At 43.1% G+C, this 144,179-nt stretch overlaps 1 protein-coding gene across 2 annotated transcripts; it reads right to left on the minus strand.

The window, feature by feature from the left end:
* Positions 1 to 16,987: 16,987 nt before the first annotated feature.
* Positions 16,988 to 106,694, minus strand: cwc15 (CWC15 spliceosome associated protein homolog). 2 transcript variants are annotated; one of them, XM_068032899.1, is made up of 8 exons: positions 106,619 to 106,682; positions 92,171 to 92,252; positions 90,288 to 90,460; positions 82,898 to 83,010; positions 73,496 to 73,578; positions 63,609 to 63,737; positions 22,473 to 22,579; positions 16,988 to 17,760 (listed from the first exon to the last, which is right to left on the minus strand). In XM_068032899.1, exons 3-8 carry the CDS (start codon positions 90,416 to 90,418, stop codon positions 17,631 to 17,633), a joined length of 693 nt encoding a protein of 230 aa, XP_067889000.1. In that variant the 5' UTR covers positions 90,419 to 90,460; positions 92,171 to 92,252; positions 106,619 to 106,682; the 3' UTR covers positions 16,988 to 17,630. The 2 variants fall into 2 exon arrangements, with proteins under 2 accessions (XP_067889000.1, XP_067888999.1); XM_068032898.1 differs by lacking the exon at positions 92,171 to 92,252 and having other exon boundaries at positions 106,619 to 106,694.
* Positions 106,695 to 144,179: the final 37,485 nt, after the last annotated feature.

Raw genomic sequence — 144,179 nt, forward strand, 5'->3', positions numbered from 1 at the left:
CTTGGTAAGCAAGGGGGTGAAAGGTTATTGGGGGTAGATGGGAGTGTGGAGTTGAGGTTACAATAAGATCAGCGATGATTTTGTTAAATGGCAGAGCGGGCTCGAGGGGCCGAGTGGCCTACTCCTGCTCCTAGTTCATATGTTCATATGTATGTTCCTATGGGGGCATGCCAGGAGCAGCACCAGGCATACTTAAAAATGAGATGTCAGCCTAGTGAAGCAACAACACAGGACTACTTGCATGCCAAACAGCAGAAGCAGCATGCAATAGACAGGGCTAAGTAATCCCATAACCAACGGATCAGATCTAAGCTTTGCAGTCCTGCCACATCCAGACGTGAATTGTGGTGGACAATTAAACAACTGACAGGAGGAGACAGCTCCACAAATATGCTCATCCTCAACGATGGGGGAGCTCAGCACATCAGTGCAAAAATCAAGACTGAAGCATTTGCATCCATCTTCAGCCAGAAGTGCCGAGTGGATGATCCATCTCAGCCTCCTACCTGAAGTCCCCAGCATCTCAGATGCCAGTCTTCAGTCCATCTGATTCACTCCACGTGGATATCAAGAAATGGCTGAAGGCACTGGATACTGCATTCCAGCAATAGTACTGAAGACCAGAACTAGCGGCGCCCCTAGCCAAGCTGTTCCTGTACAGCTACAACACTGGCATCTACCCAGCAATGTGGAAAATTGCCCAGATATGTCCTGTGTACAAAATGCAGGACAAATCCAACCTAGCCAATTACCACCCTATCAGTCTACTCCTGATCATCAGCAAAGTGATGGAAGGTGTCATCAACAGTGCCATCAAGCGGCACTTAAGCAATAACCTACTCATCCCCTAACCAAGCTGTTGCAGTACAGCTACTACACTGGCATCTACCCTGCAATGTGGAAAATTGCCCAGGTATGTCCTGTACACAAAAAGCAGGACAAGTCCAACCCAGCCAATTACTGCCCCATCAGCCTACTCTCAATCATCAGTAAAGTGATGGAAGATGTCATCAACAGTGCCATCAAGCGGCACTTAAGCAATAACCTACTCAGTGACGCTCAGTTTGGGTTCCGCCAGGACCACTCAGCTTCTGACCTCATTACATCCTTGGTCCAAACATGGACAAAAGAGCTGAACTCCAGAGGTGAGATGAGAGTGACTGCCCTTGATATCAAGGCAGCATTTGACCAAGTATGGCATCATGGAGGCCTCTCAAAACTGGAGTCAAAGGAAATCAGGGGGAAAACCCTCTGTTGGTTGGAGTCATACCGAGCACAAAAGAAGATGGTTGTGGTTGTTGGAGGTCAATCATCTCAGTCCCAGGACATCACTGCAGGAGTTCCTCAGGGTAGTGTCCTAGGCCCAACCACCTTCAGCTGCTTCATCAATGACCTTCTCTCCATCATAAAGCCAGAAGTGGGGATGTTTGCTGATGATTGCACAATATTCAGAACCATTTGTGATTCATCAGATACTGAAGTAGCCCATGATCTGATGCAGCAAGACCTGGACAACATCCAGGCTCGGGCTGATAAGTGGCAAGCAATATTCGCGCCACAGAAGCACCAGGCAATGACCATCTCAAACGAGAATCTAACCATCTCCCCTCGACGTTCAATGGCATTACCATCGCTGAATCCGCCCCTATCAACATCCTAGGGTTCACCATTGACCAGAAACTGAATTGGACCAGCCACATAAATGCTGTGGCTGCAAGAGCAGGTCAGAGACTGGGAATTCTGCTGCGAGTAACTCACCTCCCGTCTCCCCAGTGCCTGTCCATTATCTACAAGGCACAAGTCAGGAGTGTGATGGAATACTCTCCAATTGCTTGGATGGGTGCAGCTCCAAGAATGCTTAAGAGGCTTGACACTATCCAGGACAAAGCAACCCGCTTGATTGGCACCCCAACCACAACCTTCAACATTCACTCCCTCCACCACCGATGCACAGTGGCAACAGTGTGCACCATATACAAGATGCATTGCAGCAACTCACCAAGGCTCCTTCGTCATCACCTTCCAAAGCTGTGACCTCTACCACCTCGAAGGACAAGAGCAGCAGATGCATGGGAACGCCACCACCTGCAAGTTCCCCTCCAAGCCACACACCATCCTGACTTGGAACTATATTGCCGTTCCTTCACTGTCGTTGGGTCAAAATGTGGAACTCCATCCTAACAGCACTGTTGGTGTACCTACACCCCAAGGACAGTAGCAGTTCAAGAAGGCAGCTCGCCACCACCTTCTCAAGGGCAATTAGGGATGGGCAAAAAATGCTGGCCTAGTCAGCGATGCCCACATCCCCCAAACGAATAAAAAAGAACCACTGAAAAAGTTTCAAATGAAATATGCAGTGGGTTTTGCCCATCATAGAAAATGAGCTAAATACTACAATGCTATTTAGCATTTAAATTTTTCACTAAGCTTTCTACTAAAATTATTTTTTTTTGCATTTTAACACCATAAAAATGTTTTATAAAATACATTTGTCCCCAGTTTCTTTAATGGTGACTATATATATATTAAAATAGTTTGAGATTCTATTTCTGCAGTTGTATTTTTTGCTCCGATACTTAAAGACATATGCAGCCTGTTAAGAATGCTGGACTTTGTAACATGATTATGTTTTAAAAACGGTGATTTTTAAAAGTTTGAGATGGAGTCCAAGAAGTCAGGTGACCTCACATCCACACTACTTAAGGACAAGACAGAAATCTTGGTTAGCAGGACAACAGCAAACACAGATCAAGGACTTTTTTTTGAAGAAACAGAGATTGCAGGAGCATTACACCTGAAGAACAATGGGTTTCACCATCCCAGACTTTCAGATGATAAACTATGGGTCACTGATTCTGAGGATGCAAATGTGCATGGCAGGTGTTAACACCTGGAAACAATGAAAGGCCCAGGTGGCTCTGTGGAAGCCAGACTTCTGGACTTTGCATATTGGAAAAGGACAATCAAAAGGACTTTTGATTCCAGATAAATTTAACAGATTTTCTGAAGGCAGACATGTTGTAAGAAAGGAAACCAGCAGTGACAGCCTCAAGGAAATGAGAGGGAACACCTGCTCTTAGAGAAGACTGATACAGCAAAAGGCTGTAAAGTCTTGAACCAGTATTTTTTTTTTAAGTTGAAGTTTGCGGAGAAGGAGAAGACCAACAGGATCAACTTATTCATGGACGTCCAGGTCAGAAGTGTTCAGAGAAGTGAGCGAATAGGACACTGACTTTGAGAAAGGTCTGGGAGATCTAACCCATTGCAACTCAGAGGAGTTTGGGACTTTTAACCACAAAGATTTCACCACCAAAGACGACTGTGCAACCTATCAGTGTGGTGTGAGGTTTTCAAGTGTTTTAATAAGTAAAGAAAATATCTTTCTTTGTGAAATGGGGTATCAGCGATTTACAAAGTGCTATTTAGTTAATGGGGATTTCTCTTAGTTTACTCATTATAACAAGTCTTAAAACATGAAATCTTATTGTGTAATTCTTTAAATTGGTCTGGGGGTGCATATCTCATATTTTAACATTAACAGTCTCACTGAGGTCTGTACAAAGTTTATTTTTTGTACACACACACATGATCCCATCAGTAAGGAACATGCCACTCCATGTGTAGAAATGCAAATATATGCTGGCTTAATAAAGGAACACAGAAGAAATGTACAAGTGCAAGAGAGGAGAAAAAAAATAATAAAGCTTGTATATGGTAACTTTTAATTGTATAGAAAAACTTTGGTGCAGTGCCAAGGCCCACAATGCAGAATGACACCAAGGTTGAAAAGAATGAGAAAAGACAGATGCATTTATGAAAATAAATCAAGTAGCAGCAGTGGAGAGATGCCAAGCTTGAATTTTTAAAAGCTACAGATTGTCGCTGCTTTAAGTATGTAGAGTTCCTAGAGTTCTTGAACAATAACAAGCCTTGGTTCGTAGTTAAGTTACAACAAATAAAGTATGGACTAAACTATTCTCTCCACCATTAACTTTACAGCACTGATATTCAGGCCATGTTTAGTATGAGGCCAATGAAAAGAAAAGAGATAGGGAAGAAAACAACATTAAAATAGAAGAAAAAGCAAATCTAGATGAAAAGTAAAATCAAAGATGTTGAAACAGGTTGGAACAGAGATGGTTGTATTTCCAGGCTCGTAATCGGTGTATATTTTTAAAAACATCTTTGGAACTATGTGAAGATACTTAACAGGTATTTCACTTCAGTGTTTATAAAAGAGAACATTGGGGGAAATCCTGAAGTGGTCAAAAGATGAGAGATATTGGAATAAATGAAAGTAAAGCATTAAAGAAGTTAGTTAAGCTAATGGAGGCCAAAGTGCAGGGATCTGATGGAATGCGTCCAACAAATCTGAGGGAAATGGGGGAACAAATAGAGATTCAATTGAGAGTGGATGTTTGCTGGAGGACTGGAAAGTACCCTATGTAATACCCAATTGCAAAAAAGGAGACAGAGGCAATTAAAACCCAACGTGATTAGACCACATTTAGAATACTGCACCCAGTTTATAAGGTGAGTGATATTGAGGCAATGGAAAAGGTTTGGGGGAGGTGCACAAGAATGATTACCAGCTTTAAAAGCTTTCAGTACTAAGAGAGGCTTAAAAAGTTGGATCTAACCACTTTAGAGATGCAGACTTTGGGATGATTTGATAGAGGTATTAAATAATTACAATGTTAATGTTCCCATTGTTAAATATTCTCGACTTGATAGATTGGTGACAACCAGGGGTCATACATGTAAGTTACACAAGGCTAGGTTAGATGTTAGGTGATTCTTATGTTTCCAGACCTTTAGAACAAGTTGCAGCTCATGCTCTTCGTTAACCTTCAAGAGAACTGGACCAGTTCAAAAAATCAGGTAATATAAGCATGGGCAATATGGTCTCATCAAGTAGTTTTCAAGGGGGTTGGAGAGAATTTTTCTGTTTTGGTCCTCTCAATTGGCCTTGGGCTTTTGTTTCACTTAGGAGATTACATAGCAGCTGGTGGATAGGTAGTATGATACTATATGGGGCAGGTTTGATGGACTAGATGAACTTTTCCTGCCCATCATTTTCATATGTTCATACATTTTTATTAGGAATTTTTGAAAGCTTTAATTAAAAATGAAATTGATAAATATCTTGAAGGGAAAATAATTAGGAGCAGCACATACAGAGTTCAGAAAGGACAGACATACTGGACAAACCTGATAAGAGTTCTTTGGGGAGGTGATAGATATGGTGGATGGGAAGAACAGAGAATGTAGTGTACATGACTTTCAGAAATCCTTTGACAGGGTTTTACACAGGAGACCATAGGAGAAGACTATGAAATTAGGGAGAGGGTAGCAAATTGGATTTACAAAGTTAGAAGGGAGGAAAGGAAGCAAGAGTTAAAACAGTTTCACAGTAGTTGAAAGTGGATAACTGTGTCCTATAGGGTTCTGTTCTGGGACTACTTCTGTTCATTGTGTATATCAATAATTTAAATATAGAGCAGGATGGAGTTGGGCCCCAATTTGCATTCAGTACTAAAATTGGCATAGAAAACCAAAACAGCCGCAAGGGCATATGAAGATGATGGGCAAGGAATTGGCAAATGGAACTCACCGTCAGTAAACATGAGGTGGTACTCTTTAGTTAAAATAACGTAATGTTTCTACTTTGAATGGGAGCAGGCTAGGTGATGTGGAAAGTGCAGCAAGATTTGGGTGTTCAGGCTCACAAAATATTAAAAACACTTTATGAAGGCTTTTATGGCATGAGGATCATAGTTGGATCATAGTTGGAGTATTTTCTGCAGTTTATGGCTTCACAGTGTAGGATAGATGTTGAGACAATTGAGCAGGTACACACAGCTTCACTAAGATACTGCCTGATGCACGACAATGCAAATAGAAGGAAACACTTGAAAAATTATTATCTGTCTTTGGCATTTCAAGATAGTCCTCAGTCTAGTTTTGTTTTTAAAGAGCAGAACCACTGAGATCTGACTCTACAGGTTCTAGAGCCTGGGTCTGATTTTCAGAGCCTCAGCTCCTACTTTCACCTCTGACACCTGCAAGTTTAGAGACATTGCTTACCTTCAACATAATATTCCTTCTACTTCAGATCGATTGAATACTTGCTCACTTCAGTCAGTATGATTATGACTGAAAAGGTAAAGTCTAAACAAGGTCAAGGACAGTCAGCATGGATTTGTTAAGGGAAGATCTTGTTTGACCAACTTGATCAAATTTTTTTGAAGAAGTAACAAAGAAGATAGATGGGGATAGTGCAATTGATGTTGTCTACATGGATTTTAGCAAGGTTTTTGACAAGGTCTCATATGTCAGACTGGTTTTTAAAAAATCCCATGGTATCCAGGGAAATGCAGCAAGGTGGATACAAAATTGGCTCAGTGGCAGGTAACAAAGTTTAGTTTAGTTTAGAGATACAGCACTGAAACAGGCCCTTCGGCCCACCGAGTCTGTGCCGACCATCAACCACCCATTTATACTAATCCTACACTAATTCCATATTCCTACCACATCCCCACCTGTCCCTATATTTCCCTACCACCTACCTATACTAGGGGCAATTGCTAATGGCCAATTTACCTATCAAACTGCAAGTCTTTGGCATGTGGGAGGAAACCGGAGCACCCGGAGGAAACCCACGCAAACACAGGGAGAACTTGCAAACTCCACACAGGCAGTACCCAGAATTGAACCCGGGTCACTGGAGCTGTGAGGCTGCGGTGCTAACCACTGCGCCACTGTGCCGCCCTAGGATAATTGTTGACAGGTGTTTTTGCGACTGGTGGGCTATTTCCAGTGGCGTTCCGCAGGGCTCAGTACTGGGTCCCTTGTTTTTTGTGGTATATATTAACGATTTGGACGTGAATATAGGGAGCATGATCAAGAAGTTTGCAGATGACACAAAGATTGGCCGTGCGATAGATAGCGAGGAGGATGGCTGTAGGCTGCAGGAAGATGTTGATGGTCTGGTCAGATGGGCAGAAAAGTGGCAAATGGAATTCAACCTGGAGAAGTGTGAGGTGATGCATTTGGGAAGGTCAAACAAGGCAAAGGAATACACGATTAATGGGAAAATAATGAGAAGTGTAGAGGGAAGTAGGGACCTTGAAGTGAATGTTCACAGATCCCTGAAGGTAGCAGGACAGGTTGATAAGGTGGTTAAGAAGGCGTATGGAATCCTTTCCTTTATTAGCCAAAGTATAGCATATAAGAGCAAGGAGGTTATACTGGAACTGTATAGATCATTAGTTAGGCCACAACTTGAGTACTGTGTGCGGTTCTGGTCACCTCATTACAGAAAGGATGTAATTGCACTAGTGAAGGTACGGAGGAGATTTACGAGGATGTTGCTGGGAAACTGGAAAAATGCAGCTGTGAGGAAAGATTGGATAGGCTGGGGTTGTTCTCCTTGGAACAGAGAAGGCTGAGGGGAGATCTGATTGAAATGTACAAAATTTTGAGGGGCCTGGATGGAGTGGAGCTGAAGGGTCTATTCACCTTAGCAGAGAGATCAGCAACTGGGGAACATAGATTTAAAGTGATTGGTAGAAAGACTAGAAGGGAGATGAGGAAATATCTTTTCATCCAGAGGGTGGTGGGGGTCTGGAACTCACTGCCTGAAAGGGTTGTTGAGGCAGAAACTCTCAACTCATTCAAAAGGAGTCTGGATATGCACGTCAAGTGCCATAATCTGCAGGGCTACGGACCAAATGCTGGAAGGTGGGATTAGAATGTGTGGATCATTTTTCAGCTGGCACAGACACGATGGGCCAAGTGGCCTTTTTCTGTGCCATAAACTTTCTATGATTCTAAATAAGCCAAGTTTATAAAAAATATTGGTTTTGAAATGATCTAATTTTTTAGATTACTTGTTCTAGGTAAAAGGTAACATGCATTTTTGTATTTTGAGTCTCACCTCAACAGCACAATGGTGATTCTATCCCCACCACCCATTCTCCCTAGATTTCTCTGAGCTGGTGAGTTACAGAAAAATGGAATATGATATGGTTGACAGTGCAGAAGGGCATTGGTCTTTCTCACTTTCCTCAGTGGCATCTTGTTTTGGTTTACCTAGATGAAAAGAAAGTGGAGATAATATACCAGGGGCAACCATGATTGTTTTTTTTTATATCAGTTTTGAACTTGTTTAATCATGTATCTTGCTGGTGTGTTTGCTGTCCCAAACCATTATACAGAAAAGCTGCTGATAGTCCAGACAACCTTGTAACTGGCATTGGCCCTGGTACTTCTCCATTCCCAGCAAGTTTAGACACATGCTCCCCACTAAATGGGAGCTAGGGAATGGCTGAAAATGGCCGGAAAATCTGGGGAGGCCAGGGAAGTGGAGGCCCTGCCAATCTTAATAACCAGGCCTTATTAATATTATAGTGTTGCCTCCCACCTGGCAGCCAGCCAAATGGATAGTTTGGTTTCTCAAGCAGGAAGGAGCACTAGTGGCAGGAGGGTGCAGTTAGGACCCCTCGATGGCATTTCTGATACACTCCACTTGTCAATCGGAAAGGGTGGGGGAGGGGAAATGGGTGTTGGTAATTAGGACGGGAAAAGTGAGCAAACAGGAGGGCTGGATGGTGTGGGGGAGGGAGGGGAGGGTTTGTTGGTTGACGGGGTATGGTGGGGGAAGAAAGCTGGAGATCTAGGTGGGGAGGCCAAAGCCTTCATTGAGGGACCTGTGGGGGAGGGGGGTGGAGCGGTGGGGGGATGGAAGTACTCCTGCTCCTCCTGGCCCACAAGGTGTGCTAAAACGGCCATTTACCTTGGGATGCTGGCAACTCCCTCCTTGGGTCACAGCTCGAGTCACCCTCTCATTTTCTGACGATGTTATCAGGTCACAATGGTATGTTAAATAGTCCTTCATCTGCCCTTTGCAGGAACCTCATCCATGGCCTGAATCCTGCACTTTAAAAGGGATAGGAGTGGGTTTGGGTTGCAAACGTTAAGGGCCACCTTCTGTTGTCAGGGAGAAGACAAGATTATAGCAGTGAAAGTTAGACGGGGACAATTTTAATTAAAATAAGGCTGTATTGAGGACTGAGAGCAACAATATACAGCTACAATCAATTAGTGAGGCTTGCTGATGCCTGATACACTAAGGGATGGATGATATGCAGGTAGCAGGTAAAATAGTGATGGAAGCAGATTTTAATGATTTGGAGTATAGTCCAAGAAAACGTCATGATTAACAAATAAAAGAGTGCTATATACATAAAAAAATATGCAAGGAAATGTCAGAGAGAGCAAGCATCTTACATTGGCTGGTCTGGCTAGATCACTGAACTTCTTCCTGCACTTCTAATTAAAATTCTGTAAATCAAGGAAGTAGCACTCACTGGTCTCCACTTCTTCCATACAATGATTTTCCATCCTACCACACGTGTTCTACTTTGTGGCCTCTAATCGCTAATCACAGTTGAGAATCATTAATTTTGTAGTTGTTACTTAGTTCAATGATTAGATACAATTAAATGGGTAGAATCTTAACAGAACAGACCCGCATGCACCAGCAAGACAGTTTGGTCCTCAACAAGCTTTGCCGTGGCTCTTTAACACAGTCATGGCAGTAGCATCCTGCTTCCAGGTTTCCTGAACGGAGAAGGCGGCAGGATGACACGCCAAATCTGTAAAAGGAAGAATATCTAGTTAAATGGACTCCAGCAAAGGTCAGAATGGCTGAACTATACATTGATTTCAGTGGCTTCAGTTAACAGAGGAATGGAAAAAAGACCTGGGAAGGCTGTTCCAGGTCATAGTCTCTTAACTGGAGATCCTGCTGTAGGATTTGAGGGACTGAAATGAGATGATGTTTGTCAAGGATGGGAGGAAGAAGCTAGCATTTCAAACGAAGCAGGCATGGGTGGAAGTGGCTGAGGAAGTGAGCAGCAGGAGTATGCTCCTCAAACTAGGATACGCTCAACTCTCTGCTTTCCATCCTCACAGAATGCAGACTTCCTGAGAGGCAAAGAACTGGGGTTGGGGGTCTCTCCATATAACCACTGGCATTGCATGCCCACCTGGTCCAGTGTTCCAGGAGGCTGCCAATATTAGCAAAGACCCACCATGAAAATCTGAACCTCCTGAAGCACTGGTGCTCACACACCAACAGAAGTGATCCGCCATCTGTAGACCCTGCGTTCAGGGCTTCTCCTTCGAGCCAGATCTCTGAGCCCATCCCTTCTATCCTGGAGTGGCATGTGGCTGAGTAGGCAGCGGCTGCTACTTGTGTTGCTTCTGCTCCTCTTGTTCCTCATCAGAGATGCATGGTACTGCTGCATCAGCTGCTCCCATGTCACATTGAAGGCTGACAGCAGGGAATTGCAGATTAAGGTAAGTGAAGTCCAAGGTAGATGAAATTACTTTCAATTACCTTCCGGGAGTGGAGCGGAGCGGACAGGACCTGTGGGGAGAACGCCAAGAGCGGAGCCTATAAATTGAGCCCGAGGATCGAGGCACAGTCTCTTACCTTCCAGGAGCAGAGCAGAGAGGACCTGTGGGGAGAACGCCGAGAGCAGAGCCTACAAATCGAGCATGAGGATTGAGGCCCAGTCTCTTACCTTCCGGGAGTGGAGCTCTTCCAGTGTGCCGGAGTTTTGGGAAAAAAAAGCCAACAGTGGTGACAGAAGGGAGCTGCAAGGTGATTGGTTGGGTGAGCAGCAGCTGTTAATGCATTTAAAATCTTTTTTTAAAAAAGGGGAAAGTTTTTTTTGTTGAGAAAAATAACCTCTGGTGATAAGGTGAGTACTACTAAAGTGGGTTTTTTTTAAGGACTTTAGATTGGAGTGGGTAGAATAAGGCCCCTAGTCTAATTAGTATTTTTTAATTAAGGGAGTAACTAATTAATCTGAGGGTCAGTCATGACAGGAGAGCTCAGCCCTGTGATATGCTCTTCCTGCGCTATGTGGGAAATCAGGGATGCTTCCAGTGTCCTGATGACCATGTGTGCAGCAAGTGTATCCATCTGCAGCTACTGGCTACCCGCATTACGGAGCTGGAGTTGCGGGTGGATTCACTATGGAGCATCTGCGATGCTGAGGACTTCATGGATAGCACGTTTAGTGAGGTGGTCACACCACAGGTAATGGCTGCACAGGCAGAAAAAGGATGAGTGACTACCAGACGTAGTAATAGGTGTAGGCAGGTAGTGCAGGAGTCCCCTGTGGCCATCCCCCTCTGAAACAGATATACCACTTTGGATACTATTGTGGGAGGGGGGGGGGGGGGGTGGGGGTGGGGAGGGGAATGACCTCCCAGGGAAAGCAGCCACAGCCAAGTTTGTGGCACCATGGAGGGCTCTGCTGCACAGTAGGGGAGGAAAAGGGGTGGAAGAGCTATAGTGATAGGGGATTCTATCGTAAGGGGTGCAGAATGGCGTTTCTGTGGCCGCAAACGAGACTCCAGGATGGTATGTTGCCTCCCTGGTGCTAGGGTCAAGGATGTCTCATGTGGCTGCAGGACATTCTGAAAAGGGAGGGTGAGCAGCCAGAGGTTCTGGTCCATATTGGTACTAACGACATAGTCAGGAAGAGAGATGAGGTCCTGCAAAGTGAATATAGGTAGTTAGGCAGAAGATTAAAAAGCAGGACCTCCAGGGTTGTAATCTCAGGATTACTCCCTGTGCCACGTACGAGTGAGGGTAGGAATAGGAGGATTAGGCAAATGAATGCATGGCTGAAGAGCTGGTGTAGGCGGAAGGGCTTCAGGTACTTGGATCATTGGGATCTCTTCTGGTGCAGCGGTGACCTGTACAAGAGGGACAGGTTGCATCTGAACTGGAAGGGGACCAATATCCTTGCGGGGAGGTTTGCTAGTACTACTCGGGAGGGTTTAAACTAGTCTTGCAGTGGGGGTGGGACCCAAAGTAGTAGTCTTTCCGATGAGACAGTTGAGGCAAATGTAGAGGTTAAAGCAAGCAAGTCCAGTAGCAGGCCGGGCAGGGGCAGGACAGGGAGCGTGGAAGGTCTGGTAGGCTAAACTGCATTTACTTTAATGCAAGAAACCTTACAGGTAAGGCAGATGAACTCAGAGCATGGATCTGTACATGGGATTGTGATATTACAGCTATTACGGAAACGTGGTTGAGGGATGGGCAGGACTGGCAGCTCAATGTTCCAGGGTATCGATGCTTCCGGCGTGACAGAGGTGGAGGTAAGAGAGGAGGGGGAGTTGCACTATTGATTAGGGAGGACATCACGGCAGTACTTAGAGAGGATATCCCGGGGGGAATGTCCAGTGAGGCCATATGGGTAGAATTTAGAAATAAGGGGTGATCACTTTGATGGGATTATACAATAGGCCCCCCCCCCCCCACAAAGTCAGAGGGAATTGAAAAAACATATATATAGGGAAATCACAGATAGGTGTAGGAATTATAGGGTTGTAATAGTAGGTGATTTTAACTTCCCTAAGATTGACTGGGACTGCCTTAGTGCTAAGGGATCAGATGGGGAAGAATTTGTTAACTGTGTCCAGGATAGTTTTCTGAAGCAGTATGTGGATGACCCTACTAGAGAAGGGGCTACACTCGACCTCCTCTTAGGAAATGAGGCTGGGCAGGTGGTTGGTGTGTCAGTGGGGGAGCACTTTGGGACCAGTGACCATAACTCTTATTAGCTTCAAGATAGTTATGGAAAAGGATAGGACTGCTTCTCAGGTTGAAGTCCTAAATTGGCGGAAGGCTAATTTCGATGACATCAGACAGGAACTCTCAGAAGTTGATTGGGAGAGGCTGCTTACAGGTAAAGGGACGTCTAACAAGAGGCTTTTAAAAGTGAGATAGGAAGAGTTCAGAGCCTGCATGTTCCTGGTATATGGAGGGGCAAGGCTGGCAAGTTTAGGGCACCTTGGTTGATGAGGGATATTGAGGGTCTGGTCAGGACAAAGGAGGAGGCATATGTCAGGTATAGGCAGCTGGGATCAAGCAAGTCCTTTGAGGAGTATAGGGGATGCAGGAGTACACTTAAGAAGGAAACTAAGAGGACGAAAAGGGGCCATGAGATTTCCCTGACAAATAAGATAAAGGAGAATCCTAAAAGATTCTATAAGTATATTTAGAGTAAAAGGGTAGCTAGGGACAGAGTAGGTCCCCTTAAGGATCAGTGTGCTAATCAGTGTGGAGCCACGGGAAATGGTTGAGGTCTTAAATGAATACTTCTCGTCTGTATTTACCGTGGTAAAGGTCATGGAAGCTAGTGAGTTCAAGGGAGGGAACAGCGATATCCTGGAGCATATCAACATTACAAAGGAGGAGGTGTTGGAGGTTTTGAAGCACATTTAAGGTGGATAAATCCCCAGGGCCTGACCAGGTGTATCCTAGAATGCTATGGGAAGCAAGTGAGGAGGTTGCTGGGGCCCTGGCAGAGATTTTCGTCTCATCGTTAGCCACGAGTGTGGTACCGGAAGACTGGAGGATAGCTAACGTTGTGCCTTTATTTAAGAAGGGCAGCAGGGATAAGCCAGGGAACTACAGGCCGGTGAGCCTTACATCAGTGGTGGGAAAGTTATTGGAAGGGATTCTGAGAGACAGGATTTACATGCATCTGGAAAGGCATGGTCTGATTAGGGATAGTCAGCATGGCTTTGTGCGTGGGAAGTCATGTCTCATGAATTTGATTTGAGTTTTTCAAGGAGGTGACCAAGAGGATTGACGAGGGCAGGGTGATGGATGTTGGCTACATGGACTTTAGCAAGGCCTTTGACAAGGTCCCGCATGGTAGGCTGGTTCAGAAGGTTGGAACACATGGGATCCAGGGTGAGCTAGCCAATTGGATACAAAATTGGCTTGGTGATAGGAGGCAGAGGGTGGTAGTGGAGGGTTGTTTTTCAGATTGGAGGCCGGTGACCAGTGGTGTGCCGCAGGGATCGGTGCTGGGCCCTCTGTTGTTTGTCATATATATTAATGACTTGGATGCGAATGTAGGGGGCATGATTAGTAAGTTTGCAGATGACACGAAAATTGGTGGTATAGTGGATAGTGAAGAAGGTTATCTAAGGTTACAACAGGATATAGATCAACTGGGAAAGTGAGCAAGGGATTGGCAAATGGAATTTAACGCAGACAAGTGCAAAGTGATGCATTTTGGGAAGTTAAACCAGGGCAGGACATATACAGTGAGTGGCAGGGCCCTGGGGAGTGTTGTTGAGCAGAGAGACCTTGGGGTGCAAGTACATGTTACAGTTGTACATAACGTTGGTTAGGCCGCATTTGGAGTACTGTGTGCCGTTCTGGCTGCCACACTACAGGAAAGGTGTGAATAAGCGAGAGAGGGTACAGAAAATATTCACAAGGATGTTGCCTGGTTTGGAGGGCTTGAGTTATAAAGAGAGATTGGATAGGCTGGGTCTGTTTTCCCTGGAGCGAAGGAGGCCGAGAAGGGACACGATAGAGGTATATAAAATTGAGAGAGGCATAGATCGAGTAGATAGCCAGGGTCTGTTTCCCATGGTACGGGTGACTAAAACTAGAGGGCATGGATTTAAGGTGAGGGGGAGGAGGTTTAAAGGGGATCAAAGGGGTAAATTTTTCACACAATGAATAGTGGGTATCTGAAATGAGCTGTCTGAGGACGTGGTGGAGGCAGGAACAGTAGCAACATTTAAGAGGCATCTGGACAGGTACTTGAATGAGCAAGGCATAAAGGGATATGGAATTAATGCAGGCAGGTGAGATTAATATAGATAGGCATTATGGTTGGCATGGACGCGGTAGGCCGAAGGACCTGTTTCTATGCTGTATGACTGTATGACTCTTAAGTTTGCAGTAACCTGCCAAGCAATAAGAGCACACTCTCAGAAGCACAGCTGAGAGAACCAGCCTTTCATCTAGGCATGGCTGCACCTATTCATTTTCACTCTATGAAGGGTTCCCAGCCTGTCAGAACAAGCAGTCGCCACTGTGCTCTCACCGGGTTGCCCCTAGCAAGTTCCACACAGCTCAGGCGACCTGTGCACTGACTGTTAAAGCCAGAAATCTCTGCTAAATCCTGAGTTAATTAGGGATTTAAGTATTTTAATTACTTATCCGACAACTCCATCTGAGTTCCCCAATTGCCTACAAACCTGCCCATGTTTAACCCAGAATTGGGCAGGATCATATCTGGTCCCAAATCCATTGCCATTTTCCCACTTTAACCCCCACCCACACACAAATGGTTATTCCCCCAGCCCCACTCAGCAGTTAAAATTCTGCCCAATAGCTTGTTCACAATTACATTATTCATCAATCTCAGCAATTTAAATTTCTGGTTCATACACCCTCAGTTATTTTCTCTAATAAAAGCAAGTTCAGAGTTGAGTCTTCATAAATAAGATCCCAAAATTATCCTTGCCACTCTTTGGCGAAAAATGTCCTTTTGGGGCCAACAATATCACAATATTCTAATGAACTGCATAAGATTAGGATATCTCAGTTCAACAATAACTTAAATTCATATAGCTCACTTAACATAGTAAAATGTTCCAAGGTGCTAAATATATAACAACATTTGAGATGTGTTGGTTGGTCTTACAGATAATTTACAAATGAATATAGTCAATAATCATGACATAGTTTCCCACCATATTTTTGAGGTGCCAGTTTCACAGAAACTTGCAGCACAGAAAGCAGCCATGCACCTCACCGTGCGTATGGTGGCTGGCTCTTGGAAAGGGCAGTCGTGCTATGTCCCAATTCAAACACCTACTTTTAGTCTGCAACTCTATCAAGTTCTTCATTCTCAAGTACCGGCCCAACTTCCTTTTAAAATTATTTATGGAATCAGTTTCCACAAACTTTTCAGGTAGAGCACTTCAAATACCGACAACTCAAAATGAAATTATTACTCCTCGAGTATTTTGCCAATGACTTTGGATTTATGACCTCTAGTTAATGACCCACTTGCCAGATGCAACAGTTTTTCTCCATCTACTTCATCAAAACCAATCATCTCAAAAACCTCTATTAGGTTACCTCTTAACCTCCTCTGCTCTAAGGAGAACATTCCTAACTTTTCCAACCTCTCCTCATAACAGAAGTCCCTGGTAGCACCCTAATGGAGATGGTACAGGAGGTCCAAGGCATTTACATCTTTCATAAAGTGTGGTGCCCATAATTATTTACAATCCAGCTGATGCTTAACTTGTGATTTATAAAGTTTAGCATGATCTGAACTTTTATATTCAATACCTCTATTTGTCAATCCAAATAATCTATATGCATTTTAACCACCTTATCAACTTGCCCTGCCACCTTTAAGGATTTGTGTATATGGAAACTAAGGCCTCTCTGCTCATCTACACTTTTCAAAACCATACCACTTATAAGTATATTGTCTTTCTATATTAATCCTCCCAAAGTGCATCATCCCCACTAATCTTCATGTTATGCTTCTGCCCATTTACCCATCCCAATGTCATCCTGAAGTCTACAACAATCCTCAACACTACTATATTGCCATGTTTCGTATGATCTGTAAACTTTATAATGCTGCTCCCGACACCAGAGTCAAAGTTGTTTATAAAAGCTGAACAGAGCAATGGACCCAAAACTGACCCTTACAGAATGCCACTACAAACCCCCTAGTCCAAAAAAAAACATCCATCCATCACCACCCTCTACTTCCCGTCACTGAGCGAATGCCATATCCATTCCACCACTTTCTCCTTAATTCCACGTGCTTCCATCTTCTTAACAAGTCTCCTGTGTAAAACTTTGTTGAACGCCTTCCGAAAGTCCATATATACATCTACTGGACTACCGTGAACAACCATCTGTTACCTTAAGGAATTCAATCAATTTGTCTTCATCAAATCGATGCTAGCTCTCCTTGATTAACCTATGCTTTTCCAGATGAAAGTTTATTTCGTCCCTGTTGATGCTCATACTTCCACCAACTCTTGAAGTGTGACACATAACAAAATCATAGATGATGATACAATTAGTAATTCACTTCATTCATACTGAATAGTGGCCCTATTTTAAATTTAAAAAACAATCGTTTTAATATTTTTAAAATCAGAATAAAGTAGTAACAAAATCTTTTATTTGCCTAAAATAATGATGATTGAGTTGAAACTGATTTGCAGATGAAAGTCACACTCATATCTTGCATCACACCAACAGAACTGCACTCTAGTTTTAATACAACTGGTAAGGTTCATAACTTACAATTTAATATTTGCTAAATGTTTCAAGACATAGAGAAGTCCTTGGACTTATCCAGAAAAAATACTATTTGCAAATTTTAATATGTTAACTTCACTGATTTAAAAAAATCAATTTATTTTTAGATGGCAGAAGTGTGGTAACAGAGAAATAGGACGCAAATTCAACTGAGTCTCCTTCCTCCGATACCAAGCTCTTAATCTCATCTGTAACGCAACAGGACGTGTTGAAGTAAACATCAAGTGCTTCATTATTTCCTGGACAGCTTATGTCTGCCACCGAACAGCAGCACTGGCAGAAACTTCGGAGCAGATGTTTACCTTCTTGAGCTCAGCTGATGCAAGGTCCAAAAAGACAAACAGGGAGAAAATAGACTTTATCCTCTTTGGAGGGGTGGGGGGGTAGGGAAACATGTTTTCTGTAGCAACTGAACAGCAAGAGTACTTGACAGCAATTATTTAATGTACTTTTCCATAAACTTCTTGTGGAATTCTGAGCGAAGTGTATCATTCACAAATCTTTTATCTCTCTTTGACTCATCTATTCCTTTGGCACAGTTCTTGAATACTACATCGTCATCCCACCTGAAAGAGAAAGAGAGTTAAATTATGGCACTAATATCCTCGGTACAAAAACACCTGAAGTCTTTTTTTTCCATTCGTCACCCTTGTAGTTTTCATGGGATGACGTGAGCTAATTTAAACCTATCCACTCTCAAGTCGGCACATCCTACAACAGCCCACCAAAAGAACCAAACTGATCATTTTGAAGTTGCTGGAATCACAACTTGAATTCAAAAACACGAATGTGATCCCAGTAATATGCACACCTTACCAGATTGCCCCCATTCTGTCACACGATCCAGTTAGTATCATTAGACAAATTTCATGACGACTGTTAAGACAGAATTAGTACTTCCTAGTATTATTAGCATGCAATGCCTTTCAGGCAGGGAAGTAGGAATATCAGTCTCAAAACACGAAGTGCATAAGACACAACATGGTACCTTCATATATTGACAACAGGATGCCTAAATCTTTAAGCATGCTTGTTGTACTACCGTAGCAAAAGCAGCAACATTCTTCAGTATCAGGTCAGGAACTTAACAAAATCATGCAAACTGCTCAACATAACTGGCTTGCATGCAACTTCAAAGGCACCCTCAGGACCACATGTCCACTGAAGGGTTAGGAAGGAATCTAACTTTCACCCAAGGGCTTTGCCTTACCAGACAACAAACTGATAAATATTTACTATGCTATTTGATTCAAATAAGTCCACTTATTAGCAAAGGTTAAGATTTAAATTTTGCTCTGAATTGAAACAAATTTTTGTATAGATTACAACTCTGACATTTGGAGGAATGCCAGAACTAGCAAATTAACTTTGGATGGAAGGAAATTTAAGCTTACACAAATCCATAGGTTCACAGAGCTCTAACATCCTAGCCAAATAAATTCAAAACCCTAGTGGGAGTAAATGGAGGAATGAAAACCTGAATGTTTCATGCTGTTGGAAATGGGAAGAATAATAATTAAGGAAGCATCCCTGAACTAAGTTTCAATTACAAAGCAGAATAGGAGAAACCATGGGATCGTATAGCTATACATGGCACACAATTCTAAAAGGAAATGTCAGTGTGACTTTTCCACCTGTGGCTCAACAGAAGTTCCTATTCATATCCAGTGTGTGAACAAAGAGGCAAAAATTTAGACTGAAATAACTTTCATATAAGACCTTTCACAATCTCAATGTCCCACAACAATTTACAGCCAATAAGTATTTTTGAAGGGTAATGCAGGGATTGGAGAGTGGAAAACGTGACACCCTTATTCAAAAAGAGATTTAAGGACATTCCTCGTAACTAAAGGCCAGTCAGTTTAACATCAGTGCTGGGTAAGGTTTTAGAAACAATAATCAGTGGAAAAAGAAATCAACAGGCATTTGAAGAAGTTTGAGTTAATTAAGGAGAGTCAGTGCGAATTTATAAAAGGCAGATCGTGCTTGACTAATCAAATTGATTTTTTCGATGAAGTAACAGGAAAGGTTGATGAAGGGAAAGCTATAAACGTGGTCTATATGGATTTTAAGAAAGCCTTTGATAAAGTACCACATAAAAGGCTGGTAAACTCTCTCCTCGCTTCTTTTATTTGCTTTTGCACTTTCCTTCTGAACCGTCTATATTTAGCCTGGTTCTCAATAGTATTTTCTACCTGACATCTGTCATAAGTACACTTCCTCCCAGGAAGCAGCCATACCTCTTAAGTTAAATAGTACTTTAGAGGTGATCGATGGTCAGGGGCAGGAGGGTGTGACTGTGAGTCAGGCAGGTATGGGGATGCAGGATGTAGTGATGGAGGAGCCTTAGCTCTTGTCTTTGTCCGAGGTTTGAGGTACTTGCTATCTGTATGGATGAGAACAAGGACTGCAAAGAGGCCATTCAAGTGAGGGGAGTAAAAAGGAATGTGGTAGTGGTAGGGGGTAGCATAGTCAGGAGAGTCGAAACTGTTCTCCGCAGCCGAGATCGGGCGTTCTGAAGGTTGCCTGCCCAGTACCAGAATTCGGGACATCGCCTCATGGCTGAAGAAAAACTTGGAGTGGGAGTGGGAGTGGGAGGATCCAGTTGTTGTGGTCCATGTAGGAACCAACAACATAGGTGGAACCAGGAATGAGTTTGAGGAACTGAGTTCTAAATAAGCAGAACCTCAAGGATAATAATCGCCACATTACTACTCGAGCCACATGCAAATTAAACATGTAGCTGAAAGAATGGTGGGACAAGAAGTGAGCTATTCTAACTAGGGCTGTGAATAGAGCTTTAAACTAAAAAGTGGGGGTGGGAGAGGGGACAAGTGAAGGGAAATTAAGAAATCTAAAGAAAAAAAGTCGAGGCACTAGAGATGACTAGCGATTTGGGTAAAACAATCAGGGTTGGACAGGAAGGAACAGAGTTTAACGGTAATAGTGCATCAGCGAATAAGGTCCATGCAAAGATTAGTGGTAAAAAAAAATTGAAAAGCTCTTTATCTGAATGCACGAAGCATTTGTAATAAGATAGACGAACTAGCTGCACAGAGATAAATGGGTTTGATCTAATCATCATTACAGAGACAGGGTTACAAGTTGACCAAGGTTGGGAAATAAATATTTTAAGACACACAACATTTAGGAAAGACAGGCAGAATGGAAAAGAAGGTGGACAATGGGGACCCAGTGGATGTGGTGTACCTAGATTTCCAAAAGGCCTTCGACAAGGTGCCGCACAAGAGGCTGCTGCATAAGATAAGGATGCATGGCGTTAGGGGTAAAGTATTAGCATGGATAGAGGATTGGTTGACTAACAGGAAGCAGAGAGTGGGGATAAATGAGTGCTATTCTGGTTGGCAATCAGTCACTAGTGGTGTGCCTCAGGGATCGGTGTTGGGACCGCAATTATTTACAATTTATATAGATGATTTGGAGTTGGGGACCACGTGTAGGGTGTCAAAGTTTGCAGATGACACTAAGATGAGTGGCAGAGCAAAGTGTGCAGATGACTGTGAAACTTTGCAGAGGAACATATACATTGAGTGAGTGGGCAAAGGTCTGGCAGATGGAATACAATGTTAATAAATGTGAAGTCATTCATTTCGGTAGGAGTAACAGGAAAAAGGATTATTACTTGAATGGTAAAAGTTGCAGCATGCTGCTATGCAGAGACACCTAGGTGTCCTTGTGCATGAATCGCAGAAGGTTGGTCTGCAGGTACAGCAAGTAATTAGGAAGGCAAATGGAATTTTGTCCTTCATTGCTAAAGGGATTGAGTTTAAAAGCAGAGAGGTTATGTTGCAGCTATATAAGGTACTGGTGAGGCCGCAATTGGAGTACTGTGTGCAGTTTTGGTCTCCTTACTTGAGAAAGGATATACTGGCACTGGAGAGGGTGCAGAGGAGGTTCACTAGGTTGATTCCGGAGTCGAGGGGGTTGGCTTATGAGGAGAGACTGAGTAGATTGGGATTATATTCATTGGAGTTCAGAAGAATGAGGGGGGATCTTATAGAAACATATAAAATCATGAAGGGACTAGATAAGATACAAGTAGAGAGGATGTTTCCACTGGCAGGTGAAGCTAGGACAAGAGGGCATAGCCTCAAGATTAGAGGGAGCAGATTTAGGACTGAATTAAGAAGGAACTTCTTCACCCAGAGGGTTGTTAATCTATGGAATTCCTTGCCCAGTGAAGTAGTTGACGCTTCTTCAGTAAACGTCTTTAAAGCTAAGCTAGATATCTTTTTGAACAATAAAGGAATTAAGGGATACGGTGGGAGCGCGGGTAAGTGGATCTGAGTCCACGAAAAGATCAGCCATGATCTTATTGAATGGCAGAGCAGGCTCGAGGGGCCGGACGGCCTACTCCTGCTCCTAGTTCTTATGATCTTATGACATAAGGAGAGTAGTGAGAAAGGATCTTGGCTCAGAAGATTAGGTAATAGAATCAGTATGGGTGGAGATTAGGAACAACAAGGGCCTGAAAACACTGGTGGGAGTAGTGTATAGGCTCCCCAACAATAGTTATACCGTTGCACAGAGCACTAAGCAAGAAATAATTGGAGCTTGTAACAGAGGCAACGAAATAAGTGAGGGACCTGGCTGGGGAATCTCGAACATGGGGGCATAATCTCAGGATAAGGGGTCGATCATTTAGGACTGAGATGAAGAGAAATTTCTTTAGTTAAGAGTGTTGTGAATCTTTGGAATTCTCTATCCCCAGAGGGTTGTGGATGTTCCATTGTTGAGTATATTTAAAGCTAAGACAGATAAGATTTTGGTCTCTCAGGGAATCAAGGTTTACTGGGAACGGACAGGAAAGTAGAGTTGAGGCAGAAGATCAGCCATGATCTCACTGAATGGCGCAGCAGGCATGAGGAACATGTGATCTACTCCTGCTCCTATTTCTTTTCTTTTTTTTTTTACATTCTTAAAGTTGCCCTGCCTTCAAGGCATTTTACTCTACAAAATTTTAGTTTTGTGCAAACAATTTGATACACTGGAAGTTATGCTCAAAGGGACTTAAGAAGCCAATTTTGATGCTTTATTGCATTTTACTACTGCAGAGAAAAGGTATTGCCATTGACAATTTTCTAAACTGTAGCTACTGATTACTGCCTATAAAACCTTCAGTATTAGAATAGTGGACATTACAAATGTATTTCTATGCTCCGTCCTGTACGGAAAAAAGCCAATATACTGGCTACTCAAACAGTCATGTGTATTCTTCTGTTAATAGAATATCCTAAATGGTTGTTTTTCACATTACCTCCTCTTCACTTTGAAGTTTGACTGTCCAATGAGGTTCAGAAGAGGATTGCCACTGAGAATATTTTCCATTCTAATACGTTCTTCTTCAGCTTTCTGTTCACGCTCCTATGGAAATTATAAAATTAGCTATATATGACATGCCATTTGGAACTTGTTATTCCTGAACAAATTTAACAGATGATAGAAGGTTTTGGCGAGAGCCATTTTGTCTTTCAAAATGTGAAGGAGTGTTACAAGTCAGACTGCATTAAAGCCTCTTAAATTCCCAAAGACACATTATATAAGTTTTCTACTTCACTACAGTTAAGATTTGTACAGGTTGTCCTTGACGACACAGCTCTCATTTCCACTGTTACTCATATGCTACATTTAAAAACATGCCAGAAAAACATAGGAACAGGAATACACCATTTAGCCCCTCAAGCCTGTTCTGCGATTCAATGTAATTATGGCCAATCTGCGACCTAACTCCATATGGAATCATAGAATGGTACAGCACAGGAAGCCATTTGGCCCATTATGTCCACGCCGGCTCTCTGCAAGAGCAACTCCAATAGTAACCACTCTCCTGCCTTTTTTCTGTAGCCCTGCAAATATTTACGCTTCAAATAATTATCCAATTTTCTTTTGAAGGCCTCGTTTGAATCTGTCTCCACCACACTCTCAGGCAGAGCATTCCAGATCCTATCAAATGCTGTATAAAAATGTTTTCCTCATGTTGCTGTTCCTTCTTTTGTCAATCACCTTAAATCAGTATCCTCGGGTTCTCGATCAACCCTTCTGCCAACAGGAACAATTTCTTCCTAACTATTCTCTCTAGACCCCTCATGATATTGAAAACCTCTACTAAATCTCCTCTTAAGCTTCACTTCTCCAAGGAGAGCCCCTGCTTCTCCAATCTATTAACGTAACTGAAGTTCCTCATTGCTGGAACCAATTTCGTGAATCTTTTCTGTACCCTCTCTAATGCCTTCGCATCCTTTCCAAAGTGTGGTGCCCAGAATTGATCACAATACTCCAGCTGAGCCCGAACCAGGGTTCATAAAGGTCCATCATAACTTCCTTGATTTTGTACTCCATGCTACCAATTTTAAAGCTGAGGATCTCATATACTACAACAACCACTTTCACAACCTGCCCTGCCACCTTCAATGATCTGTCCACATATACCCCCAGGTCCCTCTATTCCTGTACCCACTATAAAATTGTATCCTTGATTTTATATGGCCTCGCCTCGCTCTTCCTAACATTCTACCAGCATGTTCATGTCCTCGAAGTTTATCACTTTCCTCCTCGTGGTTCACAATACTTCCAAGTTTTGTGTCATTCACAAATTTTGAAACTGTGCCCTGTACACCAAAGTCTAGCTCATTGATATAGATCATGAAAAGCAGGGGTCCTAACACTGACCCACCTTTGCCCCATATTGCTTAATATCTTTGGCCAACAAAAATTTATCACTCAGTTTTAAAATTAACAACTGATCTAGAATCAATTGCAGTTTGCAGAAGAGAATTCCAAATTACAACACGCCTCACGTGAAGAAGTGTTTCCTAATTTCATTTCTGAAAAGTCTAGCTATAATTTTTTTGCCTATGCCACCTAGTCCTACACTCGCCAACTTGCAGCAATTGTTTCTCCCAAGCAAACTGCATGGACTTCATTTTTAACAACTCTATACCAAATGTAATTGGTGCTTTGACTTATACACCTGTAAACAAATATTTCTGGACTTGAAAAAAATAAAGCAACCTATTCTCACTGTAATTCAAAGCTTCTACAGAATATAACAATTTTCGCCACATGGCCAATAACTTTTTGGCACAAGGGAAAGAGAGGGAAATGCATTTAATATATCATTTTTGAAAAGTTCCAACTAAAGTTAGAACACCAATAAATTTCAAAAATTAGACTAGTGCTTTGAGAATCGCAAATCAAAAAATAAGGACGTTGAATTCTGTATCTACTTTAGCTGCAGCTCCTGAAAACACCCCATTCTCAAATCAAGTTAATTGCGTATTAGCAAAACAAGTACAACTTATTTTCCTGCTAAAAATTGTTTGGTTTTAAAAAACCCAATAATTTCCGAACAATGTTACATTTATAGACAGCTAGCTGGCTAACTATGAAACAGACCAGATATATTGGAATATGAAGCATTATGATCATCAAAGCCACTTTATTTAATGCCATACCACAACCTCTGTACCCTTGCCACCAATTCCATCCCCTTCACCTCTTGGGCTGCATCCTATTTGACAATGTGAGCTCCTGTCTCTGTGTACTTGCCATCACAAAGCCCACCTAATTCCACTTCTATAGCATTGCCCACCTCTTCAATCTCAGCCCAGCTGTTACTGAAACCCTCAACTATGAGGAGAGAATAGGAGCTGTGGAGGGGAGCAGAGCGTTTTGGGTGCCCAGATACACACATCACTAAAAGCTAGTGCACCAGTACAAAAAGTAATCAGAAAGGGCAATGGAATATTGTCCTTCATCTCAAGGGGGCTGAAATACACAGAAAGGAAGTTATGCTTCAGTTGTACAGAACCTTGGAGTATGGCCATCTGAAGTCATGCATTCAGCTTTGGGCACCGCATCTCAACAAGCATATAATGGTCTTGGAGGGAGTTACAAGCAGATTCACTAAAATGATGCCAAGTCTTAAAAGGGTTAAAAGACGAGAACAGGTTACATAAACTTGGTTTGCATTCCCATGAGTTAAGATGGTTGATAGGTGACCGAACTGAGGTGCTTAAAATGAGAGTGATTCCAATAGGCTGATAGGCCAAATTCGTTGCAGGCAGCCGCAATCCTGTCAATGAGTCTCTGCAGACACTCTCAGAAATGCTCCATCCATCAACATAGGCGACCACGCTCTGGAAATAGTTCAAGAGTTCACTTACCTAGGCTCAACTATCACCAGTAACCTGTCTCTAGATGCAGAAATCATCAAGCGCATGGAAAAGGCTTCCACTGCTATGTCCAGACTGGCCAAGAGAGTGTGGGAAAATGGCGCACTGACATGGAACACATAATTCCGAGTGTATCAAGCCGGTGTCCTCAGTACCTTGCTCTACGGCAGCGAGGCCTGGACAACGTATGTCAGCCAAGAGTGACATCTCAATTCATTCCATCTTCGCTGCCTCCAGAGAATCCTTGGCATCAGGTGGCAGGACCTCATCTCCAACACAGAAGTCCTCGAGGCGGCCAACATCCCCAGCATATACACCCTACTGAGCCAGCGGCGCTTGAGATGGTTTGGCCATGTGAGCCGCACGGAAGATGGCAGGATCCCCAAGGACACATTGTACAGTGAGCTTGTCACTGGTATCAGACCCACCAGCCGTCCATGTCTCCGTTTTAAAGACGTCTGCAAACGCGACATGAAGTCCTGTGACATTAATCACAAATCGTGGGAGTCAGTTGCCAGTGATCGCCAGAGCTGGCGGGCAGCCATAAAAGTGGGGCTAAAGTGTGGCGAGTCGAGGAGACTTAGCAGTTGACAGGAAAAAAAAGACAGAAGCGCAAGGGGAGAGCCAACTGTAATAGCCCCGAGAACCAATTTTATCTGCAGCACCTGTGGAAGAGCCTGTCACTCTAGAATTGGCCTTTATAGCCACTCCAGGCGCTGCTTCACAAACCACTGACCACCTCCAGGCGCTTACCCATTGTCTCTCGAGACAAGGAGGCCAAAGAAGGAGAAGATTCCAATAGGCTTGATACAGAAAAATCATTTGCTCTGGAGGGGGCATCCACAACCAGGGGACATAATCTTAAAATTAGAGCTACATATTTTGAGTGTGAAATTAGGAAGCATTTTTTCCCATAAAGGGTAGTATAAATTTGTAACTCACTCTTTCAAAGGCTCTGGATGCTGGGTCAATTTAAAATTTCAAGACTGAGATCAATAGATTTTTGTTAGCCAAGGGTATCAATGGATACAGATCAAAGGCTGGTAAATGGAGTAGAGGTATCAGTCATGGTTTAGTAGCAGAACAAGCTTGAGGGGCTGAATAGCCAACTGCTGTTCCCATAGGAACATAAGTAAGCCATTTAGCCCCTCGAGCCTGTTCTGATATTCAATGAGATCATGGCTGATCTGTGATCTAACTCCATATACCCATCTTTTCCCCATATCCTTTAATACCTTTGGTTCACAAAAATCTATCCATCTCAGACTTAAAATTAACAAACTAGCATCAACTGCTGCTTGCAGAACAGAGTCCAAACTTCTACCATCCTGTGCGTGTAGAAGTGTTTCCAAGCTTCACTCCTGAAAGATCTGGCTCTAATTTTTAAACTTGTGCCCCCTAGTCCTAGACTCCGCAACCAGCAGAAATTGTTTCTATTTACCCTTGCAGTTCCCCTTAATATCTTGAGAACATTGATCAGTTTCTTCTATCCAGTTTGTGTAATCTCCCCTTGCAATTTAACCGTTGGAGTCCAGCTATCAGCCTAGTAAATCTTCAATGCACTTCCTCACAGCTAATAGATCCTTCCTAAGGTGTGGTGTCCAGAATTGCTCAGAGCTCCAGGTAGGGTCTAACTCGGACTTTGTATAGCTGCAGCATAACTTAGACTCCCTTGTATTGTAGTCTTCTAGATATAAAGCCCAACATTCTATTAGCCTTTCTGAATATTCTCTGGACCTGTCCATGACATTTTAATGATCTACGTGCACAGACTCCTAAGTCTCTTCGGGCCTATACTGTTTCTAGCTTTTCATCTATTTGGAAAGTAAACTGATCTATCCTTTATTTATCCAGCGTGTATGAACTCACGCTTACCTACACTGAAATCCATTTGCCACATTTTTGCCTATTCACTTGATTAATATCGCTGTAATTTTATGCTTCCATCTACACTGTTTACAATGCAGCATATCTGTGTCATTGCCAAACTTGGATATGTGGCTCTCTATCCCATCATCTAAGCCATTAATAAATAGTGAATAGTTGAGGCCCCAACACTGATGTGGGACACCACTAGTCACATCCAATTGTTCGACCGAGGAGGGAGGAGTGCACTGTTTATTCTAGTCCCACTTCTCCACAGGCCACAACATATATTTTAAATTTTCTCACTTACTAATACAGTCAGTCAATCATACACTCTACTTTTCCCAGAATAGAACACACTAACCAAGTTTCTTTAATGAACAAAATTATCAGTTTATTACAGAACAAGTCTCAACTGGTAATGAAGTAAAGCATAAACACATAGTAAATTTTAAAGTTGCCTTTTTACCTTAGCGCGCGCACGGGCACGCACACGCATGCACGCACACGTTAACCAGAAATATAAAGAGGATTTTTTTAAAATTCAAAGCTCTGTTACAGACAAAAAAAGCACTTGGGCTGATTACTTGCTCATTTTTGAAGAAAATAGATCAGATATGCTGTTCCAAAACTGGCATATAGTCTAGGTTCTGAGTACATGTAGGCAGGTTACGAGGATCTTTTAGAACAGCTCTTTTCAGGCGGCGTTGAGAATTATTTTAGCAGGCTTTCTTCAAAGACAGGAGACAAGATGAATTGACACAGTGGACTTCTCAGGGGCTTTGAGAGATACTGGAAAGCGAGCTGGGTTGTGGTCTTCTCTGCTTCCTTCACTTCTTCAGGCTAACTTTATCAGCCGTTCACTCCAGAAGGTAAAACACACTCTGACTGCTACAACCAAACACCTACGAGTGTTCTGCTCTCAGGTGCACTCTGCTGCTGCATTGCTTGTCCAATCAAGGGACGCTACTGACCACATCTCCCCGTTACCAGGGTTTCTGTTCTATTTTTAACTTGACTCATGTGACAACCAGCATACTTTGTTGCCAAATGAGCTTTTTCAGTGCCCTCTCGACAAAAAAAACTGGTCCAACATTTATTCAGTTTGACTATGAATTCCTCAAAAAATTAACAAAAAAACAGAAACACTTCCATAACACTATTAGAGTACCTAATGGTAACCTATAGAGCTACTTAGAGTAGCCTATGATCCCTACTCTCTGTCTCCTGCCATTCAGCCAATTTTTTATTTTATTCATTCATAGGATGTGGGCGTCACTGGCTATGCCAGCATTTATTGCCCATTCCTAATTGCCCTTGAGAAGGTGGCGGTTAGCTGCCTTCTTGAACTGCTGCAGTCCATGTGAGGTAGGTACACCCACAGTGCTGTTAGGAAGGGAGTTCCAGGATTTTGACCCAGCGACAGTGAAGGAACGGCAATATAGTTCCAAGCCAGGATGGTGTGAGACTTGGAGGGGAACTTGCAGGTGGTGATGTTCCCATGCATCTGCTGCTCTTGTCCTTCGAGGTGGTCGAGGTCGCGGGTTTGGAAGGTGCTGTCGAAGGAGCCTTGGTGCATTGCTGCAGGGCATCTTGTAGATGGTACACACTGCTGCCAGTGTGCGTCGGTGGTGGAAGGAGTGCATATTTGTGGATGGTGTGCCAATCAAGAGGGCTACTTTGTTCTGGATGGTGTCGAGCTTCTTGAGTGTTGTTGGAGTTGCACCCATCCAGGCAAGTGGAGAGTATTCCATCTCACTCCTGACTTGTGCCTTGTAGATGATGGACAGGCTTTGGGGAGTTATGAGATGAGTTACTCGCCTCAGGATTCCTAGCCTCTGACCTGCTCTTGCAGCCACGGTATTTACATGACTACTCCAGTTCAGTTTCTGGTCAATGGTAGCCCCTAGGATGTTGATAGTGGGGGATTCAGCAATGGTAATGCCATTGAATGTCAAGGGGAGATGGTTAGATTCTCTCTTGTTGGAGACAGTCATTGCCTGGCACTTGTGTGGCGCGAATGTTACTTGCCACTTATCAGCCCAAGCCTGGATATTGTCCAGGTCTTGCTGCATTTCTACACTGACTGCTTCAGTATTTGAGGAGTTACGAATGGTGCGGAACATTGTGCAATCATCAAATGAACATCCCCACTTCTGACCTTTTGACTGAAGGAAGGTCATTGATGAAGCAGCTGAAGGTGGTTGGGCCTAGTACACTACCCTGAGGAACTCCTGCAGTGATGTCCTGGAGCTCAGACGATTGACCTCCAACAACCACAGCCATCTTCCTTTGTGCTAGGTATGACTCCAACCAGCAGAGTTTTCCCCCTGATTCCCATTGACTCCTGTTTTGCTTGATGCCACACTCGGTCAAATGCTGCCTTGATGTCAAGGGCAGCCAATTTCCTAACCAGGTCAATAATTCACCTTGAATTCCATAAGCTTCAACTTGAGCTAACAGACTCTTGGGGGCCTTCATCAAATGCCTTCTGCAAGTTCATATAAATAACATCCATAGAAATTCCCCATCTATAACTTTTGTCAACTCTTCCAAAAAAATTCAATCAGGTATGAACGACCCACACTATACAAATCCATGCTCTGATCTGCTGAAAATGTTCTAGGTTTTCAGTCATTGCATCCTTAATTGTTAACCAATTTCCCAACAGATGTTAGGTTAACTGGTCTATAATTCCCTGGTTACCCTTTCTCTCAAATAGCAGAGACACATGCACAATTTTTCTTTCTAAAGGAATGGTTCCTAAATCGAGAACACTTTGGAAAATTATAGTTCGGGCATCTGCAATGTTCTCATCTACTTCTTTTAAAACCCTAGGATGGAAACCATCTGGTCCTGGGGGAAATGTCACATTTTTGTGACGTTATTTTCTTCATTACCATTATCTTGCTTACATTAATATTGGTGAGTCCCCATCCCTGATTCAATATTAGTTTCCTTGGGATGCCTGGCATGCTAACCTCTTCCTCTAATATAAATACTGACGCAAAGTAATTAATTATTCAACACATTGCCATGTCCTTATTTTCACTGACAATGGGGCCCACATTGCTCCTGACTACCCTCTTCTCTGTAATATAATTGTAAATTTGTTGTGTTGATTTTGATATCCCTTGCAAATTTCTATCCTCTTTCACTACTGCAAATACTGACACAAAGAAATTATTCAACATGTCTGCCATTTCTATTTTCATTTACAATATCAGTTAGTTTTGAAGGGGCCCTCATCACCCGATTTTCCCTCATAGAACTGTAAAAATTGCAAGATTCTTTTCATACTCCCTTTTTGAAGCTTTTACAGTCTGTTTTGTCACCTTTTGTTGTTTTTTTTCCTATCTCCCCAGGATCTATTTTTTTTTTTTTACTTTTGTATGCTTTTTTCTTTTAGTTTTATGTTGTCCTGCTTTGTCCATAGCAGTTTTTTGGCAAGTAGAGCTCTTGCTGCTTGGGGTATAAACTGCTTCTGCATCACATTAATATTTTTTTTTAAAAACACCTCCCACTGACGATGTTATTTTACCCATGAGCAGATTTGCCTAGTTTACTGTCGACAGTCTCTGTCTCAACCCATTGAAGTCAGCTTTAGATAAATCTAGAATCGTAGGAGTTGTGTTCCTTTGTTACCTCCAGAGTTGACTAATGTTCTGCTGGTCAGCCTCCTATTCTCTACCCACAAAAACTTCAGATCATCCTAAACTTTGTTCCCTGTATCCTATCCTGCATCAAGGCCTGCTGACCAAACAATTCTGTCCTTGCTAGTGTACAATGATTCCTCGTTACAATGCTTCAAACCTTAAATTCTCTACCCTAATTGCCTGCCTCTCCCTATCTCTAATCTCCTCCGGTGCTAGCACCTTCGTTCAGCCTGTGCTCTTCGTTCCCGACTCTGGCCTCTTGAGCACGCACCTCCCCCCAAATCTTTCACCCCACTATTACAGTCCTGGATTTCATTCCCTAAACACTTCCATCTCTCCACCTTTCTCTCCCCTTTTAAGACCCTCCTTAAAACCCACTTCTTTCGCTCAGTTACTTTTTTTTTTATTGTGGAGTGGCAATGGACATTTTTCTATGTTAAAATAAATTTTTTGTTGATAATATGGTTAAATACTTCACAAATTAAAGGAAAAGAATAAAACTTTAAAAAAAATCATACTGACAGCAATACAAGAAACAGACTGCTTTAACTTTAGAAGGAAGAGAGTTTGAGTCCAAGTGCAGCAAGTACACAAATACACCTAAACAATTCTTAGCTGAGTCACTGGAGGGACTGCAACTCACAACTGAGGAAAAACATGCCCTCTGTTGGTCAATCACAAAACTGCATGATGGTAGCAGCAGCAGAGAAGACTGCAGTCAATACACTATTGACTCCTTAGTTGCAAAATATATAGAGGCAGGCAGTAAGTAATTTAATAAAATGGGAGCCTTCAATTTTTTTTTATTACATTTACTATGCATAAAGCCATGATTAGGTAAAAACTAATACAAATGCAAAATACCGCAGATGCTGGAAATCTGAAACAAAAACAGAAAATATTGCAAATACTCAGCAGGTCAGGCAGCATCTGTGGAGAGACCTGAAAGGTTAATGCTGTTTTTCTCTCCACAGATGCTACTTGACCTGCTGAGTATTTGCAACATTCTGTTTTTGTATTAGGTAGAAGGAGTGGCCAGTCATTCCTGGACAAGCAAATGTGTACAATTGCTAACTTTAACATTTGAATCCAAAATAGTCATCTGTTTATCTAGCATTGGTGCACTTCAGCCAGCTAGATTCCACTCCCTAGAATTCTCTCCCCAAACACCTCTGTCCGTCTGCCTCCACCCCACCCTTGCCCAAGACTTTAATCACTTCATAATTTCTTTCTGTATCTCAACTGTTTTTTTTTCACCATGCCTGTTGAGCACCTTGAGGCAGTTGTCTACATTAAAAAGGTGCAAATTGATGTATTCCTCAAAAAACAAAAAAAATTAAACAGGGCCTAACAGTACTGCACTGGACCCTCTACATTAGTTTGCCCGTAACCATTTATTAAATTAAATTCCATCTTTCTGCAAGTTCCAACAATTCTTAGTTGGCCCATGAAATCTAGAAGAATATGATGCAGCAATGCACCTCCTGGCCAGTTAAAAAATTTAAACAATAAGTGACTTCGAGCAAACCGTAACTCAGCCTGTCCCATCGTCATAGCTGAAGGACGAAAGCAGTAGCAGGAAGCAACACCAGCGATCAAAGCAGACAAGTATGTACAAAAATGTGTTGGGAATAAGATACCTGAAAAGAACATTCAAGTTTTCCAAGATAATGCTACTGAAAAAGTACAGTAAATTGGTTTAATCCATGCCCCTGGAATCTGCCAACATTAGGACAGCGGTTCATGATCTTGAGCCCCTGTATATCAACTATTTTAAAATTCATATTGGTCCTGACATTTCTTTCTGATTTAACTCCTAAATGCTGTTTACATATTTATTGCATTCAAATGCATGACAAATTGCCAACACCTTTTGGAAAAGGCTGTCCCAAATCACAAGACAGGAAATAATGTCTCTGTAAAGAGCCAATTTACCAAATATAGGCTGCAACACACAAATACAAGTTCTGAAACCATGCATTTACTAAACACCAAAACCAATCAGGCAGTACTGAATTATAAACATTTCTAAATTTCATGAACTCTCATTTCACCACTGCAATAATCATGTTTTGCAGCAGGCTAAATATTCACTTTTCTTCTTCAGAAGTTATACACGTTTAGCCTGTCCCACCCAGAAAGATTAAAAGACACAAAAACAGTTAAACTTTCCTCCTCTTAGGTCCATTATCAGACAAATAGAATCCTCAATGGTCACTATAAATGCCACTCCAACAAGTTAAAAAGTACCTCCCTCAGAAGTGAGCATCATTAATGGTTGGAGAGAACAGTGCACCATCTAGTATACAGGGTGAGCATTGATGGGTCTGACCCTTTTCATGTGTTTGTATGACCCATTGTCTCAGTCTTCCTTCTCCCCCAACAAATGGGCAGAACTAAAATTCTTCTAATCCTAGGTAGCTCAAGTTATTTAGCCAACATAAAGAAAATTAATCATTGTATGACTGAATTTGCTCAACATGTGTATTACTTCTGTGTAAAAAGAACTCATGCCCAACTTCCCTTCTTACTTCCTAATTCTAGTGTATGTATAAACTAATTAAGCAGCAAGGTCAACATATATAGCATAAGTAAATTATTATAAAGGTTAAGACAACAGAAAGGAAGGGGACAACTACATTATTGCTTTTGATTTTAAGTATAATGCTGTAATAGGATAAAGGACCAGAGGATCCGTTAAGGAAAAGATCACTCAAATATTTTGGGGTGGGGTGATGTCGAGGATGCTTGGTTACAATAAAACAACATACAGGAGCACTGATTACAATAGTTTGTATTGTTGCTGTAGAAGGTGTTTTCAAACTCTGCATGGTATATGCTCTACAGATCTGGTCACCTAATTTATAAAAGGCTACTGCACTTGAGAGGGTACAGATCAGCAAAATATCAGGAAAAGGTTGAGTAAATGTTAGCGATTGGGCTTGTTTGTGAAGATATTTCAAGATGATCCTGATACAGTCTTCAAATTTGCAGTTCATGATGGCAATTATTTCAAGAATCAAAGAACATACAGACTGGGAAAAATCAGATGGACAAAGGTAGCCTTGATGAGTTCATTGAATCTCTTCAGGATAGCTTCTTAGAACAGCATGTTCTGGAGCCAGAGAACACACTATACTAGATCTGGTATTGTGCAACGAGATAAGATTAATTAATGACCTCATAGTGAAAGCACCCCTAGGCAGCAGCAATTATAATATGATTGAATTTTACATTCAGTTTGAGGGAGAGAGGAGTGGGTCTAAAACTAGTATTTTAAACTTAAATAAGGGCAATTATGAGGGCATGAAAGCAGAGCTAGCTAAAGTGACCTGGCAAATTAGGTTAAGTGATAGGTCAATAGAGATGTAGTAGCAGACATTTAAAGGGGATATCTTAGAATACACAGCATAGATATACTCCAACGAGGAAGATAGATTCCATCTTGGAAACCATCCTGGTTAACTAAAAAAGTTAAAGATAGTATCAAACTTAAAGAAAAAGCATATAATTGCACAAAGATGGGTGGCAGATCAGAAGATGGGACAGAATGTAAAAAACGAAGAATGACAAAGGTTAATAGAGAAAAATTAGAGTACAAGAGAAAGCTAGCTAGAAGTATAAAAACAAATATAAAAGTTTCTATCGATATTTAAAACAGAAAAAGAGTTAACAAAGGGAGCGTTGGTCCTGTAGAAAGTGAGTCTGGGGAATTAATAAATAATGGAAAATAAGGGGATGGCAGATGAATTGAAGAGGTATTTTGCAACAGTCTTCACTATAGAGGATACAAGTAACATCCCAGAAATAGCTGTAAATCAGGAAATGGAAGGAAGAGAGGAACTCAAGAAAATTACAAATCATCAGGGAAGTGGTACTGAGCAAATTGTTGGAGCTATGGGCTTAGGGTCTTAAAGGAAATGGCTAGTGAGATAGTTGATGACCGGTTTTAATTTTCCAAAATTCCCTAGATTCAGGGAAGGTTTCATTAGATTGGAAAATAGCCAATGTAACTCCTTTATTCAAAAAGGGAGGACACAGAAAGCAGGAAACTACAGGCCTGTTAGCTTAACATCTGTCATATGGAAAATGTTAAAAGCTATTATTAAAGACGGTATAACAAGGCACTTAGAAAAATTCAAGGTAATCAGGTGGGGTCAACATAGTTTTGTGAAAGGGAAATCATGTTTAACCAATTCATTGAAGTTCTTTGAAGTAGCAGCATGTGCTGTGGAGAAAGGGAAACCAGTGGATGTACTGTACTTAGATTTCGAGACGGCATTTGATAGGTGCCACATCAAAGGTTATTGCGGAAAATAAAAGCTCATGATGTAGGGGGCAACATTGGCATGGATAGAATACTGGCTAGCTAACAGGAAACAAAGAGTAGGCATAAATGGGTCATTTTCTGGTTGGCAAGATGTAATGAGTGATGTGCCAAAGGGATCAGTGCCGGGCCTCAACTTTTTACAATTTATAGAAATAACTTGGATTAAAGGACCAAAGATATGGTTGCTAAATTTGCTGATGACACAAAGATAGGTAGGAATGTAAGTTGTGAAGAGGACATAAGGAGGCTACAAAGGGATATAGATAGGATAAGTGAGTGGGCAAAGATCTGGCAAATGGAGTATAATGTGGGAAAATATGAAATTATCCATTTTGGCAGGAAGAATAAGAAAAAAGCATTATCTAAATGGTGAAAGATTGCAGAGCTCCGAGATGCAGAGGGATCTGGGTGTCCTCGTATATGAATCGCAAAAAGTTAATATGCAGGTAGAGCAAGTCACGAGGCAAGCTAATCGAATGTTATTTATTACCAGGGGAATTGAATACAAAAGTAGGGAGGTTCTGCTACAGTTACACAGGGCATTGGTGAGATCACATCTGTAGTACAGTGTACTGTACTGGTCTCCTTATTTAAGGAAGGATGTAATTGTGTTGGAAGCAGTTCAGAGAAGGTTTACTCGACTCATAGCTGGAATGGGCGGGTTGTCTTATGAGGAAAGGTTGGACAGGATAGGCTCGTATCGGCTGGAGTTTAGAAGAGTAAGAAGCGACTTGATTGAAACATATAAGATCCTGAGGGTTGTTGACAGGGTGGAGTTGTAAAGGATGTTTCCTCTTGTGGCAGAATCTAGAACTAGGGGTCACTGTTGAAAAATAAGGGGTCACCCATTTAAGACAGAGATGAGGAGAAATCTTTTCTGAGGGTCGTGAGTCTTTGGAACTCTTCCTCAAAAGGCAGAGACTTTGAATATTTTAAGGCAGAGGTGGATAGATTCTTGGTAAGCAAGGGGGTTAAAGGTTATCGGGGGTAGGCAGGAATGGAGTTGAGGTTACAATCAGATCAGCCATGATCTTGTTGAATGGTGGAGCAGGCTCGAGGGGCCGAGTGGCCTACTCCTGCTCCTAATTGATATGCTCATATGCAACAAGTTAAAAATTAAGTCAGAAAGGAAGTCAGGTCTAATTTTTTGTTTTATTAAGCAGGCTTACAAAATAAGTTGCCAAGGAAAGTCATTGAAGTGGATGGTATAAAGAAAATGAATAAAAAACAGATGGACTCGGAGTCAAAAATCCTTTTCCTGGTCCTTATTTTTTTAATGTTCAGAAAATGCAGGCATTGATTAAAAAGAGTGCACAAACTGCAGTCTCTGACCCTGAACAACCTGGCACACTTAAAGGCTATCTGTACTTATATTTTATTTGTTGGCTTGTTCCATTTGATTTGCTCAAACAGTACTGTTTTGGTGGATAAATGCAAAATAAGATCACTAAAATCATCAGCAATTTTAGGTACATGCAAATTAATGGGAACATGGTTATAAGGTTTATGTATGATTTCCATTGTTTCATGGTATGCACAGACTTGGCCAATGGAGGCAAAAAACCTGGACGACCTACAAGGATAAGCAATCTGTGAAACACAATGGGTGCCAGTAACGGCAGCGCACTCAACGTTCACCACTAACTGGATGTCTGGCTGCACTGTAGCGTGCAAATCCAAAATGTGCAATGGGCCAACCAACGCAACTCCCAAGGGCTTGCTACTTCAAATGGCAAGTATGGAACCAGTGTGGATTTGGGCTAATTGCTCACTAATTAATTACACTTTAAAATTTTACACCTATATGTCCAGGCATAAGGGGGCCTCCTCTCAATTCAGGAATACTTAATGAGGAGGCCGACACCATTTTAAAAGTTAAAACTGATTTTAACATGAAACCCTTTAAAAGTCTGATAAATTTAAGCACTATTTACCATATTTTTAACACATTTGAAAATGATTTATCTGATCAAAATTATTGTACTTTCGAAAAATGTTTAAATTTTGCAAAATCTTGCTTAAACTTTGAATTTTGTAAAATTAATCATGTCTACTAAATAGGATTTTCTAATGCCTGAAGCAGCCTGGTTTATACAGTTACTGCGGTGCAGTAACTAAGCCACACCCACAACTGCCTGCTATTTTTGCCCGAACTAGATGGCGTTGCTGGGCCTTGCTGCAGCCAATGCCAAGTGAGATTTCTACCTCAAGGCAACCACAATTCTTTCCATAGGTTCATGTGTAGATTTATTCAATGTCAGTGACGAAGCTGTCGCTGTACTGCTGACCTGAAGTTTGGGCCAATAATTCCATTGACCTGTGGAATGCAGCTAAGCAGAATTGACTAATCCAGTCAAACCTCTATGGCAAATGGTAATCCAATAACTGAACCTGGAAGGTTTGCAAATCTCAACAGTATCACAGAATCTTTACAGAGCACGAGGCGGCCATTTGACCCATTGTGTCTTTACTGGCTCTCCAAATGAGCAATTCACCGAATGCCTTCGCCACGTAACCCTGCATATTCTTCCTTTTCAGATAACAGCTTAATTCCCTTTTGAACGTCTCGATTGAACCTGCCTCCGCCACATGCAGGCAGCGCATTCCAGACCTTAGGCACTCACTGCATGAAAACGTTTTTCCTCGCGTTGCTTTTGCTTCTCTTGCCAATTATTTTAAGACTGTGCCCTCTCATTCTCATCCTTTCACGAGTGGAAACAGTTTTTCTCTATCTACTCTGTCCAGACCCCTCATGATTTTGAATACCTCTATCAAATCTCCTCTCGACCTTCTCTTCTCCAAGAAAAACAGACCAAACTATCTTCATAACTGAAGTTCCTCATCCCTGGAACCATTCTCGTGATTCTTTTCTGCACTCTCTCCAATGCCTTCACATCCTCCCCAAAGCGTGGCGCCCAGAACTGGACGCAATACTACAACTGAGGTAGAGCTAGTGTCTCATACAAAACCTCCTTGCTCTTGTACTCTATGCCCCTATTAATGAAGCCTAGAATACTGTATGCTTTATTAACTGCTCTCTCAACCTGTCCTGCCACCTTCAATGACTCATGCACATATGCACCCAGATCCCACTGCTCCTGCACCCCCTTTAGAGTTGCACCCTTTATTTTATATTGTCTCCCCATGTTCTTCCTACCAAAATGAATCACTTCACATTTCTCTGCATTGAACTTCATCTGCCAGTTCTGATGAAGGGTCACTGACCTGAAACGTTATCTCTGCTTCTCTCTCTGCAGATGCTGCCAGACCTGTTAAGTATTTCCAGCATTTTCTGTTTTTATATATTTTCATGTCAACCTGCGCCTGTAACTCACCAATCCTATTAACCGCACTCTGTGCATTCACATACATGCACATTAACCCTGATTTAGACTCTATTACTTTTTCCCTTACTCTGACCCCATCTAATAACTTGCTATTCCCTACTCTAGTGCTACCATCTCTCCCAGTATTCTGTACACCATGGTGTTCCTATCTGGTAGTTCCTCCTGGTTCCCACACCTCTGCCAAGTTAGTTTAAACCCTCCCCAAGAGCACTAGCAAATCACCCCTGCAAAGAACTCAGTCTCAGCTCCATTTAGATGCAGTCTGTTTGGCCTGCACAGGTCCCATTTCCCCCAGAGCTGATCCCGATGTCCCAAGAATTTAAAGCATTCCCTCCTGCACCATCTTTCCAGCCACGCATTTATCGGCTTTATCTTCCCATTTCTAAACTCACCTGCGCTTGGCACTGAGAGCAATCAAGAGATTACTACTTTTGAGGTCCTACTTGCTAATTTCCTACGTAGCTCACTAAATTCGGACTGTAGGACCACATCCCTTTTTTTGCTTATGTCATTTGTACCAATGTGTACCATGACTGTTGACTGCTCACCCTCCCCCGTAGGTGGGCAGAGAGGGGGGGGGGGGGGGGGGCAGGCAGGGAGAGAGGGAGCACAAGCAATTGCACAGCAACTCTGCCTCTGTGGATTTCTCAGGAGCTAGATTTGGAGACTCATAAGCATAGTGATGGGATTCCACAAAATGCACAACATTTTATCTTAATTTATATGTCAGGCCATGATCCACAAGGTTAAAAACTATTTTAGTCAGTGGAGGTAGACAGCTTCACAGGACAAAGTGCCTTTGTTTCATATTTTGTTCTTAGAGAACTTGGATTTTTCTTTATGATTTTTTGCAAATTTATCAATGCTAGAGAATACTTTTTTTAGAAAACCTGGTTACTGCATAAAGTCAACAGTAAGCTTAGACACGCATTCCCTTTCTGCAAATGATACTTACAACTCTTACAAGGACTTATTTCTATGGTTCTGAAACACTGAAATCAAGACCAGTGTTAGACCATTAACCATAGGACCACTAACCATAGGAGAAATGTTTTTGTGTAAACTCTTGTCCACTAAGATTCTTAATCACTATCAAGATTACATTTATTCAGCCTGTGCTGGATATTAACCTAAGAATCAACCACTTGAAACTGAAGTTATTTTGTGCTCCTCTTCTGCTGGGATTTCTTGGACATCTGTGAAATTTACTGAATTTAACAGGGTAAAACAAGTATTTACAAATTAGCTGGTATGACTGCATTAAAAGAAAACTAACTTTAGGACGAACACGACACTAGCATTTTGGAGAAAAAAAAATTCAGGGAAAAGCAGCAATAAAAATACTTTAATTTGAGGTATAATGATGAACTAGTTTAAAAATAATTGCTCTGTTTGCCCATGGCAGCAGATCTTCGGATAGAAGTGAAAATGTTACTAAAATTGTTTTGGCCTAAAAAGAAACTGTTGTGATGCACAAAGAAAAACAGTAGTTGATAGTCACAAGACAAATAAGGAACATTCTAAACTCTCCATGGGTCAGTTCTGTTAACTGGAAAACAACCCACAAACTGAAACAGGGTCATAACATGCAGATTTGAAACATAGTGGAGAACCTTTAGCAACTCTTTCACACGAGAAATTTCATGGGAAGTATTCATTTGGATTGTTTCCAGTTGTTTTTCCGCATCATTTTCCATTTAAAAACACACTCCAAAGAAACTGATCTGGTACTCTGGCTACCTAGCCAAAATTTATTATATATGCACTAGAATGTCAGTAAATTTCAAAAGCTCAATAACAATTTCTTCAAGTACAGTACAAATTTCATGGTCAAATATAATCAGAAAAAGATCAAATAGTCTTTTTGCAATAAACACGAGGGATGCAAACCTGAACAGTTATGGCAGACAACTGGTTTAGCCATTCACTGCCAGATCTGGCTGGACCACATAAAGCACTATCGGGTCCTGCTCTCCTCTGCAAAAACTGCACTCTATTCCAGGATCGTTCTGGAATACAAAGGTAATCCTAGACTTCTTTTTTGTACTGTGAGCAGTCTTCTTAAACCCCTTGCCCCTGTTTCCACCACCCTCACCTCTAACAAATGCGAGGAGCTCATGGATTTCTGTGTCACCAAGATTGAGACCATCCGACCAGCTGACTTTGCCACTTCCTTCCCTTCCCCTAGTTCACCAGGCCGAACCTCCTCTAAGGCTCCCCCTTGCCTAAACCGGAACTTGTATCTTTCTCAAGTTTCACCCCATCTCCCTTCTTTGGGTTCATCTTACCCTCCTGCTCTCTCAACTCTATTCCCACTAAACTACTGATCATCCAATTTCCCTTCCTGGCTCCCATGTTACCTGATATTGTTAACGGTTCTCTCTCCTCAGGTTCTGTTCCTATCTCCTTCAAATCTGCTGGTGTCACTCCGCTCCTCAAAAATCCAAGCCTTAACTCCTCCATCCTTGCAAACTACCGCCCCATCTCCAAAGTCCTTAAATGTGTAAGCACTTCCCAAATTCATGCCTGGTTTTCCTGGAAATCCATGTCTGAATCCTTCCAATCAGATTTCCACCCCTGCCACAGTACCGAAACTGTTCTGATCCAAGTCACAAATAACAAAGGCATACTATCCCTGCTTGTCCTTCACGAGCTGTCTGCAGCCTTTGACACAGTTGATCACACCATTCTGCTCCAACGCCTCTCCGTTGTCGTCCAGTTGGGTCGGACTGCACTCGCCTGATCCCATTCTTATCTACCCAAATATGGCCAGAGGATTGCCATCACTGGCTTTTCTTCCTGCTCCCACAGTTACTTCTGGTGTCCCACAAGCATCTAACCTTGGCCCCTCCTATTTCTCAGCTCATGCTACCCCTCGGCAACATCATCCGAAAACACGTCAGTTTCCACAGGTATACTGACAACACGAAGCTTTACCTCACCACCACCTTTCTTGACCCCTCCACCGTATCTAAATTGTCAGATTGCTTGTCCAACTTCCAGTATTGGATGAGCAAAAATGTCCTCCACTTAAATATTGGGAAGACAGAAGCTCTTGTTTTCGGGCCCAGTCACAAATTCCGCTTCTTTGCCACCAACTCTATCTCTCTGTCCGAGAGCTGTCTGAGGCTGAACAAGACTGTTTGCAACCTTGGTGTCATATTTGGCCCCAAGATGAGCTCTCAACCACATATCCATGCCATCACTAAGACCTCCATTTCCACTTCTGTAAATCAGCTGACTCCGGCCCTGCCTTAGCTCATCCGCAGCTGAAACCCACATCCATGCCTTTGTTACCACAAGGCTTGACTATTCTAACATACTCCTGGCCAGCCTTCCATGTGCTATCCTGTAATCTTGAGGTCACCCAAAACTCTGGTACCCATATCCTAACTTGCACCAAATCCCATTCACCCATAATCCCGATACTCGCTAATCGACACTGGCTCCCAGTTAAGCAACACCTCAATCTTAAAATTCTTATCCTTGTTTTCAAATGCCCCCATGGCTGGGCCCTTCCCAATCTCTAATCTCCTCCAGCCCGACAACTTTTTAAGATATCTGCGCTCTTCTATTTCCAGCCTCATGAGCATTCCCAATTTTAATTACTCCACCACTGGTGGCCATGCCTTCAGCTGGCTAGGCTCTAAGCTCTTGAAGTCCTTCCCTAAACCCCTCTGCCTCACTTTCCTCCTTTAAGACTCCTTAAAACGTGCCTCTTTGGCCAAGCTTTAGGTCATCTACCCTAATATCTCATGTGGCTCGTTGTCATATTTTGTTTTATAATGCCTCTGTCAAGTGCCTTGGGGCATTTTATTATGTTAAAGGCGCTATATACATAAAAGTTGTTGTTGTTGTAAACAGTATACACGTTATCTATGGGCCCCAGTCTATTCCAATTTAAAATTTTCATGTGCAGTCACTATAGACATTTTAACCCTTGAAGGAAGGTATTCATGCAATTATGACGACAACTCTAGCAAAATTCTAGAAATATGCAGTCGATGCATTTCCAATTAAAACACCTTCACAGCGTTATAAAATCTGTTTTGTTATGCAGACAAATGAATGACCATTTCACACCCAATGTGTAAGTACACCAAATATGTAGGTGTGCGTATATATAAAATTTACATATATATATAAATCTACCAAATTATATATTACAGTAATATCTTGAAACAGCAACTGCACTATAACAATGTGCATTTATATAGCACTTTTAATGTAAAGGAATGTCCTAAGGCACTTTGCAAATAGATGAGAGGCAAACAGATAGAAAGCCAGGAAGATAAAGATAAGGAAGGATTATTGAAAGCTTGGTGAAAGATGAGTCCTGAACAGGTTTTTGAAAAAGTGGAGAGGTTTAGGGAGAAAATTCCAAAGAGCTGGCCCAAAATGGCTCAACTGCTAATGGTGGGAGTGAAGAGAAAGGAGGCCTGAGTCAAGAAGAAGAAAATGCTCAATAGGAGCTACAAGGCTGGCAGAGATATGGTGATCGAAGTCAAAGGGATTTATGGACAAAGATTTCAAATTTAATAGAACAGGGTTGGGAAGCCAGTGCACATCAATAAGAATGGGCCAAGTGGACTTAGTGCAGGACATATGTTGTTCACAAGCTGAAATATATAGAGGATGGAACATATGAAGCCAACAAGGAGAGAATTAGATTAGTCAAATTTGTAGTTAACTAAAGGTGTTTCAGTGAGAGAGACTGATGTAGGAGGCAGAGGAGGACAATGTTGTAGGGGTGGATGTAAGTAGTCTATGTGATGTATAGGGTGTGGGGTTTAAAGCTCAGCTCATCATCTAGCAAGACACCAAAATTGCCAATGGTTTTGTTCAGCCTGAAAGTTTAGGCGGGGATAGAGTGGAGTGAGTGTTGCAAGAGCAGTCTGTGGCAGGGACCAAAGACCATGGGTGGAATCTTACGAGTGCCGCGTGCTCCTGACGACGGGACCGGAAGTTGTTGTAACTTCCGCTCCCACCAGAAATCCTGTCCCCCATGTGATTTGGCATTTACATTAGCCATGTGGCAACAGGCACAGGGGACATGTGGGATCATGCGGCAGGGGCAGCCTTTCATTGGTGAAACTGGCTGTCACTGCCCCAAGCACCATGATCGCCAGATATAAAACATTCTGCGCTTGCAGCTTCAAGGATCAACAGCCATGTAGGTATCTCCAGACTAACTTAAACTGAAGCTTTCACTTAAATGACAAATGCTTTTACCTCCCTTATTTTGTGAAAGTCACCACAACTTCACATCATTTATTTTACCTGCAGCTAAAATGAATCACATGGCAGCCAGTACCCTCAATTTGCCCCACAGCTCCCCAACCTTGACAGCACTCATCCCTCCTTTAGGCCCTTGCCAAATTATCTTCACACTGTAGTGATCTAATCCATCCACCATGCCTGCAGCCGACAACATGCATCTTCACCCTCAACATTAACCACTCAACAACCTAAATGCTCCACTCCACCCTCCACTGCTCCGCCATGCATCCGATCAACATCACCCTTCCTTCCCCGACTATCCTGCGCTGCTTAGCGTTAGTTTAGCAGCGAAGAGCACAAAGCTGGGACTCAATTGCACAAATCTGACTGCTGCCACGTTAAAACATTCGTGAACCGGGTGGCACAGAAATAGCGTTCACTGTTCACTTCATCTGGCATATGGCAATGAGTATTAATATTATTTAAATTAATGCAAAGCTGCAATTCGCCACCACTCTGGGGAAACCCTGGAATGCTGCAAACCTGCCAACTTAATTCCTCTAAAATATCCCACTGTCTGAAATCCAAAAAAACACCTCCCCCGCCTAATTATATCACCCTGCACGCCACCAAAGCCGCCACAGAAGACAGCATAAAATTCCTCTCCCCACCCCGATAGCTTCTGGTTGCCCTATGTTGATCTGGAAGAATTGAGATTTATTCGAAATTTGATGTTAGACAAATAGCCCAAAGCTACGGAGGTACTTGAGTTGTCAAGGAGGTGGGTAGAGAGATAATAGTTGGCCACCAGTGCAAGATTGCAAAGGTGGCCCTATGCCTGCAGATGTTGTCACCACAAGATACAATGTAGATAAGGAAGAGGAGAGGATTGAGAATAAATCCTTATGGCAGTGTAGGAGAAGGAAGAGAAGCCACTGCTAGAGACCAAAAATTTGGATAGGCAGGAATGGAGCCATATAAAGACAATGCCATGAAGTTAAACAAAAGTGGAGAAGGATGGCTTGATCAACCACATTGAATGCTGTGGAAAAGTCAAAGTCTAGGGCAGAAGTTCCACCAGAGGGATTCAAACAGGGTCTTCTGGGAGAGATTTATATGGAGTTGAGAGGAAATAACACATTCAAGAATCTTAAAGTTTGAAGTTGGGGTGGTAGTTGAAAATGTTGGAATGGCCAACTGTAGATTTTCAATGAAAAATAACAGCAGTTTTGAAGGGAGGAATGATAGTGTTTCGTGAAAGGAAAGCTTGATGGATAAGAACAGAAGTTGAGTGGTCAGGACTAGCAGGATGCGAGTCTTTGGATTTAAATGAATTTTAAGAGGCTGTTGGGGGTTGGGGTGAGAAACTGGGCCACAGACTGCAAAAAGACAGTGGTCCTGGGCTAAAATGGTGGAGGAATGAGGAAGCAGTCCAGCTGCAGGCATGAACTCAACTATTGAGACAAAGATTCACGAGTTGTTCACATTTAATGTTTGAGTTAAGGACATGGTAGGGGAAGGAAAAGAGTAATGCTTCACATGGTCAAGCCAGACCTGGTAACAAACCAGATATGTTCAAGCTTGGGACCCTTTGACTTGAGAGAAAAAATATAGGCACTAAGCCAGGAGCATCAACATGAATGGGAGGTAGTGACTGAAATGCTGGGAACAATTTTATCAAAGGTGTCATGCTAGGCCCCCACCTGCCAAGAATGAGGCATACTAATTTTGTCATGAACATTGATTTTAAACTGTTACTGGAGTGAAGAAAGGACTTGTTAAACAGATCAGCTGGAAAAGACATTTGCATATTAACAGATGGTGATTGGAAGGCCAAAGGACCATTCCCTGACACATTGAACCCACAATGGCCTTTTGATCACCAGGTACTGTGTGTAAGAGAAGTATTCCAGAGACTGCTAAGGTGATACAATCCAAGACGTGGTCAGACCAGTTAGTCACGTGACTAACCTTCTTGGCAACCTGGGTTTTTCTAAATTGTGCAAACAGCTTGAACTCAGAGAGGGTCTGTTTGCTCTTGGACTGAGAAAATCTCTCCTGTCCACTCCCATCTCTTTCTCACGGAACTCCAAACCCACTGAAGACACATGAACCCCAAGAGAGAAAAGTCTCCTACAGTGAACAAGGTTTAAGAAGAATATTGGGCCCCAACGAAAAGCAAAATCTACCGACAATCAAGGACTCTACAGTGAGCTTGAAGAACCATAACAAAAACTCTTCAGATATTGCCTCAGACCTTTCCACTTTATTTTTCTTCTGCTCTTCTCTGTCTCTATTTGCATGTGTGTATTGCGTATGCATGCTAGTGTGGGTGCGTCATGTATCCATCGGCATCAACCGAATTACAGTTTAAGTTCAAGTTTAATAAATTTCAACTTTTCTTCTTTAAACCTAAGAAAACCTGTATTTGCTGGTTTCTTTGCCTTATAACTGAAAAGCAGTGAACGAGGATTCACGAAGGGGGAGCTAAAAACAGTGTGTTTAAAAATAAAACCCTGTTCCGGTAAGACCAGGTGAAGGCTGAAAGGGACCCCTATGTAACAAAGGCAAGAATGAGAAAAAGCGATTAAACAGATCATAACAAATAGAAGACCAATGGCAAAGGAGTTGGAAATTTGTTGGTGAATTTGAGAGACAGCTAGGATAGTTAACAAGAGCAGATGATAAGAACACTGGCACTGGAGAAGAATAAGGGAACAATGGTGGTAAGGGAGACAGGGAAGCGGTTAGAGGTAGAGAGACTCGTGTACACAGACCACAAGAGATGATAAGATTGAGGAACTGGATAAGTATCTGTGTTGGAGAGTTTATCTGAAGGATTTATACGTATATTTTAAGCAGATGCCTAAATGAAGAGAGCGCTGAATTTGGTTTATTTCAAGGACATGGCCAACTGACTAAGAGAAGGCGTTATAAACATTCCCACATACAATTCAATGTTTTGTTAATATGTGCATGAGAAACATTTTCTGCTGCCTGGCAGCTACCTAAATAATTGTCTCTCTCCAAGACTCTTATAGTAACATTGTTACCATAAAGCTAAGCAATTAAACTTGGCCATATGAAATTTTGAAGTTATAACTTTCACAACTAGACGGATAAGATCACATTATGAGTAAAAAATCTAATGAAACTGCTCAGAGATCACCGTATTCTTCTTTTAAATTGAGATAAATGCATGAACGTATTTTGCAGCTGGAGAAACATAACGAGGAGTTGAGTTTCCATTTTGGGCGCAATGTGTGCCCATTTTGAAAAGTGTTGTCCTCCCCACTTGGTACAGTTTGATTAATATAACTGAAAATAAGTTTACCACAAAACAAAACATTTAAATCACATGGTCAATCCACCACCTGTGAGTAACCTAATTTTAAATTACTGAAAAACACAAACTATTTTCTAGTTTGAGTGGGTAATCAGTTCCTTTGTAATCTTTTTATAAAAAAATCATTTAAATCATATCTATCAGTGTCCTTCCACCCAAAAGTTCCAGTTTAATTCCTGGAGCCTCCAAGAATGCCTGCAAATGAGCACAATTAGCAGAAACTCCCAATGGGGATTAGTTCATGCTCAGGGCATGGCCAGTTGTGGACAATGTTCTTAAAACTATCACAAAAGATTCAGGAAACTCAAGTTGCGCTGAACGTAATTTGCGCTTAAAATCCTGTCACCCTGTGCCGGTTCTGCTAAGATCAGGCAAATTGTGCCAAACACCAGCACAAAGAAGCAGAAACTTCAAGCAATCTTGCTTTATCCGTGGCAATTTTAAAGCAGGGTCTATGCTTAGTAACTTCCATTTGTTCCAAAGATATATTCTCATAAAATTCCTTACTTTTAGATACTGTTACTGGTTCAATTTTTTTTTGTTTGGGGATGTGGGCATCACTGGCAAGGCCAGCATTTATTGCCCATCCCTACTTGCCTTTGAGAAAGTAGTGATGAGCCGCCACCTTCAACCATTGCAGTCTGTTTGTCCCACAGTTTGTTAGGTAGAGTGTTCCAGGATTTTGACCCAGTGACGATGAAGGAACAGCAATATATTTCAAAGTCAGGATGGTGCAAAACTCAGAAGTGATGGTGTTCCCTTGCACCTGAATCTCTTGGCTTTCTAGCTATTAGAGTTTAGGGTTTGGAAGGTATAGTTTAAGAAGCCTTGGCGAGTTTCTGCAATGCATCCTGTAGAAGATACACATTGCTGCTATGCTGCGCCAGTGGTGGATAGAGTCAATGTTAAGGTGGTAGTTAGACTCTCTTCTTGGAGATGGTCATTCCCTGGCACAAACATTTTCCTGCCACTTATCAGCCCAAGTCTGGACGTTCTCCACGTCTTGTTCCATGCAAGCACAGACCGCTTCATTATCTGAGGAATTGCGAATGGAACTGAACACTCTGCAATCATCAGTGAACATCCCACTTCTAATGATGGAGGGAAAGTAATTAAATGAAGCAGCTGGGGATAGTTGGGCCTAGAACACTGTCATGAGGAACTCCTGCAGCGACGTCCTGGAACTGAAATAATTGACTACAGTAACCTCAAACATCTTCCTTTGTGCTAGGTATGACTCCAGTCAGTGAAGTTACCCCCACTCCCAATCCCCACAGATTTCAAATTTTACTAGCGCTCCTTAGAGCCACACTCAAATATTGCCTTGATGTCAATGGCAGTCTCTCTCACCTCACCTCTGAACTTGGCTCTTTTGCCCATGTTTGGATCAAGTCTATAATGTGTTCTGGAGCCAAATGGTCCTGTTGGAACCCGAAGTGAGCATCAGCGAGCAGCTTATGAGTATGTGCAATTGATATATCTGTCATCAACACCTTCCATCAGTTTACTGATGATTGAGACTAGGTTGCTGGGGTGGTAATTGCCTAGATTGGATTGGTCTTTTTTTTTGGGCACAGCATAACTGGGCAATTTTCCACTTTGGCGTGTAGATACCAGTATCGCAGCTGTACTAGAACAGCTTGGCTACAGGCCCGGCTATTTCTGGGGTACAGGCCTTCTACACTACAGCTGAGATGTTGTTGGAGTCCATAGCCTTTGCTGTATCCAGTGCAGTCAGCCATTTCTTGGCATCACATCGAGTAAATCGAATTGGCTGAAGACTGGCATCTGTGACCCTGGGGTCCTCAGAAGGAAGCAGAGATGGATCTTCAACTCGACACTTCCGGCTGGAGTCAAATGCGAACGTTTCAGCCTTGTCTTTTGCACTCAAGTGCTGGGCTCCGCCATTGTTGAGGATGGGGATCTTCCTGGAGCCTCCTCTTCCCGCAAGTTGTTTCATTGTCCACCACAACTGGATGTGGCATCATTGCAGAGCTTTGATCGGATCCATTGGCTGTGAGATCGCATAGCTCTGTTAATAGCATGCTGTTTCTGCTATTTAGCATGCATGTAGTCCTGTATTGTAGTTTCATCAGGTTGGTGTCTCATTTTCAGGTAAACCTGCTCCTGGCCTACTCCGAGTAATCTCTGAAAGTTTAAGTAATTATATGCTCAATTGCCAATTCTACAGGAAATTAGAGTGAACTCAATTCAACGAAACAAAATTCAACTTCACCGACCTCTCACCTTCATGGTAATAATTTGAAACAAGTACAATAAATTAAAATTGTGGTGTTTTTTGAAAAGCAATTAATGTCAGCCCATTACATAGCTGAATCAGAACTGGAAAAGCAGGTAACCTACAAACCAACAATAATTTGTTGCTTTGGGGCAGAGAAAAGAAAGAGCATTGTAATTGAGAAGAATAGGTTATCTACAACGTCCGAACTGCCCGCTCCAATTCACTGGCTTTGAAATTGCTGGGTCCCATTTGCTGAAATTGCACTGGAATTCACACCGCTTTCCAATGGGAACTTTTGCTGAAACGTCCAGCAGAGCTCATATATGAATGCCAGAACATAAACCCAGCCTAAAACAGGCGTAAATGCAGCATCACCGATAAGGTTAATAATCTTCTGCCATGGATCCCCACTCTCAAACTCTTGTCTCCGTTGCTCCTCTCCCTCCTAAATTATTAGGTAGAAGAGGGTAGGCTCATTAGTCATAGAGTCATTTACGGCACTAAAGATGGCCATTCAGCTCATTAGAAAGCCCATTTCATCTGCTTTGTCCTTCTGAACACGTGCAAGGTTGACAAGAGCTTTTCACCAAAAAAGTGATGATACTTTGTTAAGCATAGGGCAGGTGTCAGTAAGAACTTTTTCTCAAAAAAAGCGCCAAGAAAATTGCTATCAAACTCAAATCTCAGTTATACAGATACCAACAGACTTTGGGTCATGCTGCACTTACATTTTTGGATGTAAATCTACTTCAGCGCATTACTGGCATCAAGTGCAGGAAACGCACATGGGCTGGACTTTTCAAGAACGGAGTCACGTAAACAAGTGGCAGAATGTTGTGGTGGTGGTAGTACCTCAGAAGTGGTGCAAATGTTGTTTTGGCACAAAGCTAGTGTAAATTAGTTACCCGTGAATTTCCTTGAAGGGGGGGGGGGGGGGGGGGGGGAAGAAAGGAAACAGTGCAATGCTGCTTTAAGTTCCAGTAAATTCTGGACGATTCATTTCATTTGTGTGCCCACACAGAACCTTTGATGAAAGCAGCCTGAAACGTCCCACTGCAACTTGTTTTATTACTTACAGCTCCCTCTGGTGGGAATAGTAAAGATTAATATTTGTTGGTGCAAATCTTTGGAGCTCGCACAGTGTATCAACCTTTGACGAATCACAAAGCGATAACCACAATTGTGCATATTACAACCTTTTATGATACTGTCAAGCTAGGCACCCACCTGCCAAGAGTGAGGCACATTAATTTTGTCATGAATATTGATTTTAAACTGTTATTGGAGTGAAGAAAGGACTGGTTAAACAGATCAGTCGTGGCTGGAAAAGACATTTATTTGCATATTAACAGACAGTGTTTGGAAGGACAAAGCAGCCATTCCCTGACACATTCAACCCACAATGGACTTTTGATCACCAGACATTGAAGGTGGGGGAGCTCGCATTCCAGGTTGACTGCCAAGATGGCCAAATACACAAATGGACATGGTCAAACCAGCTAGCCATATGACTAACCTGCTGGGCAACCTGAGTTTTTTGAATTTGTGCAAACAGTTTGGGCAGAGTGTCTGTTTGCTCCTGGACTGAGAAGATCTCTCTCCTGTCTGCTCCGTCTCTTTCTCAAGTCTCTGAATGCACTGAAGACACATGAACCGAGAGAGAAAAGTCACCTACAGCGAACAAGGTTTAAGAATACTGGGCCCCAACAAAAAGCAAGATATACCTACAATCAAGGACTCTATAGTGAGTTCGAAGAACCGTAACAACAACTTTTCAGATATTGCCTCAAACCTTTCCACTTTATTTTTCTTCTGCTCTTTTCTATCTCTATTTGCATGTGCATATCGCGTATGCATGCTAGAATGGGCACAGCGTGTATCCGTAGGCGTCAACCGAATTAGAGTTTGTTTAATAAGTTTCAACTTTTCGTCTTTCAACCTAAGAAAGCCTGTTTGTGCTTTTTTTTTGCCTTATAATTGGAAAGCGGTGAACAAGGATTCACCAAGGGAGAGCTAAAAACACTGTTTAAAATTAAACCTGGTAATGGCAAGACCAGGTGAAGGCTGAAAGGGAACCCCTTGACCTCTTTCTCACCTGGTCGTAACAATACAAAGTCAACATCCAAAAATTTCAGTTATTTGTGGCTGTCCATATCCACTGAAAATCTTTTTTCAGATTTTTAAAACAGACAGAATTCTAACATTTTAGTACAAAAATTAAACCGTTATTACAATGATTAGAAAAAGTCAACAGTTGCTCAATTTCATTTTTACCCATTACTTAAATTCTACAAAGAAAGGCCATCTTCCCCCTTTTATCTCAAGTGTGTCATTGGCTAAGGCGGAGATTTTTCCATTTCTACAGTCAATCCAGCTAGACGATAAGTCAAGGTAAAACAACAAATCTTTTGATTCCCCAAAACCGTAATTACTATCTTCCATCAGCATTATATCTAACAGTCTGCCTGAACAGGAAATACTCATTCAACTGAGATGAGCATGTTTGCCCAGCACTCAACTTCTCATTATTCTGATTGGGAGCTAAGCACAGCTCATACTTGAACTACCAGATCACTGCAGGCCAAGAGTTTCACTTCAAAGCAAGGTGCTGGAAATTTTTTCAAGGGAGATCATTTTCCATTTTTCTATATAACCGCCTGCAAAGAACAGGAATGGAAGTGGTCCCCACAATATGCTGAAAACGATACACTACTTAAAACATTTTATATACAACACTGATCTACACAGAATTTTGTGTTCCACTTTGCTTTGAGCAATATTATACGTTCTACTCATATGAAAGGTAGCTTTATCATACAAAAGCAAATATTTCAGGCCAAAAAGTATTTCATTGTCAGTTATATCCTTGTGTTAGAAATCAGCATATGCATTAAGGGCACGCAAGCTATACCTGAGCTTTCTCGAATAGGCAGTAAAATTATTCTTCACTTTAATTCCTGTTGTTCTGACGGTGCTTCTATATTTTGTTAATTTTTTTTGAGGACTCATGTATTTTAGAATTATGGACATTGTTTTATTTCGGAAAACTGAAAAGGATTCCCTGGATTTTTTTTTTCAAGGGGTCTTTAAGAAAAGGTCATCAGTAGGTCTTTTGGACATGGTTGGTAAACAACCCTTACTGGAAGTCACCAGTCTTCAGATAAATAGCCAGCAGGGGCTTTTTGACTTGGAGAAGATGCTTACGGAGAAGTGACAGGCCAAGATTTATAGGGGTCAGGAGGCTGAACGCGAAATATCGTTTTTGGTTTCGCTTTGGACAGTGTGTTGGGGTGTGAACTATTTTGAAGGCAGTTGGAGAAAACCAGCCAAGAGAGCAGTCACCATCAGCACCCTCTTCCATCTAGAGAACTTCCTGAGTATCAACTGTAACAAATAGAGAAACTAATGCTGCATTTCTCCTGGAAAGTCTACTAGAAACCCCTGATGCCACATTTTGCCTGGAAAGCCTGCCAAACTGATTTTCAACTTCATCTCAAAAGAACTGTTCTAGAAAGATCCTGGTGACAGTCATCTACACATATTTGGGACATCAAACCAAAAAAGGGACAACTGACATCCTTCCATATCTTCTCTTTTTTCTTCAAAAATTAGCAAGTATTTGGCCAAAGTATTCTTTTTTTGTAACAGAGCTCAAAAGAGAAAATTTCTACTTTTTCAGTTAACCGGGGTGTGTGTGTGTAAGGGGCCAAGGTAAACTCTGTGTTAAAGCTTTGCTTCATTGCTGGTTGTCTTGTTTTATTCTGGGATAAAGAGAGTCTATGACTGACCATATCAGTAACTGGGTAAACATTTAAATATATGTCATGACCTGTGGAGAAGTGGAACTAGAAAAACAGTGCACTCCTCCCACCTCGGTCATAACATACAATTGGGAGGGTCCGCTGGGATAACCCGACGACATACAGTTGTAAGTCGGGTAATAATAATTGAAGAGAAAGTAATTTAAAAAACAGGTTTCTTGTGCGTTAGAGTAAAATTTACTCTACCGGAATGTCTTTGTCAGTTGCTATGACCTTTCTGGAGAAGGAGGATGTATCCCTGAGTGATTTGAGAAATTTACCAAGGCTAGACTAAAGGACTTGGCAGAATTGTTGGTTAAAACCAGGAGCTAAGAAAGCAGACATAATTGCAGTAATAGCACAGCATTTACAATTAGAAGGCAGCAGCACACCAAATGGTAGCACAGTTGAATTAGCCAAAATTCAGTTGCAGGTGAGGGAGCTTGAACTTGACAAAGGAGAAAAATAGAAGAATTGGAAAAACTTGAGCTTGAATTTCAAAGGGAAAGTGGAGGAAGGGTATTTGAATTAAAAAAGATGGAACTAAGACGAAATGGTGGTCTTGACTCCAGTGAAAAATTTAATGGGGAAAGGTCAGACTTCAGCCCAGGAACCAGTGGAGAGCTGTTTAAATTTATACAAGCCCTCCTGAAATTTGAGGAAAGGGCTGTAGAGGCATTTTTCATTTCTTCTGAAACGATAGCCAGACAGATAAAGTGGCCAAAGGAAAGCTGGACACTGCTTATGCAAAGCAGGTTGATGGGCAGAGCTCATGAAGTTTATGCCATGCTTTCTAAGGAGGCTTCTGCAGATTATGAGATCAGAAAAAAGGCTATCCTCACCGCTTATGAGTTAGTCCCTGAAGCTTACCGGCAGAAATTTCAGATTCAATCTCCTGAGATTGACTGGGCAGACATAGAATTTGAAAGGGTAAAGCAAATTAAATTTGATTGTTGGATGCCAGCACTAAAGGTAGGAAGCCACATATGGAGAACCTTAGGGAACTAATTCTCCTGGAAGAATTTAAAAATTCCATTAGTAAGAACCCATGTAGAGAACCATAAAGTTTCAACAGCCAGTGGAAATTGCTGATGATTACAAGCTTCTTTACAAGACCAAACCCTTTGTCCGTCATCCCACAAACCAGAGAATGATGGAAGGTGAGAGGGTGAAAGGAAGGCAAGTAGCCAGGGACAGGAAGGGACTGCTGGGAATGCCCTGGGACCTCCTCTTCAAGCCAAAAAGGAAGATGCTGAGGGTGGAAGTGAGGTCCGCAAGCCTAAGCATTACCATTGCCACAAGGTGGGACACCTTCGTGCAGAATGCTGTAAGTTGTGGGGTAAACCCATGGGACATATTGGGGTACACAAAACCAATGTAGAGAAAGACGCCCTAACCGAGCGTATGACAGATCAGGCTGTAGCTCTGACTGCAGCTGTAAAGCCAAGTACAAAAACAACTGTGAGTGCAGGGGTTGTGAATAAGATACCTGACTGTTATCGGGAATTCTTGTCAAAAGGAAAAGTAACTCCTTATCCCGCAAGTGAGGCAGGTAAACCTATAGTTATACTTAGGGATACAGGAGCCACCCAAACTCTTTTGCTGGGAAAAAACATAAATTTTCCATCAGAGAGCGGACTGAATGCCAAGATTTTAATGAATGGTCTTGGCAGGGAGTATATACCCGTACCTTTGTATTGGGTGGACCTAGAGTGTGACCTAATGTCTGGAATGGTAACTGTAGGAGTTATCCATAGTTTGCCAGTAGAAGGAATTGACCTACTCCTGGGGAATGATTGGCCGGAGCGAAGGTAGTAGCTTCTCCAGTAGTCACGGAAAGACCAAGTGAAGTCAAAGAGACTGAACAGTTGCAGGAAAAGATCCCAGGAATTTTTTTTTCACGTGCAGCGACCCAAGCAATGGCTAAACAAGTTCCATTGTCAGAGGTAAAATTGGCACCACAGTCAGATAGTCAAACATCTAAAACTTTCTTTGGGGATTTGGATAATCCGAAGGAAATATTCAATAAGTCTTCTCTGATCAAGGCTCAGCAAGTCAATCCAGAGTTAAATAAAATGGCACAATCGGCTTTAAAAGAAGCTGAGGCAAACGGAGTACCAGAAGGCAACTATATTAATAATAGGATTCCGATTAGGAAGTGGAGACCTCCTCATAGACTTGCAGACGAAGAAGGGACGGTTGTTCACCAGATAGTGGTACTGCCAAAGTATCGCCGGGAAATATTAAGGATAGCCCATGAAATTCCTATAGTGGGACATGTGGAGATCCTCAAGACCCAATCACATATAGGTCAACATTTTTACTGGCCAGGTCTTTCTAAGGACGTGGTGCACTTTTATAAAACGTGTCATACATGCCAGATGGTGTGAAAACCTCAACCTGCCATAAAACTGGCACCTCTAATTCCCAAACCAGTTTCTGGGGAGCCATTTAGCAGGGTTTTGGTGGACTGTGTAGGACCTTTAACAAAAGCAGGACTCCAATATAAACTCAGTATCATAGATATGGCTACTCGGTTCCCAGAGGCCATTCCCTTGAGAACAATTTCTGCTCAAGTAGTGGTACAGAAGTTAACCCAGTTCTTCACTAGATATGGACTGAGATTTAGTAGGATCAAGGTTCCAATTTTGTCTAAAACTTCTCAGGAACTTATGGGTAATTTGGGTATAACAGTTAAAGTCTTCAGCCTACCATCCACAGACACAAGGGGGCTTTACAAAGGTACCATCAGATTCTCAAAACAATGATCAGGGCATACTGTCATGAATATCTCCATGATTGGGATAAAGGTCGAGAATTTTTGTTTGCCACGACGGATTAACTTAATGTATGTACTGGTTTTAGTTCTTTTGAATTAGTTTATGGACATGAGATAAGAGGTCCTCTAAAACTAATTAAAGAAAGGTTTTTAGAACAGACGGATGAATCTTGTGTTAGATTATGTATCCTTGTTCCGGGAATGGCTCACGAGAGCCTGCAAAGTGGCTCAGGAACACCTTAAAGCTTCCCAAACAACCATGAAGAAATGGACAAACATGCCAAGACCCGAAAATTTCAATCAAGTGATGAGGTGTTAATATTACTGCCTTTACAGGGTGAACTGCTGAAAGCAGTGTTCAGTGGTCAAAAGAAGTGGTAAATTATTTGATTGACACCCCAGGTCGCCGGAAAAAGAATCGAGTGTCATTTCAATATGTTGAAGCAAGATCATTGCCAGGAGGAGGATAAGCAAGCATAGGTATGTCAGGTAGTAGGGACAATAAAGAATGAAAGGGATAGTGAGGATGAGGCAGAAGGAGGCCTAGTCAATTCTCAAATTGAACCTCCTACTATCCAGTTAGCTAGTACTGAATTGTTAGGGAGATTGTACATTATACTTTCATATTTAGATGCAGAATGAGAAGACTCAAAGCTACCGACAGCATTTCAACAAATCTGTAGGCATATGCCAGGATGTGCAACCTTAGCCATACATTATGTGAATGTACATAACATAAGAAATAGGAGGAGTAGACCATTCGGCCCCTCAAGCCTGCCCCGCGATTCAATAAGATCATGGTTGATCTGCCCCAGACTTCAATTCCTCTTTCATGCCAGCTCCTCATAGCCCTCAATTCCCTGATGTTTCAAAAATTTATCAACCTCCTCCTTAAATACTTTGTGATCTAGCCTCCACAACTCTCTGGGATAGAGAATTCCAGACATTCGCTACTCTAAGAAGAAATTCCTTCGCATCTCAGTTTTAAATGAGTGTTCCCTTATTTTGTAACTATGTCCCCTAGGTCGAGATTCCCCCACTGCTGGAAACATCTTCTCAACATCTACCCTGTCAAGCCTCCTCAGAATCTTGTAAGTTTCAATAAGATAACCCCTCATTCTTCTAAACTCGAATGAATAAAGGCCTAACCTGTTTAGCCATTCTTGATAAGTCAACCCCTTCATCCCAGGAATCAGCCTAGTGAATCTTTTTTGAACTGCTTCCAATGCCAGTATATCCTTTCTTAAATATGGGGACCAAAACTGTACACAGTATTCCAGGTGCGGCATCACCAATACCCTGTACAGTTGTAACAAGATTTCCCTATTTTTAAATTCCACCCCCCTAGCAATAAAGGCCAAAAATCCATTTGCCTTCTTAAGTACTTGCTGCACCTGCATGCTAACTTTTTGTGTTTCATGCACAAGAACACCCAGATCCCTCTATGCTGCACATTTTTGGAGTCTCTCTCCATTCAAATAACAGTCTGCCTTTTGATTCTTCCTACATTAACTCCATCTGCCAAGCTTTTGCCCACACATTCAACCTATCTATATCCCCTTGCAGATTCCTTATGTCATCACAACATGCCCTCCCACCTATTTTTTGTATCAGCAAATCTGGATATATTATACACTCTCTCCCCACCCCCACCCCCCCCCACCCCAAGTCATTAATATAGATAGTAAATAATTGAGGCCCTAGGACTGATCCTTGTGGTACTCCACTAGTTACAGCTTTCCAAACTGAAAAAGACCCATTGATCCCGACTGCCTTCTGTGTGTTAACCAATCCTCAATCCATGCTATTACATGACCCCCAATACCGTGAGCTCCTAGCTTGTGCAATAATCTTTTATGTGGCACTGTGGTTCAGAGTGCATTCAAGTGGGGGGAGAGAAGAGAAATGTAGTAGTAATAGGGGATAGCATAGTTAGGGGAATAGATACTGTTCTCTGCAGCAAAGACAGGGCGTCCCAAAGGCTATGTTGCCTACCTGGTGCCAAGGTTAAGGCCATCTCTTCTGGGCTAGAGAGGAAATTGGAGTGGCAGGGGAAGGATCCAGTTGTCATGGTCCACGTAGGTACCAATGACATAGGTAGGACTAGGAAGGAGGTTCTGCTGAGGGACTATGAGCAATTCAGGGCTAAATTAAAAAGCAGAACCTCAAAAAGGTAATAATCTCCGGATTACTACCTGAGCCATGTGCAAATTGGCGTAGGGTAAACAAGATTAGAGAGGTAAATGCGTGGTTCAAAGTTTGGTGTGGGAGAAATGGGTTCCGATTCATGGGGCACTGGCACCAGTACTGGGGAAAGACAGCGCTGCTCCATTGAACCATGCTGGGACCAGTGTCCTGGCAAATCGTATAACTGGGGTTGTAATTAGGCCTTTAAACTAATTAGTGGGGGGGGGGGTTCAATTGAAGGGAAGTTTTAAAAAAATCAAAAAGAAACGAGAGAGCAGAGGTGCAGGGTAGTGAAGAGGCGAACAGTAATCAAAGTGTGACAGGAAGGTGCAGAAAATAAGCAGAAGAGTGCAGCAGAAATTAGAACCAGAATGAGTAATAATGGTAAAAACTCAAAGCTTAAGGCTCTTTACCTGAAGCACACAGCATTTGTAACAAGACAGATGAGTTGACGGCACAAATAGAAATAAATGAATATGGCTGGACAGCTATTAGAGACGTGATTGCAGGGTGACCAAGACTGGGAACTCAATATTTAAGGGTATTCGACGTTCCGGAAAAATAGGCAAAAAGGAAAAGGAGGTGGGGTAGCTTTGTTGATCAAGGAAGGTATCAGTGTGGTGGTGAGTAGTGATATAGGTGCAATAGATCATGATGTGGAATCAGTTTGGGTGGAAATAAGGAATAGCAAGGGGAAGAAATCATGGGTGGGAGTCGACTATAGGCCCCGAAGAGTTGCCTCACTGTAGGACAAAGCATAAATCGGGAAATAATGGAGGTGTGTAAGAAGGGCACTACAATTGTCATGGGTGATTTTAATCTGCATATTGACTGGAAAAATCAGATTGGCAGAGGGTACATGGAAGACGAATTTGTAGAGTGCATCAGGGATTGTTACTTAGAGCAATATGTTGCAGAACCTACCCGGGAACAGTCTATTTTGGATCTAGTAATGTGTAATGAGGTGGGATTAATAAGAGATATCATAGTTAAGGATCCTCTAGGGGGTTGCGATCACAACATGGTAAAATTTCAAATTCAGTTCAAGGGCGAGCAACTCAGGTCTCAAACCAGTGTCCTCAACTTAAACAAGGGCAGTTACAGAGGTATGAAGAAAGAGTTATCTAAAGCGGGCTGGGAAAATAGACTAAGGGGAAGGTCGGTGGATGAGCAGTGGCAGACATTTAAGCAGATATTTCATAATGCTCAGCAAAAACTTATCCCAGACTCGATGAGAAGAATGAACCACCTGCTGTTAACAAAGGCGGTCAAGGACAGTATCCAATCAAAAACTAAGGCATACAAAGCAGCGAAGACTAGTGGTAGGCCAGAGGTTGGGAATTGTTTTTTTAGGAACCAGCAGCAATGACTAAAAAGCTACTAAATAGGGAGAACATTGATTATGAAAGTAAACTGGCAAGAAATATAAAAAACAGCAAGAGCTTCTACAGGTATATAAAAAGAGTGTAGCTAAAGTGAGCGTGGGACCCTTGGAGAATGCGACTGGAGAATTGATAACAGGGAACAGGGAAATGGCAGACAATTTAAACCAATATTTTGCATCGGTCTTCACGGTAGAGGACACTATAAACATCGCACAGCTATCAGATAAGCAAGGAGCTAATGGGAGGAAAGATCTTACAACGGTCTCTATCACGAGGGACAAAGTATTTGACAAACTAATGAGGCTAAAGGCAGATAAATCACCAGGACCTGATGGGCTACATCCAAGGGTTTTAAAGGAAGTGGCTGCAGAGATACTCTCCTTGACTGCCTTTGTTAACCACGGGTGGTTCATCCTTCTCATCGAGTCTGCTGAGCGTTATGAAATATCTGCTTAAATGTCTGCCACTGCTCATTCACTGACCTTCCCTTTAGTTTAATGGTCCAGAATTCACCAGAATCCGGGAGGGTCCCAGCCGATTGGAAAACCACTAAGGTGACGCCCTTGTTCAAGGGAGGGAGACAAAAAGCAGGAAACTATACGCCAGTCAGCCAAACATCGGTGGTTGGGAAAATGCTAGAGTCCATTATTAAGGAAGAAAAAGCAGGACATTTAGAAAAGCTTAACACAATCAAAGAGTCAACATGGTTTTGTGAAAGGGAAATCATGTTTGACAAATTTGCTAGAGTTCTTTGAAGATATAACAAGCAGAGTTGCTAAAGGGGAACCAGTAGATGTACTGTATTTGGATTTAGATGTAGGATGTCGGAGAATCCTTTCCTATAAAACAGCATCCTTATCGCTTAAGTCCAGAGAAACAGGCCCAAGTCAAAGCAGAAATCCAATACGTGCTGGAAAACCACCTAATTGAACCCAGTCAAAGCGGCAGCGTTCCCCAGTGGCGTTAGTGCCTAGACCTGACAGTTCAACTAGATTCTGCATAGACTACAGAAAGGTTAATGCAGTAACAAAGGCAGACTCCTACCCAATTCCTACCTTTAACACCCACAGCTAAAGAAATATCAGCTTTTGTCACACCAGACGGTCTTTTCCAATGCCGAATTTAGGCTAAAAAATGCCCCAGCCACTTTTCAGAGACTAATGAACCAAGTGGTAGCCAGTGTCCCTAACTGTATGGTTGACCTTGATGATAGTGACACTTAGAACAACTAGAAGCTGTTTAGAAAATTACAATTGGCTGATTTAGTGATCAACCTTGCCAAAAGTGAATTTGCAAAAGCGAGAGTATCCTACCTCGGGCATATAGTAGGGCAAGGACAAGTGCTGCCAAGAACAGTGAAAGTACAAGTATTGGTGGAGTTCCCTACCCCCAAGACTAAATGAGAAATCATGAGGTTTTTGGGGATGTGTGGTTTCTACTGCAAATTTGTACCAAAGTTTAGTAGTATAGCTGCTCCACTGACAGATCTGCGACAAAAAAAAACAAGGCCATGTAGTCAGGGGAGTGCCAAGCACCTTGATAGGCTGAAAGCCATTTTGATTAAATAAACCAGTGTGGCTGCTCCAAATTTCACTAATCTCTTCAAGGTAGCAATTGATGCTGGTGACCTGGGGATCGGTGCAGTCCTTTTACAAGACGATGAATCAGGTATAGAAAGGCCAGTGGGATACTTTTCCAAAAAGCTAAACCTACACCAAAAAAGATATTCAACAGTGGAAAAAGAAACCCAGCTTATTACTAGCTCTTAAGCATTTTGAAGTCTATGTCTGCCATGACTAGAGAGACACACTGGTAAATACAGATCATAACCCTCTAGCCTCTGTGGAAAAATACAAAAACCAGAATGCCAGATTATTCTGATGGAGTTTACAACTGCAACCTCATCACTTAAAGATTATCCACATTGCAGAAAATAAGTGTGATTTCGGATGCTCTGTCTAGCTTTTAACTTTGCTTTGAGTTATCTGAGTGCAAAGATGGTGCAAAGCAGAACTGTATTAGCTACGTGTAAAGAGTGAATGAGAATGAATGTGTAGATGTGTTTTAAAACATTTTTCATTTTTCTCCCACTCTTTGTAATGAAACGCATTTGAAAATGGCATTTCATTCCTCCAAGGATGGAGGTGTTATGACGGTGCTTTTATATTTTTTGTTACGTTTTTTTTTTGAGGACTTATGTATTTTAGAATTATGGACATGGTTTTATTTGGGAAAACTGAAAAGGATTCCCTGGATGTTTTCTTCACTGGGGTCATTAAAAGAGGTGACCAGAAGGTCTTTTGGACTTGATTGACAAACAACCTTTACTGGAAGTCACCGTGTCTTCAGATAAATACCTGGCGGGGGCTTTTTGACTTGATGATGTTTACAGAGAGCTTTATCGGGGTCAGGAGGCTTGACTCGAGATACTGTTTTTGGTTTTGCTTTGGACAGTGTGTTGGGGTGTGAACTGTTTTGAAGGCAGTTGGAGAAAACCAGCCAAGAGAGCAGTCACTATCAGTACCTCTTCCATCTGAGAACTTCCTGAGAATCAAGTGTAAGAAATAGAGAAACTAATGCTGCATTTCTCCTAAAAAGCCTGCCAGAAACCCGATGCCACATTTTGCTTAGAAAGCCTACCAAACTGATTTTCAACATCATCTGAAAAGAACTATTCTAGAAAGATCCCAGTGACAGCCGTCCACATGTATTTGGGACGCCAAACCAAAAAAGGGACAACTGACATCCTTCCATATCTTCTCTCTTCAAGAATTAGCAAATATTTGGCCAAAGTATTCTTTTTTGTTTTGTAACAGAGCTCTAAAGAGAAAATCTCTTTCTTTCGATTAACCAGTCTGTGTGTGTGCACGCGAGCGAGAGAGAGAGAGGGGGTCCAAGGTAAAAGGAAACTTTCATATTTCACTCTTCGTATTAATGCTTTGTTTCATTGCTGGTTATGTCTTGTTTTATAATAAACTGATAATTTTGTTGTTTATTAAAAAAAACCTGGTTGGTGTATTTTATTCTGGGATTAAAATAGAGTCTATGATTGACCATATCTGTAACTGGGTAAACATTTAATTCTATGTTGCAACCTGTGGAGAAGTGGAACTAGAAAAACAGTGCACTCCTCCCACCTCGTCAGAACACTGTACAAAGATTTGGCGGGTAGTAAGTGACTCTGATTCAGTTGAGGACATTTACAATTATAACTTCTGTAGTATGGGAGTCCAACATCCATGCACCAGCTGCTTCATTGCAACCAAATAATGGCAGACCCATGCAATGTGGGTCTATGATTCTGCTGTCAAGGTAAGGATATACTTATCAACACAAGCACAGGGAATGGACAGATGCACATTGACTCCCACAACTGAAGCCACATGTGAAAGTGCTTACATTTCAGCTGCTTGGCTTTCAGACCAGTTAACCCAGGGTTCTGCAACCTGTGGCTGCAGAGCCGCATGCAGCTCATTAAGGACTAGTGCGACTCCTGACCTTGACTGACTGAACCCATTCTGATGGTAATTAAATGGCTTTTTAAAAAAAAAACTTTTATTAACATTATACTTGAGAAAGTAATTAACAACTTTTTTGTAAAAACCTTTAAAATGCTGTTGAAATTTGTCTGTCTTGTTTTTCATTATTGGCATTTGAGTAACAGCATTGTGGCTCTTAAGATAGCGTGTGTGTTTGACTAAATTAAAAAAATAGCTCTTCTAGTCATTAAGGTTGCCTGAATTAACCAACATTGTTGTAGTAAAGGAGTCAAATAGTTCTATGTATAGCCATTTCATCAGCAAATAATCCCATTGGGAATTCACTTCTTCAAAGTAATTTGAAAAGCTCAGCTTTCAATCCATTTGTAGTTTATTTAGTTACAGCAATTTTAAACCAACACCAAAGAATCGGAGGAGGATTTGTATATGCTGAAAACTTTTCAAATAAATATCCACTTTAAAAGCCACTAATTACAGTTCTTATTGGGTTAGGCAGAACATCAGCATTTAGAGTTAAGACAAAAATCAAAATATTGTGAAGATGATCTGTTTGGAATTTACCTTCCGTGCTTGCTCTTCGGCACGTTCTTTTTTAATTTTCTCTAGCTCAGCCAAAAGAGCAGCCGTGTCGTCATCATCATCATCATCTTCACTACTACTGTCTCTGTCAGAATCTTCCTCCTCTTCTTCCTAAAGAAGAACAGAAATTAGAAATTACAATTAAATAGAAGCTGAAGAAATTATCGTATCCAGCATGTTCCATGTGGATTACTTCCAAAAAGCTTACCCAGTAATTGAAAAGACTTCCTCTAGTTTCACTGAGATTTAGAGAACTGGCCTGATATGGACCAGATCTTAGTTCTCCACATTTATGACTTCCAATTTCTGTAAAATGGAAGCTATTTTCAATCAACTGACCAAGAGAATCTGGGTCTCCACAAAGAAGGAGGCATATGTCAGGTATAGGCAACTGGGATCGAGCAAGTCCTTCGAGGAGTATAGGGGATGTAAGACTACACTTGAGGAAATTAGGAGGGCGAAAAGGGGCCATGAGTTTCCCTGGCAGATAACATAAAAGGAGAATCCTAAAAGATTCTATAAGTATATTAAGAGTAAAAGGGCAGCTAGGGACAGAGTAGGTCCCCTTAAGGATCAACGTGGCAATCTATGCGGCATTGAAGCGCATTAAGGGCGGCACAGTGGCGCAGTGGTTAGCACCGCAGCCTCACAGCTCCAGCGACCCGGGTTCAATTCTGGGTACTGCCTGTGTGGAGTTTGCAAGTTCTCCCTGTGTCTGCGTGGGTTTCCTACGGGTGCTCCGGTTTCCTCCCACATGCCAAAGACTTGCAGGTTGATAGGTAAATTGGCCATTAGCAATTGCTCCTAGTATAGGTAGGTGGTAGGGAAATATAGGGGACAGGTGGGGATGTGGTAGGAATATGGAATTAGTGTAGGATTAGTATAAATGGGTGGTTGATGGTCGGCACAGACTCGGTGGGCCGAAGGGCCTGTTTCAGTGCTGTATCTCTAAAAACTATGTGTGGAGTCACAGGAAATGGGCGAGGTCTTAAATGAATATTTCTCGTCCGTATTTACTGTGGAGGTGGTCATGGAAGCTACTGAGTTCAAGAGAGGGAACACTGATATCCTGGAGCATATCAGCATTACAAAGGAAGAGGTGTTGGAGGTTTTGAAGCGCATTAAAGGCCTGACCAGGTGTATCCCAGGATGCTATGGGAAGCAAGGGAGGATATTGCTGAGGCCCTGGCAGAGATTTTTGTATCGTCGTTAGCCACAGGTGAGGTACCGGAAGACTAGAGGAGAGCTAATGTTGTACCTTTATTTAAGAAGGGCAGCAGGGATAAGCCAGAGAACTACAGGCCGGTGAGCCTTACATCAGTGGTGGGAAAGTTATTGGAAGGGATTCTGAGAGACAGGATATGCATCTGGAAAGGCATGATCTGATTAGGGATAGTCAGCATGGCTTTGTGCATGGGAAATCACGCCTCACGAATTTGATTGAGTTTTTCGAGGAGGTGACCAAGAAGATTGACAAGGGCAGGGCGATGGATGTTGTCTACATGGACTTCAGCAAGGCCTTTGACGAGGTCCCACATGGTAGGCTGGTCCAGATACAAAATTGGCTTGGTGATAGGAGGCAGAGGGTGGTAGTGGAGGGTTGTTTTTCAGATTGGAGGCCGGTGACCAGTGGTGTGCCGCAGGGATCGGTGCTGGGCCCTCTGTTGTTTGTCATATATATTAATGACTTGGATGTGAATGTAAGGGGCATGATTAGTAAGTTGGCAGATGACTCCAAAATTGGTGGTATAGTGGACAGTGAAGAAGGTTGTCCAAGGTTACAACAGGATATAGATCAACTGGGAAAGTGGGCAAGGGAGTGGCAAATGGAATTTAATGCAGACAAGTGTGAAGTGATGCATTTTGGGAAGTTTTTATTTATTTATTTGTTTAGAGATACAGCACTGAAACAGGCCCTTCGGCCCACCGAGTTTGTGCTGACCATCAACCACCCATTTATACTAATCCTACACTAATCCCATATTCCTACCACATCCCCACCTTCCCTATATACCCCTACCACCTACCTATACTAGGGGCAATTTATAATGGCCAATTTACCCATCAACCTGCAAGTCTTTGGCTGTGGGAGGAAACCAGAGCACCCGGCGAAAACCCACACGGTCTGAGGGAGAACTTGCAAACTCCGCACAGGCAGTACCCAGAATTGAACCCAGGTCGCTGGAGCTGTCAGGCTGCGGTGCTAACCACTGCACCACTGAGCCGCCCAGTTAAACCAGGGCAGGACATATACAGTGAATGGCAGGGCCCTGGGGAGTGTTCTTGAGCAGAGAGACCTTGGGGTTCAAGTACATAGCTCCCTGAAAGTGGCAACACAGGTAGACAGGGTGGCGAAGGCGGCGTATGGCATGCTTGCCTTCAATCGGCCGAGGCATCGAGTCCAAGAGTTGGGGCGTCATGTTACAGTTGTACATAACGTTGGTTAGGCCGCATTCGGAGTACTGTGTGCAGTTCTGGTCGCCGCACTACAAGAAAGGTGTGATTAAGCTAGAGAGGGTGCAGAAAAGATTCACAAGGATGTTGCCTGGTTTGGAGGGCTTGAGTTATAGAGAGAGATTGGATAAGCTGGGTCTATTTTCCCTGGAGCGAAGGAGGCTGAGAGGGGACATGATAGAGGTATATAGAATTATGAGAGGCATAGATAGGGTAGATAGCCAGAACCTGTTTCCCATGGTAGAGGTGACTAAAACTAGAGTGCATATATTTAAGGTGAGAGGGAGGAGGTTTAAAGGGGATCAAAGGGGTAAATTTTTCACACAAAGAACAGTGGGCATCTGGAATGAGCTGCCTGAGGAAGTGGTAGAGGCAGGAACAGTAGCGACATTTAAGAGGCATCTGGACAGGTACTTGAATGAACAAGGCATAGAGGGATATGGAATTAATGCAGGCAGGTGGGATTAGTATAGACAGGCATTATGGTCGGCATGGACGCGGCGGGCCGAAGGGCCTGTTTCTATGCTGTACAACTCTATGACTATGACTCTATGACTAAATGTCATACTAAATAAGACATTAAACTATGTGTGAAAGAAGCTTAGGTTTGAGTTTTTCTGGAGTGTAATAAGGTGACAAAAGTAGAGCCAATATCTTATACTTCTGTGGCATGGAATTTCAGTGCATTCATATGCCGCACAACTGGAATGCCTAAAGACTTAAATTGTCATTACAGAATCCTGAAAATTTCAAATTCACACAATTAACCACAGTGCATTTTAAAAAGGAGTCAAACAAATGAATTTTAACTCATCTGTAGTTCAAACATCTGCCTCAAAAATCAATTTACAATGAGGGTTAGTTTATAATATCCCAATTCACTTGCTTGCAGGTTAGGAAAGCATCAAAGCAGGAAAATGTTACCAAAAAAAAAAAGCACTAAATGTATTCATTAATAGAAATGTTGCTGGGTGATTAACATATCTACTTATGTCATGCAACATTAACCGGAAACTGACCAGTGTGTTGCTGCTTGCTAACTAAATAGCAATTATATAGAGTAGAGCAACAAAGCAGGCCGGAGCAGGCAGAGTCTGAATCGAACGGGAACAGGAAAAGTTTGCAAAATGATGTCACAGGACAAGGAATCACAGGGGGAGAGTACAGTGGTAAGCTCTTAATTTAATCTAAATCTATCAACTATAAAATAAGACTTGATCAATTAGTATAAAAAAAGTTAATTTTACAATTTATCATGTAATTACAATCAGTGCTCAAAAAAGGGATAGTAACACCAAAGAGTTCTGAATTTTTCAGTAAGTTAGAATTGAAGATATTTAGAAAATAAAAGTAAACACATTTCAGTTACCCTCCCAATAAAATAAAGTGACATCAGCACAAGAGAAGCAGCTGATTGGCAAGCAAGCGGTGGGTCTTTATTTAAGTAGTAGGTTTAATAGTCTAACAAATATAGGTATGGCAGGGCATCTCAATCCTGTGGAGCATGCATCCTGTTCCATGTGGAAACTGCACATGCAAGAAGAATCGTCAGCTGCAGCAGCTCAAGCACCGGGTTTTGGAGCTTGAGGAGCAGCTGGCGTCACTGTGGTGCATCCTCGAGGCGCAGAGTTTCACAGATAGCACACTTATAGATGTTGTCACCCCGCAGCTTAAGGGGCTGCAGACAGAGAGGGAATGGATGACCACCAGGCAGTTAAGGAGGACCAAGCAAGTAGTGCAGCAATCCAAATCCATCTCACTCTCCAACTAGCATTCAGTTCTGAATACTGGTGAGAGTAATGGTGCCTCTGGGGGAGTGCAGCCAGAGCCAAATCCATGGTTGGCTCAGCCTTACAGAGGAGGAGGAGCACGAGATTGGAAAAGCAATAATGACAGGTGATTCAATGGTTTGGGCAACAGACAGGTTTTGTGTTTTTGAATCCAGGATGGTATGTTGCCTCCCTGGTGCCAGGGTCAAGGTTATCGCAGAGCACGTTGAGGGGGGAAAAGGTGAACAGTCAGCAGTAATAGTCTGCAACTGTACCAAACGACATAGGTAGAAAAAGGGATGAGGTCCTAGGAAAGAAACTAACAAGCAGCATCTCAGAAGGTAGTTATCTGCGGATTATTCCTAGTGCCACGAGCTAGTGAGTATAGATATAGGATACAGCAGATGATTCTGTGGGTCGAGAGATGGTGCAGGAGGAAGGGCTTTGCATTCCTGGGACTGGTTCCATGAGGATATGGAAGCTGTACACACTGGGCAGGTTGCACCTGAACAGAGCAGGGGCCAATGTCTTTATGGGGCAAATGGCAAGTGCTATTGGGGAGGACTTAAACTAACTTAGCATGTATGTAGAAACCATGAGGCAATATCAGAGGAGAAACAAGATGCACAAAAAACTGGAAGAGACAGATAGCACTAGAGTAGGAAATAGTAACATAGTAGGTGAGGTCAGAGTGAGAGCATTCTGTAAAGCTCTTATACAAGATGTCTGGGTACACCAAAGTTAATAGGTGTCTTCCACAGAGCATCATGCTGGTCAGTGTCGAAAACTTTAGCATAGTCTATGAACTTGAGCCAAAGCTGGGCTTCCTGCTTGTTTTCACATTTCTTCATGAGATTTCAGACAACAGCATCTGTTGTACCCTTTCCTGGAATGAAGTCAAATTGCTCCTCTGTTCACACAGAGGAGTGACTCTGCCCAACGTCAAGTAGCACTTTAGATGCATGACTGATTAGTCTTAGCGTGCGGTGTTTTGGACAGTTCTGTGTGCCTGCTCTGCTATCTTGGGCATTGTGACCATCTCAGATATAGTCCACTTTCAAGCCCTGTTGTCCATACATCAATAATCTCTTTCATTGCATCTACTACCGTTTTACCTCCTGCTTTTAGTGCTTCTGCTGGTATCTGATCTTGTCCTTCTGCCTTTCCACTCACTGTTCTTTATAGCTTTTCTCATCTCATCTTTCAGTACCTCAGGTTCCAGCTGTTGTCCTTTTAACTTCCAGTCTTTGTTGTTTGTCTTTTCCAGTGGTTCTTCAGTTTCCTGCAGTAATTTTCCCATCTCAGCCTGATCTGGTCATCATCATATAACAAGTCTCCATTTTCATCCTTGATACCTATTCCTGGGTTTACGTATCTCTTTCCAGCTATATGACCTTGACCAGTGAATATACTATCTTGTTACTATTCTTGAAAGCTTCCTCTGCTTCTTCAGCTTTTGCATTCAGCCAGTTGTTTTTGGCTTTTATTCAGGTTTTCTTCACATCAGCACACAATTTGAGATATTCTCTGCTTTGTACACAAATCTGTGCTGAATTTTTACAAACACTGCTAATTGACTGGTTTGGTGTTCCCTTCAACTGATGAATGCAGAGCTGTAAAATGGGCCATTCAGCTTTCTCAGCAGCAATCATCATAACTGCTTTGACATAGCATTTTGTGGACAGATTCTGGTGTGTGATTTCTAGCCTTTTCCTCTGCTCCGCTTTTCTTTTCTCCCCTGATGTTTTTCGTCATCATACATCTTGTGGGCCTCTTGCATACATTTCACCAGCTTGTCACTGACAGGATCACTAGTCTAGTGTCTTCTTGCGAAGTACTCAAAACTTGGACTTATCCTCTGCTCTCAGTGCATATTTCAGTTCGGATGGCACTGTATGTGTGAACATTCATCCGGATAGACCCTGACTCAATGTTATTAGCCATGGTGCTGAAAGATCCTTCAACCATAGGTCCATGGAAACATCTCATCAAAGCAATTACATGTCTGCACAGAATGCTGTACTTGCCACCCCCACCCCCTGTATACTTAATTCTACCAGAAGTCTAATCTTCCTTCCTTTTTGTATGGGGTTAACAGTACGTCCGTATGGAATTGGCTGACCACCAGAGTGAAACTCTGAAGTTCTCCCAGTGTCCCCGTTCAAGTCCCAGCCCCGTCACCTACCCCGCGACATAGAACACACACACGCAAGCGCGCAGACCCCCCCACACAAACACACAGACCGCCCCCCCCCCACCAAACACACACAGATCCTCCCCCCACATGCACGGTAGTAGAGACAGTGATTGGGCTAAAATTTGTTTAACAGAAGGTATTAGATTGGCAGGCTTTTCTTAAGGTCGATAAGTTATCAGGAACGGACGAGATTCATCCGAGGATGCTGAGGGTCGTAAAGGTGGAAATTCCGGAGGCACTGGCGATAATTTCACAATCCTCCTTGGATACAGGGTGGTGCCACAGGATTGGAGGAAATTGTTCAGAAAAAGGGTATAAGGATAAGCCCTGCAGCTACAGGCCAGTCAGCTTAACGTCAGTGGTGGCAAAGTTTTTAGGAAAGACAATTCACAACAAAATTAACTGTCACTTGGACAAATGTGGATTAATCAAGGAAAACCAGCACATATTCATTAAGGGCAAATTGTGTTTAACTAACTTGATTGAGTTTTTTGATACAGTAACAGAGGGTTGATGAGGGTAATGCCGTTGATGTGGTGTACACGGACTTCCAAAAGGCATTTGATAAAGTGCCACATAACAGGCTTATCAGCAAAGTTAAAGCCCATCCAATAAAGGGGAAAGTGGCAAGTGGCAGCATGGTTTCGAAATTGGCTGAATGACAGGAAATGAGCAGTTGTGAATTGTTATTTTTCAGACTGGAGGAAGATATATTGTGGGGCTCCCCAAGGGTCAGTATTAGGAACACTACTTTCTTGACTGATATTAATGACCTAGACTTGGGTATACAAGGCACAATTTGAAAATTTGTGGATGACACAAAACCTGGAAGTATTGTGAACTGTGAGGAGGATCGTGGTAAATTTCAAGAGGACATCGCAGGTGGAATTTAATGCAGAGATGTGTGAAGTGATTCATTTTCATAAGGAGGAGGAGAGGCAATATAAAAGGATACAGTTCTAAAGGGGGTGCAGGAGCAGAGGGACGTGGGGGTATCACTGAAGGTGGCAGGGCAGGTTGAGAAAACAGTAAAGCATGTAGGATCCTCGGTTTAATAAATAGGGCATAGAGTACAAAAGCAAGAAAGTTATGATGAACCTTTATAAAACTCTGGTTCGGCTTCAACTGGAGGACTGTGCCCAATCTGGGCACCACACTTTAGGAAGGGTGTGAAGGCATTAGAGAGGGTGCAGAAAAGATTTACAGGAATGGTTCCAGGGATGAGGAACTTCAGTTGTGTGGATAGATTGGAGAACCTGAGCTGTTCTCCTTCGAGAAGACAAAATTAAGAGGAGGTTTGACAGGTGCTCAAAATCATGAGGGGTCTGGAAAGAGTAGATAGGGAGAAGCCATTCCCATTGGGGGAAGGGTCGAGAACCGATTTAAGGTGACTTGCAAAAGCAATACTGACATGAGGAAAACATTTTTTATGCAGTGAGTGGTTGGGATCTGGAACAAACTGCCCGAGAATGTGGTGAAGGCAGATTCAATCAAGGCCTTCAAAAGAATTGGTTAATTAACCAGAGAAAATAATCTGCAGGAAGACGGGGAAAAGGCAGCGGAGTGGGACTAGGTGAGTTGCTCTTGCAGAGAGCTGGCAAAGACACAGCAGCCAAATGCCCTCCTTCTGTGCCATAACCATTCTATGATTCTCATGACTCAATCTGTATGAAGCAGTGAAAGGAGAATAAAAGAAAAAGCCTCAACAGGCTTGTCCAAGTATGTCTGAAAAGTACACGCTGATTCCATTTAAAAATACAAACCAAAAAGGTGGTTAGTCTGCTAGCTGCAGCTTCGAACATCTTAGAAGAACAAAAACAAAATGTTTTGATTAGACTCTGTTCCTAACATTCCCATTGCTTTTACAAAAAGGACGACAAGCTAGGCTGAACAGCAAGAGCAGATCTTTAACAAGGCATGGCTTCCAAGTCAGTGTGAAGAATTCCAAACAGAGGTGGGGGGATGTTTGCATAAAGGGGTAAGGCACATGTATAATTTTCAGCTATAGAATGATATAGCATAGGAGCTCATATTTAGCTCATATTGTCTGCGCCCAACCTGAGGTGGAGTTATCCAGTAGTCCAACTTTCCTGTGTTTTCGCCCCAGTAGTCCTGCAAATTTTCCCCCTTCAAGTATTTATCCAATTCCCTTCTGATATTGTTGAATCTGTTTCCACAACTCTTTCAAGCAGTGCATTCCGGATCCTAACAACTCGTGGCATAATTTTTTTCACACTCAAATTCTCTGGTGTTTTTGCAATTAACTCTGTATCCTCTGATTACAGACTCTTATGAACTGGAAGCACTTCTTGTTTACTCTATAAAAACTCTTTTTAACACCTCCATCAAATCTCTCCTTAACTTCTCTGTTCTAAGTTGCTCTTTAAAATCCCAGCTTCTCTAGTCTCGCCAAATAACTGAAGGCCGCATCCCTGGTACCATTCTGACAAATCTCCTCTGTACCCGATCTGAGGTCCTAAAATATGGTGCCCAGAACTGGCCACAATACTCCAGCTGGGACCTAACCAGTGATTTAATCTTTAGCATTACTTTCTCACTTTTGTACTCTATACCTCTATTTATAAAGCCCAGGATCCCATATGTTTTATTTAGTGAAAACAGATGCAAAGCACTCATTTAGTATTTCAGCCATACCCTTTGCCTCCACATGAGGATCTTTTATGTCCCCCACCCTCCCTTTGACTATCCTTTTACTATTTGTGTGTTATAAAGGGAATCCCAAAAGTCTTTTTATGTTATCTGCTGATCTAATCTCATTCTCCCTCTTTGCCCTCTTACTTCCTTTTATAACCATTAAACTAGTCACTATTGGCAAAATGTTGCAAAGGCATCTCGCCATTAATGTTATGCCAACCAAAGATGGTCTTAAGCTAACAAGGTTTTCACAAATTCAGATTTGCTGCTTTCACAACAGCAGCTGATTGCTCTGTGCGACCCACTGTCTTCAAGGTCTAATTCTTACTACCGCATATCTGGAACTTGTAGGTATACTTTTTTTTCTAAAATCGGTGGAACTCACAGGAATTCGGTAAATGGTATAAATTCATCAGTCCCACTTCTTCAGAATGCATCCACACAAAGGGAGGGAAGGAAGAGAGGGCAGGATACAAGGAGGGACACATAGGAAATGCCCATCTCGACTCAAACAGACTTTTGTAGTGCAGAATAATGAGAGAGAGCTGGCAGAACTAACTACCACTCCAAAATTCCAGCCTATATGCACTGACCAAGATTGCACTCCCTCCAGGCCGAGGAATTATGACCTCCTCATTTCCACACCTGAGGAATATCAGAGAGGTGACAACTCTTTTGAGGCGCCAACCACCTTGTAGTAAAGTTTACAAGAACAAACTAAGACGGCAATTAAGGAAAAGACCACAAGGAAATTATACATATTAAGTAAACCAAGTGGAAAAATCATAACCTACATCTGTCAGCGGATCATCAGCATCAAGGTTTGCTGCAGGTATCTGATCGAGCCGTGGTCTCTTTGAAGATGATGTAGTGTGTTCTGCAAAAAAAGTTAGAGGTTTTCAAAGAAAAATTAGTCTTGATAAGTGTTTCGCCTTTCAACTGTCAGTCTTGATGCAGTGGTACATAATAAGAGTAGGAAAAGGCCATTCAAGCCGACTCCACCATTCCATAAAACCATAGAAAAATTACAGCACAAGAAAGAGGCCATTCAACATGTTGCGTCCGTGCCAAAAAAAACTAGCCAACCAATCTAAACCCACCTTCCAGCACCTGGTCCATAGCCTTGCCGGTTACAGCACTTCAGATGCATGTTACTTTTAAAAGAATTGAGGGTTACTGCCTCCACCACTGTTCCTGGCAGTGAATTTCATACACCCACCACCCTCTGGGTGAAAAAGATTTTCCTCATGTCCCCTCTAATCCTTCTACCAATCACCTTAAATCTGTGCCCCCTGGTAATTGACCTCTCCGCTAGGAGAGACAGTTCCTTCCTGTCTACTCTATCTAGGCCCCTCATAATTTTGTACACCTCTATCAAGTTACCCCTCAGTCTCCTCTGTTCTAAGGAGGACAACCCTCGCCTATCCAATCTTTCCTCATAGCTGCAACTTTCGAGCCCTGGCAATATTCTTGTAAATCTTCTCTGTACTCTCTCCAAAGCAATTATGTCCTTTCTGTAATGTGGTGACCAGAACTGCACACAATACTCCAACTGTGGCCTAACCAGCATTTTATACAGTTCCAGCATTACATCCCTCCTTCTGAATTCTATACCTTGGACAATGAAGGAAAGCATTCCATATGCCTTCTTCACCACTCTATCTACCTGTCTTGCCACCATCAGGGACCTGTAGATATACACTCCAATGTCTCCTTACTTCTATCCCTCTCAAATTAAAATCAAAAAAAAAATTTTTTTTTTTTTTTTTAAATCCTCCCATTTCTGGTGTATTCCCTCGCTTTATTTGCCCTCCCCAAATGCATTACCTCACATTTACCTAAATTGAATTCCATTTGCCACTTTTCTGTCCACTCAACCAAATGATTGATATCTTTCTGGAGTCTATGGCTATCCTCTTCACTATCAACTACGCAGCCAATTTTTGTGTCATCTGCAAACTTCCCACATCATACCTCCCATTTTTAAGTCCAAATCATTAATATATACCACAAATAGAAAGGGGCCCCAACACTGAGCCCTGTGGAACGTCACTGGAAACAGCTTTCCATTCAGAAAAACATCCGTCGACTACTACCCTTTGTCTCCTGGCCCTGAGCCAATTTTGGATCCAATCTGCCACAGTCCCCTGTATCCCACAGGCTTTTATTTTACTGACCAGTCTGCCATGCGGGACCTTGTCAAATGCTTTACTAAAATTCATGTAGACTACATCCACTGCACATTCTCATCAATCCTCCTTGTTACTTCCTCAAAGAATTCAATTAAGTTCGTAAGACATGACCTTCCCTTAACAAATCCATGCTGACTATCCCCGATGAATCCGTGCCTTTCTAAGTGGCAGTTTATCCTGTCCCTCAGAATTGATTCTAATAATTTTCTCACCACCAAGGCCAGACTGACCAGCCTATAATTATTTGGCTTATACCTCGCACCCTTTTTAAACAATGGTACAATGTTCGTGGACCTCCAATCCTCTGGCTCCTCGCCCATATCCAGTGAGGATTTGAAGATGATCCTCAGCGCATCCGCAATTTCCTCTCCAGCTTCCTTTAACGATCTGGGAATGCAATCCATCCAGCCCTGGTGATTTATCCACTTTCAAGGATGTTGGACCTTCTAGTACTTCTTCTCTGCTAATCGTATGTAATATTTCACACTCCTCCTCTTTTACTGCAATGCATCATCCTTCTCCATTGTGAAGACAGAGGCAAAAAATTCATTAAGAACCCTGCCCACATCTTCTGCATCCATGTGTGAGTTCCCTGTTCCTCTCTGATAGGCCCTACCCTTTCCTTAGTTATCCTCTTGTTCTTAATGTACTGATGAAACATCTTCGGGTTTTCCTTGATTTTACCCGCCAATAATTGTTCATGTCCTCTGCTTTTCTAATTTCATTTATTTACTTCTCCGCTGCACTTTCGAAAGTCTTCTAGGCTTTTTCAAGTATTAAGATTTTTGTGATCATCATAAGCTTTCTTTTTCTGCTTTAACTTACCCTGTAAGCTTCCAGATAACCAGGGGGCTCTAGATTTGTCAGTACCACCCTTTATCTTAGTGGGGACATGCCTACACTGTAGTATCTCCTCCCAGGTCCACTGCCGCTGTTCCGGTCTAAGGTAGGCGTAGGCCTCGAGCCCCGCTCTTTATTTCCACACGTCCCGCTCCGGATCTGCCTCCGACTGCCGTTGCTCCGGTCTAAGGTCAGGGCCATGGCTGATTTTCTAACTCAGCTGCACCTTCCCACATCCCTTGATTCTCTTAGTATCCAAAAATCTATCAACCCCTGACTTGAACATACTCAATGACTGAGAATCCATAGCTCTTTTGGGTAAGAGAGTGCCAAAAGCTTCTGTACTGAACCAATTCCATTGTAATGAAGCCTAACATACCATTTGCTTTCCCAACTGCTTGTTGTATTTGCATAATTAATATTGTGATGCGTGAACGACGACACCCAGATCTTTCTGAATACTAACAATTCCCAGTCTCTCACCATTAAATAAATTCTGCTTTTCTATTTTTCCTACCAAAGTGGACAACTTCACATTTCTTCACATAATATTTCATTTACACCTTCATGCCCAATCACAATCGGTCTATAACCTTCTGCAACTTGTTGTGTCCTCCTCACAGCTTACTTCCTCACCTAGCACTGCATTGTCAGCAAACCTGGATACATTACACTCATGTGCCTCATCCAAGTCACTGACAGAGATTCTAAATAGCTGACGCCGAAGCACTGATCCTTGCAGTACCCCACTAGTTATAGCCTGCCAACCTGAAAATCACCTGCTTGTTCCTACTGTTTTCTATCCGTTAACCAATCCTTAATCCATGCTAATATGTGACCCCTGATTTCATGAGCCCTAATTTTGTGTAATAACTTCTTGTGCAGCATCTTATTGAATGCTTTTTGGTTTCCCCTTTATACGGTCTGCTTAGAACCTCAAAAAACTTAAGATTTGTCAAACAATTTCTCTTTCAAATATCCGTGCTGACTCTGCCCAATCATATGATTCTGGAAGTGCCCAGTTATCATAACCCTAATAAATGATTCCAGCATTTTCTCTACTACAGATGTCAGGCAAACTAGCATATAGTTCTTAGTTTCCTCTCTCCTTTCTTTCTTGAATAGTGCGCTTATGTTGTCTATCTTACAATCTACAGAGACCATTCTTGAATCTAGGGAATTCTGGAAGAACAAAACCAATGCATCTACTATCTGTAGCTACCTCTTAAAACCCTAAAGAACAAAGAAACAAAGAAAATTACAGCACAGGAACAGGCCCTTCGGCCCTCCAAGCCTGCGCCGATCCAGATCCTCTATCTAAACCTGTCGCCTATTTTCTAAGGGTCTGTATCTCTTTGCTTCCTGCCCATTCATGTATCTGTCTAAATACATCTTAAAAGACGCTATCGTGCCCGCGTCTACCACCTCCGCTGGCAACGCGTTCCAGGCACCCACCACCCTCTGCGTAAAGAACTTTCCACGCATATCCCCCCTAAACTTTTCCCCTCTCACTTTGAACTCCTGACCCCTAGTAATTGATTCCCCACTCCCTGGTCCACTCCTCCATTACCCCCACCACCTCGTCCCCGTCCCATGGCACCTTCCCCTGCAATCGCAGGAGGTGTAATACCTGCCCATTTACCTCCTCTCTCCTCACTATCCCAGGCCCCAAACACTCCTTTCAGGTGAAGCAGCGATTCACTTGTACTTCTTTCAATGTAGTATACTGTATTCGCTGCTCACAGTGTGGTCTCCTCTACATTGGGGAGACCAAGCGCAGACTGGGTGACCGCTTTGCGGAACATCTCCGCTCAGTCCGCAAGCAGGACCCTGAGCTTCCGGTTGCTTGCCATTTCAACACTCCCCCCTGCTCTCATGCTCACATCTGTCCTGGGATTGCTGCAGTGTTCCAGTGAACATCAACGCAAGCTCGAGGAACAGCATCTCATCTACCGATTAGGCACACTACAGCCTGCCGGACTGAACATTGAGTTCAATAATTTCAGAGCATGACAGCCCCCCATTTTACTTTCATTTTTAGTGATTTTTTCTTCCTTTTTTTTTTACAATTTTTTTTGCATTTATTTCATTTCATCTTAGTTTGTTCAGTTTGCTTACCCACTGTTTTTTTTCAGGTTTGCACTTGCTGCTGTTCAATATTCAGTGTATTAACACCTAATCTGTACTAATGCTTTGTCTTTCAACACACCATTAACATATTGTTTGCCTTTGCTCCGTGACCTTTTGGTCAGCTATGTGGCCTGGTCCAATCTAGACCTCCTTTGTTATCTCTTGCCCCACCCCCACCTCACTTGCTTATAACCTGTGACTTTTCTAATATTTGTCAGTTCCGAAGAAGGGTCACTGACCCGAAACGTTAACTCTGCTTCTCTTTTCACAGATGCTGCCAGACCTGCTGAGTGATTCCAGCATTTCTTGTTTTTATTTCAGATTTCCAGCATCAGCAGTATTTTGCTTTTAATTGAATCCCCCACTCTGGGAAAAAGCTTCTTGCTATCCACCCTGTCTATACCTCTCATGATTTTGTACACCTCAATCAGGTCCCCCCTCAACCTCCGTCTTTCTAATGAAAATAATCCTAATCTACTCAATCTCTCTTCATAGCTAGCGCCCTCCATACCAGGCAACATCCTGGTGAACCTCCTCTGCACCCTCTCCAAAGCATCTACATCCTTTTGGTAATGTGGCGACCAGAACTGCATGCAGTATTCCAAATGTGGTCGAACCAAAGTCGTATACAACTGTAACATGACCTGCCAACCCTTGTACTCAATACCCCGTCCGATGAAGGAAAGCATGCCATATGTCTTCTTGACCACTCTATTGACCTGCATTGCCACCTTCAGGGAACAATGGACCTGAACACCCGAATCTCTCTGTACATCAATTTTCCCCAGGACTTTTCCATTTATTGTATAGTTCAATCTTGAATTGGATCTTCCAAAATGCATCACCTCGCATTTGCCCGGATTGAACTCCATCTGCCGTTTCTCTGCCCAACTCTCCAATCTATCTATATTCTGCTGTATTCTCTGACAGTCCCTTTCACTATCTGCTACTCCACCAATCTTAGTGTCGTCTGCAAACTTGCTAATCAGACCACCTATACTTTCCTCCAAATCATTTATGTATATCACAAACAACAGTGGTCCCAGCACGGATCCCTGTGGAACACCACTGGTCACACGTCTCCATATTGAGAAACTCCCTTCCACTGCTACTCTGTGTCTCCTGCTGCCCAGCCAGTTCTTTATCCATCTGGCTAGTACACCCTGGGCCCCATGCGACTTCACTTTCTCCATCAACCTACCATGGGGAACCTTATCAAACGCCTTACTGAAGTCCATGTATATGACATCCACAGCCCTTCCCTCATCAATCAACTTTGTCACTTCCTCAAAGAATTCTATTAAGTTGGTAAGACATGACCTTCCCTGCACAAAACCATGCTGCCCATCACTGATAAGCCCATTTTCTTCCAAATGGGAATAGATCCTATCCCTCAGTATCTTCTCCAGCAGCTTCCCTACCACTGACGTCAGGCTCACCGGTCTATAATTACCTGGATTATCCCCGCTACCCTTCTTAAACAAGGGGACAACATTAGCAATTCTCCAGTCCTCCGGGACCTCACCCGTGTTTAAGAATGCTGCAAAGATATCTGTTAAGGCCCCAGCTATTTCCTCTCTCGCTTCCCTCAGTAACCTGGGATAGATCCCATCCGGACCTGGGGACTTGTCCACCTTAATGCCTTTTAGAATACCCAACACTTCCTCCCTCCTTATGCCGACTTGACCGAGAGTAATCAAACATCTATCCCTAACCTCAACATCTGTCATGTCCCTCTCCTCGGTGAATACCGATGCAAAGTACTCATTTAGAATCTCACCCATTTTCTCTGACTCCACGCATAGTTTTCCTCCTTTGTCCTTGAGTGGGCCAATCCTTTCTCTAGTTACCCTCTTGCTCCTTATATATGAATAAAAGGCGTAGGCCATCAGGTCCAAGGGATTTGTCAGCTTTTCGTCCCATTAATTTTTCCAGTATGATTTCTTACCAAAACTAATTTCCTCAAGTTCCTTATTTTCACTAGACCCTTGGTTCCCCACTATCTCTGGAATTTTTTGTGTGTGTCTTCTGCCACAAAGTCAGATACAAAATATTCTTGTAATGTCTCTCACTTCTCTGTTCCTTCTTATAATTTCTTCTGCATCTGCCTCTGAGGGACCCAAATTTACTTTTATTAATCTCTTCCTTTTTTTAAACAATCTGTTTTATGCCACTAGCAAGTTTACTCTCATGTCCTATTTTCTCTTAGTTTATCAATTCCTTGATCAGCCTATGCGAATTCTATGACCCTCTCAATCTTCACATAGTGTCATAGAGTTTTACAGCACAGAAACAGGTCCTTCAGCCCAATGCGTCTGTGCCAACCATCAAGCACCCATCCAAAACTAATCCCACTTCCCCACACTTGGCCCATAGCCTTGTATGCTATGGTGTTTCAAGTGCTCATCTAAATACTTTTAAATGTCGTGAGTGTTCCTGCCTCTACCACCCCTTCAGGCAGTGCGTTCCAGATTCCAACCACCCTTTGGGTGAAAATTTTTTTTTCCTCAACTCCCCTCAACCTCCTGTCCCTTACCTTAAATCTATTCCCCCTAGTTATTGACCTCTCTGCTAAGGGAAAAAGTTTCTTCCTATCTATCCTATCCATGACCCTCATAATTTTGTATACCTCAATCAGGTCCCCCCTCAGCCTTCTCCGCTCCAAGGAAAACAACACATGTTCTACTCTTTCTAGCAACAAGCCTCTTCCTAGAGTCTAACATTAACTTTTTTGTCAGTCATGATTGGACCACTTTGCCACGGCCTTTTTATTCCTTAAGGGAATGCATATTCTTTTAAAGAATTAATTCACAACTTGCAATGTTTACCATTGCTTACCTACTAGCGCATTTTAAAATCTGGTTTCCCATCTACCTTAGCCAAATGACCCCTTACACCTACGTAACTTGTTTTGTTCAGATTAAAGACCCTAAACTTAAACTCAAACTCGATGTAAAATTCTATTGTTACGATCACTCTTTCCCAGAGGCTCCTTTATTACAAGGTTATTAATTAACCCTGCTTCATTGCACAATACTAGACTTAAAATAGCCTGTTCCCTTGACATAAAAACAAGAAATGCTGGAACCACTCAGCAGGTCTGGCAGCATCTGTGAAAAGAGAAGCAGAGTTAACGTTTCGGGTCAGTGACCCTTCTTCGGAACTGACAAATATTAGAAAAGTCACAGGTTATAGGTAGGTGAGGTGGGGGTGGGGCAAGAGATAACAAAGGAGGTCGAGATTGGACCAGGCCACATAGCTGCCCAAAAGGTCACGGAGCAAAGGCAAACAATATGTTAATGGTGTGTTGAAAGACAAAGCATTAGTACAGATTAGGTGTTAATACACTGAATATTGAACAGCAGCAAGTGCAAACCTGAAAAAAAACAGTGGGTAAGCAAACTGAACAAACTAAGATGAAATTAAATAAATGCAAAAAAAAAGGTTGTAAAAAATGTAAAAAAGAATGTAAAAAAAAAGAAGAAAAAATAACTAAAAATGAAAGTAATATGTTCCCTTGACATACTGCTCTAGAAAATCATCTTGAATGCACTCTCAGATCAAAGACAGAAGGATGTGGGTTCAAGTCCCACTCCATAGTCTTGGACATATAATCTAGGCAGATACTACAGTACAGAACTGAGGGAGTTCTACACTGTTACAGATGCCATCTTTTGGATGAGATGTTATGAGACAGAAAATCCATGGAACTATCTGAAGAGCAGGGGAGCTTTGAACAATATCCATCCCTCAAACATCACAAACAGATTATCTGGTCATTATCATGCTGCGTGCAAATTGCCTGCTGTTTGCCTGCTAAATTACAATAATGACTACACTTCAAAAGTAGTTCATCGGTATAAAATGCTTTGGGACGTCCCATGGTCATGGAAAGCGCTAAACGAACAAGTTCTTTCTTTTTCCAACTTAATGCAACCTTGTTTGCATTATCTTTCTTCCACAGAAAATGTTAGGATGAAATGTCATGTAATGTTTCAACAGTATAGCATTGACAGCCAACAACATCACTGCTTGCTGTGAGACAAACAATGTGTCAATTTTGTCAAACACGAAGGGGTAAATTTTCATCTCTCTCATCTGGCTGTTGAGCATAGCCTGAGTATAACTGGGCAGACCCTACATTAGCATATTAACCCACTTCTTCATTTGCCTCTCTGCATTGCATCTGGGCAATGATTAATACCTATGCAATAAATATGAAAATTTACTCAAATATTATGTTTGGTTCCTTGCTGTAATACCAAGCTAGGAGCACTTTCTTAATTAAAGAACAGTGCAACTTAGTCCCAGTGTCTCAAAATTATCCTAAAGGAGGCAAGAGAAAAAGCTCAGGGTGACCTTCTCATCATCCCTGTGAAATTACCCAAGTCTCTGTTCAGCACATTTACATAACTGTACAGCCAGGATCAGGATCTTTGCCTCGAAGGTGATAGTAGCCCCAAATCTACAGTCCACCAATCTAACATTGCATAGATTCTCGTACATATGGCACAACCACATCATCCTTGCTGCAAAGCTTCCTATCCAATAGACTGGCAGAGAAACAAAATACATTTATCAGATGAATCCAACAGTTTCTCAGTGCAGAAAAGGAACCCTAGTTGTTAGTCTGAACATTTACATGAGTTAACAGAAAATTTACATTTTACGTAGGTTCTTATGTAAAATGACAAAGAAATTCAGTACCTTGCATCACAAAAAGAAAAATGCAATTATCAGTCTAGGCTTGTGACAAATTGCCAACATTGAAAACAAAATAACAAAACGCTCAAACTTTTAGTTCAAAATTATTAATTTCCTCAGTTCTACAGGCCCAATAGTCCTAGGGACACATTCACCAAGTGGAAAAATTAAATACAACTTTTTAAATTTAAAAGTCAAGGAAAACTGATATTTTACAACATTGCATTTGGTCACAAATTGTAGAGGTTTGTGTCTTTGTTTCAAAAAAGAAAAAAAAACACAATTTCAATATCCAACAACTCCCCAGTTTTGGAAAAAATTTTTGCATACCTCTGGGTGGTCGGTCTCTATTCTTTTCACGTACGACCACGCGTTCTCTCTCCTCCAGTTCCCTGCGGAAGTCACGACTACGCAACTCTTCAGGGACATCCTGGGTTGGTTGCCTGTAAGCAAATTGTACAAATATTTAATCATTTGCAGTTTTTATATTTCCAGATTGAGCTAACAAGTTAGTTTAAAAGTTATATTTAGGGCATTATCTTATTTTCTGGAAACCAGTTAAAGTTTTAGCAAAATTGTAATGAGCATTTCTCTGAATGGATTAAAATTTGCAGTGATCTCTAATAAAAAAGTTAAACAGCAATCTTACAGAACTGACTTGTAGCTCAACTAATTTGTCCTGTTTTCAACTCATTAATATCACTTTTCTTTTAACTTTAGGATAGGTTCTCCTCAACTTGATATTTATTGAAAGATGCTGCCCAATTTTTGCTATTCTTTCACGGAATATGGGCATCGCTGGCTAGGCCAGCATTTATTGTCCATCCCTAATTGCCCTCGAGAAGGTGGTGGTTAGCCACTGCAAGCCATGTGGCGTAGGTACACCAACAGTGCTATTAGGAAGTTCCAGGATTTTGACCTAGCAGCAGTGAAGGAACGGCAATTTAGTTCCAAGTCAGGGTGGTGTGTGGCTTGGGGGAGGGGATCTTGCAGGTGGTAGTGTTCCCATGCATCTGCTGGCGTTGTCCTTCTAGGTGGTAGAGGTCGCGGCCTTGGAAGTTGCTGTCGAAGGAGCCTTGTTGAGTTGCTGCAGTGCATCTTATAGATGATACACATTGCCGCCACGGTGCATCAGTGGTGAAGGGAGTGAATGTTGAAGGTGGTAGATGGGGTGCCAATCAATCGGGATGCTTTGTCCTGGATGATGTCAAGCTTCCTGGAGGGCTGTTGGAGCTGCACTCATCAAGGCAAGTGGAAAGTGTTCCATCACACTCCTGACTTGTGCCTTGTAGATGGTGGACAGGCTTTGGAGAGTCAGGCAGCGAGTTACTCACAGCAGAATTCTCAGCCTCTGACCCAATTCTGCAGCAAGAAAATTTTCTACACCTTGTCCACATGATTTTTCAATTTTCCCCTCAGATACTGGATCATCTGCTGTAACAAATCATCAGCCCTGCTCTAAGTTGTTAACAAATACAGTGAATAGTTGAGGCGCCAATATATATCCTTGCCAGACACCACTAGTCACAACTTGCAAACTATCCTGCCTATTATCCCTCTGTCGCCTGCCACTCAGCTAATTTCTGAACCAGGTCAATAACTTGCCCTCAATTCCATGAACGTTATCCAATGCTTTCTGGAAGTCCATATAAATATCAACAGACATACTCCTGTCTGCTACTTCAGTCTCCTCTTCACAAAATTCAGTCAGATTCATCAGGCATGACCCACCCTTTAAAAATCCATGCTGGTTCTCTCTGATCAGCTGAAATTTTTCAAGGTGTTCAGTCATTCTATCCTTAATTACAGCATCTAATAATTTCTCAATAAATGTTAGGCTAACTAATCCATAATTCCCTGGCTTTCCCCTCTCAACTTTCTTGAAACAGTGGAGTGGCATGCACAATTTCCTAATCTAAAAGGAATGGTTCCAGAACCAAGAGAACTTTGAAAGAATATAGCTAAAGCATCTGCAATGTTCTCACCTACTTCCTTTGAAACCCTGGGATGGAAAACATCTGGACATGGGGATTTGTCACTCTTTACTGCCAATAATTTTCTTCATTACTGTTACTTTGTTCAAGTTAATTTTGGTGAGTCTCTGATTCAATTAGTTTCCTATGGATGTCCAGCAGACCAACCTCTCCCTCTAAGGTAAATACTGATACCAAATAATTATGCAACATGTGGTCAATTCCTTATTTTTCACTGACAATATCTATCAGTTTTCAAGGGGCCCAGATTGTTCCTTGATCACCCTCTTTTTCGTAATAGAATTGTAAAAATTGTGTGTTGATTTTAATATCCTTTGCAAGCTTCATTTCACTTCTTCTGGTAGCTCTTACTATATGGTTTATCATACTTTGCCAGGATCTGTGCTAGAGCTCTTGCCTCTCGAGGGTATAAACTGGTTCTGCATCACATTAAATTCTTTTTTGAAACAATGGAACATGCAACCTGCAGGGTATACCTTTCAACGGCAATTTACATAATTGGACATCTTCAGGTTGACCTAGGCCTTGCAAAATAGACAGCACCTCACTGCAAAAATGCTTAATTCAAACAGTGTCACAAAGCATTTACAGAAGGCACAATGATGCAGAACTTTTTGCACTTTTCTTTTTCAGCACAAGTTGTCCAAAACTGGTGCAACCTGCACTAAAGATTACCCAATTTTAAGCATAAATCGAGTTTCCACGATCACTTGCTCCAGAATTGGTTGTGCCCCAGGATGAATTAATTGCATTGGGCATTTCCGCTAACTGCGCTTATTTGTAGCTCTTTGAGGAGGCTCTAAATGTTAAGTTGGTTCTTTTGAGCCCAAGGACACCAATAGGCACAAGTTAAAAGCTTTTGGATGCAATTTGTTTTTAAAATGCATTAAGAAACTGACTACTGTATCCCAAGAAAATAGTAAATGACTTTTTAAAAAAAAATTTCATAATTCAAAAAAAGAATTACATTTTTAAATGATCAATTGCACTAGTTCATTTGCAGATTTAGTATTTAGCAATATGCAACTAATTAAGCAGAAACTAGAGAAAAAAAAACTTCTCAAAATGAGTGCAATTTTGGTTGCAATTTGCATCAGGATCCCAGATTGCACCCAAAGCAGATACTCTACCCCACTGAACGTGGTTACTATTAGCAGACCCATGCTTCAAGTATTTAGCATAAAAGGTGCCCCCTCCACCCCACTATAGAGACTACAGCACTCAGATTACATAGTCTTACAACAGAGCATTTCAGGGCTATGACCTCAGTGTTGTAGGATCAAGCCACAATGAAAAACAGGTACTATTTAAGGAACATTGAAGCAACAGTAAGCCATTCGACCCTTGAGCCTGCTCTGCCATTCAACTAGATCATGGCTGATCTTCTACCTCACCGCCATTTTCCCACACTATCCCCATATCCCTTGATGCCTTTCATATGACCAGTGGTGTTCCACAGGGATCCGTGCTGGGACCACTGTTGTTTGTGATATACATTAATGATTTGGAGGAAAGTATAGGTGGACTGATTAGCAAGTTTGCAGACGACACTAAGATTGGTGGAGTAGCAGATAGTGAAGGGGACTGTCAGAGAATACAGCAGAATATAGATAGATTGGAGAGTTGGGCAGAGAAATGGCAGATGGAGTTCAATCAGGGCAAATGCGAGGTGATGCATTTTGGAAGATCCAATTCAAGAGTGAACTATACAGTAAATGGAAAAGTCCTGGGGAAAATTGATGTCCAGAGAGATTTGGGTGTTCAGGTCCACTGTTCCCTGAAGGTGGCAACGCAGGTAAATAGAGTGGTCAAGAAGGCATACGGCATGCTTTCCTTCATCGGACGGGGCATTGAGTACAAGAGTTGGCAGGTCATGTTACAGTTGTATAGGACTTTGGTTCGGCCACATTTGGAATACTGCGTACAGTTCTGGTCGCCACATTATCAAAAGGATGTGGATGCTTTGGAGAGGGTGCAGAGGAGGTTCACCAGGATGTTGCCTGGTATGGAGGGCGCTAGCTATGAAGAGAGGTTGAGTAGATTAGGATTATTTTCATTAGAAAGACGGAGGTTGAGGGGGGACCTGATTGAGGTGTACAAAATCATGAGAGGTATAGACAGGGTGGATAGCAAGAGGCTTTTTCCCAGAGTGGGGGTTTCAATTACTAGAGGACACGAGTTCAAAGTGAAAGGGGAAAAGTTTAGGGGGGATATGCGTGGAAAGTTCTTTACGCAGAGGGTGGTGGGCACCTGGAACGCATTGCCAGCGGAGGTGGTAGATGCGGGCACGATGGAGTCTTTTACGATGTATCTAGACAGATACATGAATGGGCAGGAAGAAAAGAGATACAGAACCTTAGAAAAAAGGCGACATGTTTAGAGAGAGGATCTGGATCGGCGCAGGCTTGGAGGGCCGAAGGGCCTGTTCCTGTGCTGTAATTATCTTTGTTCTTTTTGTTCTTTATATCTAGAATTCCATCAATCGCTGTCTTGAACATACTCAATGACTGAACCTCCACCGCCCTCAGAGGTAGAGAATTTCTCCTCATCTCAGCACTAAATGGCCTACCCTTTATTCCGAGACTGCATCCCCTGATTCTAGATCCCCCACCCCAAGCCAGGGGAAACATCCTTCCTCCATCTACCCCATTAACTCCTGTAAGAATTTTGTACGCTTCCATGAGATCACCTCTCATTCTTCTAAACTCTAGAGAATACAGACCCAGCCTCTCCAATCTCTTCTCACAGGACAATCTCACCATCCCAGGAATTAGTCTGGTGAACATTTGTTGCATTCCCTCTATGGCAAGTATATCCTTCCTTAGGTAAGGAGACCAAAACTGTACAGAATACTCCAGGTGCGGTCTCACCAAGGCTCTATACAATTGCAGCTAGACTTCTATATTCCTGTACTCAAATCCTCTTGCAATAAAAGGCCAACATACCATTTGCCTTCCCAATTGCTTGCTGCAACTGCATGTTAGCTTTCCGTGACTCATGAACAAGGACACTCGGGTCCCTCTGGACATCAACACTTCCCAATCTCTCACCATTTATGAAATACTCTGCATTTCTATTTTTCCTACCAAAGTGGATAATTTCACATTTTTCCCACATTATATTCCATCTGCCATGATCTTGCCCACTCACGTAGCTTGCTTAAATCCCGTTGAAGCCTCTTTGCATCCTCCTCACAACTAGCATCCCCACCTAGTTTTGTGTCATCAGCAAACTTGGAAATATTATATTTGGTCCCAACATCCAAATCATTGATATAGATTGAGAGTAGCTGGGACTCCAGCAATGATCCTTACAGTACCCCACTAGTCACAGCCTGCCATCCTGAGAATGGCCCGTTTATTCCTACTGTTTTCTGTCCCGTTAATTAATTCTCAATCCGTGCCAGTACATTATCCCAGATCCCATGTGCTCTAATTTATTTACCAACCTCTTGGGTGGGACCTTATCAAAAGCCTGCTGAAAATCCAAATACACCACGTCTACTGGTTCTCCCCTATCTATTCTGCTAGTTATATCCTTTCCCCCCACCAACCCCCCAACCAGGAAGAGGCCCTTAATTGGATATTACTAGGCCACTTAAGGGCTTCAATTGGCAGAGTGGGAAGGCAGTCGTTAGCTTACCCCGCCCCCAGAAAAAATAAATCACTTGGTGACGGGTCCTCCACGCCCGCCGCAATTCTATGGGCACCACCCACACCCCCCCCGCCCGCCTCAGAGGGGCCCATAAAATCCAGCCCAATGTATTTGTTTAATTTCTCTGCCATTTTCTTATTCCCGATTTTAAATTCTCCTGTCTCTGCCTGTAATAGGCCCACTTTTGTCTTTGCTAATCTTTTCCTTTTTATATACCAATAGAAGCTTTTGCAGTCTGTTTTTATGTTTCTTGCTAGTTTACTTTCATATTCTATTTTCCCTTTATCAATTTCTTGATCCACCTTTGCTGAATTCTAAAATGCTCCCAATCCCCAGGTTTACTACTCTTTTTGGCAACTTCATAAGCCTCTTCCTTTGGTCTAATACAATCTAACTTCTCTTGGCAGCCATTTTTCCTATTACTTCAGTTACAAGTTTTACTTAAATTTACAATTCCCTTTGAAGTCCCAAGTCTCCAGAGTTCAGAGAGGCAGCTCTGATCAACAATTCATCTAGATTAAGATAAGCAGTTGGTGTAATTTGCTGGTAGACAGTTGGAAAACAATGATAATGAGGTAAAAAGTGAGGCCATATATTGATCATGGATGGTTTTCATGCTGAATGTCATGTACTTCGTGTGCAACTCTTGATCCCTGAATGCATAGTCTGAATTATGTATACGGTATGTTATTTCGCAACATTTTCCAATGTAGTTCAGAACCAACGAGTCCAATATATGTTCAAATTCTATTTTGTAGTCCCCCATCTCCAAAATAGAAACTTGGGTTTTACAGGTATCCACTCAAAGTAGTTTATTCATTTTGTTGGTCAAAATATGCTATCTGCATGCTGACTGCCTTCACAGAATTAACTCTTCCGAATTTTGGATGCAATCTGATGAGCACTTTTCATGAAATTCTATCACATAGCATAAACACTTTTTTAAAATCACAATAACTACACAAGGATCTCTTGGAAATGCTGATCACCGTCATCTGTATTCTAGTGGTTTGGTTTAGTTTTAATTAATTTTCCTTTCCATTTACTACTTTATGTACCTGTAATAGACCCAGCCACCAGTCTCATTCTGTCAAGATTGAAAGCCCAAGTTTCTCCAGCTGATTCCCATACTATTGACACCAAGAATTAAACTCATGGCTCTAATCTGAATTGCCTAAAGTTTTGATGGCCAGAGTGGGCACAGCACTCAAAATGTGGTCCAACCAGAGCATTACAATATTGGGGTGCAACGTCCTTGACCTGTATTGTTTTGGCTATATATTCAGCATTATATCTGCTTTGCTAATTGTTGCTCTACAGTGGTTGCCCCTGTCAAGTGGCATACACGAGGAGCCACGATCTTGCTCCATGTCATCCATAACTTTATCAGTACCATTCATGGAGCATGCACATTACCTGTTACGTGTATTACTAAATTTCATTTGCCACTGTTGCATCCATCCACTTAAGATATTTTACCCAACTCGTCTTTTCTTTGATTTAAATGTGGCTTGTGACATTCCTTGGTATGCATACAGAGGCCCATAAGATAAGAAACTTAGATACTCCTCGGCTAGCATAAAAAATTTGCTGTCATTAAATAAATCTGAAGAATTATTAGAGATTTAGACATTTTATGTATTTGTTTGCCTTTCTTAGCCATCTCCCTTCAATCTCTGTTGTCATACAGCACTCTAGCCAAAATATCAAAACCGATAACCTGCATTCAAATCTTTGGCACTTAGGAACTGGCTAAGAGGCTCAGTGGAGTAAGTCAGTGTGATTTGCCTGTCATTTTTATTCCTGTAAGGAAATGTTGTATATTTACACAGCATTCACCTGTTCCTCTGTCAATTCTCTCAAACATTTGAGGAAAGATCAATTTCTTGATAAGAAACAAAATCTCAGACACAAAAGCATTACCACTCCCAAGTATTGTACCAATAGTCACTAGTCAATTAATTTTCCACTCAATTTTTTTTTTAAAGTCTCATACTTCAACAAAAATGAAAAAAGTGCTTCACCCCAAACGGTATCCAACTTTCCCACACCCTTAAAAAAAAAGTTCTAACCTGTATTTGATTTTAGTATGTGAAGGAAGGTCCCGACTCGAGTACTGCTTGGAAAGTTGACTGAGATCTCCTTCGCCTTTCCCCTTCCCTCCTCTAGCTGGTTCAAAAGTTGGTCGTGCAGCAGTGGTCATTTTTAAGTATACTACATAAAAGATCACCAGGAAAGCAGTTGCCTGAAGAGGAAAAAGGGTAGCTGCAGAGTTTACCCACACAAAACATGTAGGCCAAACAGTATTTATACTTCCAAAGCATTCAGAAACATTTCCAGACAAATCAGAACTTACTGTTCAAATACAGTTCTAAGGAAATCAAACTGTTGCAACAGAGTCTATAATAGAGCACAACTGTCAAAAGTACCTACACAAAATATCTTTACAGATGACAATTTAGTGTTTGCTTAAATTCCTCAATAGTTTGACCCCCACAAACAACTGTATGCTTAATTATTTAACAGAACGTAGCAACTTTGGGTGGACCCCCTTCCTTTTAGAGTGTCACATTACAGTGCCATTTTTGGTCAGAAGCTCTTCCCTCCTTCTATCTGTCATCAACAGCAATCCTGACCATTCACTATGCAAATATTGAAGGAAGTCTACCTGTTCTATCTTCCAGTAATACAAAGTGGAAAATTGTTGAGGTATGACATAGCCACAAAAAGTAGAACAAATCCAATCAGGCCAATTACTGCCCCTGCAAACGACTCACAATCGATGTGATGAAAAGGGCCATTGACAGTACTATCAAGTGGCACTTATTCTCCAGTAACCTTCTCACCACTGCTCAGTTCAGATTGCACCATTTGTCTGCAGAGCTCAATTCAGCCTTGACCCAAACATGGACAAAAGAGCTGACTTCCAGAAGGGAGAAGAGAGTGACTTCCCTTGACATCAAGGCAACATTTGATCGAATGTGGCATCAAGGAGCCAGAGTAAAATTGAAGCCAATGGGAATCAGATGGGGGCGGGGGGAGAGAAAGAACTCTCCACTGGCTGGAGTTATACCTAGTCCAAAGGAAGATGGCTGTGGTTATTAGAGGCCAATCATCTTACCCCCAGGTCATCACTGCACGAGTTCCTCAAGACAGTGTCCCAGGCCCAAACATCATCTGCTGCTTCATCAGTGGCCTCCCCCCACCCTCCCCAACGCCAGAAGTGCAGATGTTCGCTGATGATTGCAGTGTGTTCAGTTCCAAACACAACTCCTCAGATAATGAAGCAGTCTGTGCCTGTCCATGCAGCAAGACCTGGACAAAATTCAAGCTTGTGCTGATGAATGGCAGGTACCACACAAGTGCCAGGCAATGACTTTCTTCAACAGGAGAGTCTAACCACCGACCCACCCCCCCCCCTGTAATCCAATAGCATTACCATCACCAAATCCCCCATCATCAAGACAAGGGCTCATGGGGTTGGGGAAATAATATATTAGCATGGATAAAGCATTGGTTAAAGGACAGAAAGTGGAGAGAAGGGATAAACAGGGCATTTTCAAGTTGGCAGGCTGTAACTAGCGAGGTGCCTCGATTAAGAGTAATGCTTCCAAGTTTGCTGACAATACAAAGCTAGATGGGATAGTAAGTGGTGAAGAGGATACAAAGAAGCTGCAAAGGGATAGAGACAGGTTAAGTGAGTGGACAAGGTTGCAGTTGGAGTACACTATGGGGAAGTGTGAGGATTGGAAGAACGAAAAGAACAGATTTTTTTCAAAATGGTGAGAAACTTCTAAATGTTTATGTTCAAAGAGATTTGGGTGTCCTTGTATAAGAAACACAAAGTTAGCATGCAGGTACAGCAAGCAATTAGGAAAGCGAATGGTATGTAGGGCTCAAGGCCAAGAGTAAAGAAGTCTTGCTGCAATTGTACAGAGCTTTGGCGAAGCCATACCTGCGTAATGTGCACAGTTCCGCTCCAAGGAAGGATATACTTGTCTTGTAAGTGGTGCAGTGAAGGTTCACAACATTGATTCCTGAGAAGAGGGTTATGTAGATTAAGCCTATATTCTCTGGAGTTTAGAGAAATGAGAGGCGATCTCTTTGAAACTTAAGATTCTGAGGGGGCTTGACCGTTCCCATTGGCAGAAGGAACTGCAACTAGAGGACACAGATTTAAGGTGAACGGAAAAAGAACCAAAGGCGATATGAGGAAAAACATTTTTATGCAGAGTGGTTACAATCTGGAATGTACTGCCTGAAAAGGGTGGTGGAGGCAAATTCAATTGCGGCTTTCAAAAGGGAATTGGATAAGCACCTAAAAGGGCGGAAAAAATGGGGATTAGGCAGGGGAGTGGGACGAGCTAAACTGCTTTGCAGAGAACCCAACCGAATAGCGTCTTTCTGTGCTGTAACCATTCTATGATTCGAAAACAGAACAGATGCCAAGAGACAGCTTCCCCTGGCTGGACATCTGGAACTAGGATAAAGGGGTTGACCATTTAAGACAGAGATAAAAGGAGGAATTTCACCACTCAGAGGGGCGTGAAACTTTGGATTTCTCTACTTCAGAGAGCTGCTGATGGTCAGTCGTTGAGTATATTCAGGCTGAGATAGATCAATTTCCGGACTCTAAGGGAATCAAGGGATATGGGGAGCAGGCATGAAAGTGAAATTGAGGTCAAAAATCAGTCGTAATCTTATTGAATGGCAGAGCAGGCTCAAGGGGCTCAATGGCCTACTCCTATTTCTTGTTCTAATCAACATCCTGGTGGTCAACATTGACAAGAAACTTATCTGGACCAGCCATATAAATACTGTGGCTACAAGAGCAGGTCAGAAGCTGGGTATTCTGTGCTGAGTAACTCACCTCCTAACACTCCAAAGTCTGCCCACCATCTACAAGGCACAAGTCAGGAGTGTGACGGAATACTCTCCACTTGCCTAGATGAGTGCAGCTCCAACACTCAAGGTGCTTGACACCATCCAGGACAAAGCAGCTCGCTTGATTGGCACCCATCCACTGGCGCTCATTGGCTGCCATTTGTACCATCTACAAGATGTACTGAAGCAACGCATCAAGGCTTCGACAGCATTTCCCAAACTTGCAACCTCTACCACTTAGAAGGACAAAGGCAGCAGGTGCGTGGGAACAACATCATTTCTAAATTCCCTCCAAATCACACACCAACTTGACTGGGAAATAAATCACCATTCCTTCATTGTCTCTGGCTCAAAGTCACTTCAATCGATAAAAGATCATTTGCTTTTACAGAAACTTTAAAAGGTTTTATGTTTCTGTGAAAATTATATCCATTCAGGTTACCAATACAGCAAAGAAGGGACCTGACAGAGTTGCTGCCAGGAGGATGTTTTCTTTTGAGAGGGAGAGAGAGAGAGACTGGAACTAGGGAACACAGTTTAAGAATAAGACAGAGAAAAGACGACATTTTTTGCCACAGACTAACAAACCCTCAGAGAATGTTCTTCCCCAGAAAGCAGTGGAGGCTGCGTCATTGAATTTATTCAAGGCTGAGTTAGATAGATTTTTGATAGACAAGGGAGTCAAGGGTTTTGTGGGGGCAGACAGGAAAGCAGAGTTGAGGTCACAACCAGGTCAGCCATGATCTTATCGAATGGTGGAGCAGCCTCGAAGGTCGGATTGTCCTACTCCTAAGTCCTATGTTCTTCCTGCAAAGACACATTTATTACTGAGGGAAGCAAGGGTGGAAATTGTGGAGGCACTGGGCTTAAACTCCCAATCCTGCTTAGATACAGGGATGCCAGAGGACTGGAGAATTGCAAATGTTACACCCTTGTTCAAAAACAGTTGTAAGAATAAGCCCAGCAGCTACAGGTCAGTCAATTTAACCTGTGGTGGGAAAGCTTTTAGAATATAATCCTGATAATCCAGGACAAAATTAACTCACTTGGACAAATGTGAATTAATGAGGGAAATCAGCACAGCTTTGTTAAAGGTCAAATTGCATTTAACTAACTTAATTTGAGTTTTTTGATGAGGTAACAGAGGGTTAATGAGGTGGGGTGAGTGGGGCGCAGCTACAGGAATAAGATAAGCACCTGAAGGGGAAAAATATTGCAGGGCTATAGGGAAAGGGTGAAGAGTGGGACTTGCTAAATTGCTCTTGCAGAGACCTGGCACAGGCTTAATAGGCTGAATAGTCTCCTTCTGTGCTATAATCATCGTATGATTCTAACATTGTTGATGCAAAAAGTGCCACATAACAGGCTTGTCAGCAAAGTTAAAGCCTTGTGCCAGCATGGATAAAGATTTGGCTGTATGACAGCAAAGACAGAGAGTACTGTTGAACGGTTGTTTTTCAGATTTGAAGGTGGTATATAGTGGGGTTCTACAGGAGTTGGTATTAGGACCAGTGGTTTTCTTGACCAGTATTATTGACCGAGACTTGGGTGTGTAGGGCACAATTTGAAAATTTGCACATGAGCCAAAACAAGGAAGTATTGTGAACTGTGAGGATAGTGATAGAGCTGAAGAGGACAAAAGCACCCTGGTGGAATGGGTGGACATGGGGCAGATGAAAGTTAATGCACAGAAGTATGGTGATACATTTTGGCAGGAAGAATGAGGAGGGGCAATATAAAATAAAAGAGTACAGCTGACGTTGGCAGGGCAGGTTGAGAAAGCAGTTAAGAGAGAGGGAGAGTGGGGAGGAGAGAGAGAGAGAGAGAGAGAGGGGAGGAGAGAGAGAGAGAGGGGAGGAGAGAGAGAGAGAGGGGAGGAGAGAGAGAGAGAGGGGAGGAGAGAGAGAGGGGAGGAGAGAGAGAGGGGAGGAGAGAGAGAGGGGAGGAGAGAGAGAGGGGAGGAGAGGGGAGGAGAGAGAGGGGAGGAGAGAGAGAGAGAGAGAGAGAGAGGGGAGGAGAGAGAGAGAGAGAGAGAGAGGGGAGGAGAGAGAGAGAGAGAGAGAGAGGGGAGGAGAGAGAGAGAGAGAGAGGGGAGGAGAGAGAGAGAGAGGGAGAGAGGGGAGGAGAGAGAGAGAGAGAGAGAGGGGAGGAGAGAGAGAGAGAGAGGAGGAGAGAGAGAGAGAGAGGGGAGGAGAGAGAGAGAGAGAGAGAGGGGAGGAGAGAGAGAGAGAGAGAGAGGGGAGGAGAGAGAGAGGGGAGGAGAGAGAGAGAGTGGGGAGGGGAGAGAGAGAGAGAGAGAGAGAGAGAGAGAGAGTGGGGAGGAGAGAGAGAGGGAGAGTGGGAGAGTGAGGAGGAGAGAGAGAGAGAGAGAGAGAGAGAGGGAGAGGGAGAGTGAGGAGGAGAGAGAGAGAGAGAGAGAGGGAGAGGGAGAGTGGGGAGGAGAGAGAGAGAGGAAGAGTGGGGAGGAGAGAGGGAGAGTGGGGAGGAGAAAGGGAGAGAGAGAGAGAGGGAGAGTGGGGAGGAGAGAGAGAGAGAGAGAGAGAGAGAGGGAGAGTGGGGAGGAGAGAGAGAGAGAGAGAGAGAGAGAGGGAAAGTGGGGAGGAGAGAGAGAGAGAGAGAGAGAGAGAGGGAAAGTGGGGAGGAGAGAGAGAGAGAGAGAGAGAGAGAGAGAGAGAGAGAGAGAGAGAGAGAGAGAGAGAGAGAGAGAGAGGGAGAGTGGGGAGGAGAGAGAGAGATCACAGCAACAGAAGAGCAGTCCAGCAAGAGGCTGTGGAAAGAGATCCAGCCAAAAAGGAGACCTGCTGCTAATTCTACACTTCAACTTGGTGCAAAGAACTGAAAGTGACCCACCACCTCCAATCTGAAATTTTTAACCTCCAGAAATCTACAACACCTCAACAAGTTACGACTACAAACAACCCAGGTCTGCATCCTGTTCTACTTAGAAGATTCAACAGCTTTATTGTAAACCATGAACACGTACTACAACTTGAACCCTTACCCTTTGCTTTCTATCTTACAGAGAATGCGGAGAGGGTGAATGTGTGCAAAAGTGGTGCTGTGAACATTTCAGGGAATGAATATTGTTCTGTAAATAGTTAATCTCCTATTTTAAACCTACAAGAAAACCCATCACTATATTTATTTGACAAGTAAAACACTCAGGGGTTAACTCATCATTTTAAACAAAAGACAACTGCGGTCAGTTGGGAGGTGAACAGTGGGAACCACTCATGCCTCGTACCACTTGTCCGTAACAATCTTTCCAATGTTCCTGACATTCTTTTAACAAACTGCCTTTCTCTATCCTATACCTTGGACATTACATCCAAAGTTGACATTTTTTCCATATTGATCACGGTCCTGATGTAAGGTCATCAACCTGAAATGTTAACTCACGTTTCTCGCTCCACAGATGTTGCCTGACCTGCTGAGTATTTTAAGCATGGAGTTCTTAAAGCATCCGGGTCACCATTACTCCCTACAACTAAATACAGATTTAACTCATCATTGGATCTTGAAATGCCTGAAGTGCTAGCAGTCCAGGAGAATGCTGCTCTTTAAAATTCCTGTGCAGTAGCCACTCCCACTCATTTCACTGGTTGCCACCATAGAGAGGCAGAGAAACAGGTCCAGCTGGTTGCTGGGAGTCTGGGGGAGAAGAGAGATGGGACAGAGGTGTGGGATTAGGGTGAACAGGCACTAGGGGCAGTTGAGAAGTAGATTGGGGAATAGGGTGGGTGGGTTCAGCACAGAGAGAGGAGCAACTAGTAAAGCAGTGATTGAAACTTGGAGACTTTACTGTGGGTAGTGAAAGATTATTTACACTGATGGACAAATGGGGAACAAGGGAACGGAGATTGAGGATTCTCACTGAAAAAAACCAAGGGGAAAGGGAGAAAGAAGGTTTTTGAATAAAGCCTATTAGACCATAGGATACTTCCATCATAATGGCTATTGAGATAGAGGAGAGGATAGAACATAATTTAAAAAGAGAGAGAGAGAATGAGATAAGTATTTGAAATGGGGGAATATAAAAAGAATTGAGGGAAATGAGGTTACTGGGGAAAGCACCAACATTGGCACAGGCACCAAGGGCCAAATGGCTTCTTTCAGTACTGTAATTTCTATTATTCTTCTTCACCGCTTCCGAGCCTAGGGAGTGGGAAAGAAATATTCGTGCTGAGCTGAGTTTAGGACGAAGTGCCCTTTGAAAAGTACCCAAAACACTGAACCTGCTGCTGCCGTCTACAATGTTTCAGGTTGGTTGATGCCAGTATGTGCCAATTGCTTTTGATGTGTGAAGCCAAAATACAGATTGGCTCAAAGTTCTCAAGCACAGGGAACCGGAGTCTATACCAGAGTCTAAGATAGGAAAACGATTGGAGCTTATTAATAGCAGCATTGACTGCACCTTGTGCAGTGCAGGAGCATTCCAGCTACAGTTTAAAGGTATCAGGGCATTATAGGATTACTACTAGCTACAGGCAGTACATTACATCCAGTTTTATACAGGGTTACAACCAAAGCAGGAGGAGTGCACTGTTAATTCAGTCCCACTTCTCCACGGGTCACAGCATATCACTAAATTTTCCCATCTACCAAAAAACAGCTAATTACTCTCTTTGTCCCCAGAATAAAGCACACCAACCACGTTTCTTTAATCAACAATATTAACTATTTATTATAAAAACAAGTCTTAACCAATAATGAGATAACTCTAGATACGAAAAGCTCCTGATTTCCCACGCACGCGCACAAAAAAATGGTTAACTGGGGAGAAAGGATTTTGGAGGGGGGCTGTAGTGCTGTCTCTTATACAGACAATTTGTGGATCACCATTGCTCAGACCAATCCGTGAATTGGATCAATAAGCTATTCCCATCATCTTTTCCTAGGCGACTGTTTCTTAGAATGCAAATAGTTTGCCAGCCACTGCTGATCTCTTTAAACAAGTCATCTCTCCACTCCAAAAACAGTTTAAAATTAACCTTCATGTGATGAAATTAACATGCCTCATTCTTGGCAAGTGGGTGTCTCCATTACACTTGTATTACTGTTAGTTATCAGTGCAATTTCAGCGAGTTACCATTAATTACTGGTGCAAACAACATTCCTCTGCTACCTTTGAGTTTCCCGCTTCCCCAGCATTGGTTTCGTCTCTTGGCCTGCTGGCCTCCTACATATCAGAATTTCTCATACAGCAGCTACTGGCACAACCATAAGCAAAGATACTCAGAATGGACCCAATCTTTACAAGGTCATTATAATAATATTTGCTGACATCACATGGTTTAATATCACATGATCAAAGCTCCAGAAAAGCCTCCTTCAGTTGGCAACCTTACTTAAATCAAGAGGTCATGGGTTTAGCCCCCACTCCAGAGATTTGAACACTTAATATAGGCTTCAGTGCAGTACTGAGGGAGTGCTACATTGTCAGAGGTACCGTCTTTTGGATGTGACATTAAACCACGACCATGTCTGCCCTTTACAGATGATGTAAAAGATTCCATTTCCCTGTGTCCTGGCCAATATTTATCCCTCAACCAAAATCATTAAAAACAAGATTGGTCATTTAAAGACTTGCATTTACATAAGCGCCTTTCACAATGAGGACGTCACAAAGCGCTTTACAGCCAATGAAGAACTTTAAGTGTAGGCACCGTTGTAACGCAGGAAACGTGGCAGCCACTCTGTGCACAGCAAGCTCCCACAAACAGCAATGTATAAAAAAAAATCTGGTCATTAAGTGATGCCGGAGAGATAAATATTCTCTCATTTGTTTATGGGACTGTGCTGCACACAAATTGGGTACTGTGTTTCCAGTGACTAAACTTTAAAAAAAAAAAGCACTTCGTTGGCTTTAACACACTTTAGGACGACTGGAGTTTGTAAAAGGCACTGCATAAATGTAAGTTCCTTTTTTCCTTATCTGACAAATAATGAACTTGAGTGTGGGTCAATGATAATTGACAAGGCACAGCCGCTAATCATACCCACTTGTATACCATGTTTTCGAGGCTGAAGGAAAATTCTCTTTTGAAGAGTGAGAGAGAGACATTTTACACAACACCTCAGGAACTTCCTGCAAAGTATAGAATGACGGCAGAGTCTTCACAGGCAAAGATCAAGGGAAGGCTCATCTGTTAGTTGAAATGATCGGCGACTGAATTCTTGATCTGCAGACACATGAGCAGTTGGGGCACAAGTTTGGAGAGGCTCTGGTACAAGCAGACTCCGTCCATTGTCTGCATCTTTCTTCAGCAGCCTTGTGCTCGTTTGTTTCGAACTTGTAGGCTGCTTTCCTGGTTGTTGCTCGCCAGCTACCTGTCGGCAGCCTCCCACTCCCATTGACCAGTGTCAGCCACAGAGAGCGCCATCTTTTCAGCTGGTCTTTGAAGCGTTTGTGAGGTGCACCTTGATATCACTTACTGCACCATAGTTCACCATAAAGCACTACTTTTGGCACGTCATGCGTGACATGCCCTGCCCAGCACAACTATCGTTGTAAGAGAATGCACTCAATGCTGGACAAATTGGCTCTGTTGAGGATTTCATTTGTAATATAGTCCTGCCATCTGATGCTCATGATGGATCAAAGACAGCATTGATGGAAGTGCTCCAGAAGTTTCATTTGTTTTTTGTACAGAACCCATGATCCCAACCATTCAAGTCAGTGGTGATGACAACCTCTCTTATATACTTGAATTTCGGTAGAGATGCTTCATGGATGGTTGCACAAGACACTCTTTGGAGAGGCGGCTAAAGGAGCTGCTGGCCTTGGGACAGTTGATTGTATAAGTCCTTGTTGACAATGGCATCATTTGAGACAATGCTACCTAGACATAAACAGTTTTACTGCATTCAGGTGCTGCTGTCAATGCTGATCTGTGATGGACAATAATTCCCTCAGGGCCGTGGTGTTTCTTTAGGCGAATAGTAAGGCCAAAGGCATTTGCTACCTCAGTGAAACGGTTTACAATGAGCTGCATTGCCTCCTCTGTGTATGCCAGAAGGAAGCAATCGTCAGCAAGCAGAAGCTCCACAATACGCTGTGACTTTGGTCTGTGCCAGTAATTGTCACAAGTTGAAGAAACTGCTGTCTGTTCAGAAGAACATGTATATGCCCTCTGTCAAACTTGCCTTTGTCTCTTGAAGCATCACATTGAAGAAAATAGAGAAAAGAGTTGGTGCCAGAATACATCCTTGCTGATTATCACTTGCCTATGTCAAGTTGTCTGAGAGGGCTCCATTCTGCTTGACCTGATCTTTCTGGCCTTCGTGCCACCGATGGAGAATGAAAAACCTTGAAGGCCACCCTAATCTAGATAGTAACTTCCCTGCTGACTGTATCAGACACCTTGGTGAGATCTACAAAGTAGCATACAGACCCATGTTTTGTTCTCTAAACTTCTCCTGGATCTGTCTCAGCACAAAAATCATGCCTCTAGTTCCCCTATTGGGTCTGAATCCACACTTTCAGGGAGACTTTCTTCAGCTATTGTCAGAACAAGTCTACTTAGAAGCACTCTGGCCAAGAGATTTTGCTTGCAATGGACAGTAAGCTGATGTTTCTGTACTTTGAACAGTCAGGCTTCTCTCCCTTATTTTTATAGAGGGAGACAATCACTGCATCTCAAAAGGTATTGAGACACTGTCCCTTTCTCCCAGCATGCTGTAACCAGATCTGTCAGCCCATCAAGAATCACATCGCCTCCCAGTTTATAAACCTCAGCTGGAATTCCATCTATTCAGGGGGCTTTGATTGTGCTATAGCAGTCTTGATCTCTTCATAGGTGGTTCATTCAGCTGAGACTTCAATTCCCTCTGGGAGATCTTTGCGATGGATATCTCCTGCACCATCTGCTGGTCACCAAATAGGCTCTCAGTGTTCTGGACATCAGTACAAGATGGACTCCATCAATGTGCAGGGTTTTGCCTTCTGAAGATTTTAGTGGTGACTGCACCCAGTGCATATACAGAGCTCAGTTTGTAGAAGGATCTCATATCTCCCATATCTGCATACATTTGTATCCTCTCAGCGAGTGCTATTCACCAGTTTTTTTTGGATGACTCGAAGGTTGGTTTGCAGAGTGCTACAGGTTTCCATATACGCAGATTTTGTAGCCTGTTTATCAGGGTATGCAAGTAATCTACTGTGACAGGCATGTTTTTGTTTTGAATAAGCTCGTGGATTTCCAAGACATTTTTCACAACACTTCCACTTCCTGCAGTGAAGTATATTGCAACACAGCTTTAAAAGCATAGGTGTGTAAACCACTCTTTTCAGAACTAAACTGCTGTTCTATTTCTTATAATACATGACTTTGTCAATTTTTGGTCTCGATCGACAACACATAAGTGAATGGATGGGAAATGCCTTAAAGTGAACCAAAGCTAACAGTTAAACGTTGTCAAACGAGGGTTACACCAAGGCTATAAAATTCAGTTGCAAAAGTTAAGAGAATTATTGGCTCCAAATCGAAGTATTTACCATTTATGCATCACATAAAAACATGCATGTTTGGCAATATTTCTTGCTGAAGCAGTCTGAAATGACACTGCCTAGAATTTCCTAGCATTTAAATACCAAACAAATGCTCAATTGGATTTTAGAAGTTGTTAGCAAAACTACGGATATTAAAAACCAATATAAAATGGGTACCGTTAGTGCATTTAGGGACACTGAATTTTTAAGAGGGATTTCCCCAATCTCCAACTGTAACTTCAGTGGAAGAGCAACAGAACTCCAGAGAACAAACCTAAATGGTAATTTCCAGCTGTTTCTGAAGGTTCTGCTGGTCTCCAGGACAAGCCCCATGGAAATTCAAGCCTGGGAAGTTTTCATATAGGTTCAGTTTGTTCCAGTTAAAATCCGTGTTACAACAGACAGCGTGATGCAAATACTTAACATTGTTATTTTCATGTTTTGATCAAGAGTACCCAAACTAGACTGGTATGCTTGTGCCACATTTCATTGCTGTCTCACCATGAGCAGTGGGCACCAACAAGTAGCATCTTACCTTTAAAAAAAAACTGGCCTCTGGATCTCACAACACTGGCAAGGCCATATTTATTGCCCAAGCATAACTGCTCTGAAAAGGTCGTGGTGGGTTATTTTGAACTGCAGCAGTACTCTATGATTTTGGACAAATATTGAAGGAACAGAAACAAATATCCAAGATGGGATGGTATGTGACTTGGAGGGAAAATTATAGGTGATGGTGTTTCCATAACATTGCTACTCCCACCGCAATCCCAGTAGCAGAGTTTGTGGGGGTAGGAACTTCTCTCAAAGCAAGGTTGGCAAGTTGCTGCAGTGCATCCTGGACATGTTGCATAAACTTAGTTTATATTTCCTTAAACTTAGAAGATTGAGGAATGATATAAAGTGATAGAGGGATTTGATGGGTTAGATGCAGAGAAACTATTTCCTCTGATGGGGGAGTCCATAACAAGGGGGCACAATCCTAAAATTAAAGCTGGTCATTTAGGGCTAAAATCAGTAAGCACCTTTTCCACACAAAGGGAAATGAAAATCTGGAACATTTCCCCAAAAGGTTGCTGATGCAGGGTTAACAATTTTTCAAAACAGATGATAGATATTTGTTATGCAAGAGTATCAATGGATATGAAGCAAAAGCAGGTAAATGGAGTTGAGGTACAGCTCAGCTATGACCTAATCAAATGGCAGAACAGTGTCATGGGGTTGAATGGCTTACCCCTGATTCGTATATAATACAGCTACAATAAACCAATGGTGGAGGGGGTCAATTAAGAGTCCACTGGCAGGCGCACTGATCAAGATTCCTTGGTGTCAAGCTTGTCGTTGCAGTTGCACCCATCCTGGCAAGTAATGAGTATTTTATCACACAGCCGACTTCTGCCTTGTAGACAAGCTTTCAGGAGTTCAGCAGATGACCCATTCATCGCAAAGTACCCAACATCTTCCCTGCCCTTGTATCCAAGCTGTTGATATGACTGGTCTAGTTATACCTTTGGTTAATGGTGACCACCACTCTCCCCCCACCAAACCCCTAATATTAATGATGGGGGAATTCAGCAATGGTGGTTCCGAAGTCTGTAGAGGGGTTATATAGCTCTTACGTCTGTCTGGATTAAGGGTTAAGCAAGGTGAAAAGAGATCCCAAGCATTAGTGACCCTGCAATCTTCAACTGTGTGATGTCTAAGAAAAATATAAAACAAAATCCATGGGGGAGGACCAAATGCCCCGCTCCTGGGCTGCATTTAAGTTACTCCAAATTACCACTAATGTCATCAGATATAATGCAACCCTGCAAATCCTCTATGCATAATTAGCTAGATGGATAAAGAACTGGCTGGGCAACAGGAGACAGAGAGTAGCAGTGGAAGGGAGTTTCTCAAAATGGAGACGTGTGACCAGTGGTGTTCCACAGGGATCCGTGCTGGGACCACTGTTGTTTGTGATATACATAAATGATTTGGAGGAAAGTATAGGTGGTCTGATTAGCAAGTTTGCAGACGACACTAAGATTGGTGGAGTAGCAGATAGTGAAGGGGACTGTCAGAGAATACAGCAGAATATAGATAGATTGGAGAGTTGGGCAGAGAAATGGCAGATGGAGTTCAATCCGGGCAAATGCGAGGTGATGCATTTTGGAAGATCCAATTCAAGAGTGAACTATACAATAAATGGAAAAGTCCTGGGGAAAATTGATGTACAGAGAGATTTGGGTGTTCAGGTCCATTGTTCACTGAAGGTGGCAACGCAGGTCAATAGAGTGGTCAAGAAGGCATACGGCATGCTTTCCTTCATCGGACGGGGTATTGAGTACAAGAGTTGGCAGGTCATGTTACAGTTGTATAAGACTTTGGTTCGGCCACATTTGGAATACTGCGTGCAGTTCTGGTCGCCACATTACCAAAAGGATGTAGATGCTTTGGAGAGGGTGCAGAGGAGGTTCACCAGGATGTTGCCTGGTATGGAGGGCGCTAGCTATGAAGAGAGGTTGAGTAGATTAGGATTATTTTCATTCGAAAGACAGAGGTTGAGGTGGGACCTGATTGAGGTGTACAAAATCATGAGAGGTATAGACAGGGTGGATAACAAGAAGCTTTTTCCCAGAGCGAGGGATTCAATTACTAGGGGTCACGAGCTCAAAGTGAGAGGGGAAAAGTCTAGGGGGGATATGCGTGGAAAGTTCTTTACGTAGAGGGTGGTGGGTGCCTGGAACGCGTTGCCAGCGGAGGTGGTAGACGCGGGCACGATAGCGTCTTTTAAGATGTACCGAGACAGATACATGAATGGGCAGGAAGCAAAGAGATACAGACCCTTAGAAAATAGGCGACAGGTTTAGATAGAGGATCTGGATTGGCACAGGCTTGGAGGGCCGAAGGGCCTGTTCCTGTGCTGTAATTTTCTTTGTTCTTTGTTCATTTCCCAAAGCCGATGGATCCAAATCACTGGATTTTTATAAATAAAGTTGGGGATTTTTCAGACTTGCACCAAATCTGGATGAACCTTAGTTTTTCTTTAGCTCACATACCCTCTGTTTAAATCTTTTAATGTCTTATTTGTTTGTCCATCGTCAAAATAATCGTCTACGTGGATTTTCTTTCCAGAAGACAAGCAAATGAATTCTAAGCATTACTTATGGTAACATTGCGCCAAAGATACTCTTTAGGTTCAAACTTTTTTCTCCATTCATTCACAAGATGTGGATGTCACTGGCAAGATCAGCATTCATTGCCCATCCCTAAATATTACCCTTGAGAAAAGGGTGGTGAGCCACCTTCTTGAACCGCTGCAGTTTGTGTAGCGTAGATACACCCCCAGTGCTGTTGTGGGTGAGAGGAGGGAGACATTCCAGGATTTTGGCTCAGCTATGAAGAAGCAACAGCAATATATTTCCAAGTCAGGATGGTATGTGACTTAGAGGGGAACTTGCAGATAGTGGTGTTCCCACACATCTACTGCCGTTGTCATTCTCGGTGGTTGAGGTCACAGGTTTGGGAGGTGCTGTCAAAGCAGCCTTGACAGGTTGCTGTAGTGCAACTTCAGCACAACAGCCAAGATGCTATAAGGACCTATTGCCTTTAGCACATCCAGTGCGCTCAGCCATTTCTCAATTTCACATGGAGTAAATCAAATTGGCTGAAGACTGTTTGCAATATGTGCAAACTAACTGGCTGTATTTAATTTTGACGTAGGAAAAAGTACACCGAAAAATATGTAGAATTACTCAGGAACACCTTTGTTACAATACCAATACCCTAGAGATCAGTATACCTAAACATAAAATTAAAAGAAAAATAAGGATCCACTCCTAGAACTGCCATCATCAGCTTTGGGCACCAATTGTTTGAAGCCATTATACTGGATGTTCAGGTGAAATTTCTCTTCTATTTTAACAAAAGCCACTTAAACAGCAAATGTAAAAATAGCTCAGAAGTTTCATATATGCATTAGGAAAGAACTTTCATGAATTTTCTCAAAGTGTCCTCGACAGCCAATTCTGAAGTGTAGTCACTTGTACTGTAGGAAACAAGAAACTGACACACTAAGTTCCCAATAAAGAACCAGGGAATCTGCTTTGGTGGTATCGGTAAATGTTGGCCTGGAAACCAAGGAGAACACTGTGCCCCTCTTTGAATTGAGCCATGGGTTTCGCTCCCCCCAGTTGAATCATTCACTCGAGTGTCTGAACTTCGAACAAGGCAATGGCAGCCGAGATTATACAGTCAAGTCCCTGAGAGGGCTTCAAACGACAGCCTTTTGACTCGGAGGGGAGAGTGCTGCTGAGCCAAGATGGCACTGGCTAATCCTTTTATTGACTCATACAGCACATTCAGTCCACCACAGCTGTGCCAGCTCTTTTAAAGGGCTATCTAATTAGTCCCACTTCCTTGAGCTTTCCTCAGAACCCAGTTATTTTTCCTCATCATTTATCTAATTCCCTTTTGAAAGTTACTCTTGAAGCCCTTCAAGGCAGTATTTCCAGATCATAACATTTCACTGTCATAAAACATCAATTCTGATTTCACATAGGCCAACCTCTATCCCCAAGTCTCTAAAAAGTAGGTTTTCCCACTTGTCTGCCCCACATGAACTGGTAGATTCCCAGTCCCACCTACACCTTTCTCCTCCTACCACCCACCCCCGGCCCTACGCGCTACCCCGTTCGAAACTCTCAGCTCCGACAAATGCCCGCCCCCTCGGTCCTATGAATCCACCTTCAACAGATGTCCAACTTCAGATACTCCCGAGTGAAGTTAAACCACTATGATGGACCGGACTTCCCGTGAATTCCGGGTGGGGAAGGAGTTATTGTGGATCCACTTCTCCCTTCCCTCCCCCGAGTAACTATAAGATTCAGTATAAACCCAGTTGTGCGCAGGTAACACACTCGCTATCCTACCCGTTTGGACTCCGCGCGCGCGCACACACCCTTCCCCCACCCCACCCAAAACCAGCCAAGGCCTCTCCACGCTCCGTCCCGCCTCATTTTATAACCGGACCAGGCCGCCCGTTACCTGCGAACCAAACCGCCGCGTTCGAACGCCAACAGCCGCCCGTTCCAGCCGCCTCGTACAACTCTCCCAGAGTGCAATACGCTATGGTGGCCCAAGTGGAAGCGGAACAAGGTGCTCTCTCGCCGTTTTCGATTTTATTTGCCACTGTGCGCCGTTGACATAGTTTATAGAGTTAGCCAAATGGATTACAGAGGCCTTTCCTGTCCTGAACTTTTATACGCACAAGAAATTATAGGAGAATGTTCGTTTCGGTCATCCCAGCACACATCAGTTGTGAATACTATGGGATAGCCTAATCAAACGTAAATACTTGGTCAACATCAAGTGGCACTAAAAACAAAATGTCACTTTTGCAATTATATCAGGATGTTATTGTTGATGTCGACAAGACACTCTACTGTGGTGCTAAACAGTCGCATAAGTAGAACCCTACCAAATTCACGGTCAAATTTCGGTCACAGCATTTTAAGAGTTGTGAATTTCAAGTATTTAAATCGTAAATTTCACGCTGTTTTAACTACCATGAAAATGATTTATTTAAAACAAAAAAAGACAAGGGATGTTTCTGGTTTCAAATGGCTGGTTTCAAACTCAAAAGCTATTGTAAAAAGTTGACTATAAACAGGTCACACTATTTACTCACTGAAGTCACTGGTTGAATGTGAGCAGGGAGGAATCTGCAGTTGTCTTCTTCATTCCCTGTCTCTGCGCTGTGAACACCTATCTGTGTTTAGACACAACTCTCTCCGCATCCACAGAGTTTGTTGGAATTATCAGATAGCGGCGTGCCAGCCTTGCAACGTGGGGAATTCTGCATTCCACAGAGTTCCAAATTCAGCACAGGCAAAGTACAAAGTGCTTCTTTTGAATTGCTTTTATAAACAGGAATCCCCAGTCTCCAGTTCTTGTCAAAGCCAGGAATCTCATCAAACGATTTAAATCCACCATCAACAGATGCATTTGCGCAGGTTAAAGATATGCACAGCTTTCAGGAATGCCACAGGAGGTTGTTGAAACCTCTGAGCCGCTTTATTTTCTTCACTGCTTGACTCTTCCCCGTGTTTGCGCTTCTTTGCCATTCAAGAAAACACCTGTTGAGTACAGGCATAATTCAGCATCATCAGAGTGTTGTTCGTTTGATTGTGCTTCCGCCCAGAACAGTACATCCATTACTTTATTGTAAGCTTTGTGATTGTGATGTGTCGAGATTCAAATAAAGTGATTAAATCCATCAGTTGTGCAGCATTCTTGGCAACAAACTTCTTCTTCTTTGGCCTCCTTATCTCGAGAGACAATGGGTAAGCGCCTGGAGGTGGTCAGTGGTGTGTGGAGCAGTGCCTGGAGTGGCTATAAAGGCCAATTCTAGAGTGACAGGCTCTTCCACAGGTGCTGCAGAAAAATTTGTTTGTCGGGGCTGTTACACAGTTGGCTCTCCCCTTGCGCTTCTGTCTTTTTTCCTGCCAACTGCTAAGTCTCTTCAACTCGCCACACTTTAGTCCCGCCTTTATGGCTGCCCGCCAGCTCTGGCGAACGCTGGCAACTGACTCCTACGACTTGTGATCAATGTCACAGGACTTCATGTCGCATTTGCAGACGTCTCTAAAGCGGAGACATGGACGGCCGGAGGGTCTGATACCAGTGGCGAGCTCGCTGTACAACGTGTCTTTGGGGATCTTGCCATCTTCCATGCGGCTCACATGGCCAAGCCATCTCAAGCGCCGCTGACTCAGTAGTGTGTATAAGCTGGGGGTGTTGGCCGCCTCAAGGACTTCTGTGTTGGAGATACGGTCCTGCCACCTGATGCCAAGGATTCTCCGGAGGCAGCGAAGATGGAATGAATTGAGACGTCGCTCTTGGCTGACATACGTTGTTCAGGCCTCGCTGCCATAGAGCAAGGTACTGAGGACACAGGCTTGATACACTCGGACTTTTGTGTTCCGTGTCAGTGCGCCATTTTCCCACACTCTCTTGGCCCGTCTGGACATAGCAGTGGAAGCCTTTCCCATGCACTTGTTGATTTCTGAATCTAGAGACAGGTTACTGATGATAGTTGAGCCTAGGTAGGTGAACTCTTGAACCACTTCCAGAGCATGGTCGCCAATATTGATGGATGGAGCATTTCTGACGTCCTGTCCCATGATGTTCGTTTTCTTGAGGCTGATGGTTAGGCCAAATTCGTTGCAGGCAAATGCAAACCTGTCAATGAGACTCTGCAGACACTCCTCAGTGTGAGATGTTAAAGCAGCATCGTCAGCAGAGGGGAGTTCCCTGATGAGGACTTTCCGTACTTTGGACTTCGCTCTTAGACGGGCAAGGTTGAACAACCTGCCCCCTGATCTTGTGTGGAGGAAAATTCCTTCTTCTGAAGACTTGAACGCATGTGAGAGCAGCAGTGAGAAGAAAATCCCAAAAAGTGTGGGTGCGAGAACACAGTCTGTTTCACGCCACTCAGGATAGGAAAGGGGTCTGATGAGGTGCCGCTATGTTGAATTGTGCCTTTCATATTGTCATGGAATGAGGTGATGATACTTAGTAACTTTGGTGGACATCCAATCTTATCTACTAGTCTGAAGAGACCACTTCTGCTGACGAGGTCAAAGGCTTTGGTGAGATCAATGAAAGCAATGTAGAGGGGCATCTGTTGTTCGCGGCATTTCTCCTGTAGCTGACGAAGGGAGAACAGCATGTCTACGGTCGATCTCTCTGCACGAAAGCCACACTGTGCCTCAGGGTAGACGCGCTCGGCCAGCTCCTGGAGCCTGTTTAAAGCGACTCGAGCAAAGACTTTCCCCACTATGCTGAGCAGGGAGATTCCACGGTAGTTGTTGTAGTCACCGCGGTCACCTTTGTTTTTATAGAGGGTGATGATATTGGCATCGCGCATGTCCTGAGGTACTGCTCCCTCGTCCCAGCACAGGCAAAGCAGTTCATGTAGTGCTGAGAGTGCAGCAGGCCTGGCACTCTTGATTATTTCAGGGGTAATGCTGTCCTTCCCAGGGGCTTTTCCGCTGGCTAGAGAATCAATGGCATCACTGAGTTCCGATTTTGTTGGCTGTACGTCCAGCTCATCCATGACTGGTAGAGGCTGGGCTGCATTCAGGGCAGTCTCAGTGAGATTCAAATAAAGTGATTAAATCCATCAGTTGTGCAGCATTCTTGGCCAAGACTCCTACTTGGGGAGGGAAGGGTGGGGCTGATTGGGTTCATGGAGGAGCAGGGCAGAGTACTCAGGGAGGGAAGGGTGGGGCTGATCAGGTGCATCAAGGAGCAGGGGAGTGTGGAGTGGAGCATCCAGGTGTTGAATGGTCGCTGTTGATGCAGATGCTTCATGTTGACAGCTGTGGTGAATTATACCATTACAGTGTGAAGATATTTGGCAATAACCTGAAGGGAAGGATGACTGCTGTCAACATTTGGCAGCCGTGGGGTAAGTTGCGGGTACTGGCTAGCAGAGGGAATGGTCACAGTCAATGGGGGCAAATGGATTCTGTAGGGGGAAAGGTTAAGACTAATGGTGGAAACGCGACAACTTCATATGGAGGGGAATGGGTCTCAGCCACAATGGTCAGTTTGATTTGAGGAGGATCAACGGTAAGAGTCGACATGTTGATAGTAACGGGAGTTGGAACAGGGGGGAGGGATGAGATTAATAAATTGATGATTACACTGTGCATGGTGATGGGGGAGGGTCAATGGTAACATTGGGTGGGTCAAGGGTGATGGGTTCAAGCTGGAAAGTTGCAGGAGGAGGTTGGAAGGTGAGGAGATTTGTCCTGAATTCCATGCGCACCATTTTCTCCAACGATAATGGAAACCACGTGGACATTCAAGTATTGCAAAGAGAGTGGGAGGAGGCAAACCATAGGGGGTGTGTCTTCTACCTGGCTGCAATTTGATGTCAAAAAAAAGGGAGATGATCATTGCCTCGATGTTTCAGCTCACTGGCAACAGAGGGTTGAATTGCCAAGCTCTGCTTATTTATTGTTCAGAAAGCCGCAGCAACCTGGGTCTCATATACCCACTTTGTCTAGTACCATGGGGAAAAGAGCAAAGGGAGAGACCAAGGAGGGCTCTTTTCCCTCAACTCATGATGCCTGAGCGCCAGCAACAAGCAGAACAGGAAGGTGAGGATGCTCCGAATGATAACATCCAGGAACGGCCTTAATCAAACACATTCACTGGCACATCATTGCATCCTCAGGACAAAGACAAATGATCTTCAAATGTCAGAAAGGCAATGCCAGAGACGCCTTAGGATGTCATGTGAAATGGTCACAAAAATTTGTAGGATCCTGTGGCATGATCTACAGCTGCTCAGCTTCGGTGTGAATCCCATGCCAGTTGCCATCAAGGTGACTGCTGCACTCAATTTATTTTGCTAGTGGGTCCTTCCAGGGATCTACGGGTGATATATGTGGCATCTCACAGTCTGCAATCCACAGGTGCATCAAAGAGGTGACTAATGCCCTTTTTTGACAGGACAATGATTTCATCTACCTACCTGTAGACGAGGACGCCAGGCAGTAAGGTCTGCAGCCTTCGATGCCATCGCTGGGTTCCCTAGAGTGCAAGGGGTGATCGACTGTACTGATGAGCTCCCTGGGACCAGCCTGCTGTCTTTGTCATAGAGTTATACAGCACAGAAACAGGCCCTTCAGCCCATCGTGTCCATGCCGGCCATCAAGCACCTATCTATTCTAATCCCATTTTCCAGGACTTGGCCCATAGCCTTGTATGCTATGGCATTTCAAGTGCTCATCTAAATGCTTCTCAAATGTTGTGAGGGTTCCTCCCTCTACCACCCCTTCAGGCAATGTGTTCCAGATTCCAACCAACCTCTGGGTGAAAAACATTTCCTCAAATCTCCTCGAAACCTCCTGCCCCTTACCTTAAATCTATGCCCCCTGGTTATTGACAACTCCAATCCCAAAGGCTTCCACAATGTACAACTGTTTTGCGCAAGTTTCCCAGGGAGCAGTCATGACTCATACAGCTACCAAAAGATTTCGAGGAACCAGACAAAGGGGATGGCTGGATCCTGGGTGACAAGGGTTACCCCCTTTGCACATGGTTGATGATACCAGTATGTCATCTCCAAAGCACTGCTGAAGAGAGGTACAATGTTGCTCACACATTCACCAGAGCCATCATTGAACAGACCATTGGCATGTTGAAAAAGCGATTTCACTGCTTTGACTGATCTGGAGGGGCTCTTCAGTACACACCACAGAGGGTCACAATTAATCATTGTCTGTTGTGCCTTGCATAACCTTGCAATTAGACACAACAACATTATGCAGGTGGAGGAACAGGATAAACACCAGTCCTCCTCAGATGAAGAAGATTATGAAGAGGGTGAGGAGGAGTAGAACAATACCAACATTGCCATCATCCATATGAGGGCCATGGAGAGATATGCAAGGGACATCAGGGAGAACCTAATTTATGTACATTTCAGCCAGAAATAAGACACATCATCAAGGAACGTTGGGAGGAGAAATATAACAATTCCCCACAAAAATTCACTTTTGCATGCGGTCCTATTCATCGCTGCAATCTTAATGAAGCGTTGCTGCACTTTCATGTGATTGGCATTTGAAATCATCTACAGGCTACAATGAATGCAACTAAACATCACTGCAAGCAGAGTTAAGTTATGACTGTAGAAAACAAAGGCAAGGCATGACAGTATTGGAAAAAGTTAATAATCATCAATAGGTAAGCAGCCATCATTGAAGACTGAAGGCTGAAATTTCAATGATAAATGGATACTTGACATTTGCAAAGAGGATGTTAATCGACAGAAAAATGAACAGCCCTGGCCCCAAGCACAAACATGAAAAAGAAAACAGTGGGTAGGCACAGTAGAAACAAACTAAACAAGCTGAAATAAAACAAATAAAAAAAGAGAAAAGAAAAAATAACTAAAAATAAAAAGGGTGGCCCGACATGCTCTGAAATTATTGAACTCAATGTTCAATCGGTAAATGAGGTGCTGTTTCTCGAGCTTGCGTTGATGTTCACTGGAACACTGCAGCAAACCCAGGACAGAGATGTGGGCATGAGAGCATAGGTGTGTGTTGAAATGGCAAGCAACCGGAAGCTCAGAGTCATGCTTTCGGACTGGGCGGAGGTGTTCTACAAAGCGGTCACCCAATCTGCGCTTGGTCTCCCCAATGTAGAGAAGACCACATTCCAATCTCTCTACACCTCCAACCCCCCACCAGGACGGTTTGAGGGCTCTCCGCTTCTTCCTTGAACAGAGGCCCAAACAGTCCCCATCCACCACCACCCTCCTCCGCCTGGCTGAACTTGTTCTCACATTGAACAACTTCTCCTTCAACTCCACTCACTTCCTTCAAGTAAAAGGTGTTGCTATGGGTACCCGCATGGGTCCTAGTTATGCCTGTCTTTTTGTGGGATATGTGAAACATTCCTTGTTCCAGTCCTATTCAGGCCCTCTCCCCAACTCTTTTTCCGGTACTTTGATGACTGTATCGTTGCCGTTTCCTGCTCCTGCCCGGAACTGGAAAACTTTATGAACTTTGCTTCTAATTTCCACCCTTCTCTCACTTTTACATGGTCCATCTCCGACACTTCCCTTCCTCGACTTTTCTGGCTCCATCTCTGGGGATAGGCTGTCGACTAATATTCATTATAAGCCCACCGACTCACAGCTACCTCGACTACACTTCTTCACATCCTGCTTTCTGTAAGGATTCCATTCCATTCTCCCAGCTTCTCCATCTCCGACACATCTGCTCTGATGATGTATCCTTTCATGATAGCGCTTCTGATATGTCTTCCTTTTTCACAACCGAGGATTCCCCCCCACTATGGTTGACAGGACCCTCAACCGTGTCCGGCCCATTTCCCGCACCTCTTCCCTCACCCCTTCCCCTCCCTCCCAGAACCGCAACAGGGTTCCCCTTGTCCTCATTTTCCACCCCGCCAGCCTCCACATCCTCCGCCATTTCCGCCACATCCAGCGTGATGCCACTACCAAACGCATCTTCTCCTCCCGTCAGCATTCCAAAGGGATCGTTCCCTCCACAACACCCTGCTCCACTCCTCCATTACTCCCGACACCTCATCCCCTTCCCATGGCACCTTCCCTGCAATCGCAGGAAGTGTAATATCTGCCCATTTACTTCCTCTCTCCTCACAATCCAAGGCCCCAAAAACTCATTTCAGGTGAAGCAGCAATTTACTTGTACTTCTGTCAATTTAGCATACTGTATTCGCTGCTCACAATGTGGTCTCCTCTACATCGGGGAGACCAAATGTAGACTGGGTGACCGCTTTGCGGAATACCTCTGCTCAGTCTGAAAGCATGACCCCGAGCTTCCGGTTGCTGGCCATTTCAACACACCCCTCTGTTCTCATGCCCACATCTCTGTCCTGGGATTGCTGCAATGTTCCAGTGAACATCAACGCAAGCTCGAGGAACAACACCTCATTTACCAATTAGGCATACTACAGCCTGCCGGACTGAACATTGAGTTCAATAATTTCAGAGCCTGATGGGTCCCCCCTTTTTGTTTTTATTTTTAGTTATTTTTTATTTTATTTTAGCTTGTTTAGTTTGTTTCTATTGTGCCTACCCACTGTTTTTTTTCATGTTTGTGCTTGTGCTGTTCATTTTTCTGTCAATTAATACCCTCTCTGCACTAACGCTTTGTTTTTCACCACACCATTAACATATCATTTGCCTTTGCTCCATGACCTTCTGAACTGTATAATCTGTATGAGTCAATAAAAGGATTAGCCAGTGACATCTTGGCTGAGCAGCACTCTCCCCTCTGAGTCAAAAGGCTGTCGTTTGAAGCCCTCTCAGGGACCACTTCATGATGCACATTATGATACAAAGTCTTCCCCATTGGGATTAAAACCAATCCAATTTTTGGTCCCTCCCTATGTGTTGGACAAACTGGCCCACTTGCCCTAAAGAGTATGGAACATGTGTTTTAGTTCTTTAAAACACACTATGGGGATGCCCACTGTAACATAATCTGCGGGTCCCCTTGTTTACAACTATGATCACCATCAGGACCACACGAGATGAGTTTGGTCATAAGAGTCTCCTTGCCTTGGTTTGTTCTTCGTCTAGGCATCTAGGGATCTGATACACACTTTGTCTCAGGGGACACCCTTTTTGCTGACCCAGGTGGGACATTAACCTTGCCACTTAGACCAACATAACTGGATATAATTATCAGGTGGGCCTGTCATCATTATTCTCAGGTTGTCGTCTGTCCTATAACCTCCCAACTTTTTCCATTCGCTACCATCCTCAACTTGTCTTAAAGCGACAAATGTGGAATGTCTAAGGGGCAGAGTAGTTTCAGACTCTGATTTAATTACCTTCCATCGAAATGCACAGATTAAACACACTCCCTTTCCTTTAACTCGCCATACCCGTCACGTTCCCTGGAGAGCAATTGCCTGAACAGTCCCCTTTAATCCATCCATGGTATTCCCACATGTGTACCCTCTCAGGCTCCCCAGGAACTACTAGGGGTTCGGTAAAGGCGAAATCATGGTCACTAAGGTTGGATCAATCAAAGAAGTTGCCTTTCCAATCTGGATTACCAACATACAATAGTGTCATCTCTTCCAGAGTGTGGATGGCTATTAACAGGTGACTGATAGTTAATGTTTGGGCCCACATCTTAGACTGGTCATCAATCCAGATTTTTTGAAACACAAAACAAAAATATATCGAGCTTTTTCAGACACAGGCTAATAGTTAAGGGTTAACAGCATCGCTTCCCTCTCTACGGCCTCTATTAACCTTTTCACTTCAACAGGGAGTGAATCATCTGAGTCCTCTCCCATCCAGCCCTGTCTTTGTAACGTATACCTTTGCCGGTGCTTTGCCTTCCTGGACTGGGCCAGTTCCCAGCTGGAGCTTCTCTGGTGTCCTCTTAGAGGTGGATCTTCTGGATACCATACTAATCAGGTCTGTGGGTCTGATGCTGGCTACTTTCCCTTTCAGCAAGTGTCTCCCTTCAAATAGTTTCATTTGATTAATTCTTAACCCGCTTAGGAAATTGGACCGCATACAACATTGGGCTGGCTTTATTCACAATGCTATATGGTCCTTGATATAGGGGTTCAAACAGGCCAACCTTCGCATAATTTTGCACCATAACCTGCTGACCGATATCCCACTCTTGTGACTTGGCTGGTTCTAGCAGCAGTTTATTAGCATGATGCGCCCTCATGGTGGAGGTTTAGAAAGGTTTGTAGGAGATCTGCCACAAACTGTTCCTTGGTAACCTCCTTGATCTGTCTCTCAGTTAGAGTGTGCACCCAGAGGTGTACGGGGCCATAGGTCTTCCTGTGACCAGCTCATGAGGAGAGTATCAGGTTCCCTTAGACTTTCCTGTCCTGATATTCATAAGTATCAACGGTAGAATATCATCCTATTTCCCCCGTTGGGCCATTAACTCTTTCCTCGGTGCTGTTTTAATAGTGCAGATGATTATGGGTTGTAAGGCACATGCCACTTCACCTTAATTCCTAGCAGTTGTAGAGTGTGTTGCATCACCTGACTGGTAAACAGACTTCCTTGGTCAGATTCCACAATTTGAGGTAAACTCCATCTTGCAAACACTTCTCGATCCAGTGTCTTAGCTGTCCACAATGCAGTTGCGGATTTACAGGGAAATGCCTCTACCCATTTGATGAAGTTATCCACCAGCATCAGACAATACTTGTTCCCCTTCTTTGTTCGACGCAAAGGTCCTATAAAATCAATTTGGATTCCTCGCCACAAACCCTCAGCTCTCCTAGTGTGTCCAATGAGTGCCTTCCTCTTGTGGGTCAGGATTATTAGCAGCACAGATCAAACATCGCTGACACATAATCTCTCATCCATTCTCATCCCAAGCCATCATCATCCAATGTGCTGTAACCTTTCCCAAGTGGTTTCCAGTCCTGGTGGCCCACTCCCGGACCTCTGTGGCCCACTTCCATCATTTCCCAGTGACATACCTCTGGTACTATCCATTTATCACCTTTGAATATCATCCCCTGTTTTATGTTGATGTTGGGGCCTCCCAGTGGTGCTGCTATAGGCTCTCCTTTATTCATAGCCTCAGTGGTTGCCTTCAATACTGGATCTTGATTCTGGGCTTTGTTAGATCATGGGGCAATGGTATTCCCTCGGTCCCATGTCCAGTAATACCTTGTGCTCTTCCCCCTGCAAAGATATCCCATGGTGTTCCCGTTTTTGCCTCTTTCTTGACCAGCTCGTCGGCTTTACAATTCACTTCCCATCTGGGTTCTAATTTAGAATGGACCTTCACTTTATGAATGTAATACTGCTCTGGCCTTTGTTGGATTCCCTCAAAATAGCCTGTAACAGGGGTTTGATGGTTAGTGGCTTACCAACTGCTGAGGTGTATCCCCATCTTTCCCATATTGCCAAGAACTCAGTCAGGGCATTGCGTGTGAACATAGAACCATAGAAAAGTTACGCCACAGAAAGTGCCCATCATGTCTGCGCCAGCTGAAAAAACTAGCCACCCAATCTAATCCCACCTTCCAGCATCTGGTTCGTTGTCTTGTAGGTTATAGCACTTCAGGTGCAGGTCCAGGTACCTTATAAATGTGTTCAGCATGTCTGCCTCCACCACCGATCCGGGCAGTGAGCTGCAGACACCCACCAGCCATTGGGTGAAAAGTTTTTCCTCATGTCTCCTCTAATCCTTCTACCAATTATCTTAAATCTGTGCCCCCTGGTAACTGATCTCTCCGCTAGGGGAAACAGGTCCTTCCTATCTACTCTATCTAGGCCCCTCATAATTTTGTTCACCTCAATTAAGTCACCCCCCACCCACCCCCCCCCCCCCCATCCCCCAGCCTCCTCTGTTCTAAGGAGAACAACCCTAGCCTACCTATACAATCTTTTCTCAGAGCTGCAATTTTCAAGTCCTGGCAATATTCTTGTAAATCTCCTCTGTACTCTCTTCAGAGCAATTATGTCCTTCCGGTAATGTGGTGACCAAAACTATACGTAACACTCCTGCTGTGGCCTAACCACTGTTTTATACAGTTCCAGCATTACATCCCTGCTTTTGTATTCTATATCTTGGCCAATAAAGGAAAGCATTCCATATGCCTTCTTCACCACTTTATCTACCTGTTCTGCCGCCTTCAGGAACCTGTGGACATGCACTCCAAGGTCTCTCACTTCTTCTACCCCTCTCAATATCCTTCCATTTATTGTGTATTTCCCTTGCTTTATTTGCCCTTCCCAAATGCATTACCTCACATTTCTCTGGATTGAATTCCATTTGCCACTTTTCCGCCCACTCAACGAAACCATTGATATCCTGTTCACTATCAACTACATGGCCAATTTTTGTGTCATTTGCAAATTTCCCAATCATGCCTCCCATACTTAAGTCCAAATCATTAATATATACCACAAACAGCAAGGGACCCAACAGTGTGCCTATGGAACACCACCGGAAACCACCTTCCATTCACAAAAACATTCGTTGACCCCTACCCTTTGTTTCTTGTCACTGAGCCAATTTTGAATCCAACTTGCCACAGTCCCCTGCTTCCCATGGGCTTTTACATTTCTGACCAATCTGCCATGTGGGACCTTGTCAAATGCCTTTCTAAAATCCATGTAGACCACATCCACTGCACTACCCGTATCAATCCTCCTTGTTACTTCCTCAAAAAATTCAATTAAGTTATTAAGACCCAACCTTCCCTAATAAATCCATGCTGACTATAGCTGATTAATCTGTGCTTTTCTAAGTGACAGTTTATCCAATCTCTCAGAACTGATTCTAATAATTTACCCAGCACCAAGGTCAGACTGACCAGCATATGATTATTTGGTCTATCCCTCGCACCCTTTTTAAACAATGGTACAGACCTCAAATCCTTTGATATCTTGCCTGTATCTTGTGAGGATTTCAAGATGATCCTCAGAGCGTCTGCTATTTCCTCCCTGGCTTCCTTTAACAGCCTGGGGTACAATCCATCTGATCCTGGTGGTTTATCCACTTTCAAGGATGTCAGACCCTCTAGTACTTCCTCCCCCATTATGCTTATCATATCTAATATTTTACACTCCTCTTTACCTGCAATGTCCGCATCATCCTTCTCCTTGGTGAAGACAGAGACAAAGTACTTATTAAGAACCCTACCCACATCTTCTGCATCCACGCATAAGTTACTTTGTACATCTCTGATTGGCCCTACCCCTTTCCTTAGTTATCCTCTTGTTCTTGATGGACTGGTAAAACATCTTTGGGTTTTCCTTGATTTTACCTGACAATATTTTTTCATTTCCTCTCTTTGCTTTTCTAATTTCCTTTTTTACATCACCCCTGCACTTTCTATATTTTGAATCTGAGCAAATGGTGTAAGGTGGTGGAAACTCTCCCGGATTCATAACCACATAACCTGCAGCTGCTAACTGTCTGCTGAACGCTAAAGTGGTTAGGAAGTTGTAGATCTTTTGATTGTAAATCCCACAACCTGTTTGCCATTTATCTGCCAACTTGATCCATCTACATATATGTCTTCCCCATGTATTCCTGCTTTAAAGCCTTCCCCCGTTGACCACCCTCAATTGAACATTCGTGTGGGTCTCCTTTGTATAACAGATTTGCTGCTAATTTAGGATCTTGTAGTGACTGCACCTTCAGGATTGTGCCCTGTAAAAGCAGAGTCCATCGAGTAATCCTGGTACTGGATACTGTTCCATCTTTAATCTTCCCCTCTTGTAATAACCTTGTTAGCGTATGATGGGTTAACAAGGTTAGAGTCTGAGTTCTGGTGTAGACTGTAAAATACAGCCCAGAAGGTGGCCAAAAGATGGCGTTCGCATGTTAATCCCCGGGAAGTATATGCCACTAGTCTATACGCCCGTGAATCTCCTGCATCAATTACCGCACTAAGACTGTTATCACTGACTGTAACTTCCAAAGCGAATTCCTTTTTTTGACTGACCATTCCCAGTACCGGTGCCCCCGAAGGTCAAGTTTCAGTTTCTCAAAGGCCTCTTCACATTGGGGTGTTCAATTTCACAGCTCTCCCTTTCTCAACAGGGTTAACAGTGGAGCTGACGTTCCCCCATAATCTTCAGTAAACTCTCTGCAATAACCTGTCAGTCAAAGGAAAGACCAAAATGTGGTCACAGAGGTGGGACGGACTAACTTAACTACTGTCTCCGTTTTCGATTGCTCGATATTCCTTTCTCCTGATCGAAGGCTTAATCCCAGAAACTGAACCTCTCGCTCCCCTATCTGTGCTTTCTTTGGATTCACTTTTAGTCCCGCTGTCTCTGGCCACTGTAACAACCCTGTCAAGAGGACAGCATGCTCCTGCTCACGCTCTGTGAATAGTAATAAGTCATCCACATATTATCAAGCACTCAGATCGGCTGAAAACGTTCAATTAATTTGCCATATGTTGCTGAAAAATGGAGGGACTATTGTGAAAACCCTGTGGAAGGCACGTCCATGAATACTATTGACCAGTAAAGGTAAAGGCAAATTTGTACTGATCTTCCCGACGTATGGGAATCGACCAAAACCCATTTGAAATGACCAGCACAGAGAACACTGTGGTTGTTGGGGGTATGGCTGCTACCAAGTCTACCAAGTTCCGAAGAAGGGTCACTGACCCGAAACGTTAACTCTGCTTCTCTTTTCACAGATGCTGCCAGACCTGCTGAGTGGTTCCAGCATTTCTTGTTTTTATACCAAGTCTACCACTGCAGCTACTGTGGGTGCGCAGGCAGGAATGTTCTTATTTAAGACCTGATAATCCACTGTCATCCTCCATCATCCATCTGGTTTACGAACTGGCCAAATAGGTGAATTGACATGTGTGGCTATTGGTCTCAATACCTCTTGCTCTACTAAGGAATCAACCATAGTAGTCAGATCTGCCTGTGATTCCGTGGGATGTTGTACTGTCTTTGAGCTCGTGACATGGGGTCGCCATCAATTCGAACCTCCACCCCTTTAACTCGACCACAATCATTCCTGCGCCGGGCAAAAGCTTCCCCATTCTGTGTTATTATCTCCTGAAACTCGGGAGAGACTGACTGCACTAAGTCGGTTAAACTGTATGACCGTAAACTAGTTATCTGTCCCTTTGCTTACTTGGGGAATAATCAAGATTGTTCCCCCCCCCCCCCCCACCCCTTCTATTGCCCTCCACAAGCAGTGATTGCAAAGATCTACTTCAACATCGTGGGCCTTCATCCAATTTGATCCCAATACTCCGACACTGGTGTCTGTAGTGGTCCTATCTCAACCTGCAGAGGAACAGACACTGTCCCCATTGAGCCAGCCCTGGAGAATCCCACCAGGACGTACAGCTCTCCACTTGACCAAGGACTATTAAACGGAGTCTCACAATAAATGACAGTGAGAGGCGCTCCTGTGTCTACTAAATAATTTCCGCCCCATCCCCCTACCTTGACACGCACGCAGGTTTGCCCGTAGGAATCATACTTGAATGGACACAAGTATTCGGGCCGGGAGCGGTCCCGCCATTGGTGAATAGGAGACGTTGGGAGTGGGAAGGAAGGTAAGGGTTCCCCAGTGACAGCTGCAATCTGTCCCTTCCTTGCCTTTAATGCAGCCTCAACTGTTGCCGCTATCCCTTCCTCTAGCTCCTGATCCCCGGTCCCTGATTTTCCCTTTCTTTGAGGCAACTTTACATTTCCCTTTCTTGGGGGCTGTTTACAATCTTTTCGAAGGTGGCCTGGAAACCCACAATTAAAACATTTCAGGCCATCGTTTCCCTTGCAGGGTCCCTCCTGGTTCCACTGTTTCCCTTCCTTTATCTCCTCCACCTTCCCCTTCTCCCTGTAACCTCTTGCCATTTTCTCCCTCAGCCTTTCTCAAATTGAAGAGTCAGTTTCCATACCACCGCCTCGTCGGTGGTAGGTTGATGCTCCGGGTCAAAATCCTCAAATTCTCCCCGTATATATGGTAGAGCATGGTTAACTAAGGTCCAGAGCCAGCGGTTAAGGGGCTGTCCCTGTAGGCTGTCTCGATCTATATTAACCACCACCTTCATTCTGGACCACAGCCTGTCTGCGAATGCGCTTGGACTTTCATCCAGTCGCTGTTGGGTTGCTCTAGCATCTCGAATGGGTTTCCCCTAGTCGGATCCACGGCCTCCACTAGCGAGTTCTCATCTCTTCCCATGTACCCTCTCCCATTTTCACTTCTCTAGGCAGAGCCCGGTAAACTCCCAAAGCTATAATAAATTGAAACAACTTGTTCTTTTCATTATCATCTAGTCCATGTAATCTTGCAATTTTGTCAATTTCCCGGAAGTGTCCGTCAGGCTCTTCCCCTCCATCCATTTTTTTTTAATGTCACTAGCTATCCTCTGTAATTCCTCTGAAGTATATGGAATGATAAACTGCCTATCCAAGGCTCCCAATGCCCCTGCTGATGCGTCTAGTTGGTTGTTGGTATCTAGCCTGCCGCATAGGTGTCATTTTTCCTGGTCTCCCTGTCTGGTGGCCAGTCATCTGTCCTTCCTCATCAGAGGTTCCACAATGACCCAACTCATAGGGGTCTAAGTGCCCTTAAAGCACAGACCATCCGACACTACTGCTGCAGTTTAATTTTTACTGCAACCAACTCCTGCTTGCAAGCAGTGTGATCTGCTTGCTCCTTCCTCTCTCTTGTAGCAGTCTGAATGCTGCCTTCACATCCTCCTTTTCCCTTTCTAATCTCTGACACTCCTGCCTGAGGTCCTCATTTGACTTTTCCGAAGCTCCCAGCTTTCCATATGCCTCTACATACTGGCTTTTAATATATTCCACCTCTCCTGCCCAATGGTCAATTTTTGTGGCACATTTATCCCCATCAGTCTCTTGCCCTTCCCTTTCCTCCTGGAGCTGACCCAGAGTGCGGTCTGCCATTGCGCGCTGCTCTTCCTTTTCTCTTGAGAGTTTTGCCAATTCCTCTTCTTTCTCTATCAATTTAACTTTGTTTTCAGCCAGTTTAGTTTTATACTCATTCAACTTCTGCTGCTGATCACTACACCTCATTTCCATTACTTGGTTCTCTAGTCTCATACATTGCTCCCGTAGTGCCAACAACCAGACTGCTTTTATCAGCACTGATTTATATGCTGATTCCTCCCCATCCAACGTTCCACCTCAAAGATTGGATCGTGTGACTTCTCAATGAGTTGAACTGATCCTTCTTTCAGGGGTAACCTATCCTTAAGATACTTTACTATAGTCTCATCCATGTTCGTTTTCAGGCTCCTGGCTGGCTCATGAAAAATCTGTAGGGCGTGAGAGTCTCACTTAGGTTCAGAGCTGTACTCTAGACCTAATAGGAACAAGTGACTCATAATGTGTTAAAACAGTAATTTTATTGAGAAATTATTAATGATAATAAATTTATCTTTCTTTTTAAAAGAAAGGAAGGAAGAGAGCTTAAAAAGACAAAAGAACTTATAGCATAATTATAACACCAAATTAGTCTGTTCATGACAGCTCCCTAAAATGATACCACATTCTCCTTGGTACATACATTACCAAGTCTCCGGAGAACCTTGCATGGGGGTGGACTCTCCGGTCAGTCACTCCATCGACATCCCTTCCTCTGTGATCTTCAGTGGATGACTACTCCACTCCGACTCAGCCCCGAAAATTGGACGCTATGCCCCTTTAAGTCCAATTTCTGGCTCCATTCCAGCTTTTCTAGGTTTCCATCCAGATGTTCTCAAAACATAGGTCCGACAACCATGAGTCCTTATCAAATTCTTCTCACAGGCAGTACGAGACTATTCAGGCTGTACCACACCATAGTGGACCACCCCATGTGCAAGATTATCCATCGTCCTGTCTTGTAGTTCAAGAGTCATCGAATACCGTAAGAACTGAATTCTGTTGAAATAATTGGAGGCAATCGTTATTTTTAAGAAGAATAAAACAGTAGTTTAGACAAAACAGCAGCTGTGCAAGGCCTGACCAGCCTGAAAACAAAAAGAAAAAATTCTTGGGAAAAACAATTTCATACTATTGATTGCCATTGATTACATAATGGATTAATTATTTGACTTAATCAAAGTACTGTTACGACCAGGTGAGAAGGGGTCTAGGGGTCCCCACTCAGTCTTTGCCTGGTTTAACCAGAACAGGGTTTAATTTTAGAAACACTGTGTTTTAGCTCTGCTTTCAGTGAATCCTTGTTCACTGCTCCAATTGTAAGGCAAAGAAATCAGACAGGTTTCCTTATATTTAAATAAGAAAGGTAGAAGTTTATTAATCTTAAACTCTGATCTGGTTAATTGCTACAAATATGCGACGCGATCACGATAGCATGCATACGTGATAAACACACACGCAGATAGAGGCAGAAAAAGTAGAAAGAATAAAGGGGAAAAGTTTGAGGCAATATCTGTTAGTTCCGATGAAGGGTCACTGACCCGAAACGTTAACTCTGCTTCTCTTTCCACAGATGCTGCCAGACCTGCTGAGTGATTCCAGCATTTCTTGTTTTTATTTCAGATTTCCAGCATCCGCAGTATTTTGCTTTTATTCTGTTAGTTATTTACTGTCCTTTGAGTTCAATGTGGCGTCTTTGGTTGTCGGGGCCCAGTTCACACTTCAACTTGGTTCGATGTCAGAGCCTTTTCTCTCTCGAGGTGTGCATGTCTTCTGTGGGTCCAGTGGCTAGCGAGAAAGTGAGAGGGAGCCAGGAGAGAGGCTTGCTTGTTCCAGCTTCAATTGCAAAACTGCCTTCTGAATGCAAACTGTCCTGTGGCTAGTTCAAAAAACCTGGACCAGCTGGTTTAACCAGTCCTGGCTTTTGTGGATTGTATCATTTTAGCAGGCCCTGGAATGCGCTTTCTTACACCTTCATTGTCTGATGATCAAAATCTATTTGGGTTAATTGGAACAGGGAATAGTCCTTTGTCTCCACAAGCAGCATCTCTTCATATGCAAATGTCCTTCCAGCCCAGTGTCTGGTGATCTTCAAAGAAGTCATTTCTTCACTCCAGCAACGACTATCAACCTCCTCCTTAAATACATTCAATGACATAGCGTCTCCAACTATTTGAGGTACAGAATTCCAGAGATTCACAACCCTGAGAGAAGAAATTCCTTTGCATCTCAGTTTTAAATGTGTGCCCCCTTATTCTGTAACTATGTCCCTCAGTTCGAGATTCCCCCTCCAGTGGAAACATATTCTCAACATCTACCCTGTCAAGCCCCCTTAAAATCTTATATGTTTCAATAAGATCACCTCTCATTCTTCTAAATTCCAATGAATAAAGGCCTAACCTGTTTAGCCATCCCTGATAAGACAACCCCTTCATCCCAGGAATCAGCTTAGCGAACCTTTTCTGAGCAGTCTCCAATGCTAGTATATCCTTCCTTACATACGGAGACCAAAACTTTACACAGTACTCCAGATGTGGCCTCACCAACACCCTGTACAGTTGTAACAAGGCTTCCCTATTTTTAAACTCTAACCCCTTAGCAATAAAGGCCAAAATTCCATTTGCCTTCCTGATTACCTTTGCACCTGCATGTGTTTCATGTACAAGAACACCCAGCTCCCTCTGTACTGCAGTATTTTGTAGTCTTTCTCCATCTAAATAATAATCTGCCTTTTTATTCTTCCTATCAAAGTGGATAACCTCACACTTTCCCACATTGAACTCCATCTGCCAAGTTTTTTGCCCACTCACTTAACCTATCTATATTCCTTTGCAGATTCTTTGTGTCCTCATCACAACATGCCTTCCCACCTATTTTTGTATCATCAGCAAATTTGGGTAGACTACACTCTGTCTCTTCCTCCAAGTCATTAATATAGATTGTAAATAGTTGAGGCCCTAGGACCGATCCTTGTGGCACCCCACTAGTTATGGCTTTCCAACCTGAAAAAGACCCATTGATCCCGACTCTTGGCCTTCTGTGTGTTAGCCAATCTTCAATCCATGCCAACACATTACCCCCAATACCCTGAGCTCTTATTTTGTGCAATAACTTTTTATTATTTCATGATTGATATTTTGTCCTACAGAGAGACACCTCCTCGGGGGCCTATAGACCACTCCCACCCATGATTTCTTTCCCTTGCTATTCCTTATTTCCACCCAAACTGATTCTACATCACGATCTATTGCACCTATATCATTACTCACAATGGCACTGATCCCTTCCTTTAATAACAAAGCTACCCCACCTCCTTTTCCTTTCTGCTTATTCTTCCGGAACATCAAATATCCTTGAACATTGAGTTTCCAGCCCTGGTCATCCAGCAACCACGTCTCTGTGATAGCTATCAAATCATATTCATTTGCTTCTATCTCTGCCGTCAGCTCATCTATCTTGTTACAAATGTTACGTGCATTCAGATAAAGAGCCTTAGGTTTTGACTTTTTACCATTTTTACCTACACTGGTTCTAATTTCTGCTGTACTCTTATGCTTGTATTCTCTGTCCCTTCCTGTCACACTCTCATTAATGTATGCCCCTTCACTACCCTGAACGTCTGCTCTCTTGTTACTTTTCAACTTTTTAAACTTCCCTTCAATTGAACTCCTCCCCCCAACTATTTAGTTTTAAGCCTTATCTACAACCCTAGTTATACGATTCGCCCGGATACTGGTCCCAGCATGGTTCAAGTGAACCCCATCCCAACGGAACAGCTCTATCTTTCCCCAGTATTGATGCCAGTGTCCAGTGAAACGGAACCCATTTCTCCCACACCAATCTTTGAGCCACGCATTTACCTCTCTAATCTTATTTACCGTATGCCAATTTGTACATGGCTCAGGTAGTAATCCGGAGATTACCACCTTTGTGGCTCTGCTTTTTAACTTAGCCCCGAGCTGCTCATAGTGCCTCAGCAGAACCTCTTTCCTAGTCCTACCTATGTCGCTGGTACCTACGTGGACCACAACAACTGGTCCTTTCCCTCCCTCTCCAAGTACCTCTCCAGCCCAGAAGAGATGTCCTTAACTTAAGCACCAGGTAGGCAACACAGCCTTCAGGACTCTCTATCTTTGCTGCAGAGAACAGTATCTATTCCCCTAACTATGCTATCCCCTATTACAACTACATTTCTCTTTTCTCCCCCCACTTGAATGGCGCTCTGAACCACGGTGCAGGAGTCAGTTTGCTCATCCTCCCTGCAGTCTGTGTCCTCATCCACACTGGGAGCAAGCACCTCGTACCTATTGGATAAGGGCACTGGCTGAGGCTCCTCCAAAACTAAATTCTGGATCCCCATACCTGCCTCACTCGCAGTCACACCGTCCTGTCCCTGACCATGGTCCAAATTGGATGTTATTAATCTAAGGTGTGTGACTGTCTCCTGAAACACAGTGTCCAGGTAACTCTCCCCTTCCCTGATGTGCCGCAGTGTCCGCAGCTCAGACTCCAGCTCATCAACTCTCAGCCAAAGTTCCTCGAGCAGCCAACACTTGCTGCAGATGTGGTCACCGTGGATCGCACCGGCGTCCATTAACTCCCACATACTACAGCTGCAACACATCGCCTGCCCAGCCATCTCTATTCTATTTAATTAATTAATTTGGATCTCAGTATTTAAAAAAAAATGAATTATATAAGTGTACTCTTAACTTGTAATGATGTCTCCTAATTTAAATCACTCAGCCAAAACAAAAAAGAGACATGGAAGAAATACCCACCAATCACTTACCAGCTCTCCTGTGACATCACACTTTGATTTTTGTTGGTCAAACAGGTCCACTGAACAGAGTGCTCTCGCCGCCACTTCTGGTCTCGGGCCTCGGCTCTTTATATCCCGGCTCCTCTCGCCTGTTCCCGCTCTCCTGCCGCTGCTTCTGGTCTCGGGCCTCGGTTCTCGGTTCTTTATATCCCGGCTCCTCTCGCCTGTTCCCGCTCTTGCCGCCGCCACTTCTGGTCTCGGGCCTCGGGTCTCGGCTCTTTATATCCCGGCTCTTCTTGCCTGTTTCCGCTCTCGCCACCGCCACTTCTGGTCTTGGGCCTCGGGTCTCGGCTCTTTATATCCCGGCTCCTCTCGCCTGTTTCCGCTCTCGTCGCCGCCGCTGCTTCTGGTCTCAGGCCTCGGCTCTTTATATCCCGGCTCCTCTCGCTTCTGGTCATTTGTCAATATATGTCAACCTATCTATATTGGTCTGTAATCTCTTTATGTCCTCTTCACAACATATTTTCCTCCCTATCACTGTTTCATCTGCAAATTTAACTACTATGCCATCGCTCCCCTCATCTAGGTCATTGATATAAATTGCAAAACGTTGAGGCCCCAGCACAGACTCCTGCTGGACTCCACTCGTCACATCCTGCCAATCAGAAAAGGACCCATTTATGCATACTCTTTGTTTTCTGCCAGCCAGCCAATCTTCTATCCATGCTAATATGTTACCCACTACACCATGAGCTCCTACTTTGTGCAATAACCTTTTATGTGGCATCTTGTCAAATGCCTTCTAGAAGGGGCTCCCCTTTATCCACAGTGCATGTTACTCCTTCAAAGAACTGCAATAAATTGGTTGAACATGTTTTCCCTTTCACACAACCATGCTGACTATTCCCGATTACCTTGAGTTTTTCTAAGTGCCCAGCTATAGCCTCCTTAATGATCAATTCTAACACCTTCCCCACGACAGACATCAAGCTAACTGACCTACAGTTACCTGTTTTCCACCTCCCCCCCTTCTGGAATAGAGGGGTTATATTTGCTACTTTCCAGTCTGATGGTGGGGGAGTCCAGAACCAGGGGTCATAGTCTAAGGATACGGGGTAAACCTTTCAGGACTGAGATGAGGAGAAATTTCTTCACCCAGAGAGTGGTGAGCCTGTGGAATTCGCTACCACAGAAAGCAGTTGAGGCCAAAACATTGAATGTTTTCAAAAAGGAGTTAGATATAGCTCTTGGGTCTAAAGGGATCAAAGGGTATGGGGCAAAAGCCGGAACAGGTTACTGAGTTGGATGATCAGCCATGATCATAATGAATGGTGGAGCAGGCTTGAAGGGCCAAATAGCCTACTCCTGCTCCTATTTTCTATGTTTCTATGATGGAACCTTTCCAGAATCTAGCGAATGTTAAAAAATTACCAACACATCTACTACCTCATTAGCCACCTCTTTTAAGACCCTAGGATGAAGTCCATCAAGACCCAAGGATTTGTCAGCCAGCAGCTCCATCAGTTTGGTTAGTACCGCTTCCCTGGTGATTGTAATTTCACCAAGTTCCTCTCTCCTTCCACCTCCTGATTTACAGCTATAACTGGAATGTTTTTGTATCCTCTATAGTGAAGACAGAAGCAAAATATTTGTTCATTTCATCCGCCATTTCCTTATTATCTACTATTAACTCCCCATTCTCACTCTCTAGAGGACCAACATACACTTTACTTACTCTTTTCCTTTTTAAATAACTAGAAATTCTTGCTATCCGTTTTTACATTTCTATCTATCTTCCTGTCATACTCTAATTTCTTTCTCCTGATTAACCTTTTAGTCATTCTCTGCCATTCTTTATATTCTGACCAATCATCTGAAGTGCTACTCATCTTTGCGCAATTATATGCCTTTTCCTTAAGTTTGATGCTATCTTCAACTTCTTTAGTTTACCACGGATGGTGGGTTCTCCCCTTAGAATTTTTCTTTATGGTAGGAATATACTTATTCTGAGTATTCTGAAATATCCTCTTAACTGTCTCCCACTGCTTCTCTGTTGATCTATCTCCTAGCCTAGTAACCCAGTTCACTTCAGCTAGCTCAACTTACATGCCCACATAGTTGCCCTTATTTAAGTTCAAAATCCTCATCTTAGACCCACTCCTCTCTCTTTCAAACTGGATGTAAAATTCAATCATATTGTGGTCGCTGCTACCTGGAGGTGCCTTTTCTTTATGGTCATTAATTAATCCTGTCACATTACGCAATACCAAGTCTAATATAACCTTGCTCTCTGGTTGGTTTCAGAATGTGCTGCTCTAAGAAACTATCTCAAAAGCATTCTAAGAACTCCTTATCCAGGCTACTATTGCCAATCAGATTTTTCCAGTTTATATGTAGATTAAAATCACCCATGATTATTGCCATCCCTTTATCACAACTCCCAATATTTTGTCTTGGATACTTCATCCTACGTTGTGGTTACTGTTAGGGGCATGTAGACCACTCCTACTAGTGATTTCTTTCCCCTACTATTCCTCATCTCCACCCAAATTGATTCTACATCCTGATCTCCTGAACCAAGGCCATCTCTAACTATAGCACCTATGCCATCTTGGATTAACAGTGCTACCCCTCCACTTTTACCTAGCTTCCTATTCTTCTTGAATGTTATATACCCCTCAATATTGAGGGCCAAATCCTTGTCATCCTGCAGCCTTGCCTCCGTAATGCTATCAAATCGTATTTATTTACTTCAATGTGCGCTATCAGTTCGTCTACTTTGTTATGAATGCTATGTGCATTCAGATACAGAGCCTTTAGTTTTGTCTTTTTGCTATCTTTGGAACATCTAGTCTTGACTGTTCTCTTTCCTTAATTTACTCAATTCTAACTCCAACTGTCTACACTTTTCCTCCTGCTGCTTACACTCAGCCTGATAAGCCAACAGCCAAACTGCTTTCATTTGTCTGTCTTTACATATGGACCCATGCATCTACTCTTCTGCCTTACTAACAGGGTCATCCGAAATCTGTACAACCTGGACCCACCCTATAAATTTCACCAAACAAAGTTAGAAAGCAATGCTTTCTAATAACTTAAACACTCACCTTTATCGTAGCTTCTTCTCCCTTTAACTTACACTAATTTAATACAACTTCACTCAGAGATGCTTCACACATATTCACATTTACCATTCAACAACTTCCGAACGCACAAAGAGGCCAAACATAGACTCATACACACAAAAGTTTTCCTTCTTTTGTCCTTTTGACAGTATTCTGGATTACTGTGGTACTTCCAATGTAATTTCAACCAATCGTTTTCAGAAACTTGTTTCTATCTCTGGACTCGCTGCTAATTTGTTTCTGCATTGGGAATGTTTATGGACTCGCCGGCAGAGTCCTATATAAGAATTGATTATCACCATAATTGCCTTATCCTTCCGATCTTTCTTTTGGCCCTTCCATCATGTTCTTTGTGCTTCTGGGCGATCATTAGATTTCCACCCATCTTTTTGCATTTTACTGATCAAATTCTCATATTTATCTACTGTGAACCTGGTAAGGGACCCGTCCGGTCCCTGGTTTAGGCCTTCTGCACTATTGTTTATTCTGTCAGAGTGTGGTCTGCCTGAGCGGTATTAACCCACAGGATACCCTTTAAATCCCCTGGGCGGTGTTGACCTATGTGGTATATGGACCTTCAGGATAGCCTTTACATTGCCTGCGCAGCTCGACCTCTTGTGAAGGTCTGCTTTGCGGTCTCTCTCAGCGCAGTCTCCTGCGCGGTAATGGCCGTCGGGATACCTCTAAATCCCCTGCGCGGCTTCACCTACTATGTGGCTCTGCGTTGTGGTTTTCTCAGCGCGGCTCTCTGCCCGGCTCTCTCGACCCACGACTTCTACCCTGGCGCGCGCTTTGATCACTCGGCACTTGAGTCTCCAGGCGTAGGTTCTTTGATACCCACTTAAATTACCAGTCACGCAACTGTGTGGTAGACCTTTCCTAACTAAGGGTGGTAAAATAATAGGTACTCACGCCTTGATAGATCTCCTCACTGTCTCGGTCCCGATGTGGTGTCTCCTGCCAACTACGTATGTGTATGGGTGAAGGCTTGCCCCGCTACCCAAAAATGTCTCGAGAGTTGGATGTCCTGTTCAAACAAGTGATCATTATTATGAGCATGCAAGGAGAAGTCCTACTCTCACTAGAACCAGGGTACACAGTCTATGTTTAAGAGGCAGTCCATTTAAGACTGAGATGAGGAAGAATTTCTTTACTCAGAGGGTGGTGAATCTTTGGAATTCTCTACCCCAGAGGGCTGTGGAAGCTCAATCATTGAGCATATTGTTATGAGGGTTTCCATTTTTTGTTTAAACTTGAGAATCTATATTTTAAAAACTGAAAAGGATTCCATGGATGCTGGAATCTTGAAGCTGCTGAACTTTGGGTGATTTTCTTAATAGAAGTTACCAGAAGATTTGGACTGAATGTAAACAAGTTTTATCGAAGGCATCTTTTTGCAAAGAACCCGGCAGGGGGTTGTGTTTTGACCTGAAGAGCTATTTGCAAGGAAGTGACACGCTGAGGTTCATAGATGTTACATGACTTGCCTCTGGAAAGGTTTTAGTTTCATTTTGAACTGTTAAAAACAGGCAGTTGGAGTTTGCTTATTGACCTGTCAGGAGAACAAAAGATCATCCAGCCAACCCATCTTTCTGTTGAAAAGCAAATCCTGCGTCAAGTGTGTATCCTGTTGCCTCCTGTATTTGAAGAAATCCTGCATGTTTGCAGAAACCTTGCATCTTTGAAGGAACTTTGCATCAAATGTGTGAGAATTGAAACCTTTGTTACTGCACACCTGATGTAAAACCTACGTGAAGCCTTCTGTAGCTACATCTCTTGAAAGCCTACACAGACTGATCTTCAACATTGCCTGGAAGGGACTGTTCTGGGAAGATCCGAGCGGCAGCCATCTATTCACCTTTGGGACATCTCGGCAAAAGAATGGACATCTTTCCATACCTACTTTTCAGCATAAGTGTTTTTTTTATTCCTTCTTCTTCTTTATAATAGCTGTCAACAAAAATCTGTTTTTTCTCCGGTTAACCAGTTTTGTATGTATGGGTGCGTGCATGAGGACTAGGATAAAAAAAAGGGGCTTTAATATTTCAATTCATGCATATGTTTACTTTGTTTACTTCATTATTGGTTAAGACTTTGTTTATAATAAATGGATAATTTTGTTGTTTATTAAAGAAACCTGGTTGGTGTGCTTTATTCGATAAGTGGGAAAATTTATTGATATGCTGTGACCTGTGGAGAAGTGGGACTGAATTAACAGTGCACTCCTCCTGCCTCAGTTATAACAATGTTCAAGACAGAAATCGATAGATTTCTGGATACTAATGACATTAAGGAATATAGGGATAGTGGGGAAAAATGGCATAGAGGTAGATGATCAGATGATCTGTTTGAATGGTGGAGCAGGCTTGATGGGCCAAGTGGTCTACTCCTGCTCCCATTTCCCATGTTCCTAAATCTGAAATAAAATAGAAACTCTGGGCAGAATTTTGCTCTGCACTTGGAGGCGGGCATGGAGGTGGGGGGACAAGCAAAATGGCAGGGGTTGCTGTTCCTGATGTTGCTAGGCCCCCTGCCATTTTGTCCAGAACACGGAAGGCTGAGGACAGCCTTCCCGCCCCAGGCCAATTAAGGCCCTTAAGTGGCCAATTAATGGTCACTTAAGGGCCTCTTCCCGCCTCCACCTCAATATTTTGGAACGGGTCAGGGCCCACTGCTGCAGGGAGATGCCACCAGGTAAAACCAGGCGGTCTTCTAGTGGGGTTGGGGGTGCTCCTCCTTGGGGGGCAATTCAGGGACCCCTGGTGGCGATCAGTGCCCTCCCTCCTCCCTGGGAAGACAGCTCCTCCACCCTCACCATCCACACCCCCCACTCACCTGTGCCGGGATCTTCTCCAGTCTTTGGTGCTGCAGGCCCTATTGCAATACCGGCAGTCGCCAGTTGCACTGCCAGTACTGCAGAGCAGTCGGCCTTCCGACTGTCCAGCAGCTCTGGAGGCGGGAGCTCATCCCTTAAAGGGACGGCGCCCCAATGGTGGGCAGTTAATTGCCTGCTCGCCGTTAAATGGCTTTGCGGGTTTGATGGAGGGTCTCCCCCACCTTCCGACCCGCCACTAGGACCCCTGTCACCAGAATAAAATGCAGCCCTCTGTTTCTCTCGCCACAGATGCTGACAGACCTGATCATTTCCAGTATTTTCTGTTGTTATTGCAAGCAACAGTTTGTCTGGAATGTGTAATTTGATCCTGCCGGCTGTAGATTAATTCAGTGTTCTATGCAATATGTAATTTGATCCAGTCATTGTCACAGGCAGACTGCAGAGCTCATATTTCTAACACGACTGCATTCAGAGAACAGACTGGCAAACAATTCCGGGTTAGAAGCATTCACAGCCAGGGATAGGCTCCCACATGTTGCACCACAGACATTTGACAAAATTATTGACTCAGCCATGGACATGGGGGCAATTAATCTGTATACAAAGCGTACAGTCAATCTAATGCCATCTAAACACAGTCCAATTTAAAACACATTTCTCCCTATAAATAAATTAGCTAAACATACAAACATTAATGGAGAGCAGAACAACTCTATTAGCTAGCTAGCAAGCAAAACAGTATGCAATGCCAAAGCCAATTACTTCTTTTGACAGAATAGAGCTGGCTACACATGGCACGGGGTGGGAGATGGATCTTATTGGATAATCTCTGTGGATTCAACTGTGTCATGAGTGCAGATTCATCCAATAAACCATGAAACTCAAGGAGAGGATTGTTATTGTGGTGAGGCAGCAGGAAAAAAAACAGCAATAGAAAGATGGACCATTTCTCACATTGCAATTGTCACAAGACAATTTAACCCGTGATGGTCAATGTTTGTTCAACTTCTCCACCTGCTTGTAATATATGTCTGAAGACAGGACAGCTAACAAAAGGGCAGTGATCTCCAAATAAGGAGAATTTTACAGAATGGAGCAGATAATACTTCAGAAGAGTCACGTAAAACAGAAAAGAAGAGTGGCACAGAAAGGGACAGAGAGATTAACAGTAGGTAGCCAAGACTAGTTTATTCATCTTGACAGGCTGTTAAACTAAGTCCTAGATTCTAAAATACAATAACAACAGCATCTCCTATGGACAAAATGTCATTTTCTCACCAGACGTAGTGACAAAATTAGATAAATACAATTACAAATAAAAAGAGTTCCCTTCAGTTCCTCCAATAAAGTGATTCTCTTAAATTCACTTATGTCTATATCTCAGTCTACCACTGCTGATTCTGATTCAGCTCTGACAAGATAATTATTAACAAAAAGCTTTTCTGTAAAAAGTTGAGCATGTATTATTCAGTTAAAAATGTTTAGTCACTATCTGTAAGATTCTACTCAGACTAACCAAGTTTTGTCCAAGCCAAATCTCTTACCTGTTAGCAAAGGTGCACTTTCAAATGACATTGGCCACTCAGGTTATTTGCCCTCAAACTGCATAGTAAATAATGCACATTGCAGTTCCTGATCTTTGACATTCTTGTAAAATTTGTTCTTAAATATAATTCGCAGCAAGAAACAAGTTAATGACAGTTTCAATGATCATGTTAGAAACAAGGCCTTCCCCAACAGTGTTTGAAACTGCAAATGCAGCATGTATTTTATTCAGGAACTGTACAGAGTTCACTGGTGGGTGGTGGCTGTCACCACCAACCCCCTCCCCCACCCCGAGTGCCATGCTTCCCGTGTGGTGACAGAGCCACCTGCCACATGGCTAATTGCGACTGTGATGGGAAGAGGCCCTTAATTGGGGTTAATTACCCAGTTAAGGTACTCAATTGGTGGCAGGGTGGGAAGCCGTTCACAAATTTTAGTGGCGGAAGGAAGGTGGCGGGGCCCCACCACCACACGACCATCCCACCCGATTTTATGCTCTCCCCTCCTTCAAACCTACTGCATAAAATTCCCCCCTCAGTTTCACAGCTGACAGGTGTGGAGAACAGAACAGTGGCTTCCGAACTTTGGACACGTTTGTGGTTTTCCGACACTTTCTAATATTTTTATGTAGCCCACCGGAAAACCACAAGCTGGATTCTACCAAGCCCGAGATCGTGCTCTGTGGCAGGCCTCTGCTGGACCCATTTACTGGCTGCCGCCATCCGCACCCTCTCCCCCCCCACCCCCCCCCCCCCACCACTCCGGAGACCGACGCTGGGAGGGCCCGATCCTCCTGGTGGCGGCAAGGCTCCATGGTGGCCCCACTGCCACTGGGCGACTGGAATTTAATTTCAATCTGTAAATTGATAATATGAATAAATCTAAATCAACTTACCCGCAATCGTCCGGGCCCGCCGCGATGCTCAGTGTGATGGCCAGCACTCCCACGCCTTCAATTCTCCATCTGGGGAATGCCAACATGACACTAGTGGAGAAGGGGGAGGAGTTAAGGTTTTCAGTGCGGTGTTGGGGGACGGGGTCAAATAAACCTTATGAGTGTAGTAGGGCATGGTGGGAAGGGGTGAACTTTCAACTTCGTACAATCTGCCCAGGGGAAGGTCAAAATTCAAAGTTAAGTATTTTGGGGGTGGGGGGAGGGCAAATACCTAATGTAATTTTTATTGTGGGGGTTGGAAAGGTGTGTTACAATTTTATTTTGTAAATTTTGTGGGGGGTTCACTTTAAAATTCAAATTTTCTGGCAGCCCTTTAAAAATGGCGCCAGCATCTGCAGACAGGCAGCTGACACCATTGCTGGTGATGGACAGCCTGCCTCCTCCACGTGAAATGGGGGTGGGGGACTGCAAGCCGCCCTGGCTACTTAAGTGAGCTGCCGCGCGGGAGATCACGGCAGCACTTTGGCATGCGGGCCGCCATTTTTGAGCTCACCACCAGGAGCAGCGACGGGCTCCATGAATGTGTCCGAAGTTCAGAAGCTTCAGTTCCTGTTCTCGGCACCTGTCAGCTGTGAAACTGGCAGTTGCAATTTTTTTTTTTTAAGCCAGACTGGTTGGAAAGAAGCAGCCAATGGCGGATTTCCGAAATCTCAAAGTTGGAAATCCACCATTTGGAAGAAATTTCTCATCCTTGAAATTACCAGTCACGGACCTCAAAATTTTTTTTTGCTATGGACACTGGTATCCCATATTTGGACACGTTGCTGACCAGTAGTGCTCACATTACTGAGTTCAGAGAACACTCAGCACTCAGATTCCTGAGTTCCGATAGGAGGGGTGAGGCTCTGAAAAGATTTCAATATGAGGATGTGAATATTAAGATCAAGGCATTGACTGACAGATTTTCTCCCTTTGAATGTCAAGGGGACATGATTAGACACTCTGGGGTTGCTCATTGCTTTGCACTTGTGTGGTGTAAATGTTACTTGCCACTTATCAGCCCAAGCCTAGATAGTGTCCAGGTCTTGTTGCAGTTGGGTACCAACTAATTCATTATCTGAGGAATCATCAACACGCATTCCCACTTCTGACCTTATGGTTGAGGGAAGGTCATTAACGAAGCAGCTGAAGCTGTTTCAGCCTAGGACACACCCCTGAAGAACTCATGCAGTGATGTCCTGGGGCTGAGAGGATTGGCCTCCAACAACCACAACCATCTTCCTTTGTGCTAGGTATCACTCCAACCAGTTGAGAGTTTTCCCCAATTCCCATTAACTTCAATTTCACTAGGGCTGCTTGGTGCCACCCTCGATCAAATGCTGCCTTGATGTCAAGGGCAGTTATTCACCTCATTCAGCTCTTTTATTCATGCTTGGGCGTGTAATGGAGTCGGGAGCCAAGCGGTCCCGATGGAACCCAACTGCACATCAGTGATCAGCTAATTGGTGAGAAATTGCAATTTAAAAGCACTGGCAATGCCATCTTCATCACTTTGCTGATAAGTGACATTAGACTGATGGAGCGGTAATTGGCCGGATTGGATTTGTCCTGCTTTTTATGGACAGTGTTGGCCAGGGGCTGCAAGAAGTACAGAATCTGTTACAAACTGTTGAACAGTTCATAAACTATAGTAATCTGTGCTCAGACACTGGCCTGTGCTGGTATAAACGAGTTTGAACTATTTAATTTATGTGACAAGACAAGGGAGAGATCACAGGAATAGAGCCTTATTTGGACACGTTGTGATACCGGGGTCTTTGGGCATGGGCCAATAAGGAGAAGATACGAACAAGGTGAGCAGGCCTAAGCCAACCGGAAAGAAACAGCACAGTTTGAAGAGATAAGAAAGAGAATAAGTACGGAAAATCTCGGGCATAGAGCCAGTGAGAAACTCCGGAGACCAACCATCGCGGAAGTGGAAGACCCTGCGTGAGCAACGCGGCGACGATGTAAAAGAGAGAGAGAACGGAACGCCTGACCAGGGTCAGCTCTCCCTTTTTCGGGTATTATCCTTTGTTTTCTGTGATTAGGTCAGGGAAAGGTCAGAGGAACCTAGTGGGTGTGCTTATCGATTCTCGCTAGCTTTGTTATTAACTGTATAACCCAGTTTGAGTTGCATGCTTTTGTCTAACTAAGTGTATAAGCCTTATTCTTACATTGTACAACAACGTGAATAAAGTAAAGTGATAGTTAAAGAAAGGACTGAGTTTCCTCCTCTTTGTACTAAGCCATTAACTGTAGCCGGTGGATTAGGTGGAGGGTGGCTCTCCTATAACCCGATATCCCAAACACCCAGCCTGAGCCTGAATTAAGAGGACTTAGTCCCACGTGACGGCCAAGATCAAGTAGGTGAAGGGAATAAAGGGGCCAAGGGGGAGTTGATTCCGCGCCACAGTTTACAACAGGACATACTTGGGCAATTTTCCATTTTGTTGGGAAGGCATCAGTAGCTGTACTGCAACAGCTTGGCTCGAGATACTGCTCATTCTGGAGCACGTCTTCAGCACTACAGCTGAGATATTGTCAAGGTCCATAGTTTGTGTTCTATCCAGTGCGCTCTTGATAGCGCATTGAGTGAATCAAATTGGCTGAAGACAGGCATCAATGATGATGTGGACCTCAGAAGGAGGCCAATATGGATCATCCATTCAACACTTCTGGCTGAAAATGGTTACGAATGTTTCAGCCTTGTCTTTTGTACTGATGTGCTGGGCTACACCATTGTTGGGGAAGTATTCATGGAGCCTCCTCCTCCCATTAGTTGTTTAATTGTCCACCACCATTCATGGCTGGGTATGGCAGGACTGCAGAGCTTTGATCTGATCTACTGGTTGTGGGATTGCTTAGCTCTCTCTATGGCATGCTGCTTCCACTTTCTAGACACAAGTCACCCAGGCTGGATGGGATGGATACTAGGTTGCTGAGGGAAGCTAGGACGGACATAAATCAAGCTCTGACCACAATCGTTAATCCTCCTTGAATATTGGTGTAGTGCCAGAGAACTGGAGAATTGCAAATAATACTATTCCAAAAAGGAGAGGGGATGAACCTGGCAATAATGAGTTAGTGCTGGGAAAACAATGAGAGACCATGGTCAAGGACAAAATTAATTCTAACTTGGAGAAACATGGGTAGCCAGCACAGATTTGTTAAAGGCAAATTGTGTCTGACTAACCTGATTGAGTTATTTGATGAAGTAAGAGAGAGGGTTGATGAATTTAGTGATGTCGATGTTGCATATATGGACTTTCAAAAGGTATTTGATAAAAGTACCTCAAAGCAGATTTCTTTGGAAAATAGAAGCACATGACATTAAAGGGATAGGGGTAACTTGGGTATGAAATTGGATGAAGGATAGGGAGGCGGATAGTAGTGGTAAATGGATGCTTTCCTGGCTGGAGAGAAATATGCAGTGGTATCCCCCGGAGACCATTATTAAGACCATTGTTTTTCTTGTTATATAAAAATGACCTGAACTTGGGTATAGGAAGTACAATTTTAAAGTTTGTAAATGATATAAAACTTTAATAGATAGTGAGCAGGATAGTCACAGACTTCAGGAGGACATAGACAGACAGACTGGTGAAATAGGCAGATATGTGGCAGATGCAATTTAATGTGGATAAGTAGTCAAATGATGCACTTTGGGAGAAACAACATGCAGAGGCAGTATCATCTGAAAGCATACCATTTTGAGGGCATGCCAGAACAGAGGGATCTAGGGTGCCTATTTACAAATTTTTGAAGGTGGCAGGACAAGTTGATAAGGCAGTTAAGAAAGCATACAGGATAATGTGCTTTGGAAATAGGGACATCTCTGGTTATGCCTCAGCTGGAGTATTGTGTACAATTCTGGTACCACACTTGAGGAATGATGTCAAGCCATTGAAGAGGAAACTGAGGAGGTTTACCAAGATGATCAGGGATGAGGAAATTCAGTTCAGTGGAGAGATTGGAGAAGCTGGGATTGTTCTCCTTAGAGCAGAGATGGTTGAGGAGAGACCCAATAGAAGGATTCCAAACTAGGAGGCTTTGATAGAGCAAGTAAGAAGAAACTATTTCCTCTGGCAAGTGGGTCAACTACCAGCAGTCATAGATTTAAAGACTTCAGTTATGTGTAGAAACTGGGGTTGTTCTCCTTAGGTAAAAGAACTAGAGTGCCTGTGGAAGCTCTTTCAAAAAGCTATAAAATTAGACCCATTCCCTTGCTCTTTCCTCATAGTCCAGCAAATGTTTCCCCTTCAAGTATTTATACAATTCTCTTTTCAAAGTTATTAATAAAGTTGCTTCCACTACCCTTTCAGGCAGTGCATTCCAGATCATAATAAATCACCGCCTAACATTTTTTCCTCATGTTACTTCTGATTCTGTTGCTAATTACCTAAAACCTGTGCCCTCTGGTTACTTAACTTTCTATTATAGGAAACAATTTCTCCTTACTTACCTATCAATACCATTCATGATTTTGAACATCTTTATCAATTTTTCCCTTCACCTTCTCTGCTTTAAGGAGAACAACCCCAGTTTCTTCAGTCTCTCCAATTAATTGAAGCCGTTTATCCTTGGTACCATTCTAATAAATCTCCTCTGCACCCTCTTTAACTCCTTCCTTAAGTGTGGTGTCCAGAATTGGGCACAGTGCTCCAGCTGTGGCCTAACCAGTGTTTTATAAAGGTTCAGTATAACTTTCTTGCTTTTGCACTCTGTCTCTATTTATAAAGCCAAGAAACCTGTAAGCCTTTTTAACAGCCTTCACTACTTGACCAGCCATCGTCAGAGACTTGTGAATACATTCCCAGCTCTCTCTGTTCCTACACCTGCTTTGAAATTGTACCATTTATTTTATATTGCTTCTCCTCATTCTTCCAAAACTAACCACTTCATCCTTCTCTGCATTACATTTCATCTGCCACGAGTCTGCCCATTTCACCTGTCAATGTCCCTCTGACGTCTGTTACTATGCTCTTGACTGTTTACTGCATTTCCAAGTTTTGTGTCATTGGCAAACTTTGAAATTATTCCCTTTTATACCCAAGTTCAGGTCATTAAAATATATTATAAAGAGCAGTTCCAACACTGACCTCTGGGGAACACAACTGTATACTTTACTCCAGTCTGAAAAACAACTATTTACCACTACTCTCTGCTTTCTGTCCCTCAGCTAATGTTGTATCCATGCAGCCTTTAATCCCATGCTAACAAGTTCACTTTTGTGGTATTTTATCAAATGCCTTTTGAAAGTCCATATACATAACATCAACTGCACCACCCTAATCCACCCTCACCATTACTTCATCAAAGAATTTGATCAAGTTCATCAAACATGATTTGCCTTTCACACATCCATGCTGACTTTCAATTATGAGCTTACATTTTTCCAAATGCCAATTTAATTTTGTTTCAGATTATTGGCTCAAAATGTTTCCCTGCCACTGACATTAGGCTGGCTGGCCTGTAGTTTGTGGATTTATCCTGCTCTTCTTTTTTATAGTAGTGTAAGATTATTTCCACTGATTCATTCCACATGTAATAGGGAAGTGGCCCAGTCCACTGGGCATATCAAATATTCGAGGTAAGGTGCAGAAAACCCATACATCAGAGCTTGCCACTCCCTGAGCTAAGCTGCTTCAGTGCAACCATGACAATGGCATCAACCTGTTAATGTGGTGGGTCACCCAGAAAAGCATGTACAGCCTGCCCTTCGACCACCTCCCAATCAACAGTTGAGTAATATAATATAAAATGCTGGGCATGCTCAGCACATCGGGCAGCATTTGTGGAAAGAGAAGCAGAACTAATGTTTCAGTTCGAGTTCCTTTCAATGAGAATATGAAATGTTAACTCTGTTTCGCTTTCCATAAATACTGCTTCATTTGCTCAGTGATAGTAGGGACCAACAATAGTGCCATTCGGCAACACCTGCACAACACAGATGTTCACCAATGCTAAGTTCGGGTTGACTTGTGGGCCTGTTCAATAATGTGACCCTGTGAATGGGCAATGCAAGACCACGCAGAGTGCTGCACCTGTTTCTTTGAGGCTGAAATTGATAATCCACAGCATTGACTCTTAAATCATTTGAGCGGAAAAGTTGGTTTCATGAGGTGCATTTCATTCAACAAGCACCGGCGAGAGTGATGTCATTGCAAGGGAAATGAGTAGCTGAGTCATAGATTTTCAGCATGCGCTGAGGATGACATCATCGGGTGGCCTCACTCATGCGCAGGATGACATCATGGGTCATCTGAAAATCAGAAGTAACCACACTGTTGCTAATCACTCCATCAAACTAAACACTCTGGGAGTGAAATCCCTTGCCATAATACCATTTCCATCCTAGCCCGCTTTGCTGAAATTTGCCAAAAGCCACTAGTCGCACCAAGCTTCATGGACACGATACTTTTGGACAGCTTTGCCAAGCTTTCGTCCACTGAGGAGATTGGATGAACTTCTCTTGCCACAGTCTTATTAAGTTAAGTCTACACAACTGCGAAGATCACCATTAGGTTTAGGAACTGGAAAAATTCCCGAACACCACTCTAGGTTCAGTAACAGGAGAAAAGACTCCCATCCCGGTCATGTCTTCTAGTTGATGTTGTGGGCATGGAATCTTCCTAGACATGAAAAGACATCTCTCTGCAACGTAATACTATATTTGGTCTTCAGTCTCCCTAGACCAGTAAACAATTTCTGGAATTCCTTTTGAAGTGACTCCTAGATTCTTGTTACTTAACTTCTACTGTTTTCTTAATAAGATGAATGTCAGTACAAGCTCTGATTCTTCAGAACGTACAATGTTTCTAATATTTGCTTTCCCTTGTACTGAAGTGTTGTCTGTAGCTTCCCCTCAACTTCAAGCTCAACCCCTCCTGGGCCACGTTACTGAGTTTCTGCTTGTTGCAGAAAATGTGTTGATAACCATGGCTCTTTGTCTGTTAAGACCACATTACACTTGCTCCAGTGTTGAGTTTAAAATTAGTGATATGTCCGTTGACATATATATCTGCAGACCAAAATGCCTGATTCGGGCCATTGATCTCACCAAGAAAGTGTTTTAGTTGTTCTTCTGACAGAGGTTGTTTAACTTCGTTAACCACTGAATGCTTTTTCTTTTACACTTGTGGGAGAATATATTTTAGTTTTGCACATTTTACCAAAGTGCTTTATTTTCTTAGTGCTTTGTTTGCAGGACACTTTTCATGCCTGTTGGTACTTTTGGCATGACATCGCTACCAGGGGTTAATGGTGTCTTTCGCTTTCCCCCCTGAAGTGTACCTTTTTTGTCTGATGCCTCTTTCACAGTCCTCTGGTTAAGGAACTGTATGGTTGCTGTAGGTTTCCTGAACCAAGGGGCTGAACTTTGCGCCGCCCCAGCGGGTCAGATAGTGGCGTGGGGGAGGATGGAGGCAGTGTAAAATTGAGCGGGGGGCTCCGGGAGACCTACCTGCCCCGCTCCCACCTCCGGTCAACTTTACGGCGGTTGGGTGGGGTGACGGGGGGCGGGGGTGGGGTGGGGGTTGGGGGTGTGGTGGAAACGGAGGCCCTTAATTGGCCACTTAGTGGCCACTTTTACGTCAGTGGCGAATTCCCATCTGCCGAAGGTAAAATCCAGCCAAGGTCTTTCTTCACCTCTCAGATTGATCTGTTGTTCTCCTGGACTTCTGCTTGTCTCACCAGCTGAATAGCTTTGCCAAGGGTGAGTTCTTCTTTAGACTGCAATAAATCTGATAGGGATACCAACCACAGTGCGATCTCTTATCAATTCTGCTTTAAGTTCTCCATTTTCACATCCATCAGCAAGCCTAGATAGGTCATTGATGAAAGCATCAAGTTTTGCCTGGTTTCTGGATCCTTCTGTTGAATCTTGCTCTTTCTAAAATCTTATTGCTCCGCAAGTTAAAATAAGAATCAAAATCTTTTAAAACTTCTTCGAATTTGGCAGATGTTTCATTTAGACCTTATCTGTCAATTATCTGCTATAGCCCCAATAGAATATAACAGTGCATTGACTTGCTCTGCTTCAGACTGCTTGTCTAACTCAGATGCAATTCTGTATGTGAGAAACCTTTTTCTCCTGAGTGACCAATTTTGGATTTGATTTGGTCCTTTCATGTGTCCATATCACCCTGGACAGATAATCCGGAGCGGAACCCCGTAGGTGGTCATGTGTCACCTTTGGCATGTTTCCGGCAGTTCCTGCAGCCATACTGGTGCCAAACGTCGTGCCCTGCACTCCTTTGGACCCCACCAGAAAGACCGAGAGGGGGGTTTTGACGACTGGGCAACTCTCAACCTCCATAAATTCGCCCAGGCATGCACCATGGAGGGGTCACTCCATAGTTGCCTCACAGCGACTGAAACAACACGGAAGGCAGCAGTTACGGGTTATAAGTCCAGATAAATTGGCATAGAAACTGGGCGCCACGGGTTG

The sequence above is a fragment of the Heterodontus francisci genome, chromosome 6, assembly GCF_036365525.1.
Source record: "Heterodontus francisci isolate sHetFra1 chromosome 6, sHetFra1.hap1, whole genome shotgun sequence".
NCBI lineage: Eukaryota > Metazoa > Chordata > Chondrichthyes > Heterodontiformes > Heterodontidae > Heterodontus > Heterodontus francisci.

Excerpts from the sequence above, each read along its gene's own strand:
- cwc15 (XM_068032898.1), bottom strand. The coding sequence starts at position 90,418 with ATGACCACTGCTGCACGACCAACTTTTGAACCAGCTAGAGGAGGGAAG. Across the intron at positions 63,738-73,495 it reads CTGATGATCCGCTGACAGAT|GAAGAAGAGGAGGAAGATTC; the intron begins GTAGGTTATGAT and ends GTTCTTCTTTAG. Across the intron at positions 17,761-22,472 it reads AACTTCAAAGTGAAGAGGAG|GTGGGATGACGATGTAGTAT; the intron begins GTAATGTGAAAA and ends TTTCTCTTTCAG.